This window comes from Pistacia vera, unplaced genomic scaffold, assembly GCF_008641045.1.
Source record: "Pistacia vera cultivar Batoury unplaced genomic scaffold, PisVer_v2 Contig567, whole genome shotgun sequence".
Lineage (NCBI taxonomy): Eukaryota > Viridiplantae > Streptophyta > Magnoliopsida > Sapindales > Anacardiaceae > Pistacia > Pistacia vera.
The window spans coordinates 971877-1116055 of NW_022196409.1; the positions used below are offsets into that span (position 1 = coordinate 971877).

Here is a 144179-nt window from a genome sequence, read left to right on the forward strand (position 1 = left end):
GTGTTATATTTAAAATACATTTTTGACAAAAATTAGGTGGCTAAATTTACTCTCTTACTGTGACTTCACAATTAGAGCCACGTTAAGTTTTCTCCATGCACCATTAGTCTCTATAAATTTTAAAGTATTAAAGATGTCTAATTTATTTCAATTTTTGTATTTCTAGATTGTTTTATTTATTTATGGTACTCATTTTGTCATCCTAAACAATCACAAGCTATTTTTGCCCTCAATAATCATTGCAGATTTTTTTTATTATTTAGCTATTTTTTGTGGAGGATATGAAAAGAATCCAAATTAAATAAAAGCTGTGGTCCAAATCCCCCCTGTACGTTCCAGCTGCGACGAATCAAACTAATGAACACACAAGCACCAAACCAAGGTGTTTTTTTTTTTTTTTTTTTTAGATTAGGTTATGTTATTAGTTTTTAAATATAATTTTTTTTTTTTTTAATAATGATAGTGTTTGATCCAATTTATACATATTTTAATTAATTTTTAGAGTTTATTAAACATCTTATAAACCAAATATTACAAAGTAAACAACAAAAAGTAATTGGAATCCAAGAAGAAGTTAAATGTTCTAAAATAAATCACAAATATAATAACTGACCCCAATGTGGTTTGAACCTTAAAAGTTAATAAAGAAAATAAACATTTTTTATCATCATATCACTTCTTGCTGTTAATCCAAGTCTTTTAATTCTCACATTTTTCCATCAAATAACAAAATAATTAATATATCAATATAATTAACTAGTTCCATATAGAGAGATTTTATGTAACAAGTACTAATAACCAAAGCTTTGGTTAGAAAACTCTAATACCCCACAATTAATGATCGACGAAAATCATGGCAACAACAAATGTAGCTCCTGGACAGCCCCTCCTGTCAAAACCGAATGGAATTTAACTAAAAATCCTATATCAGTACCAGCAGCAAGCATGTCCCAGAAAATTACATATCCAATATTATTACTTTTGGAAATACTCCATCTAGGAAAAAATAATTAATTTACTTTTTGTTATAAATTATGTGGCTTTCCAGCCAATTTTCGCTCTGCTTGTCAAATGGACGCATGGCCCATTCATTTTCACTTGAAGAAACATGGCTCATAATTTTTTATTGGATTATAGGTTTTTTTGGAAGGTCGGTCGGTAGGAAAGGCTATAAATTGAGTTTATTTCCTTCATTCTAGACACAACACAATTGAGTGAAAGAGTTAATAAAAGATTTTTTTCAGTCCTCTATATTCTGTGCTTTTAACTTTCAGTCACTCTTAGTTTATCTTATTGTAATTACACTACTAAAACTATAACACGTTATCAATAAGAGAATCTCAGTAAGTGTAACAGTTTTATTCATTCAATTTATTATACATTATATGATAAAAACAACTGTTATCAGCATGCTTGTGGTTACCATAAAATGGATATTTCATATCAGGAAATACGGTTAATTCCTAACAATAATATATTTGTTGTAATTGTCTCCTAAACTAAGCAATATTGTCTCCTAAAGTAACCAATTGACTTTATTTCTTTATACGTATTGCTAATGCTGTTACATTTTGCTATTAATGACTTAATTGCATTACGTATTTATTTCTTTGACTTGTATTATATTACTAGAGACATAAAAAATCATGGCAACATAAAGTTTGCAAATAGAAATGATAAATGAACCCTGAAATCTAAGAATCATCTCCAATTATGAACTTGAAGTTTTGAATTTAAAATTTTTATTTTTATTTTTATTTTGGAGTATGAAGTTTCAAAAGTCAAAACCTGAAGTCATGGGCTGTGATTTTGATATATGGATTAAAACCTGAAGTTCTAAGTTTCAAGATTCTGATATCGGAACTTGAAGTTTTAACTCTATCATTGCTTTCCTTTTATTACACGTGATTTATTGTTATTATTGTCATTTTATTATTCTTTTTTTTTATGCAATTTATTGTTCCTTTATAATTATCACATTTTATATTTATATTTTCATTATTGTTTTTAGATGCTTGAATATATCCTATGACATGCATCCAAAAAAATGCGGATTCAGGAAAGAAAATTACTTATCCTTGTGGGATAAAGTAAAATTCTAAGTTATACAATATTCTAAGGAACCTAAAGTCCTAATATGATTCTTTTACCTTAATACCTAAAATTTTAAAGCTTTTTCTGTGATTAATATATGATCTTTTTATTTGTTAATATGACATGTACACTAATTATGTTACTCTTATTAGCGAATAGTTTTTGGAAATGTTGAACCTTGTGAAGATTCAGTATGATGCTTTGAGACCAGATGGAAAGAACTATGTTGTACTACAACAAAAATGATCTACGGTAACATGTAAAAAGTGTTACCAAAGGTAAAGGGTAGCATTAATGAGTATGCTATTAGAGCTCATGTTACCAAAAAATGAGGCTTTGGTAGCACTTAAAACTTGTTATTACTAATTATTTTGTTGCAACTTTCAATAAGTGTAATAAAATGCTATTCTTGAGTATATTATAGCACTTATTCATAACTACAAATGATTTTAGCTTACACTCTATAAATGCTATAAAATTTGTTTTTCGTAACATTCTTGTATTGTTATAGGTTAGTTTTTTGTAACATCCTTAAAATGTTATAGATAACAAATTTATAACATTTTTTTAATGTTATAGATAGATTTTTCGTAACATTGTTAAAATGCTATAGAAAAGTTTTTAATAACAATTTAAAAGTGCTACCAAAGTTTTTAAAAATGTTGTAGATATGTATCCATTGCATTTTCTAAATGTTATAAAATTATTATCCATAACATTTTAAAAGTGTTATCAATGTATCTTATATAGCATATATAGGCCATGTTTGGTTCATTTTTTTTATCGATATTCCCAATCATATTCCCCAAATATTGTTTGGCACATTATTCCAAAAATATTACTATATTTTTTTAATTACTTTAGACCCCTTAAGCTTATTAATTTCATTAAATACCCCTAGAAAAAAGTTTAAAAATTAACAAAAACACCCCCATCAACCCATACTTGCTAGATTTCGACAACCACCGTCGGTGGTAGCCAAAATCTATACAACGGCCTACCTGTCGACCAGAAATGGCCGAAAGTTCACCAATCTAGCCTTTTCCGACCAGATACACCACGGATCTGACCGGAAAAGGTCAGATCTGACCGTTAGCGACGGCCAAAGAAATGACTGTCATTGACCGAAAATGACGGCCATATCTTTTGACGTTTTTTGGCAGTCGACAGCAACATTTGGTTGTAGATGGTTGGAAAAGGCCATAGCGACGCGTTACGACACAGATCCGATCGGTCTATGTCGTAACGAAATTTTCTGGCCAGATTTCGGCGATGGTGGCTGGAATCTGGCACTGCAGGTGGTGGGGGTGTTTTTGTCATTTTATAAATTAGGGTCTTTAATTAAATTAGCAAACCAAATGGCTTTTTCATAAATTTTTAAAGTTTACCTCGTAATACTCTCCTATCCAACTACCCAATGTTATTCCCAAAATCCTATCCAAAATAATGAACCAAACGCACCCATAAATATTATTATAGTTGTTACTTTCATAATACAAATTATAGATAATGGTACACTAATTTTGGATGAAACAATTTTGTAACTCTAATGATAAAGTTTTAAAAGCACATTTCATTGATAAACCTCCATATACAAAAAGCTTCATTTATGTCTAACAAATAGGCACCCATCATTCTTTACCTCATATATAATACCTAGATGATTAAAAAATTAATCATGAACAATAGTTAATACTTTCCAATCATTCAAAAAATCTATCAACAAAAACCACCATATATATCATTTCAATTCTCATGTGCTGCCATTTTACCAAAAAAGTCTTTGATATTCACAAACTACAAAACCATTGAAACAAAAATCATCTTAAATTCTCATGTGTATTCTCAAAAATGACATTCTATATATTGCAAACTCAAGAAAAGATGAAAACAAAAGCACCCCAAATATTTAATGCAAAACAAGGAGGAAAAGAGCATATTTAAATCTCCAACTTCACAATGACTAATACTAAAAATTTCCACCAGGCAAGTTTAAATGATCTATCGATATTACATATTTCTTCAAAATGAAGTGTTATTCATGTTTTCCCTCCCATTTTTCATAATCATGTTATAGAAAGCATGAAATTCTCAATAAGAATGCAGAATCAACAAAAATTATCTTCAAATCATATCATTATCAATAACTCCTAAAAGTGACGAGATAATAGAAAAGAAGTTACCTAAAATTAGTTTGGAAAAGTCATGACAACTTTGTCAACAGGCCAAGCAATTGTACTACCCACAACATCTTCAACATAAACCATTTCTGATGCGAGCCTCCACAAAAACGTAGTAGATACCTTAGCTATATCAATCCAAACTCTCATAACATTAGGTCTAATGGGAACATTGTGAACAAGTGCTTTTAGATAATTTGAAGAAAAACGTCCTTCATACTACTTCATTAGACCCTCTCCAATCAAGCAACTTGCATTTAGTTTTGTGGGGAGATTGTTTTCACAATCCACAACACTAAATGGATACAATGAAACAATTTCCATCTTCAAAAGTAAGGACTAAGGAAAAACGTGTACATATATAGCCAAGTATACATCTTCATATAAAAATAAACTTATCGATACATCTTTAGATTCTTCAGGCTCCGTTTGATACGCCCTTCCAAATATTATTCTGCGTTTTCCCAATAAAGTTCAACAGTAAAATTGGCTTATTCTCAAAATATTATTCTATATTATTCAATTTATTTTAAACCCCCTAAATTTGTTAATTTAACTAAACACCTCCACATTTTTTTTTAGAAATTGCAAAAACACCCCAGCAACCCACATTTACCAAATTCCGGCTACCACTATCGGAAGCTGGCCGGAATATGGTATAATGGCGCACTACAGGCTGAATCTGGCGAGTAGTGCGCCGATCTAGCCTTTTCCGGCCAGATGTATGGCTAGATCTTTGGCCGTAGCTAGTCGTCAACGACGGCCAAGATATGGTCGTCGTTGACCATCAACGATGGCCATATCTTTGACCATAATTGATGACCAAATGCAGCCAGATCTGGCCGTCAATGGCCATATCTAGCAGTGGATTTGGCTAGAAAAGGCCATATCGGAGCACGACCGACAAGATACAACCGGTCATGCGCCGATATGGTGACTCTGGCCACCCTCGGGCAGTGGTGGCCAACTGTCCGTATTTAATGGGTGGGTTTAGGGTGCTTTTGTTAACTTTTAATATTTTATTATAGGGGTGTTTAGTAAATAAACAAACATAGAGGGTATTTTTGTTTATTTCCAAATCTTACATTGTAATACCCATCCAATTTAACTTTTTTCAAAATATTATTCTAAAAAGTATCAGAATAATGAACCAAACAGACCCTCAGTTGTTTGCCTTTGACCCTGTCAACTTCATATGAAAATATTACAAAATATACAAAGTATAATTATGAAATTAAACAATTAGTAATATTTATAGTAGCCTAATTTTGTTTCAAAGCTAGGTTGAGCAAGTCCTTGATATGGTCCATTTCCATTTTCATCTCCACTTGCTTTTGTTTTATTTGAGCTATATTGTTGTCCCTTTGAGCTATTATGGACAATTGTGTAAGAGTTATGTGTCTACCTTTGTCAAGACTCAATACCTTTGTTATAACATCTTCTCTCAAATTATTGGGAGTAGGCAAATATGAATCATTTTCAATTTCTTGTAACTTATTTTATAAATGCAAATAAAACAACATCGGGATGTTCTGATTTTATATATATGTATATGTATAGAGAGAGAGAGAGAGGGAGAGAGACTCGTTTTTCAAAGCAGAAGAAAATTCTTACAATTGTTTCTATAGCCTTTGTGTTGACTGTCTCACCATTCTTTTACTTATGAGCTTTAATCCGATGCGTTTGCTAGTTTTGTTTTTCTAACAAAAAATAAAAATGATTATAAATGTTTAAACTCTTGTTCATTTTAATCTTGAAATCATATAAAAAAAAAATGAGACATTACAATATCCTCAGTCATGCAAGCATAACCCCTTCAACCACCTATGTATGGAGTTTGTTTTTCCTCCTTTTTTTCATTTCATCACTTTTATCTTGAAATAATTCAGTGATTTCACATTAAAATAAAGTAAACATTACTCATATGCATATATAATATAATGACCAAATGTGTACAATGATATAATTACCTTAAACTTTGAACCTGTTTTTTCTTCCACAAACTTTTTCGATGCACCAATATTGTTGATGTTATCAGGTTTGAGTGTCACATAATGTTTCTACTATTCTTCTTCCAACTTATATCTTGCCTAAGGGATATAATTAAATCGTTAGAACAAGCATTACTCTCTCTCTCTCTCTCTCTCTCTCTCTCTCTCTCTCTCCCCTATATATATATATTTGGGTTTAATGATCATGTCTTTGTATTTTTTATTTTTTTTAACTTATGTATTAGGGATTTGAGATGGCTCATCTACCAAATAATAGGAGAAGAATTAGCATTGCAATGGCTGCCATCTATATTGAAATGCTTTTGAACCTTTGTGCTTTTATGACCATTATGATTAAAAGATTTACATTGCTTGGTATGAGATTACCTAGAACTATTAACTACTTGAATAATGAATCAGTTGAAGAGAGGGTTGGTGTTAGGTTGAGCAATATTAAATATGCCATAAGAGAAAGTGATGTTCAAACAATAAACTTACTAAGAATATTTGGCAATTTCTCCAATCAGAAATTGCCAAATTTATATCCCTAAACCTTTCTCCAAACAGAAATTGTGTAAGGTACAATTTCTCTCCCAAGAATGAAGCCAATTTAACATATTCTTCCACAATAGGCTAACCTTTGTTATTGAATTTGACTGCAATCCGATTATCACCATTCAAATTAATGTTCTTCATTTCAGTTGGGCCTCTTTTTTTCTTAGGCACGCTTGTGAAATTCATAAGTACTTAACTTTTTCACAGAACCTGCTAAACAAACAAAAGAAAGCTAATATGATATTTTGCATTTATTATTAATTCTTAAGAAATTAATAAATGCAAAACACCCCATTACCTATAAACAAGGCATAACTACAATTAAAAATAGTAATTCTCTTTACTTAACATTCCAAAAGTACATTAATCACACCAATAGACCTTCACAATCCTCTCTCACGTAACTATCTTCCTCACTATCATCATAAATGTTCATATCTCATGCAGTATCCACTTTTGGCCTACAAGTCAAATTCTCATCCTCATTATACATTTCCAACTCATAGTAACCCCTTGGAGGTGCCTTTAACACAACATACCAACTAGGTGAATCGATTTCTCTGGAGTAAAACACTTGTTTCACTTGGGATGCCACGATAAATGACTTTCTTACATACTAATTATGACTTTGGTGCAAAATGACAAGTGTAAAACCTTCTTTAAATTTAACTCCTTGTCCAACATTTGCCCAATCACTTAAGGTGTGTCTTTTTATCTTTTCCTTACTTATTAAGATGCAGCCAATCCTTATTCATCATCATTATAGCACTAGGGAAATGTTTTTTCCTAATATCACCAATGCATCAAATTCAAAGATAAAATCACTTACTTTTGCACAAATTATGGAAGTTGCTCATAATGTTTAAGAAGGAATGTGTTGAATTCTAAAACAAAACAAAAAACTACTAGTTAACCAAATTCTACAAGAATATCCTTTAGTTCTAACATTAATTAATCTAGACAATTAACAAAAGTCAAATAAAATATGAATAATTATAGGTAATAATGGCAAGAGCATTATCAATGACAACGAAACATGATTTGAGATAAAAAGAGTCATGGCAGCGGAAATAGCGATTTCGGTGAGATCTGGCATCAACGGAGCTTGGGGAAGGTAAATCTGAGCTAAGGGAGCATGGATCGGCCACTAGAGTGTCCAGATGTCACTAAAAAACGATGAAATCTCACCGGGAAGTCAAATGGTCAGGTCTGAGGGGAGATGAACAATCGCCAGCAACAAGGGTGATGATGGCCGACATGGGAGAAGCTGAAGGGATACCGAAATTAGAAGATGAAGGGTCGTTGGAAAATGGATGGACTTAGGTTGAACAAGTTTTGCTTTTGCGCAAACCTTTCATCTTCCTTTTATACTAGTTGCAAAAAATTACTTTAGGTCCCTACATGAATGAAAAGTGACAAAATCAATCCCAAATAATATGACAATTTGACCCCTAAACAATTTAAACGAGAAAATCAACCTCATATTGGGTTGGCAAGAATTATGTGTTTTTTCTTGGTAAATAATTGGGTATATGGTAACACTTTTAAGATGTTATTATATCTTGATTATAAGGTAACATTAAAAAAAGCTACTGTATTATTGGATCTAGTATAACACTTAAAAAATGCTATTGTAGATATATATTAATAACATTTTAGAAAAAATAGTTAGCTTTGATAGATAACAAATTATAAAAGATAAAGTGTTACTTATCAAAATTGATATCATAACATTTTAACAACAAATGTTACCATGGATATGTATTGGGTAACATATTAAGGAAAAGCATTATTGTCCAATCTTACGATATGTCTTTTTTTTTCTTTTTTCTTTTTTAGTGTTGAATGGGCTCTCAACACTATTCTCCACTTGGAATCTATGAACCTAGGTGAGGTGATTGAGGAAGGAAATACAGCATCCCTGTAGGACAAATCGAAGGCTACTATTTTCCTCCAACATGATATTTGCATGGGCCAAAATTTGTATTGGGCCTGACAAGGCCCAATAACAAAATAACCATATTACGACCTAGTGTCTTAGCCCAACTCTGGTTGGACCCACGCTTAAATCCACCTCGTGAACTGCCCACTCTATGATTTGGGCTATCCTACAAGTTAAGCTAAATTAGACTCCAGCCCATTAGCCCACAATAGTCCATAAATAGGAACAATAATCCTATCACCTTCCTAATTCATTCAAGGTCCAGTATCTACATGAATTAATATCCTTGAACTGATAAAGGCAAGAAGTGAGAGTTCTTTCTTAATTGGAACTCATCTACCAAGTAGGACTCAGAGTCTTACTAGGATTCCAACCTCTTGGGTTCACTATATAAACATGGGCAGACTTTCTCAATACTCATTAAAAAATAACCCATAACACCTAGCTCATCTAGATCTCCAAATTCTAGCTCTCAAGAACCACTGCATTATTCAGGTAACCTTTCCCATCCTTAGTCATCACTAAATACCCTTAGCCTCGTTAACTTGAGCGATGGAGTGTCTATGGCAAACACCACACCAGTGTTTATCTAGCCTTCATATTCTTTTTTCTTCTCTATGTAGGTCCATTAGGTTGTCAATGACTCTATTCTCACAGAATCCATCCCTTCCAAATTGATAGTAGATTTTACTGTCTACAATATCCAAGAAGGATTACGAGCTAAGTACATGGATATAAAAGATCCATTTCAATTATGGATTAATTTGAAGGAGAGATTTGAACATAACAAATCAATAATACTCCAAATGGCTCAATACGACTGGATTCTACAAGATTATAAGTATGTCAATGAGTATAATTTTGCTTTGTTCATAATTGTTTCTAATTGAGATTATATGGAGAGAAAATACCTGAAGAAAATATGTTAGAAGAAGCATTCTTCATTTTCCACCCTTCTAATATGCTCTTGCAATAGCAATATCGGGAACACAACTTTAAAAGTATTCCAAATTCTTCTCATGTTTGCTTGTTGCCGAACAAAATAATGAATAGTTACTGAGAAACCATCAAACTCGTCTCACTGGTGCTCAATCGTTCCCTGAAGTGAACGTAACTACCAATAGTAATAATCGTAGGTGTGGTCGAGGTCATAGGCGAAACAATGTTCAACCCAGAGATGGTCATTCTAAGAAGTTTCAGTCAAACCACCAGAAGTGGAAGAAAGTTGAACCAAAGCATAAGAAAGAAAACAACTCACAGAATAAGATCCTGAAAGATAATGAAACAAGTGTTATAGATGCGAAAGAAATGGTCATTGGTCGAGTACATGTCATACACCCAAACACTTAGTAGAACTATATCAAACATCAAAAAAGAACAAGAAGATAGAGACAAACCATACTGATAATCTTGAGAAAACCATATTGATTATCTTGATCCAACTGGTTTTGCAAATCTTAATGTCTCATACTTTTTTGGAGATGCTAGTATGGGCCATTCAACTGGTGACAAGAATGTCTACGATTTCCAAGATTTATGTTTATCATCTTGCAACATTTTGTTATGTTCTAAAATCATGTATAGTTTTAAGAGCCATGAATATTTTTTGTTTTGTTTGTTATCATGTACTCTTTCATATTTTGTAGACATCGTAACTAATGTAAAACTTTTGTATATGAAAGGATGGACTTCAAAACTGAAACATCGATGTCCAAAATGGTGGAGACATTTGTCTAGTAGATAGTATAATGACTCACAATATCCTTCAAGATAAAAAAAAAAAAAAAAAAAAAAAAAAAAAAAAAAAAAAAAAAACTCAAATTTGGCAGTAATTGAAGCTAAAGTAAATACCATATCAAGGTTTGTAAACATAATTGAGGGCTCTAGAAGAGCAACACTAAGTTGGGTATCCATGATGCTTTATATTCTAGCAAATCCAAAAGAAATTTGCTTACTTCCAAAGATATACAAATCAACCGATACCGCATTGAAACTTTAAGTGAGAATGATACAAAATTTCTTTGCATCATTTCCAATGTTTCATGCCAGAAGCAAATACTAGAGAAGCTTTCTGCTTTCTCAAATAGGTTATAATACACATTTATAAAGAATATTGAAACTTATGTAGTTATGAACCAAAAGTTCACTGATCCTAAACTTTTAAACTTTGGCACAACCGTCTTGGTCCCCCAGGATCTACTATGATGCATGAGATCATAAAAACTCACATGGGCACCCATCAAAAAACTAGAAGATTATGTTGCCTAATGAAAGTACTTGTATTGCTTGCCTATAAGATAAATTGGTAATTAAAGTATTGTCGAGCTAGTCGTCATGGCAATAAAATTAATCCTAATTACCGTAGTAGCGATAAGTAAGATCGAATCCACAGGAAGCAATTACTAACAACCTATTGTATGAATGAGTCACTAAAATAAGATTTGCAAGTTTTAATCAACTAGTACCCTAAGAAATTAATTGTAGCAAATCTGATTACTAACTAAAACACAATATTAAAGGCATTGTCCTACGACTTTGACTCAACTTAGGATTGGTACACAATTCTTCTTTTCACTCCTAGATTTCCTAAACCTATAAGGTTGGGCAAATCACATAAAAAGTCTTTTAACAACCTAGGTATAATCTATCTTGTCTCCCTGTAGTCTTAGTTACAGATTAATTGGTTAAAGACTATCTTCAATTAACAAAGAGACCCAAATAGTTAAAACCAGTAATTGGTACAGAGAGAATAAATACAATCTATAATCCCCGTAGCACAATTACAAATTTATCACACGAATGAAATCATAGCAGAAACATTACTGAATGACAATATATAACAAGATTGTAATCAATATCAAACAACCGGAAACCATAATCCATCATTCAGAACTTTCAAACCCAACATTCAACATGCAATCAATTTGATTTCACAACGAACACAAATCCAACAAAGCATTTCATAATTCAAATCATGCATTATTATTGTAATCATATCGAAACAAAGCAATCCTCAAATCAAAATATATAGCAATCAAATCATGTGCTTACTGTGTAAATAATAACCCAATTAGTCAAGAGTTTTAGTGAAGAGGAATATAACCTAAATCCTGGTCTTGCCTCTGCCTAACGGGGAATCGGGAGCTCAGCCACTCATGGTGGTGCTGACGGTGGCTGGAAAGTCTGTAAGGGTGCTTGTCATGGTGGAAATCATGTATGCAGTGGTTGGAAGGAGTGGATTGTGACTGAGGAACACCAACAGGTTTTGGGAAGTCGAATAGTCACGGCGACTGCTCACGGTTATGATGAGTGTGATAGCTACAGGAAGCTCTGGAAATGATGAATCTGAGTTGGGGAAGATAAATTGGAATTTAGGAAGATGGTTTGGCACCGAATAAGCTCAAACGTCGCTGGAGGAGACAAAACGTTGTCAGGATGTGGAACGGTTGCTGCTTGTCAGAAAAAGGTGGATCGACACTGAAATGAGCTAAGGAAGATGGATCAGCACTCAGGGAGGGTGAATCAGTGTTGGGGAAGACGAACCATCATCAGAAAACAGTGGAAGATGGCTTGGAAGCTCAAACGTCATCGATGGAGGGGAGACGAAGCACCGTCGGCAGTGAGAAGAGAGAAATGAGGGTGATCAATGGTGGAAGAAGCTGAAACAATGCCGAAAAGGGGAGGTGGAGGGTAGCCTGCGGTAAGGCTAGGGTTGGGGGGTGAGTAGCCCAATTTTTGCGCAATCTTCCACTTTCCTTATATAGCCAATCTGGAAATTATTATTTGGTCCCTACACGAATAAAAAGTGATAAAATCAACCCCTACTATTTATAACAATTAGACTTCTGAATAACATAAATGAGACAAAATCAACCCAGGATAATAAATCACACCCTAATATCAACTTACTCAATCTCAAATTTTAATCCAAGGATGCCAAAATAGTAAGAAAAACTCATAATATGATTTTCATACATAAATTCATAATTTCTCTTAATTATCTCAATATAAATTGATCTTTAAGCACAAAAGGATATTTTAATCACCTTAATAGTCATTTTCATGACTCTAACAGCTATCCTTCTCTAAAGTTAGTCTAGAATCCCCATCATTTTTACAAAGAATTCATTGAGACATATGTGGACCTATTCATCCACCAAGTAGACTATTTCGCAACTTTTGAAGTGTTTGGATCATATAATGTTTTATTATAGGGAGATATTATATTAAGGGAAAAATAGATCACCTTGAAGATTACTGGGAATATTTAAAAAATTTGTTTAATTGGTTCGAATAAATTGGTGAATAATATGTTTGGTTGGGAGGACAAATTGGTGGGTATGTTATATAGATTACTAAATTATCCTCTTTTTTAAATATTAATATAATAGTATTTTTTATTATTATTTTTTGAATAATTTCTTTTAACCCCCTACATTTGAAATTTTGCTAAAACACTCCAGTCATATGAAACTTTAATTTGTAGCAAAATGACCCCCATTCCAACCCCAAGCCACTAGTGGCAGCCAGCCACCACCTTCGGTCGTTGCCAGCAGTTGACAAAATGGTGCACGACTGGTCGTATATGGTCGACCGTGCATCGGAAAAGCCATTTCCGGCCATGGATCTCAAATCCATGGCCGTTTCACGACCAAATCTATGGTCATTTCACAGCCACAGAAACTTCAGATCTTGCCATTTTCGGCCTTGGACAGAACAAGCCTTACCGGTTCATGACTAGCCAGATCCTGCCGGTCATGCACCATTACGGTGACTGATGCTGGTGGCCAACGGTGGTGAGTAACGGCCAACGGTGGTCTTGGGTGGCTGAGGGTATTTTGTTAACTTTAAACTTTTTTGTGGCTGAGGTGTTTTAGCTAATTTCTCAGAGGTAGGGGGCTGAGTAATTGTTATTTGGTAGATGACATTTTATTAAGGGCAAAATAAGTAAAAAATAAGATTACCTGGTAATGTTTAATCCCAAAGGTGGGGTGGTGGGGAGTGGTGGGGGGGGGGGGGGGGGGGGGGGGGGGGGGGGGATGGATCGGATTACCCCCAAAATTATCAATAGTAAACATTATGGGGGCGTTTGGATCATATAATGTTTTATTATAGGGGAATATTATACTAGCGGAAAGAAAGACTACCTTGAAGATTACTGAGAATGTTTAAAAAATGTATTTGGTTGATTCGAATAGATTGGTGAATAATATGTTTTGTTGGGAGGATAAATTTGTGGGTATGTTATACATATTACTAAATTGCCCTCCATTTTAAATATTAATATAATAGTATTTTTTATTATTATTTTTTGAATAATTTCTTTTAACCCCCTATATTTGATTTTGCTAAAACACCCCAGCTATATAAAACTTTAATTTGTGGCAAAACCATTCCCACCCACCCCAAGCCACTGCAGGCAGCCAGCCACCACCGCTGGTAGTTGATGGAATGGCGCACAACTAGCCGTATATGGTCGGTTGTGCACCCGCAAAGCCAAAAATGGCCATGCATCACAAATCCATGGTCGGAAAACAGCCAAATCTATGTCCATTTCATGGCCAAAGATGTGGTTGTGAAACAGCCACAAATCTGGCCACGAAAAGGCCAGATCTTTGGTCGTGTCATTTCACAGCCACATCTTTGGCTGTGAAACAACCATAGAAACGCCAGATCTGACCGTTTCTGATCCATGGCCGAAAAAGGTCTTATCAATGCCCGACCGACCAAATCCTGCTGGTCGTGCACCATTACGGCAACTGAAGCCAACGACTGGCAGTGGTCTTGGGTGGTTGGGGGTATTTTGTTAACTTTTAAACTTTTTTGTGGCTGGAGTGTTTTAGTAACAATCCCTAGCAAGGTAATAAGATTACCCCCCACATTACCAACAATAAACACTATTTGCAATGAAAGATTACTGTAATACTTTTTTACTTGCAAACCAACACTAGAATCTTGTAAAATAAACGAAGATTACCCCTATTATCTTATATACACCCAGTCCAAATTACCCTTATTTGCAATAAAAGATTCTCGTAATATTTTATTACTTACAAACCAAACACCGGAATCTTGCAAAATAAACAAAGAGTACCCTCATTATCTTATATTCCCCTGATCCAAACGCAGCCTTTATGGTATTGATTAACATATCGTCATGATGATCACATGTTTGTTTATTGTGAATTCGTAATGTTGCCTTTGCTTGATTGCTGGCATAAATCATGAGATTACGAGCACACTTTCTAGATTATTTGATTAAAACAATCTGTTTAGACAATGATGGTGAGTTTTCCTCAAAAACATTAGATGACTATTGCATATCAATGGGAATTGATGTTGAGCACCCAGTACCACATGTACATACCTAGAATGGTTTGGCAAGCGTATCCATTAATTGCAAGAACTTTGCCATTATGTAAGTAATTACTGACTTTTGCTTGGACTCATGTTGTTTTACATGTTATGGCATTAATTTGCCTAAGATTCGTTGCATATCATCGTTACTCACCAATACAACTTGTATTTTGACATCAACCTAATATATCTCATTTAAAAACTTTTGGTTGTGTTGTGCAAGTTCCAATTGCACCCCCTCAACGCACAAAAATGGGACCCATTGTGATTTGGGAATATATGTCGACTATAACTTAATGTCTATCATCAGGTATCTTGAGTCCTTGATGAGGTGATCTGTTTACTCCACGTTTTGCAGATTTCCATTTTAATGAGACAATATTTCCGTCTTTAGGGAAAAAGGTAAAGCCTCTTGAAGCAAAGCCTGAACTTCCTTGGAAAGTAAATTCTATGTCCCATTTATGGATGCAACGAAAGTAACAAGATCATGCATTCCTTCTATCAATACACCAACAAGGATATTGATGTTACCAATGAACAATCCATTCCGGCAGCAATCGATTCATCTGTTACATGGTAGAAGCGTGGTAGACCTGTTGGAGCTAAGGATATTGTTCTTAGGAAACGAAAGGCAAAGAGTCAAATAGATATCAATATTAACAATATTAGGATAATAGACAATTCCACATCTTCTAAACTAACTCTAGAAGAGTTAATACTCCTTGAAAAGACACAAGCCCCTAAAAAGGAACAAATTCCTGAAGAAATACAAGAACATAGAAATTAATAAATCTCTATAAACTATGCTCATACAAAAAGAAATGTGGAGACAATTATCGTTGATGACATATTTTTCTTTGCAATCGCTATTGAATTTATTAATGATGATTTTGACCCACATTTTGTCAATAAGTGTTGGAAAAAACATGATTGGCCAAAATCGGAAAAAGCAATTCGAGCAAAATTAACTTCTCTAGTATAACGTAATGTATTTGGACTTGTAGTCCAAACGCTTGAAAATGTTAAACTAGTAGAATACAAATGTGTATACATAAGAAAATGAAATGAGAAAAATGAGATTACTAAGTATAAGGCTAGATTCATGGCTCAAGGTTTCTTACAGAGACTCGGAATTTACTTTAATGAGACATATTCACTAGTGATGGATGGATCATGTTTAGATAATTAGTTTATTAGTCTAAGAGGAACTTGATATGCATCTCATGGATGTTATTATTGCATATTTGTATGGTATACTAGGTATTGATATCTATATGAAAATCCCTAAAGGATTCAAAATGCCAAAAGCATATAAAGCAAGTTAAAGGAATATATATTCAATAAAATTGCATAGATCGTTATATGGGTTAAAACACTCAGGGCGATTGTGGTATAATCATCTTAGTTAATATTTGATGAAGGAATGATACATTAATAACCCTATATGCCCATGTGTTTTTATAAAAAAAAATGTCAAAATCATGATATGCCATCGTGGCAGTATATGTCGATGACATGAACTTAAAAAAAGTTGTTGAGTATTTAAAAAGAGAATTTGAAATGAATGATCTAGGGAAAACAAAATATTGTCTCGACTTGCAGATTTGGCGTTGTTCAAATGGAATACTGCTCCATTAGTCAAATTATACTAAAACGATCCTAAAGCGCTTTAATATGGATAATGCTCATTCCTTGAGTACCCCAATGGTAGTTCGGTCTCTTGATCCTAAGAATGATCCATTTCATCATAAGGAAGATGATGAAAAGATACTTGGTCGAGAAATACCATATCTGAATACAATAGGTGCATTATTATATTTGACACAATGTACGAGACCAAAAATAGCATTTACAATAAATTTGTCGACAAGATTTAGCCTTGATCAACTCACCGACATTGGAATTGGATCAAACATATCTTTCGTTACATTAATGGAACAAAAGACCTAAGATTATTTTATCCAAAGAAACATGTTAATGATCATAAATTAATTGGATATGCAGATGATCGGTATCTTCTTTATCCCCACAAAGCCCACTCGTAGACGAGATATGTTTTTTTCTTAGAATGGCACTGAAATATCATGGCACTTTACAAAACAAATAATGGTTGCCACTTCTTCTAATTAGTCTGAGATTCTTGCGCTTTATGAAGCCCACCAAGAATGCATATGGTTAAGATCTAACATCCATCATATCGAGAATATATGCAAGTTACCATATACCTTAGATACTCCTACAATTATAAATGAAGACAATGCAACATGTATTGCTCAAGTCAAATGAGGATATATCAAAGACAAAACTAAGCATATTTCACCGAAGTTTTTTTGCACTCATAAACTCTAGCAAAATCGATAGATTGATGTTAACAATACACTCTAGTGATAATCTTGTACATTTATTCACTAAGACCTTACCGACATTAACATTTGAAAACTTAGTATATGACATTAGTATACGATGACTTAAACAAGTAATTAGGTTAAATTTTGTCATTATGAGGGGGGCATTGATCATTAAGGAGAACATCAATTAGGTGGAGTTTTAGAAAGAACTATTATATTGGACATATGTGTACTATACTCTTTTTTCCTTCACCATCTTTTGTCCCACTGGTTTTCTAACAAGCTTTTTAGTGAGCCAATACAAAGCATGATGAGCACCACTTTGCAGTTTCACTATAAGGTTGTATTTCTTTACTTGCAACTTTTTGCCAACCAAATCACTGATTACATCACATCTAACCAAAAGCAAATTTTGGTCAAGCGCACGGCTACGAACATTACACGTGTACGGATAGAGCTAATCTCAACCGCTAAAATTAGGGTTAGCTTTGCCTCTTTCCTCACAAAACAAAGAACATGCTTATTTTCTCCTGATTTTTCCTTGTCAAAATCTAATTTTCTCTCGATTTTTCTTAGTTACCCTTTCTCTCGTCAAAACACTAAAAAGAAAATCTAAAAGCCATACGATGAGCATCTACTTGAGTCGATTATTTCCAAGATCTAATTCAAGTTTTCTCTTATGTAGTGGAAACGCCTTACAATCTGAAGTTTTTCGCTTAAGGGACAAAATGTTCTTGGTGGATGCAGGGATTGGGACCCCCAAAATTTGTATGCAAGATGAGCTTACAGGCGTGCCAATCAACCGAGCCACCAGGTTTGAGAATATGGTGGGATTTAAGGATCTAGTGGCCCGTGAATCACTGATCAGAGAGAAGATGTTGGAGAGATTCTTCATCGATCTAGTGGCCGGTGAATCACTGATCAAAGAGCAAGCAGCCGCCAGGTTTACTGATTTGGTGGGATCCACAGATGTAGTGGCTGGTGAGCCGCTTCTTCTTCTTCCACGAAAATTCAGACAAGAGCGAGCTTGGATGGAACTGAACAAGATTTGGCGAACGAATACAAAGGTCAAAGGCTTTATTATTGAGAAAGTCAGAGGAGGTTATTCGGTAGCCATCGCAGGTTTCATTGCTTTTCTTCCATTCCGTCCTCTTCATTTTAAAAATCAAAGGATGTTGAATGATCGATTCGCCATTGAGAGCCTTAACCCCAAAAGGACGCAATTGGTGGTGTTCTAACAAAAAATAAAAATTGTAATTTTTTTTTTTTTTTTTTTTTTTTTTCTTGTTGAGTTGAAGCTGTTTCTTGGTTGTTTATTTGTTTGTAGGATTGTTGATTTAATATTTGTGATGAAGGAGTAGGTAGAAATGATTTTGATTAATTGGAATGTGTTGATTTTCATTCAGTGTTGGTTTGAGTTTGATTTGGATTATAGTTATTATTTTTGGGTTAAAATTATTTTGTCCAATTCGTGATGTGGAGATTGAACATACACTCACTGGTTTGCGTTTACTGAGATCATGTTTCAATGAGGAACGGCTTGAAAACCCCCGTGATTCAATTTTTCAAAGAAAAACTTGCAGACCTTTCAATTGTAAGAAACGAAGAAAATGGGCATTTTGAAGTGCAATGGAATGATAAAGATGGTAATTCATGTATTTACAATGCTGATGGAAGAGATCTGCATACTGCTCTGCTGCATAGGATGTCCATTGCTTATCCTTTTTGCTCTGCTGTTCCATCTTTTGGTGGCTAGTTCTCAATCAAATCTGGTAATGGTGAATTAACTGTCCTAATTGATATTTAGAACTATCGCTTTTGCTTTGTTTGTGTTTCACCTGGATATATGTTATTGGTGGCAGTTAAAACAAGGGTTCTAGGTGCTGATAACCTGCAGATCACAGGCTTTGTATGTTCTTTCTGTATTCTTCTTGCCACTAGGTAGGATTTTCATTTTTTTAACCTCTTCCATTTCCTCAAATTTTAATCTCAACAAAAATGGTTTCCTTGATTTCTTACTGATTTTTCTGTTTTTATGATTATTCTATATAGACATGCAATCTAAATCACTTTTTTTTCCAGATGCCCCTTCACACTCAAGAATAAAGATTTAACTAATACTTTTTTCGTTGTAATATTCTATATTTGACATTTCTGTATTTCAGTTTCTGGAGGAGCCTTGTGATTCTCAGATGCTTGGAATGCATGATGCCTTTCGAACTCCTGGGGTTTGTTTCTTCTTGATGCTATCTTTATTTTGTTTTTGTCGTCCAACTTATTCCGTTCATGATCATGATCACTTATTTCTTTGCTCGCACAGTTAACTTGGGAGATTAGTTCATTTTGTAATTTTCTAAACAATTGAAGGGCCAAACAACCTAAGAAACATGACAAGCTTATTGCAAAATTTCAAATTAGAAATTGTTATTCTAGGCCTTGCAAAATTATTTGAGCTGCATATAATAATTCCCAACCATCTGCACACTCCAGAAGATTTGTGATGATTAGCTAGTTACTTGTACTCTTACTTGGTGGAGAAACAAAATCCATAAGTATAAGCTTGTTTGTTTCAGACAATTTATGAGTTGTTGCAACAGTGTGGCTTGATATCATTAACTTTGTTATGGAAGATCCTGAAAACTGTTGGGACAATCAAATCATTTATCCAGACAGTTGATTCGTCAAGTGACTATTTATGGTTGTTATGGTTGCAGGCTACCAGCCAAAGGCTATCTATGGGAATGACTCGAAAACGTTGAGGCTGCCTAAGCCTGGTGAGATGCTTCTTTCTGTTCATAGCTCACCTCTCGGTGTTTACAAGGAGGAGAACATGGAAGCAATACAGTGTATGCATTTACATATGAGAATCTCTTATTCTTGTCATTGAGGTGCACATGATTTACATTGTGTTCTGGAAATGGAACTACTTTATCATTTTGGATTACATTAACTACCCTTACTAAACAAAATTACATATGCTTTTATGTTTCATATACGATTTATGCAATACAAATCTGAAATGGATGGTTTAATGTATCCTTGGAACTTGTACTGTATCTTAGTTTTGTTCTAATGTTGTGAATTCTTGATTGCAGTTAGATGAGGATTGACATTGAGAAAATTCTGTCTAATACAAAGTTTTGATCTTAGGTTTTTACTCGATTATACTAAGAGACTTTACAAATATTTTGTGAGATCTTATGGTCGTAGATATAGAATTAGTAAATCAATATTTGATTAAACTTTAAGAATGCATAGGTGAAAAGCCATAGGAGACACGACAAATTGCCCATTTGTTGCATTATTAGGAGGCTGGATTAATCATGTGTATCGTAATTAGGATTAGTTAAAATCTTAATTGAGATTATGTGACGTAAGTTATGTAGGAACCAAAGGTCACCATTGTTTAGTAGCTAACTTCCTGGAAGATGAAGGAAGATTTTGCCAATTTATCTGTTTTTTGGGGAAATTTTTCTCTCCTTAAAAGACTTAGAAAACTTTTAAGTCAACAAGAGTGCACCTTCCGAGAATGGGATTTCCCAATCTTATTAACAGGCATAGTTGTAGGCTCTGTTTTAAAACCTGGACTAGACCGGCCAGTTCAACCGAGAGTTGGCCTGCACTTTGGTCCGGGTTAACATAAAACTGAGAATGTTATTAAACCCGTTTTGGACTGGTAATGGACCGACGGAGCAGTACAAAATCGTCAGTCCAATCGGCATGGGGCTTGAAACAGTTCGCTAATTTTTGGTATCTAATCTAAAAAAATTCGTATTCCTAATTCCTAAAACAGCACCGTTTCATTCTCCATTTCATTTGAATAAAAAAATTAAATTGTATCTTCCATTTTCATCTTCTATTCTTTTTCACTTACTTTAAAATCTACTGGTAAAGAAGAAGAAGAAGTAAGGATAGGGGAAGGAAGAAGAAAGAGAAGAGGAGACAAGAGAGAGTAAGGAAGAAGATTAGAAGAAAGAAAAGAGGAGATGAAGAAGAGAGAAAAATTATAGTAAAGGAAGAAGAAAGAGAAGAAAGTGGCGGGGAGTGATGGGGAGAGAGAGAAAAAAAACTGAGAAAGAAGAAAGTGATGGGAAGTGATGGCCTGATGGGGAGAGAGAAAAAAATAATTAATAATAAAATTGGTAGGGTGTATTTCTTTATTTTAAACTTATAAGGCTTATAGGTAAATTTTAGGGATATAGTAGCTGGTTTCTAAACTTATAATAATTAATGGAATTGTTTAAAGATGTGATTGCTATATACCGGTTAGATTGATTGGTCCAATCGGTTAGACAGGTCAACTCGTGAACCAGTCTCTTGATCGGGTTAACAAACAGTTTAGTTTTTAAAATAATTCAGTCAAAAAGAGGAAAAATTATATCAGAAATAGGTGTAATTGTTTTTATTTATTTACAGACATTATTTAAACTCGTTACCATATTTAATTCTAAGGGTCCATTTGGTATCACCTAATCGGGCAGGGTAGAGTTTATAGAAGAGTTTGTTTGGAATATCCCTTGTGAAAAATATAGCTTTAATATTGTTTGGATAAAAAAATATAAAAAGAGTTTTTTAGAATTAATTTACTAAAAAAGGCGTTAAGGTATAAGAATAAATAACAAGCTATTTTCGCACTCAATATTATCACTTGCATAATTTTTTTTTTTATTTAGCTATTTTTGTGGAGGATATGAAAAAAATCCAAATCAAATAAAAGCTGTGGTCCAAATCTTCTGTACATTCCAGCTGCCAGGAATGAAACTTATGATCACACCAGGCCCAATCCAAGTCTTTTAATTGTCACATATTTCCATCAAATAACAAAATAAGTAAAATATCAATATAATTAAATAGTTCCATATATAGAGATTTTATGTAACAAGTATTAATAACCAAAGCTTGGGTTAGAAAAATCTAATACCCAGTTACCCACAATTAATGATCGACGAAAATCATGGCAACAACAAATGTAGCTCTTGGATAGGCCCTACCTCAGAATTTGAAGGGAATTTAACTAAAAGAATAATGTTATGTTTACAACTAAGTCATACAAACAGACAAAATAAAAGATACAGTAGTCATTTTACGTAAATTTTGTGTAATTTTTGTCTGTTTGTACCATGATTATTAGTATCCTACGATATGATTCGATACGGCTCGTCAACGATACTTATCAAAGATTATATTTTAAACTTTTTGATACGTTGATATGTATCTTATAATATGTATTGGTTCGTATCTTTAAAAATATCGATACAAATCCATACGATTTTATTAATTTCAGCCTAAAAAATTTTTTGAGTCGGATTCGGGTCACCCAACCCGGTTCACTAAAACCCACCCAAATTTACCAATTTTGCATGAAGAAAATGAAGAGGAATATGTGTTGCACATTTTGCATAATAATAATAACACAAGTGGAGATATAGATTTTGACATTGATCATGGAAATGATATGAATGGTTGAGGGGAAATGATATAAATTCTTAATTTTGTGATTAATTTTGATTATGTAATACCATAATTTAAAGCCAATAATATCCACTGTTTTAAAACTCGGACCGGAGGGCAACCCGTTCTGCTGCCCGAGTCACGAGCCGGTTGGACTGTCGATTGGATCAATGATGTCATCACACAGCATGATGATGTCAACACATTTAAAAAACCTGTTTAAATCGATAATTTGTGTAAATAATAACCAGTTATTAGAGAGTAGACATCTTCTAATTTGTGCAAATAATAACCAGTTATTAGAGAAATTAAAATATGGCAAAATACCTAAAAAGAAAAATTTTATTCCATAGATTGTCTCAACAATACATCGTAAACATTTGATGTACAACTTAACAAAACTAAAAATGACTTGAAACTCATAATACCAATAACAGGAACAAGTTCAAAACACCTTTGTAAAGCAGAAAGACTATATTTACAAAGGAGTTCATTAAATCAAAATCTCTAATTCCCTTTCAAATAACAAACCATAACCACCACCACTGTCTATCCTCTTCCACCGCCACTCACAACCCCATTACCAATCCCAACCATCGTTTATCCTCTTCCTCTTCCACCACCACTCTCAGTCGAAATCCCCATTTCCCTCACAGCGAAATGTGAAGAAGAGGATAAAACCACTCTCAACCGCCGTCGTCCCTTCCCTTCCCAATCAGTCGCACCACCATCCTCTTCCTTCACAGCAAATGATGCCACTGTCCACTCCCTTTCACTGTGAGTGACGCTATCATTCTCTTCCCTCGCTGTGAGCAATGTCGTTGTCCTCTCCCCTTGCAGTGAACGACATCATCGTGCTCTACCTTCACTATGAGGGACGCCACAACACTGTCGCCCTCTACCCCTCCTCAGCTTGATTTTCGGCGAGGAAGGAAGACGTCGTTGATTTCTGGCTAGGGAGTTCTGTTGCGATTTGGTGAATGCCGAATGGTTGCGATTTCAGACTTAGGGAGTGGAATTGATTGCGATTTGAGCGGGATTTTTTAGAGAAATTTTCGAAGAGAAGCTGAGAAATCTGAGAAATTTTAGTAGAGAAACTGAGAAAGAGAAGAAGCTGAGAAACAGAGAAAGGAAATAAATGGAATCGGCTGCGCCATAGTGCGTTTGCATAGGGTTAGGGGTTTTTGAAATCAGGCCGGTTTATCTGTCGGTCTGGTTGGACCGGAGATTCATTGACTTTATCTGGGTTTTGGCCAGGTTAAAGCGGTTTAATGCATAATAACGGGTTTGATGTTGACTCGAACCAAACAGGTGATCGGTTCCCGGTCCGGTCCGGTCCGGTTTTTAAAACAGTGATAATACCACAAAATTCGGTAATTAATTTTGGAGATGATATTAATTTTTAGAAAAAAATTATTTTTTTATTTGTTTTAAAAGGTGTATCCTATGATACGATACGATACGTGATACATAATTCAAAAAATTAGGTTTTTTGATTTACGATACGATACGCGATTTGACAATTATGGTTTGTATGACTTAGTTGTAAGCAAAACATTATTGTAACTAAAAATCCTGTATCAGTACCAGCAACAAGCATGTCCCAAAAAATTAAAGGTTGGACGGTACATTATTTGAAATACGATATTTTGACTATTTTGAATAGGATAGGATCATCAAATATGATTAAATCAAATAAGATAGGATTCTGATAATATGTTTTGTACATTTTTTAGAGTATTTTCTAAAAATATTTAGATTATTTTTAACCCTCTATATTTGTTAATCCCAAACAAAAAAAGTTTATGAATTAACAAAAACACCCCCACCCACCCACCGAATCGACTGTTGGCAATTGGCCATCACCACCAGATGGTGGTCGACAATTGCTGGAATGGCCCACGATCGGCTGGATTGACATTTTTTGACCAATTCCATCGCGTATCTAGCCAGAAACGGCCAGATCTATGGTCAGAATCTGGTCATTGTCAATGGCCAAATTGGCGCACAATAGGCTAGATCTAGCTAATTGTGCGTTGTTTCGACAGCTTGCAACGGTGGCGGTTGGCAGCTAATAATGGCTTGGGTGGGTGATTATGTTTTTGTTAATTTATAAACTTTTATTGTGAAAGGTAATTGTTATGTTTTGGGTTGAATATAAAATGATTGGATTTTGAATTGAATTCCACCAATATTAAAACAAACACATTTTGTACTATTTACTTTAAATAGGATAATATAATAGAGTTTTAAAAAGTTAAACAAACAGGGGTATCCAATTTTATTACTTTTGGAAATATTCCATCAAGGAAAAATTAAGGGCTTGTTTATTACACTTTTTAGGAGCACTTTTCTACTATCCTATTTAGATTAAACAATAAAATAAGTGTTTGGTTGCTTATTCACAAATCCTATCTAAAAAAACAATCTTACTCGAATCCAACTCAAATAGATAGGATTTATTTTCTATTATCCTATTCTATTCAACTCAAAATATTTAATAATTACCTTTCACAATAAAAGTTTATGAATTAACAAAACACTCTCACCCACTTAAACCACTGTCGTTGCCAGCAATCACCGTTGGTCGACAATCGCTGTCACTACCATTGCCGGCCGTCAGCATTGGAATGACATATGACCTGTCGGATCTGACCGATCGTATGTCGATATGCCTTCTAACTGTAGATCTAGCTGTTTCTGACCAGATCGGTGTACGATCGACCAGATTCAACTAGTCATGCGCCATTCCAACCATTGTCAGTTGTCGTCCAACGGTGATGGCCGGTTGCTGACAGTGGCTTGGGTGGGTGGAGATGGTGTTTTTATTAATTTATAAACTTTTATTAAGGGGGTGTTGAGCTAAATTAACTAATGTAGAGAGTTAAAAAATAATCTAAATATTTTTAGAAAATTCTTTCAAAAATGTACAATAACTATTCTGTATTTTTATCTAACTCTGAAATAATTTTTAGATATTATACATTGTTTTGAAATCTCGATCAGACTGTATCGGCCGGTTGGACAGGGTTTTGGTTAAATAACCGGTTCAAAAGGTCATAAAAATTGTTTATATTAATTAACTCGTGTCAGACCGTTCTTGGACCGGAGGTACTGTACCAGACCGTCGGTCCAGTCAGACTAGACTTAAATCCAGTCCAATTAATTTAACCCTAATTAAACCCATTTGACCATTTCTCAGTTTCTCCTTCATTTCATCTCCTCTTTCTATTTGCTTTGTTGTCGTCTCTACTTTATTCTTCATCAGCCGTGATTCTTCTTCTTCGTTAACATTCGATCTTCTTCTAATTTTTTTGTTCGGTTCTTTAGTTCATCTTCGGTTGTTCTTCTTTCATCCTTCTAACTCAAGCTTCATCCTAAATCGACAGTCTTCTCCGCCTCCCGCAGTTGGCTGGTGACCTTTGATTTACCGCCACCGTGCCAGAAAACCTTCGATAGCACGCACTGCTAATGGTTGGGCGGAGGATTTTGCGGGTTTGTCTTGGCATTTTGGTCCCCATGTCGTTGAGGTGTGGGATTTTGTGTATTGCCACATTGCTGATGGATTTTTGGTTGGCAGCTTGTTGGTCTTTTGTTGGGCGGTGATTTTGGGCTTGGGGCAAATGGCAGATGGGAATTTGTTGGTTTTTTTTTTTTATAAGCTGGGATGGTTGATTTGTGTCTCGGCTGGCTGGCTGTAAGAGGTTGGCAGGTGGGGTGGGTTTGTCTCTCACATGCCATTGGTCTATTGTTGGCTGAGGTGTTGAGTTGTGCTGACTTGGAGTTGAAGATCAGTTTCTTTGGTCTTCTGCTTTGTCTTTTCTTTCTTGCTGTTTGTTGGCTGCAGATTTGTTTCTGCTAGGTGGTGTTTATGGGCTAGTCACTAGTGTATAGGCACCCAAGGTCTTCTTTTCGTGTGTTCCGCGTGCGAGCTGATTTGTGAAGGATTGTACATTCTTGCCTCTTTTGTTTTTTTGCGATGTCTCGTCTCTTTGTTCTTATCCTAGGGTCGAGGTGCTGGGTGTAATTCTTTATTCTTTATATAATTACCATTTACCTAAAACTCTCTTCTCTTGAAAGCATCATCCTTTCCTATTCACAGAAGAGTTTCAGAGGTGGGAATCTTGTGAATACAATATCAGGTTGTTCAATTTGTGTATTGTTTGATTTCTAAATCCTGTGAAAATTCTCAGCTAATCTTTGTTTGTGTATTGTTTGATTCAAGGTGGTTCAGTTTTGAGTCGTTTAGTGAAAGGATTATAACGTTTCAGTTCATATGTATTGATCTGTGTTCGTGTATTGGTCGTTGAATTCTTTAAGAATTCTCCTAATCGCCATTCAAATGAAGCAAGTTTGACCAATTAAAAGCTTGAGAAATTTTATGCAGTGAAAGGCATATGGTGAATTGATGTTGTGCCCTGCGTTTGAGTTCAGTATATTGGTCAGTTTGTTTTTTTGTTTTTTTGTTTTTTTTTGGGTTGACGTCATCCGATTTGATTCGTCGGTCTGACCGGCGGTTGCCTAGTCGGGCTATCCTGGGTTCAAGTTTCAGAACATTAAATATTACAATAACACTACGGACACCGAAATATTAGCACCAAATTTCTGTACCGGCTTATATGTAATGCGTCTCTCTTTTTTTTATAATTTTTTTCTAGTGAACGGCCGTCTATCAAATTTGGACGGCCGTTCACTCACATGGACGTCCGTCCAGATTATATGGACGAGCGTCCATATGCGAGGGACGATCGTCCAGATAATATGCACGCCCGTCCCTATTAAAATAAAATTAAAAAATTTATAAAAGCTTAGGGACGGTCGTCCATCCATTATGGACGGTTGTCCATTAATTTTGGACGGGCATCCATAAATAATGGACGTCTGTCTTTCACCCAAATATGAAAAAAAAAAATCTTTGGGGACGCCAGTCCACCAATTGTAGACGGTCGTCCCTTACTTTTTCACGGGCGTCCGTAAGAAATAGACACCCGTCCATTATTTTGCTTTTACAAATAAAAAAATAAACTCTTTGGACGCGTCCAAAAATTATTGGCGGTCGTCCTTTCACTGTGGACGGGTGTCCGTAAGTAATGGACGCCCGTCCATTATTTTGCTTTTGATAATTTAAACTCCTTCTGCAGCAAGATTGTTGGACGACTCTCTACTTCAACTTCTTCCCATGCTCTGTTTACAGCTGCTTATCCTCTTCTATAGTAACTACAAAAGGACCTAAGAAAGACTAAGACAGGGAACTAGTAAAGAGAAGGAAATCTTGATATTAAATTAACGTACATGATATTGTTAGCCGTCCAAAGAATGTTATATCGATGATACTCTTTACTGGGATCAAACCAGAGCCGGTATCTTTCTTCTCTATCACGATGAGTGCTACCGTTACCATAAAAATTAGTCTGAAATCTCCATGGCTGAAATAGCAAGGATTCTTCAGCGCCATGATCAAGTTGCACAAAAAATAACAAAACCAGTAATGTCTTATTTATGTGTGTCTCTGTGAACGTTTGGAAGAAAGAGAGAGAGAGAGACCTCCTTGACTAAATCCACATACAAACACATTTTTTGGATCTGTTCCAGCAGCTACTTCCTTGTTTATCATTGCATGCACATTCTGAACCGCTTTGAGCACACCAGGTTCATCTTTTGGTGAATTCTTGGGGTCATAAGCAAAAAAGTCAAATGAATATCTGAACAAATTATCAATATCCAATAGAGGATCAGACACTAGTCACGTTAAAGCTCTCTCCTCTAAGAAATTTCTAAGCATTTGCATGGGATAATGTTATATATAAATTAAATCCAAAATAAAAAATGAAAAAAGTGGATTGATCATCCCAAAGTGGTCTCTCCTTCTGGTATATTTGTGTTACTTCTTCAGTTTTATCTTTACAACTTCATCGGCTTTCAACGTCTCCACCACCTCTTTCAATGAAGGTTACTCTCGTCTCTTTGGCGAAGGCAATCTCGTTCGCTCTCCTGATGGCCAAAACGCTCGTCTCATCCTCAATCGTGCCTCTGGTAAAAAAACAAACTATAAGTTTTAAATATAATTAATACTATCATATATTTATATATAAAATATAAATTTCAGGGGCCAGTTTCATATCATCAAGACTGTATAATCACGGATTCTTCAGCGCCATGATCAAGTTGCCCTCATACTATACGGCCAGTATATGTGTGGCCTTCTATGCAAGTAGAAGGGTTTCGTTTATTGATTTCTTTTCTTTCTTTCTTTCAATATTATTTTTGTTTTCCTTTTTCATGGTTCGTTGTTCTTTATAATAAAAAAAAAAAAAATATTGCAGACATCAAATGCTGATGTGTTCGAGAAGACGCACGATGAATTAGACTTTGAGTTCCTGGGTAAGTTGCCAGGAAGCCATGGAGATTTCAGACTAATTTTTACGGTACTCATCGAAAGATACCGGCTCTGGTTTGATCCCAGTAAAGGGTATCATCAATATGGCATTCTTTGGACGGCTAACAATATCATGTACGTTAATTTAATATCAAGATTTCCTTCTCTTTACCAGTTCCCTGTCTTGGTCTTTCTTAGGTCCTTTTGTAGTTACTACAGAAGAGGATAAGCAGCTGTAAACAGAGCATGGGAAGAAGTTGAAGTAGAGAGTCGTCCAACAATCTTGCTGCAGAAGGAGTTTAAATTATCAAAAGCAAAATAATGGACGGGCCCGTCCACAGTGAAAGGACGGCGGTCCATAATTTTTGGACGGCGGTCCAAAGAGTTTATTTTTTTATTTGTAAAAGCAAAATAATGGACGGGCGTCCATTTCTTATGGATGCCCGTGAAAAAGTAAGGGACGGCCATCCACAATTGGTGGACGGGCGTTCCCAAAGAATTTTTTTTCATATTTGGGTGAAGGATGGGCGTCCATTATTTGTGGACACCCGTCCAAAATTAATGGACGGCCGTCCATAATGGATGGACGGCCGTCCCTAAGCTTTTACAAATTTTTTAATTTTATTTTAATAGGGACGGGTGTCCATATTATTTGGACGGCCATCCCTCGCATATGGACGCCCGTCCATATAATCTGAATAGGCGTCCATATAAGTGAACGGCCATCCAAATTTGATGGACGGCCGTTCACTAGAAAAAAATTATAAAAAAAGAAGAGACGCATTACATGTAAGCCGGTACAGAAATTCGGTGCTAATATTTCGGTGTCCATAATGTTATTGTAAATATTATACCAAACACATTTTAATATTATTTTTTAAATAAAGTACCAAACAAACCTAATTAATTTACTTTTTGTTATAAAATACGTGACTTTCCGACCGTTTGTGACCTTGCTTGTCAAATAAACACATCCCCATACATTTTCACCTGAAGAAACATGGTTCGTAATTCGTTATTGGATAATATATTAACATAATCTATTACTTCTAGCACTATGTATTAGTAATATAATATTTATTGTTTTATTAGGGGTATAATTAGGATCTTATTAGGTTTTCTGATTGGATTTATGATTTAAATAAAATCTGCAAATTTTAAAAAATTATAATTATTGAGTTGACTATATACATATATCTACGGGTGAGCATGGGTAGTGGGTAGAACCGGAACCTACCCAGAACCTGCACTATGCGGGTAGGTTCCGGTTCCAATTTTTTGGAACCGCTACTGTGCGGTTCCGGTTCTTGCATGTGGAGGAACCGAAATCGGAACCTATAAAAAGGGTACCCTATTTGGAACCTGTAGGGGGTACCCGGTTTGGAACCTGTTTTGAANAACAAAATATCTTTCTTTGGCTTGAAAGGAATTGTTATAATTGACAATAATTAAGTGTGTTTTGTCTTTTTAGTATATTTTCAACCTTAAAGTCTTATTTTTGTGAGTTTCTAGAAATAGATTAGTTTATTTGGAAACAAATATGTCTAGTTATAACTAATTATTTCAATAATCTTGAAAATACTTAATTATAGTTATTATATATATTTTTAGTATAAATAGATAGTTTAAATTTATCAAAAGTAAATAATTGGTTATTTATTTATTTTTAAAAGATTAAATAGAGATTTCATTGTATAATAATTTAGGGTTTTATATTAAAGGTTAAACCGTCATTTATTTTAATTTAATTTTACACGTATTAACTTTTCCTGACTAAACAAATTAGAAAAATCCATATTTTTCAAATATTTTAAATAGTAGTTGACTAGGTCATCGTTAACTACCTGGTGTTTTGTTTCTCCCTTTATTTAAATGTATTAACTTATAACTAATTAAATTTTTCATTCTAATATTTTATTAAACAGTATATTATCATTGACAAAATCCATTTGCAACAAACAACGGTAACTATTAATTATAAAGTATAGTTTCACATGATTGATTATGACTGATTAACCCTCTACAACCAATTAATTAATGATGTCACATCAATTAATTTGATTAAACTTGAAAACTATACCATTAAAATGATGAGATTGTAGGTAATATAGAAACAAGAGAAGTTGTAATTGGGTGTTACAAAATTTTGAAGTGGACCAGAAGAAAGACCTTTTTATTGTGTTTAATTAGCATTTAATATAAACACCAATTATGAGTGTTGTGCTCATCTTAAGTCGAATTAATATTGTGACCATGACTCGATTTGATATTTAATCTAACTCTTTAATTTGTATGTTCAAGAAAAAAAATTATTCCGCATTATGAAATAAATTCATGTCTTATTTTTGTTACTAATCAATATTTTAATATCAATTATCAAATAACAAAATTAAATTCTAAGAAAAATAAAATAACATTAAAATAAAATTAAAAAGGTCCTACCGGGAGTCGAACCCAGGTCGCTGGATTCAAAGTCCAGAGTGCTAACCACTACACCATAGAACCAATTTGTTTTCTTGTTCTCAGGTAAAATATATATACTTTCCTGTGGAATTGATCTGTTTTTTACCCAAAAACAATCTAGAAAAGTTATAAAGAATTCTCTGAGGGAGATTGATATAATCAGTGGAATTAATTTGTCTTTTACAAAGAGAATGATTTATATTTCTATTCAATTCATTACACTAAATGAATATACATAGTTTTTCTTGTCAAAACACTTAAAACGAAATGTATATATCAAGGTTTCTAACAAGATACTCTCCTGCCACAAAGCCTCATTGTCAATGTAAAGAACCAACAAAAGGGTAGAATAAATCTGTTATTATTCAATTTCTAAGGCCAAATGTGTTTAAAAAAAGAATGGATGTAACAATGTACATAATCTCTCCCTATAATAAACAATGGCGAAGCCCAAATGTCGAAACAATATACCTATTCTACACTTGGAACTCAAGGGAACTGGAATGATCCTCCTATGTCTGTATTCGCTGCTGGGGGTTTAATGGCCACCCAAAGTAGAGATATAGAGATTGCAATAAGTCCTGACCAGACATATACAACAGTCGGTGTTCTTCCCCGTCTTCCCATTAGTCCCTTTGCAAAGGGATAGAGATGAGCTAGAACCCAGAAGCTAAAGAACACACCTCCTAGCAAGTTGCTCCACTGGGGACTGGTACTGTATATTGTGCGCACAGATGCAACTGCTATTGCAATCAAGTTAACCATTATGATTGTGAGTGGCGGTATCATCAGGGATGTCCACTTGAAGATGTAGAGATCAAGAAAATCATCGTCTGCATCATCCCCAGCAGATTTTGATGTTAGAGTGAATGATATCTCAATCCCTGCAAGCACCTTCAGTAGTCCCTGGAGTACTGCAGCAAGATGGGCACTTGTGCCTCCAATTAACCAGAACTGCTCATTCCTCCACCATTCTTCTAGTTCAATGCCAGACCACTTGATCTCAAGCACAGCAAGGGCACAAAGGGTCAAGGTGATGATCAATAGGTACACGAGGAAGGTTACATTGAGAGACTGGACTATGAACTGACCGGAAAATAAGGAAAGTGCAGGAAGGAAGCAATAAACAATGAGGAAAATGGAGGTGAAAGGATAGATTCCAACATTGAGGTAGGCAATCCTTTGCAGAAGCTTTAACTTGGGGCCAGCCAAAATGGCATTGTTGCGGGAGAAGAATATCTCAACAGAGCCAGTGGCCCACCTCAGAACCTGATGAAGTCGATCAGTTAGATTTATAGGAGCAGTCCCTCTGAAAGCATCCCTCTTGGTCACGCAATAGACAGATTTCCATCCCCGTTCATGCATCCTATACCCTGTGACAACATCCTCCGTCACAGATCCATAAATCCACCCAACTTCATGTCCCCATTCAGTCTTATCTTCATACCAGCAAGAAATGACACTGATTGCCTCTCCAACGGTTGCTGGAACTAGAGGCTCCCGAGGCATGGTAAGGGCACCAGGTGGACGTCCATTCTTAATAGATGGATGATCAGCAAGGGGCTGGCCTTGAAATGCTGCCACTCGGATAGAATCAACAAGCATACTAGAGTTTCCAAATCTCTTTGGAATAAGAGCAATATTCATTTCTTCATCATCATATGTCCCCATTCCAAGTGACCGGCTGTCTTCTGAAGAAACTTCACTGGCAGGAGTAGTTGCAACCTTCCTGCGACGGGGAAAGCAGCAACCACAGCAATCACTCTTTTCTACCGACAGAGGGGGGTCAAAGCCATAGATGGCAGTCCTTCGAAAGAGGCATCCTGTTCCAACATATACAGGACCCTGAATTCCATCAAGAGCTCGCATGTTGATATCGAAGAAAACAGTGTTATGATTGGCATAGCGATCAGATGGATCTATTCCTTCAAATCTTTGAGGAAACTGGACATAACAAAGGCGTTCACCACCACTGTCCATCATGTAGCACATTCCTTCTCTTAAAGCTCGGGAATTGAAAACATAGTGGTCACAGTCAAGATTAAGAATGAAGGGGCCATTGGACATTATGGCTGAGGATCGAACCAGGGCATTCATAGCCCCAGCCTTTTTGTTGTGATCATAACCAGGTCGTTTTTCACGAGAAACATAAACCAACATGGGAAGGCGAACGTCTACTTCACTTAGATCCATGGAATTTCCATCACCAGCAGAACCTGCTAATGGTTCATCATTGGGAGGATCCAACATCACCTGCAGTACGATAAAGATCAGCTTTAATCAATACATTATCAGTTATCAATCCAGTTATCATATCTAAGGAGTTCACATAGTCCTTTAATAAAAAAAATTGTTAAATATTTTAGAAAAATATAGTTTCCCCTATAACAACACTCGACCTAAGTGATAAAGGGGAAAAAAGAGATTGAATTGAGATCCTAATTTTATCCATTTACAAGTTAACAGCTTAGACATTGTAGAAAAAATAATCACCTGTATAATACTGGCATGATCACCCCTGGAGTGCTCTGGAGCAGGAATTGTCCATGTGCCAGGCCAATGGGTTTCATCAGTCATCCAAGTAGCTTTTGGAATCTTCAAACTTTCAATGGTTTCATCGCTATCGTTCTCCCTCCACTTCTTCAAAGCCTTAAGCTCATTCCTAGTATTGAAGGCATCCGAACGTCGCCGGATTGAATCAGAAAGGCCATTAATCCGAACCTTGAATTCATCGTACTCGCGTTTCACACGCCTGCGATCTCTAACAAAATCATGGCGTACTTTATTCTTATAAGGATCTCTCTTCATATTAAAATAGGATTCAGGGTTTCTTGGCTCAATATCATGTTTCCGACAAAAAGGAACCCAAAGGTTGGCAAAACTAGCAGCCTCTGCCATAGCCTCAAAGGTAAGAAGGGCACCTCCATCATCAGAGACATAACACGCGAGCTTCTCAACAGGATAATCAGAAGCCAAAATTGACAGAATGGTGTTTGCAGTGACAAGAGGTGGTTCTTTTTCTGGATCAGCAGTAGAAACAAAGACATCTACACCAGGAAGATCAGATTTTCCCGCTGGGTTACTAGGACTGGCTGTTTCAAACTTGTCTTTCAAAACAGCGAGGTCAGCCGTCCGATTAATGGGACAGAGCTTAGGAAGCTGGTCAAGTAGCCAAGAGAAGGCAAACCAGATTTCACAAACCACAGACATGCCCCATAGCCAGATTGCATCTTCATTGGGATTGGTGATTCTCCATTCCATAAAGAATCCAAGAGCCACCATCCGAACAAGGATTAAGATCCTGAAAGAACATGTTCAATATAATTAACATGAGTACTTCAAACATACATCTTATTTAACTTAGATAAACATAGATACAAAAAGAGGAGGGAAACTAGCTCGCTTAAGTGGTTCAATTAAATGCTATGGCAGAAAACGAAGGAAAAAATATAAAGTAACGCAAAAGAAGCAAATTTGCATATATTTATATTTGAGGTAATCATCGAATCACATTAAAATGCAAGTAGAACAGAACTTACACTTAAAGAATTCTCACGCTGTAAACCTAAGTTCTATCCGTAACTTATAAAATGAAGTAATTAACATAGTTGAATGACACAAATCAGTATCAAGAGACAAAAATATATTTATATCAGAAAAAAAAAATTACCAACTTGAAAATATAATATATGATCAAAACAATCTAGAAATTTTAAATAAAGCATCAAGATCTCTCCATCAATAAAACATCATCCAAAGGATATATATAGAAGATGAAAGGAAAAGATTAGCATAGCCGAACAGAAGGGAGAAAGCACAAACTATTATCATACCGATATGGACTTAGAACTGCAGCTGATACATTCCATTTGCGCGAAAGTGGCTTCCATTGCTTATCATTGAAAACTTTTGTATTGTCACCAACTCCATCACCATCTCCATTTACATCACCCTTGGGCCACACAGCGTTTCCATACCCATAACTCCTCTTAGTTTCATACAAAAAATCACTATAATCAAACTCATTTGTACTCTGGCTCCTCACCAACCGAGACTCGGTGGATTTCACCACCGGTAAACTCCTTTCCAAATTGAAAGCCTCCGTCTTATGGTCATCAACTGCCATCCCAGACAAATCCGGCTCAACATAAGCCTCTTTACATCCAGGACAAATCCCATCACCATTACTCAAAGCATCCCTATAACAATCCTTACAAATCTTGAAATCACATTCACACGGGACTATTTCTATACCCTGTGAATCAATCATGGTCCTTGCATTGCATCCAGGTAGAGCACAAAAGGATCCTTTAAAGCTGGTTTCACTTTCAATTACTTTTTCCTTCGAAAGGGCGCGTGTAGCACGATTGTGACCACCAGTAAACAAAGAACTAGACATATATTGGTCTTCTCTTCTTTCTGAATCATTATTGAATTTTTGTGGCGATAACTCCAAGGATAACGGCTGGTTATCTGGCGTTGGCGGTATGTGAACTTGGTAAGTAGCATATTCCGAGTTGCTGATTTCAGTTTCAGAGTCGAGATCGTCTATGGAGGCACTGAGGTGGTGAATTGTGGGCGTTCTTCTCGCCATTGCTTGTCTTCGTCTCTCTTCAGCCATCAAAAATATAGAAACTTGAGAAAGTTTAAGTAAACTGAAAAGACAAAGACTTTATCTTTCAGAAAAAAACAGAGATAAAAAAGAAACAACTCTGACTGTCTCAAACTGAGAAGACTGTTTCTTGGAAGCTAAAACGATAAACCCATCAATTAAAAGATGAAGAAAAATACAAAAACGTACCAATTAGAACAAATCAACTAACCCCAAAACGACCAAGTCCAGACTCTCAATTAATCTCAAGTCTCAACCCTTAACCACTACAATTTTTTACCCTTAAAAGAATAATATTATTTTAACAATGGAAGAACCAATAAGAAAGCGAAAGGGCTCTCAAAAAAGGCCAAAAAATTGTTGCTCTATACGAGCTTCAATGGTTGTTTTGGCAACTTCTTTGTAAAAGTAAAGAAGATAAATGAATGCATTTACAGCTAAGTTGGATTGAATTTGTTTTGGCAAGTGCAGAGAGAGACGGAAAGTGAATGCCAAAAGATGGAAAGTTTGATTTGTCCTCTGCTGTGAAGGAAATTTGAAATGAGAGAACTCTGAAGAGAGGCCGGCCTAGTAATAGCATATCAAAGTATGAACTAGGAAGAAGCGAAAATTTTGGGTATTTATAGGGTCTTTTTAGGAATTTGAAGAGTCCAGTACTCCAGTTCAAGCCGTAGTTTACGCGGTTTTTGGGTTTTGATCTGCTGTAGTAAGTCGCTGATGTTTTTCTACAACTGGATAATGGTCATAAGAGACATATATTTTTTTTTTTTTTTTTCAAAGTGGAAAAATTAGATTTAAACCCTTTAATTAAAATATTAATTTCAGTATTGAGATTAATTTTAAAAAAAAAAAAATTATGAAACTTAACACTTGATATCTTGTCCAGTAAGAAAGGAATGTTTAAATGTTTATTTAAGTAATTAAATTATTATAAATAATTCATATATTATATATACAAATATTGAATTTGGATTTCGTTTTCATTATAAGGCATGTGTTACATAACCTAATTTTCAGGTTAAAAATATATTTTAAAATGGATCATATGATTTGCTTTTATATTTTTATTATATGAGAATTAAAATATATTATTGACATATAAAAATGATTTTAGTTTGTAACCTATAGATGAAGCAAATAATCAAAGTTTATCATACTTATGTTATGATGATGATCTGGTCAACGGTTATGATGAAGGGTGAAGAGGGTAATTGTTTTGTTGGAATGTAGATTCGGGTGCAGAGTAGAGTGGCTCATAAAGAATAGCCGTATTGGGAATTTCTGACTTCACGCGGCACCAATAATAAGGAGCTGTAAATGGCCGTTCCCACTACAGAACAACAAATTATTTTTGAATTAAATTTTAATTAATTAATTACTGATTAGGAACTATTAATAGATAATACCTAGGATCTCTTCTAGGATTCCTTCTCTTTACTAAAGGAATTATTATATAACCATATCTCATTAAAATGCTTTCATTATTTATTAAAAATTCTCCTTTTTAAATTTTAAATTTATCCATTTAAGACTTTGAATGTGAATATTTCTTCATTCAGATTAATGTCAAGATTATGGCATTAAATAAGGGATAGTCTTGAAATTACATATTTTGATGAGGGACATTATTAGGACAATAAAAGTTGGTGATGATAATATTATAAGAATGACCATCCACCTAATAGAGCGAAAAATGGTAAATGTAAAATAAAGTAATTAAAACGGTTAGTTACAATATGAAACCATACCAATACTTTCTAAATGCACACGGTCTTTAATTAAAAATAATAACCATAACATTTGGCACACCCAAACTGACTGCCTAACCGGCTTCAAGATTTATTAAATTCAGGTTTTGTTAAATGGTTTTGGAAGATTGTTCATGAACTTGGAAGGTGGCCTAGGCAGGCTTTACACCATCTCAGATTGACTTTCAACATGGCTGTCACCTGGTGGCTAAATTCAAAACTTTAGTTGGTAATTAATTAAAAAAAATAGTAATATTAAAGAAAAAAAGAACGTGACCATGTTATTTGATTGAAATAAAATAAAAAAATAGAGAGTACCTTAAACTGAAGATAAGCCCAAAACGGCCGGAGAATTAGGAATGTTATTGTTAGTGCGATGGGATGGATGGAAAAGGTTTGACAAAATGTAAAAAGTTTGGTGTGGGGGAAGAAGTGAACACCTGGAACCCATCATGTCAAACATGCATGATGGTGTTCACATGCTATGTGCACTTACAAATTATATTCAAATCAAACAAAATAGCTTTTGTTTGTTGGCGTGATTGCAGGATTTACTTTCATCAAACCCACGCCCGTTATGGAATTTCTTTTTATTTATTTATGAAAAAATTTAATTTTTTTGTTTTTTTTGTTGGGTAACTGATAATCATATAAAAAATAAAGAATTATAACTTAAACGGGATGAACCTGAAAAAAGCACGATTCTAAACAATCAAGGGAGCGAGAATGTACACTCTTTACACACGCATCAACACCCTTTAAACAGCCAAAACAAGGGCCAAGATGGCTAAGCAAGCAGCAGCAGGCACAACACAAGACACCAAAAAAATTAGGCATGACAATGTTCCCCTGGATTTCGGGGATCCATCCCGCCCTGCCCCATATGGGGCGGGGAAGCCCCGGTTTTTTCCGGGATAGGGGCGGGGGTGGGGGGTGTTTTAATCCCCGTCCTCGGGGGTGGGTGATGCCTTTCCCTTGGGCCGCCCCGTATATAATATATAAAATTAAAAAAATGTATATATATATTTACTTTTCACTAATATCCCTATATTTCACCTAATTATACAATTATCCTACCTATATAAACCCATATTTTCCTAATTTCCCTCACCCTAAACAATTGAACAAGAACAAACCCCGACCCATATTTATGTATAATTAATTATGTTTACACGATTAATTTAAGTGTTTGTCATGTGAACGAGAATTAACTATTGTGTTTGGTAATGCTTAAATTAATTTATGTTTATATAAACTTAACGGGGCGGGGATGGGCCTCCAACATTCCCCTTTGAGGCGGGGAAGGGAAATTCCTGAAATTCCCGTAACGGGGATGGGGCGGGGGTGGGGAATGATTTTGAGGGTGGGGATGGGTATGGTGAATGAGATCCTCGCCTAGCCCCGCCCCATTGCCATGCCTAAAAAAAAAACACCACCAGCCTGGAAACAGCGGCAAAAACCAGTTTGAGAAAGACCAACCACAGCCACAAAATTGAAAAAAACAAAATTAAATATTTAGGAAGGATTTAACAAACATAATGAATATATTAAACAAAATTATAAATTAATCCATGAATGGAATGGGTTCCATTTCTTGTTATATTTATTTATTTCATAAATAAGAATGTTTAATGAATATAATAAAAATGAAGAAATATTCAATAAATTACTATAATACTATTTATAAAAAATTAGCAAGAATGAAATTCAAACAAAATGAAGTCGGTAAGGGATGGCTTATTAGGGTAGAATAGTAAATTAAACATTTAATACATGAATGGAACGGGTTTTATTTATTTTTAAAGGTAGATTCCAATCAACCAAACAAGAAGCTTCTAATTTCACATCACATTTCTTCTCTTCACCCCAATTAATCTGAACTAATAGTCTCCATTAAATTATATATTTTGACTGGAAGGATTTCGTGCTTTTTATTTTCTCAATAATAATAAGCTTAATCAAATAATATACAACAACTATTTAAGACCTGGACCAGGTCTTTGTGACAACATTATATATATATAAGATCTTTATTTTTAATTGAATAAAAAATATGGGTTATTTTTATAATCATAACTCAAGGGAAAGCACATTATCAGACTAATAAAAATTTAATTTCACCTACAATTGGTCTGAGAATGGATCAAAATTGGGTTGAACTTGTGGATATCCCCTTAACTTAAAGAAANACATAATGAATATATTAAACAAAAATTATAAATTAATCCATGAATGGAATGGGTTCCATTTCTTGTTATATTTATTTATTTCATAAATAAGAATGTTTAATGAATATAATAAAAATGAAGAAATATTCAATAAATTACTATAATACTATTTATAAAAAATTAGCAAGAATGAAATTCAAACAAAATGAAGTCGGTAAGGGATGGCTTATTAGGGTAGAATAGTAAATTAAACATTTAATACATGAATGGAACGGGTTTTATTTATTTTTAAAGGTAGATTCCAATCAACCAAACAAGAAGCTTCTAATTTCACATCACATTTCTTCTCTTCACCCCAATTAATCTGAACTAATAGTCTCCATTAAATTATATATTTTGACTGGAAGGATTTCGTGCTTTTTATTTTCTCAATAATAATAAGCTTAATCAAATAATATACAACAACTATTTAAGACCTGGACCAGGTCTTTGTGACAACATTATATATATATAAGATCTTTATTTTTAATTGAATAAAAAATATCGGTGATTTTTATAATCATAACTCAAGGGAAAGCACATTATCAGACTAATAAAAATTTAATTTCACCTACAATTGGTCTGAGAATGGATCAAAATTGGGTTGAACTTGTGGATATCCCCTTAACTTAAAGAAAGTAGTGATTGTTATATAGAATTTAAATTTATGAAAATTCTATTACAATTTCATAAATGGGTATGGAATGTGACATATCAATAATGTTTTAATAAAACGTCAGCCTGCTTTTAACTTTTATAATGATGGTTTTGGAGATTACTCACTTGTAGATAAATTGCCTTGATCTTAGCTAATAATCATGTCATTCACCAATCATTCTATGTTTGGATTTTTTTGTTGTTATTTATTATTATTATTATTATTATTATTATTATTAGGGATATTTGAACAAGTTTACACGTATCCAACTAATCATTCAGGACTATCATAAATATTATAGTTAGACGAATAAACCTTCCTATCATATTAGGTCTGAATGTATGTATTTACTCAATTACGATGTGTATGCAATCACGAGTGCTATATGTTGGTTAATTGTAATAGAATGCAGCCTTTCAAACATGGTATATGTGCATGTTATGAGTATTAATATCAGGGAGAACGACATGTTTCCACCCAAGGTTTGGCAAAACGACACTTTCCCACCCTTCAAGTTTCAAAATGATACTTTCTCACATTTTGTTAGGTTCTGTTATATTTTTCGTTAATATTTTATTGAAAAGACAAGAATACTCTTAAATATTTAACTTTATAATTTTTTAATTAGCCAAAAAGTCAAATATTAAAAAGTCAAAAAAGAAAAAATAGTTAACCTCACCTAAAAAATTGAGAGTAATGCTATGAAATTGTTTAAAATTAAATGACCTAAATATTTATTTATAATGTCATCAATATCTCATTACTATTATTCAATAATCCACTAAATTTATAATATTTTTCATTTTTACTAATTAACATAGAAAATCAATATTTCTAATTAATTAAATAAATAAATACATCTTTACACTTGAACTAATAAATAATCGAGTAAAGATTTTAACTTAACTAAAGTTTAATTTATAATAAACTATTTAAAGGTATTTTCATCTTTTCTATCAAATATTAAGAGAAAATACTAATAGAACCTGGCAAAAGGTGGAAAAGTGTCATTTTGAAACTTAATGGGTGGGAAAGTGTTGTTTTGTCAAACCTTGGGTGGAAAATTCGCTCTCCCTTAATATAATGTGCAAATTGTTACCGCATTAGGCGGGTGTACCCTGTACATACACTCATCACCTCTTTTATTTTATTTTATTTTTATAATTTGAAAAATTATAATTAAATTATGTTTCATAATAAAGTTTTTATTGATTACAAACACATACACGATTTGTCCAGTCACAAATATATATATATATATTTCAACATAAGTGTGTGTATCCATTCAATTACGACATGGGTATGCCACGGATATTGTAGTTAAACGGATAAACACATACACTCATCACCTTTTTTTTTTTTTTTTTTAATTTGAAAAATTATAATTGAATTATGTTTCATAATAAAGTTTTTACTGATTATGAACACATGTGTATCCATTCAATTATGACCTGGGTATGCCACGAATATTGTAGTTAAACGGATAAACCTTCCTAATATATTATGTTTGAATATATGTATTTACTCAATTACGGTGTATACTATCACAATCTATATATATATATCATAATTAATAAATGGTGTGTCGTAATTAGACAAATACATCCCTTCAATAATATAATATATACGTTTATTTGTTGTATGTATTAATATAATGTGTTGAAATTAAACGAATGGACGTAAGCCTCACTTTGACTATGTATATATATACGTAAAATAAGTCATAACAATGATGCCACTAAATTACATGTTTGTCAACACATATCAGCTGGATGTAAAAAGGATAATTTTGGTTCTCATTTACTTGTTTCTTAAATTTCTTCTCCTTGGAGGTCAAATGAAAGATACATTAATGGTGGCCTGAGCAGAGAATTAGTAACAAGATTTTATAAAATAATAAAATGCTACACGCAATTGAGAATTGATCCCTTCAAACCTTCATGATCATCAATAGCTAGCAACACATTGAATCAATTTTTGTCATATGCCAAGAATTTGATGACCCCTTCCCTTCCCCTAACCCAACGCCATTGTTAATTCTTTGAAAACTTGACAGAAACAAACACGTGAATTTGAATCTATTAATTTAACAAAGCGGAGATACAATTTCACCGGCACGTTTTTATATTAAAAGATTTAAAAAAACAAATGTAAAATATATAATATTGATAGGCATTGTTATAAAGCAGTGAATTGGATATAGGAAACCTAATCCTTGTTAACGTCATAAATTAATGTGAAGAACTAGGTTTCGGTATTGACTTTCATTTGAGCTTGGTTCTATATGAGGTCCCGTAAAACTATTCTTATCAACAGTGGCGGATCCATAAAATTTTTTTAGGATAGGCCAAAATAAAAACTAATTATATATTAATATTTTTATTAGGGTGGGTCAAAATCCAAAAATTATATATATTAATATTTAAAAAAAAAATTGAGAGTGGGTGGATCCGCCCCTGCTTATCAATGAGATTGATACCAATAAACTACCTCTGGGTAGTTTGGCAGTTTGCTTGAGACTCTTGGATGTATTATTCAAGTGGTTTTGAGTTCAAATTCCCATGATTACTAATAAAGAGTAGTCATTAGCTTGATTAGTAAATACGGGTACGGCAAAAAAATAGTACGAGAATTTTACAGGTATGATATGATAAATGATGAAAAATATGTTTGTAAAAATTCGGATATGGAAAAAATACGGTATGGGTATATACGGGTTTAATACAGCACATTGTCAATAATACATTTTGAAAAATATGGCAATATCAATCATAGTTTTAGCACTTTTCATGGGCCATTTGGTTAAAATCGATATAGCATTTCAAATATACGAGTACGGCAAAATAATGGTACGGAAATTTTACGGGTATGATACAAGAAACGATGAAAAATACATTTGTAAAAATTCGGATATGGGAATAATTCGCGAATAATAAGGCTGAGGCATATAATTCACGAATAATACGATTAGGCTGATAAAATACGACAATTCGCAAATAATACGTGAATTATATAGTTCGGTGTATAATACGCGAATTTACTAATTAGGGCCATTAGAGGTTTACGTGGCTATTAACTTCAGGATCCAAGGAGAATAGTTGAGATATATGCAAGCTAGTCTAAATACGAACAAAAATAAAAAAAGATTGATACCAGTATTTTATTGCGAGGCAATAATATTAACAAACTATAATTTTCATCTGAAAATTTAGGATCCTTTGGTTTGAGATCTAATGATAATTTTCAAAATTAAGATATAACCCAAAATTAGACTTGTATCTTAAAATATATATTAACATAATACCCAAACACTTTTTTCTAATTAAAAGATTATGGAAATATAGAAAATGAGTTTTGTTTATCTATCTTATATTGATATTTTAAATTATATCCCAAAATTTAATCCCAAGAACATACGTTTTCCTTATGTTTGGGCCTTACTTGAGCAAACCTTCATTTTATTAAGTTTACCCAATTCGGTCCAAATTCACTTATTTAAGTCCATTAAAATACTCGACAATAATGGAGCAAATTAGCAATATATTGCTTTCTCGTTATGGTTTCCTCCAAACGATTTAGAGTGAAGATTTACAAGACTACCAATTTCTTTACAAGAAGTATCTCATAAAAGATATTTTAGATTACATAAGTGGAGACTTCGGTCTCCACAGTCCACACCCACTTCCTCCATTTTCGCTCTCCCACTGGTAGAAGCCATCAACGGTCTTGCAAGGCCACAACGTTGCCCAAGCAAGGTTGTGATTGTGACCTTGTAAGGTCACTGTTGTAGCCACAATGGTGACCTTTACAAGGCCAATGCTGTTGAATAACTATTAGCCACATTTGTTAGCATATGTCACTGATTAAACGTATAAAGTAGTAATATCTTTGTTGCAAAATTAAATGATGCTTTGGTTGGATAGTTTTAACTTTTTTTTTTCACTTTTATATGACTTCACATCTTGATTATATAACAATAGTTGAAGACGGAGTAGACATTAAACGTGTTATTTGAAATAAGATTAGAGATATTAATGTAGATTTTTCCTAGTTAATTACTTCAAAAGGTAACAAATTTGGTATAATAAATTAATGCTATAGATTTTTCATGAGATGTTCTCAAACAAGGAGTATAATCATCATGAAGACATTATCTGGATTCCAACATCAAGAAGGCAAACCTCGATGCAATACTGGAATGGTTTACAATATCATTGATTGAGAGCCATAATCAGGTGCTTAACATGGCCTGAGAAATACTTCCGAGAATGTTCTAGGTTATACCATCAACAAAATGCGGCTCATTGATTAAGGGCATAATTCTCAAACTACTAAGAGCCACAATCGGGTGCTTGACATGGCTTGAGAAAACTTTGAGAATGTTTTACATTACAGTTCCAACTTGGGTACCCAAATCTCGGTTCTAGTTCCTTGAACTGGTGCAATCGGTATCGGAATCGCAAAGTATCGGTTCCATACGTTTGTGAACCAAAACTAACTCGTACAGTGTCAGTTTCAGATAAGAATTGGAACCAAAACACCGAGTACCTGTCGGTTCCTTTGCACACCCCTACTTGAAATGACTTTGTTGACCATTAGTTGACCATGTGTTGGGTTTATGGTAGTATGATTATCGTAATACCCTTTCAAATTTTAAAATATTATTGACATATACATATTTTATACCCGTAACTGAATAATGAAATGACATTTTATAATAGGGTTTTTAAAATTTTATTAGCCAATTATAATATTTTCCTCTAGGAAATGACGATACTACCCAAAACTGTTAACAAAAAAAAAAAAAATAAAAAAAANATTACATAACAATAGTTGAAGACGGAGTAGACATTAAACGTGTTATTTGCAATAAGATTAGAGATATTAATGTAGATTTTTCCTAGTTAATTACTTCAAAAGGTAACAAATTTGGTATAATAAATTAATGCTATAGATTTTTCATGAGATGTTCTCAAACAAGGAGTATCATCATCATGAAGACATTATCTGGATTCCAACATCAAGAAGGCAAGCCTCGATACAATACTGGAATGGTTTACAATATCATTGATTGAGAGCCATAATCAAGTGCTTAACATGGCCTGAGAAATACTTCCGAGAATGTTCTAGGTTATACCATCAACAAAATGCGGCTCATTGATTAAGGGCATAATTCTCAAACTACTGAGGTCTGAGAGCCACGATCAATTGCTTGACCTGGCTTGAGAAAACTTTGAGAATGTTCTACGTTACAATTTCAACCCGGGTACCGGTGTCGGAATCGCACAGTATCAGTTCTATACATTTGTGAACTAGAATCGACGTAATTCTCAAACTACTGAGAGCCATGATCAAGTGCTTGACCTGGCTTGAGAAAACTTCGAGAATGTTCGACATTACAGTTTCAACTCGGGTACTTAAATCTCAGTTACAGTTCCTTGAACTGGTGGAACCAGTATCGGAATCATACAATATCGATTCTATACATTTGTGAACTAGAATCGACACGTATGTAGGAACTAGAATCGGAACACCGGGTACCTGTCGGTTCCGAGTCCACTAGGAAATTTTGCACACCCCTACTTGAAATGACTTTGTTAACCATTATTTGACCATGTGTTGGGTTTATGGTAGTATGATTACCTTAGTACCTTTTCAAATTTTAAAATATTATTGACATATACATATTTTATACCCGTAACTGAATAATGAAATGACATTTTATAATAGGGTTTTTAAAATTTTATTAGCCAATTATAATATTTTCCTCTAGGAAATGACGATACTACCCAAAACTGTTAACAAAAAAAAAAAAAATAAAAAAAAAAATTGAGGAGTCGTTAGAACCAAGAGGTGTATTTGAACAATTATTGAAAAGGCAGGGTAGTTTTGGTATGATATACACATACTTAGCGTAAGGGTGTACTATATGAAAACTCGAGGGTGGTTTTTGAAATTATATTGTAAAGCACGATATGAATATGAACCCAAATCGGGCCGAGCTAGGTTGAGCTTTAGATTTCAACCCATTGGACCTTGCCGAAGCACACCCCAAGCTGGCTTGTTCTTGGCACTGTCCATTCATGTTTTTTATTTTTTTAAATTTAATTTTATATTAAATTACGTTATATTTATATTCTATTTTAATATTAAAATTATATTTATTTATAATTTTCTTTTATATATATATACTAATTTGAGTATTATCTCACATTTTTAAATCACTTAATTACGCATGAGCTTTTATGATTTATGAGAAAATTATTTAAATTAACCCTTTCTTAATTTGAATTAAGTTTGAATTTTTTTATAAATATAACAAAAAAAACACATTTGAAATAATAAAATAAAAATATTATAAAATGTCAAGAATTGGGAATCAAGAAATAAATTATAATCGTATTTTTAATAAATTGAGCAATAAAAAAGTTTTATAATTTAAATACCATTAACCTACTCCACCTCACAAATTCAACTTTACTTGATATATAAACATATAGTTGAATTCAATATACAGCTTATACTACTAAACAAGTCTAAGCATATATTGATGCTCATTAAGATAGCAAAACACAAATGCAGAATAATTAATTTCCAAAGGAGATCATATAAAATTACAGTTATAATAATAACCCACCAATATCCTTTTTTTTTTTTTTTTTTTTTTCCAGATAATCAGATAACTACTTCAATTCCTCTTGTTTTGTACTGTATTGCACAAGATTAGAGGGCTGTTAGAAAAAAGTTTGAGCAAATCTATACAGGCACGGGCATTGTTATCACCTTAAATTAACCACCCTGTTTTCCGTTTGTCTGACTCTTTGTTTCGACACAACATCGCCAGTTAAAACACTTTAAGCAGGAGCAGGAGGGTCTCAAACATGAAGGGCATTTTGGAATCTGGCAACATTTTACACAGCTTGGTATCCAACATGAAGGGCACTTTGGTTTCCAGGAGCATTTTATGCTGCTGCAGACGGGTTTCGGGCATTCTGGGCATTTGGGTCTCCAGCATTTTATCCAACAGCACCTGTTTGTTGACACTGATTTGGTATTATTGGACCTTGATGGTAATCGGATAGTTTGCCGAATCTTATTCAGGCGGATTTTGGTGTTCATGTTCTCCATTTCTTGAATAAACCTGAAAAGATGGCGGATGTAATCAGGGTATAGCTCCAAGTTGCAATGCCCACCTCCTTTAATCCACAAGGGCTCGAATGGCTCTCGAGCCATTTTCCACAGTTTATTTCCATGTAACCAGTTCACTACATCGTCTTCTGTTCCCTGTAAAATTTTGAAGTAGCTCTATTAAAATATTTGACAACAACAAAAATTCTGATATACATAAATCAAATAGATAGAAGAGAGGATTTATTAGCTAAAATGTGAGCAACATATCCATGAAAAACAAGCACAGAAAAGAGAATGCTCTGTAACAAGATACAATGATGAAACCCCAAGGATTTCTCTGGCGCGAAGATGATTTTTTTTTTTCTGCATCATGTACATTTTCAGTCTGTACAATAGTAATATTGTATTGGTTGAGGTTAACCACCATTATCGGAGCACGTTATGTATGATTGATTGATGTAATCAAGACGATGCATGATAACAATATAGGAAATTAAAAGATGTCAAACCTGCACGCATGCAGATTGATTTATGTGATAAAGGTGCAAGATAAGAAAAAAAAAAAAAAAAAAATTAAAAGATGTCAAACCTGCACGCATGCAGATTGATTTATGTGATAAAGGTGCAAGATAAGAAAAAAAAAAACAAAAGATCATGTTACATGTGTGGTTCAGAAAAAGTGAATAAGAACTCTAAAGTCTGATAAAATTATAAAAAAAAATAATGTGGAAAGCAAGTAGTGGCTGTCCTTGAATTTAATTTGGGCTGGCTTGAAATTTTTTCAAAATAATATTTAATTATAAACAATTCTTTTTTGGATGAATCTAACATAAACCTAAGGAGAATGGTTTCAATAGCTACATTTAAAGTTACAAATTTGGTCAACTGAACAACACTGCAATAGCAACCTTAACTTTCTTGTCTGACTCGAACACGATGTAACAACAAGACTAAATGTACCAAATGTAGTTCAGAAAAAAGAATGAATCGTTTATATATGCAGCGTAAATTAGTATTCTCTTAAGTAACTGAAAACTTGATCCCAATGATCTTACTCCAACAAAGTGAATGAAAATACAGATAAAAATATATGCTCCAGAGTGGAAAAAGTTTTGAGTATCTTTGAACATGCATTGTGTTCGGATTCAGGCTTTATTGAGTTCATCAGTAATAATTTAACTATAATTATAATGACGGATCACAAATAATGATTTATTTAGTCTAAAAATGAACCACGGAAGAATTAATGTTTTTGGACACCATAAGAAAAGCGCTACTACGTTAAGTGTAAATGGCACCAAGTGTAAATGGCACCGACTCAATAAAGCTTTGGAAGCTGAATCTACTAGAGGAAGTTTAGCATTACATAAAAAGGCCGAATAAGTGTTCTGATCAGATCATAGCAAAATACATACAAATGGAAAATGGAAAAATTCGAGATCTACAACATTCAAACAATTCAGAAGGTACTTACATGTATTACGAGTACTGGGCACTTCACCTTCTGAATTTTGTTGATATTCTGCATTTATGAGAACAATGAACGGCTCAGACATTGCAGCTCAATTAGCATAAACACCAAAGTCCAAACATAATTCAGATCAACGAACCATGAAATAGAGCAAATTAAGTACATGATACATGCCGATTGGTGGACATCTATATTATAAATAATAACGACCATGATAGATCCTTACCGCATATATGTCAAAGCAAAATGTGAATTTCACATGGCAGAGTACACGAAGGCCAGAAAGGATGCCACTATGCAGAACTACACCCCTTAGCCTGGGCAATTTAGATGCCAAGTGCAGTGTTGGTCCACTGCCAACTGACTGCCCATATAAAATTAAGTCTTCCTGGCTTACTCCATACTCAGTCTGAAGACACTGATAAACAGCCTCTATATCAGCGTATGTATTCGATTCACTGGGCTGTACATCACAAATGGCAGAAAATAAATCCATTAAAGTAACCAAACGCGATAAGACTACGAATGTAACACGATCTAACATATATATCAAGTTATCAAATAAACCAAAACTTGGATCTGACCATAAAAATTAAAAATTAAGCAAGATTTTGAAATTGCTATCACAATCAAAAACACATGATGCAAAGCATAATCCAATCTGGGGAATGAGAATGAGAACCTACCTTGCCAGTGGAGGCTCCATAGCCAGAATAATCGTATCTGTATCATAAAATTCAGTAGATGTAAAGAGAGGAGAAAAATAAGATGAAGAAGAAAGAAGGATGAAGTATCAGCAAGATCTAAATTATAAGAAATACTATGCCTGAAATGACAAACAAAAGCATTTCTCCAGGATAAAGTGAAAGATATATTATATTACAGCGTTTAACAGGCACAAAATTCAAAGAAACTAAAGCATGTATAGCTTCTAATCTCAACCAAATAAAACAGTAAAAATCAAGGTCATTTACTTTAAGCAGGAAAAAAAATGAAAAGTTAAAATGAAGAACAAGAAAAAGTGGAAAAAGACTGGTTAGAAACAACAAAACTATACCACCCTTTTTTTCTACCACTTTTTCAGTTTGTAAAAAATAGGACAACCCTGAATGAAATGGCCATTAATTAGGAGAATAAACTTAACATTTAACTAACATAATTACAGATCTAAGACCAAACTATAAAAATCAGACCTAATAGAAAATGCTAGAAAAAGTTTCTCCGTCTCATTAAGCCTAAGATCACACAAAAGATAAAAAAAAAAAAAAGAAAAGAAACCTATGAAACAAGCCTAACACAAAACAAACAGGATTAGCCTTTACACAAACAGGTTTTTGAGAGAGAAAGACATCAACAGAAAATCACTAATCCTTTTCAAAAACAAAGCTAAAAGATGGGATGTTTTAAGAAACCATTAACTTCAAACAAAATAATACTAACCCCATGAGATTGACTCTGAGATTAACTTTGAGCTGGACAAAGAGATCATAAAGCTGGCCAAGGTCAGCTGCATTGCCATGAGAGTAGAGAAGAGTGAGTCTCGCATAAGGGTTTTTCAAGTAGAAAGCCACAATCTTGTTGCCACGCTTAGTATCAATCAACAAGATATCCAAAGAAGTGTCATCAGCAACAGGGATAGGCATTGAAGAAGAAGAAGCAACCACCGCCAGCTTCCCATTCTCACGCTTCTCGATCTGGTATGTAGGCGGAGTCGGTGGAAAAAATGCAAACTTTGAAGCTAATTGAGAGAACATACACCCCATTCAACCCCCCCACCAAGATTCAACACAACCCCAACTCATCGAACAAACAACAAGCAGCTTGAATACATGAGGATATGGGGTTGTTCCTTTAATGGCTCATGCCTTCCTTAATATTCAGATAGAGAAAAAGAAAGGCTCAAGCAAATGATAAAGGTGACGGTGGGTTTCCTAGGGCAATGGGTTATAGTTTTTGTCTAGTTAGATTTATGAAACATCATTTAAGTTCCAAGTGGGGTAATATATTACAACAACAGATGCAGAGTTCATGAAAGGAGAGAGATGGTGAAGGTTTTGCAGAGTGCTACAGTGCAGTAGTGACAGTAACAGTAACAAAAGAGTGCGTGGTGTGGAGTACTATTAGCAAAAGAAATAGAGAAAAAGAAAAAGAGAGTCTCTGCAGGCAGAATATGATTTGTGAGGTGAGTAGTGACAAGTGAAGGCAGGTGGCAGAGAGCCAGAGATTCAAGAGAGTGAGTGTACAGAAGAGGAGAGAGAGAGAGAGTCTCTAGACGGTGCTTTCACTTCAAAATAGAGTTCATAAAACAAGATTATGTGTGCATGACTTCAATTGTGTGTCAGAAACTCAGTTGTATTTTGTACACAGAGAGAGAGAGAGAGAGAGAAGGGTCAAAATATTTACCTCTCTTTCTTCCTGTTCCTGCAAACGTGGTTTACAGAACATTATTTATTTTGGCTTGTTTTATCAGATTCATGCATACTCTCTTGCGGGTATCTAACTGAGTCAAACTCGCTGGGTGCTGAAGACTGAAGACTGAAGAGAGAGATGGGGTTCTGTGTTTTCTTTCAAAAATCAAATCAAAAGGCTTTTTTTTTTTTTTGATATTCCCATTAACATCACTCACTGCAACTGCCTTGGTTTCTAAGATGTCATCAATTATTTTGTTGAGAAAAACTCCTTCATATTTATTAATTATACTTTAGACATAATAATAGTAAAGTGGATTTGTTGTGATTTTATTATTTATATAACTTCTTAATTGACGGAATTGATAATCATTTCTTAGATAAATATATTTAAATTTTATAATTATCATAATTAAAGATTTTGAATTTCTTTTTGCAATGTTTTGTTTACAGATTTTGCCCTAGCAAGTCAAACATTTGGAAAAAGATAGTGAATTTAATTAGTAATTGACCGTGTTTTTATTATCTATCATTGACAAAATTCTTATATCTTTATAGGTCAATCGATCGTTAACTTTATATTATATCGGTAAACGTTAATGATTTCTTCAAATTGATATAAAATCTCTTAAGTTTCACGTAAAGATTAATGAAATTTGAAACTTTATAACATTCTGTCTATTCGATAAATATATAAATTATAAAACAGTATTGCATGTAAATAAGGCCAAAACCAAGGTAAACAGTTGAAGGTTGAGGGATTAATTGTTAGTATAATACTAGGTCTACAACTCAATCTTCTCTCATAACTTTTGACATAACAGCTCGCGATAGATATCGTCTGTTTGTATGAGTCTTGTCTGTTCATTTACAAACTAACTAATAATGAATTATTACGTCTGAAGTTTTAGAAGAAAGTTTGTAAGTGAAGATCTAGTCCTAATATTATTATAATTGTTATATACAAAAAAATCTTAAACATGAATTCGTCGTGTAAAATGTGAAACTGATAAGACATGTTTTGGATCTGAGATTGATGATGGTAATAAAACAAAAAAACAATTAGGGCAAAGGTTGGCCAAGAAGAAGCCAGCGTTGGGAGCAGTGAGGAAATTGGATAATTATGTGAGCATTTTTGGCACCTCATAAATGCAACCAAAATACACAACTTGCCTTTTGCATTTCCATTCCCATCACAAATTATTAGGTAAATACAGTATCATAGTACCAGCAACCATGCCCAACTTTACTGTATCCATTTACCAACCAACATTACTTACTGTTTTCTTGGTACTTGCCTTCCCAAAGGAGGAAAGTCTTTATCTTCTACAAGCTGTAAAATTCAACTCAACATGGGTTGTCTTCAGAATTTAATTTTTTTTTTTTTTGTTTAAAACCCTAATTGAAAAATATTTATAGGGATAATTTTGGCAGCCACATGAAAATAAAAAGGTGATAAGCATGATTAAGCATATTTTTGCAATCATCTAATGAGTGAATTAGTACTATAACTTTCAAAATTTTCAGCTGCCCACCTTTTACTTTTCACATTTAGATTATCAATAAAAAAAAGGCACAGGCGGCCAATGCTTTAATTTCTTCCTAAATCTTAATTTGTCTTCTTTCGATTTCTCTTAGATTCTTTACTTCTAACAATGAAATTGCTACAATTACTAAAAGGGGAAAGAAAAAGAAAAGCTACTATAAATGCATATAAATTTATGCCTACTTTTAACATCTTGAATAATTTTTAAAGAAAATGCATGTAATGTCATTCAATATCTATAACTTTCGAATATAAGGGGTTGGCGTGACAGTAAAAAAGATTTGCTCTCTTCTAGGGGTGGATCTAGTTAATTTTTTTTTTTTTTAAATACTAATATATGGGTGCGTTTGGTTCAGTATTTATATCCCTATTCTCTAAATATTGTTTAGCACATTATTCCAGAAATATTACTATATTTTTTTAATTACTTTTAGATCCCTTAAGCTTATTAATTTCATTAAATACCCCCAGAAAAAAAAAGTTTAAAAATTAACAAAAACACCCCCATCAACCAATGCTTGCCAGATTCCGACAACCACCGTCGGTGGTAACCGGAATCTGTACAATGGCCTACCTGCCGATCAGAAATGGCCGATAGTTCACCGATCTGGCCGGAAAAAGCCAGATCTAGTCGTTAGCGACGGCCAAATCTTGGTCATCGTTGATCGAAAACGACGGCCAAAGATGGACTTCTTTGGCCTTTTTCAGCCAGATCCATGGTGGATTTGGCCGGAAAAGGCCATAGCGACGTGTTACGACACAGATCCGACCGTTCTGTGTCATAACAAAAATTTTCGGGGCCGGACTCTGGCACTGCGGGTGGTGGGGGTGTTTTTGTCATTTTATATATTAGAGTCTTTAATTAAATTAGCAAACCTAAGGGCTTTTTTCATAAATTTTTTAAGTTTACCTCGTAATACTCCCCTATTCAGCTACCCAATATTATTCCTAAAATCCTATCCAAAATAATAAACCAAACGCACTCATAATTTTTGGATTTTAGTCCACCCTAACAAAAATATTAATATGTAATTAGTTTTTATTTTGGCTCACCCTAAAAAAAATTTATGGATCTGCTAATGCTCTCTTCTTTGAGTTCTTAGGTTTAAATCTTGAGATCATCTACCACAATAATATTGTAGTTTATATGGTCATCTGGGTTTGTAAGATATTCAATGGACGTTGGAAATTAGTTGATGTAAGCCCAAACTGGGTTGGACACCCTTTTTACCAAAAAAAAAAAAAAATACTTGCCAAAAATATATATATTTTGTTATTCAATAAAAACTTGGAGATTAGTTATTTGATAAATTTTGTGTTTGCATTTGATATTTTTAATCTATAATATTGTACTATCTCCTTTTGTAATATATTTTACAAATTTTATATTATGAATTTAAATGGATGAAAATAATTTGATTATATTTTATTAAAAGCGAAAAAAAACAAAAATCATGTCTATGTCTACCTTATCTTAGAAAAGCTAAGAAGGGCCCAGTCGCAGTGGTGAGGGTGCATCCAAAACGCTGAGATCAAAGCCACGTGGCACAAGTTGGTGTTACTGATGACTTGTTTGTTTCACAGCACTCCAACAAAAAGCTGCACCTGTTTCCCAATGAAGGGGCAGAGGCGGGTGGCGCGTGGGCCTTACATTCCACTTGTCATCTGAAATCAAGTTCAATCTCACTTTCGATTTGTTATTTGACTTATGCACAATCTAAATTACAGGACCCATCAGTTTGATGATTCCTCACCCCCACTTTTTGTCCTCTGTTTGGCTGCCACGTGTTACCTTAGGGTTATCCATGCAATTCTAAATGAAATATGTTAAATAAATTACTGATTTTATAAATTTTATTCAATAATTCATCATATAAAATGTTTGAAATTAAATCTAAATTATATTTGTATTGTTTAATTAATAATTGTTATGAACTTCGAGAAAGTCAATGGCTTAAATATATGATTGAGTCAACATGAAGTAATTAAATAAAAAAGAGGTGAAGGTGGAGGACACAATTAATTGTTTGTCGTTCTCTTCAAAGAAAATAATTAGTTCAAAGAGTGAATAATAATTAATATAATAATTCTTAGAATTGACAATTTTAAAAGCAAATATTATTTCGTAGCTACCAATTATCTTTCATAATATCACCATACAAAACAAACCAACTTTCATCATTTTTTTTTTTTTTTAGTAATTAATTTTATTTTTTATTATAAGAAATATAAAGAAAATGTTGAAGGGTGAAAGTAGGTATAAATTATAATAAAACAGTAGTAGAGTGCTTACGGCACAATCTTCAGTTAAAATTTGTATCGTTAAATGAAATATTAAAAATAAAATATTAAGTAAAAGGGTAGTTGAGGATGTGAGATGATTCGGAAACCTCGTGCATGCAAACAGAAACTAGTAATATCAATAAATTAATTAACCTTGATGTAATTAAAATACAAACATACAAGAACATAAAAGTGATTCTGGGGGTTTTAAAAAAATCGAAAGGTGCAGTGGGAAAAGTGCTTTTTTAGGTTCCCCTTGCATATGAAACAAACATCTAAAAGAAGAGACACAGCCAATTAAAGTTGCAGAAATTTGTTTGAGTGTCACAGTTCGTTGTCGTTTTGCTTACCACGTGAGGGCCACCCATTTTTCTTACTTGTTAAATGTTCCTTCACCCAACTTTATCATGTCGACGTCTATATATTTCATTGAATCAAATAATTAAGTACAAAAATTATGAAAATAAGCTAATGAACCAACAAGTTAGTGAATAAATAAGTTAAATGAGTGAATAAATAAATCAGTATAAATAGTAAGTTAATGAATAAATTAGTACAAATAAACAAGTGAATAAATACATTATTATAAATACACAAGTTAGTTATGAATAAACTAATGAACAAATATAAGTTGCAAATAAATAAGTTAACTTACATAAATTATTTAACTTATTTATTTATATATAGATTAATAAATATATAAATATATGAAACCCGTGTGTGTATGTTTGTGCTTTATGAACAATTTTACCCTTGTCCATGATTCCTTTCATTAGAGGAAGGAAAAGCAAAAAATGCCCGTATCTATAAATGATTTTAAGATAATACTATGTTTCTTACAAACGCAACGTAATAACTTACAATTGAACTATCATTTTGCATTTGTGAAAAAAAGTTAATGCAAAGAGTTTATCAACTTATCTTTATTAATGGTTTTAAACACACAAATGAAAACGAGTCAAGAACTCTCTTGGAAGAACAAGATTACAAGCAATGTTTTAAAACCCAACCCGGGGTGAAACCCGGCAAAGTTTTCGAGTCTCGAGTTGACCGGTTTGACCGTACAAAAACTTTTAAAATTCAGCAAATACACCCCTAAAAATTACAGTTAAGTCCTTATAGATTTGAAATTTGGCAAACACACCCTAAATACAAATCGGTCGATGCTGGTTGGCGGCGGCGACACCCCAGATGCAACCCCAATCATCCCTTGAGCCCATTCCCTTTAAAATATACCCAAGATCTGGCCAAAATAAGTTCGATTTTAGCCAAATCTCACTGACGCCGACGTCGGCATTCCAAGCCAAATCTCATCAACACTGACATTGACAACCCTCCCTATCACTCATAAATTACTCCCCTCTTCCTCCCGAACAAAACCCACCTTACCTCACCCCCATTAGCCTCACCAATTGCCAGCAAAAGCCAATTGTTGCCGCTACTAGTTTTGTTCGATTTCTGGTCGATTTACTCACCGAAAATCAACTCCATCACCACCATTGCATTCACCAGCACTTTCTCTTCAAAAGCCCCAACATCCCAACCGTCAATTGTTCGCCGATCATCCTCCCAAATCCTAGGGTTTTAGGTGAATAGGAAAAATATAAACCCGGCCCGTTGAAGCTTTCGAGTCCCTGTTGAACCGATTAAACCTGTCAGGCCGAGCCGGGTTGGGTTTTAAAACATTGATTACAAGTATAAACTCTCTTACAAAGAAAGTTCGTACGTGGTATGCCATGTGACATGTAGGCTCACATAACACATAATATTAAGTCAGGGTGTCTGAAACCGGAACTGGCGGGTACCCAGAGTTTGATTCCGATTCATACCCAGAACCGATTGTCAACGGGTAGATTTCGATTCCAAATTTTTGGAACCGTTATTGTGCGGTTCCAGTTCCGGTTCCGATTCCTATGGTTAGGAACCGAAACTAATATAAAATAAAATTAAAGAGTAAAGAGGTTAATAAAAATTTTTGTATAAAAAGTAATGTAAATATATTTATATTTATATTTCATAACATTTAAAGAAAGTTAGTTTGACTTTTGAGAATCACCTTTACAAAGTAATGAAATTTGTAATTTTGAATTTATAATTTATAATTTTATTTTTGTTAACAAGTGCCAAATGTGGGATATTTGTAAGTTTTTTAGGTTTTTTTGCCATTTTAAAATCTTTTGTGGGGTAACATAATTTTATAGGATACCCAAAATTGGAACCGATGGTTCCGATTCTGATTCCAAATTTCAAGAAACCATAAATTCCAGTTCTGATTCCTTAAAAAAAAAATATAGAGTACTTGAAACTGAACACCTTTAATATTAAGTAATGTGCATCTCATGCCACATGACATTGACGTGCGTGTCACATCAGTTTGCACATAGTTTTTACAAACTCTCTTTCTAAGTGAGTTACAAAAGACCGCTTGGACAAGTAGCTGTTTCCATAAAGAAAACAAAAGATATAAGGAAAAACAAAGGTCTAAATTTCAACGAGTTTTCTGAATCCATCTAAACAATTGGCATTTGCCATAAGCAACTTATTGATTTATACTAAAACTAGGTAAATAAATTTATTTGTTCAACAGCGTGTTTCAAATACATCAGAGTACATGGAATTGTTGCCGAAGTCAAAAGATATATATGTATATCGATCAAAGAAGAAAGAATAAGGATTGAGCTAATAAGCTGAAGAATATTATCGAATACATCAAATTCAAATATACATGTAAATTGCCTACCAAATAATTAAGACCTGTACAATGCACACCTGAAATTGAATTTCTGGGGCAGCAGCATCAATTCTGATGGACTCAGGTTATTTGAGATGCACTCGGTGAGCACACCAGACTACGGTAATCTGCAGTCAAAATCATCGGTGGCTATTGAGGACTTCCTCTTACAGTGCGCGTGTATTAACTTATACGCAGCCTTGTTGAAAATTTTCAAAATTATGTAAGAAAAAATTCGGCCTGCAGTAAACCAAGCAAGGTTCACTAAGACACGATAGAAATTGAGTATTGTCCAACACCTAAAAAGCATTAATTATTTATCTTAACCAAAGCCATAAACTGTTACAGTCAGGGATTACCTAATCATTAAAGAAGGCAGGACTAAAAGGTACAAAAGTTTGACTAATTCCCTGGCTGTGACAAAGACACACTTGGAATTGATGCCTGTAGTCCTTGTTTTCCATGTATGGCAGATTTGAGTACATTGTATTGTTCATTCACAGAATCATACAGTGCCTGTGTATAAGCTTCTCTAGCCTGCCACAGCAACAGTACAAATGATCAAAATGGATGGTGATCTGTGACAAATATATAACAACATGTGTGATGCAGATATGTCTAAACTTACAGTGATTTGATAATTAATATTATGTTCATGTTTATACATGTGTGTGTGAGCATCGTTTGTAAATATGTATCCTTGTTTTTCAAAAGAAGGGAAAAATTAGATTTGTAACTTCACAAAACAACAAAAATTTAAATCAAAATGTATATTTATCAGGTCCTGTTTAAACCACAGAGGTGCAAGGTCAATGCGCTTAAGTAACCAACCTCTTCAGGATTTTCAAAAGCAGAAGCAATATCTGAGAAGCTGATTTCTGGTGCCACTGATAATCCAACCCCAGAGAAGGATACCACCCTTCTCTCTCCAATTTCTTTTTCTACCTAGAAAAATGCAATCGAGTTACAAGAGCAGAAACAGTATTGAAAAAAAAGGATAACATGTAAAAGAGCAAGGGCATACCTGGCGTGGAGGGGGCATAACATCATAACACAATAGGGCTAAGGGATATATATGTCCTGGAGCACCAGAATGTTCTGCAAGCCTTCTCATATTGTCCACTGCAGAAGCATCAAAGGGTGCCTGACCCCCTTATCTCAGTAGGAACGAAAATAATGGCATAAAGAAAGATAAAGACGACATTCAATAAAATGTTAATGATTTAGATTACTCTGTCACTAATGAGCACATATTGTAGGTAACAACTCATTTGATGCTATAAACAGCAAGAGTATTGGTGCCCAACATAAACAAACAGCCAAAAGCAACAGAAATCACTATGGTTATCCATTGAATAAACAAAAAATTGCACTGCATAAGCTTTCACCTTTTTATAAAACCCACAAAGATGTTATCAAACAGACTCTTTAGCAACTTGAACTTGTAGGATAAAAGGGTACAGAAGCTTACTGGATGCCATTCTTCAGTAACAGGATCTGGACGATCTCTACCACCACTTGGAGCTATCCATACTATTTGTGACCCACCCCTGGAGTCAAACATATTCAATCACTCTGTAGCAACTACCAAGTATGGATAATCTTTATGTAAATATAGACAGATAGACATGATAAGAAACAAGTAAATAAATCAGTGAAGGATATTACAAGCAAGTGAACCAGCAATCCACGAATAGAAATAAGAAAAAAAGAAATCACCACAAGATCACTGAAATATTTTACAATACTAATGATAGAAGAATTCCATGACAAACTGTATAATCTACAAACTGATGCAACAAATAACAATTATGGAAACCAAACAAAAAACTTAGAGAAAAGGGAGAGTGATTTGCAAAGAAATTATAATTGAAATTCTTGATATTCATTAACAATCAAGTATCATAAAGTACTGATTAGAAACAAATACATCTCAATTAGAAAATAGAAATCCACCAAAATACAAAAACTTACTCCAACTTAAATCAAGGAATTAGATTAGGTATTAGATCCTATAAATAGGAAATAAATCCTAAGTCCTATGACTACACCTAAAATAAGTGAATATATCTCTATGATGGCCTAATTCACACTAATTACATGTTTGATAATTTACTCAACTTCAAAGAGTCAAAGAAAAAAGAATGCTACAAAGGCTACTGCACATCACAGAAAAAGGAACAGAGGAAAAAACAATGTGAGAAATGACAAAATGCTTAAGAACTAACATTTCACTATTCAAAAACTCTGGGATAGAAATGAGGAATACAGGTACAAGTAACCGGATAAGCCACACTAAAAACCACCGGACAGGTCCCAAGTTTTGGTCAGAGAAACATAAAAGACAGATAAAGGTACCTTAAAAGCAAAGCCATCTCTTTCAAACTTCGTGTATTAGCTTTCCTTTTCATCTCAATAAGCTCAGGGGCATCCAACATGTGTTTCTTTGAGTATACACATATTAAATTCCTAGATCATACAAAATAGAAATTCATATGACTATTGTTAGTCAGTAATTAGGCATACTACAGTGCAAACACTGTCAAAAAAATGTTATAATACAAGTACCTTCCCATGCTGAAGGGCTTGCAAAGAGGATCAGTTAAAACTCTGTCCCCTGCTACATAGATCTGCGGTAACATAGGTAAAATTTGGTTACCAGCATTTTAAAGATAAATAAAAACTATTTACAGTAGGCTGGGACTAAAAAATGTTTGGTTCACCAGGTTCTCTGCAATACGGGTGTTTGCTGATTCGAGCAACAAAGCAATGACAGCTGGGTCTGCTTCACTTTGGTGGTTAGAGATCAATACAATATTGTGGCCCTGAAATCAATTGTACATAAGTATTAAATACATCTAAGTTACTGGGAGATCTCTAGTTGAAAGGACAAACAATGAGTACAACAGGACTAATAACTACTAAATTCAAGGACAAACAATTTATATTATTTCTGCAACAAACAGGAGGAGGTTTCATTCAACAATTAGGAAGAATGAATCATCAAACCAAATTCAATGGTGTTTAAAAGTCAGTGCCAAAAACCCAATAACAGAAAATAGAAATAGGCACTAATTATGGGTACCTGCTGAAGCTTCTGTTCCATTTCATAGAAAAGGGAGATGTTGCCAACATATGAATTGCTGCAAAAAGATTATAACATTTATTCGACAGCAACAGAAAAAAGAAAAGGGAGTAAGATATAAACTGTAGATTATAATATTGCTGTTGCTAGCCACTCTAGGAACTAAATTGCATTCACAGTACCATAGGAAATTAACCCAGCAGGAAGTAGGTTTGGAATGAATTTAGGAAAGAACACTTTAATTAAAGCAGTCACTTACAAAAAGAACAAACATGCTATTTCACTTGTTATTGAAAAATAATTTCATAATTTCAGATCATACAAAGTTTTTCCATACAAATTTATACCAAAGTACATAACGTGTAAGGATAAAATAGAAGACTCTTAGACTCACCTGAAATCAATCAAAGGGCGTATATAATTTTGACCAAATATGTAATAGTCAAATGGCTCTCTCAATGCTTTGTGATATGGTGGGAACTCAAACGGCTCCTGAAATATTATCGTTATACAGATAGAATGTTCATAGACGAGGTTTAAATAAAACAAATAGCAGCTATCCAGATATTAGAAGAAAGAAAGTGCCTATACATGACATAGTAATGGACATCTTGATGTAGCAATCTCAATTACCTCCATATCTAAAAGTACACGATCAAATAACACAGCCATGTTTGACAATACAAGCTCATCAGCCCCAGGCTTTCCACTGCTGAAAACCTGAAAAGTATTGTATGCAACATTAACTTGATAGCAAATCATAATAAGCCAGAAAAGTTTAAGCAATATCAGAAGATAAGATAATACCCTAGATGAGTAAAATCTTCTTTGTCCACATAAAAGTTATCTACAATGAATCCTACAGTCAATTGCAAGTGTTCTTCAACATTTCAGAAGTTTCAGGTAATGGGTAAAGAACAAACCCAGAATATAAGTATCCAAAAAGATTGAAATCTTTAAGCGACACAACATATCAGGAACATGTAGTCTCATCAAACTTTTGCAGGGTAATATGTTTCTTTTACTTACAACTCAAATTTGCCCCAAGATAACTTTCTAAGCATATATTTAGTATTTACCCTTCTTGTCTTCTAGGTCAATTTTTATATTCATATCCAAACTGAGTTCTAATTGGACTAAAAAAATAATGAAGAATCATTAAGAGCTTACAGCATGTTAACATGTATATCATATAAAAGAAGGTGAGCTTCCAATCACTTATTCCATTATTTAAGGCATAAAATGCGGGTCACAATTTTGTTACAGCAAAGCAAACAATAAGCATCAAATTTCCAGTAAGGCCAACTAACAAACAAAATTTTTTCACATCAGTTGTATGTTATAAAACAATTTTAAAGGAGGGTAACCAAAAAACAGAGAGATACTGAAATCATAGAATGAGCATAAACATCAAGTAAATCTAGAACATCAAAATCCAGCGATGAGACATTAATGGAAGAAGTTTCATGCAAACAGCATCTCAAATTTGAAGGTTTTACATATGTTAAACCAGTAAACCGCTTAATTGCTCATTTAACTTTTTACATAATAGATCTAAATTTTTTAATCAATCGACAGATGATACTTTGTAATAACAGGGAGCAATATTTGATTGATTTGCAGTATTGTACATATAGTATCATGTAAAGTTACTTTAATGGTATTTTAGAAGCTCATTACGTGTCAAGAGCAACCAATGAACTTTACAGATTGTCACATTTCTGAAAAAAGGCACTATAATATTATTTTTGAAGTTTCTAGTGACTACTTTGGCAGAGTTAAATACTAAATGTTATTATCTTTATTTTAGCCATTTTTTATTTCGTGGTTCCAACTTGCATATCATAAGTAATTTGGACACATAAACTGAACAAAGAAAATTATACTCTATCAGGGGAATGGGAAAAAGGCACATTAACTATTCATTCCAAAAACAATGAATACATTTAGAATATACATGAATATGTACATTAAAGCAAAGGTTCAAGTATATTTATTTACTGCATTTTTATAATTGTGATACAACTCTTCCATCAATGCTGCAAGATTTGAAGACAACCTTCCTGCTTCAGCTTCCTTGCTAATTCCAGATAAGAGCTCTGCAGAGAAAAGATTAATATAGACTACTGCAATAAAAATTAAATAAAAATATTTCTCACAGCAACATAGCATGTTGTTCCATTTATCTTATGGAGTTCTTAAGTCTCTCTTCCATTGTCTAGCTATTGTGTTTCTTAAATCAATTATATGTTCAACATTAACTCTTAAAATGACTGAAAATCATACTTCCAAAGAAGATGGCCCTGAATCCTTATCTACCAAATTCTTTTTGGGAAAAAGGCTAATCAGCTTATATGATCATAACATTTATGATATTACTGCTCTTAGGTTACTAATGATTATATGAACCAGCAAGGTAGCAACTTAGCACAATAGATTACAAGCACACTGTTCTATGTTTCACTAAAACAAAATTGAAAAGAGATGCACATATAGTAGTACTGAACAGATATTCCAGAAAGCTTTGAGATAGAATTCATCTTAAAAAGCAGGCAAAAAATTGAAACTAACAAACAGCAGAACCCAATGGGTAAACAACCTTCTAATGCATCCAAATTTACTTTGACTAACCCAATTTCTGAATTTGGTGAGTCCATAATTATTGTTGATCTGGTAAGTTATTTATCACAACAGGTCATAAACGAGGGCCAGGCTAAAACTAAAACATACATCAAATCTACAATTCCACACATGACAACTAGTCAAAAGTTCCAAGTTCTATACCCGAATAATGGATGCTGGGCATTTAAGATGCAGTTCCTGACTCACTAAACGTGTCCTGCACTCTTTTTTTCTCATAAATAGAAATTCTAGATCATAACCGAATTCAGATTCCAAAAAAAAAAAAAAAGCCTTGGTCAATTAACTATTGAGCAAAAACCTGATTATAGTGTTAATAAAACGGTCATACACCCAGAAGTCAATTTACATTATAGATACATCTTCCATACATCATGCCTAGTAAAAAACTTTAATGTGTAATATTTGAGAAAAATTGCATTTTCAGCAACAAAAGAACAAAAAGTTACATATTCTTGAAGCTCGATAAGATCTAAATCCCTCATTTGGACTAAACCAGGAAAATTCTAGCCTTGTGGATTTATCGTTTCATTACATTTACTCAACACCGTGTAACTTATAAAGAAACATATACCACGTTAGTCTTCGCTCACAATTCTTTCTTATTCACCAATCATGTAAATGAAACATCACGAAAAGCAAAAAGAAACATATACCGCATTAGACTTCTTTCTTATTCAGCAATCAAGTAATCATGCAGATAAAACATCAAGAGAAGCAAGAAGAAGCATATGTTGCATTAGAAACATCAAGAGAAGCAAGAAGAAAAATATATTGCTTTAGTCTTCGACCGGACTCTTTCCTATTCAGCAAATCATGCATGTAAAACATCAAGACAAGCAAGAAGAAACGTATATTGTGCTACTCTTTATTCAAAATTCTTTCCTATTCAACAATCACGTACATGAAACAACCAAAAGAAGCAAGAACAACAGAAACGAACCTTGTTCAGTACGAACATCAAGAAAAGTACGCGAGTGGTTGACCTCGCTGATAGAGGAAGACTTCTTGTCCTCGTCTTGAGCGGAACTGGTGGCGACAATAGTCTTCTGAGCGGACTCCACATCCTGAAGCATCTTAGACATTGCTTGGACCTTGAAAGAAGCGAACCTGCGCGCGCCGGATCGAAACGACAGCGAAGAAGGAGGCGAGAGGTTGAGGTTGAGAGAAGAAGAGAAAGAAGACGATAACGGAACGGAGGAAACCCTAGGCGAAGCGATTAAGAATGTGAGAGACAAAGAAGACATAGTCCGTCCTCAAGGGAGAAAGAGGATTGAGAAACTGAGGGAGAGAGCCACTGACTTCACTCTTTCTATTTATCCAAAACAGGGAACAAACAAAATGGGATTTCTTCCAGTGGAGGCAAGGCAAATTGATAAAATACTTTAGCTACAATTGCCCTGCTCTATTTATAGATCACCCACCGTTAAAGATTTCAAAAAGATTTGTGATCAAATCTGAACCGTTGATTATTATTTTTATAAAGATTCTAAAATAACTAGGGTCTGTGTTTATTTCTAGAAAGGAAGATAAGGAATTTATCTTCATATTGAAAATTATAAAACTGAGACGTGGCAAGATTTTATTGGGAGGAGCATGAATAGAAAAATATGCTTATCACAGTGGATACTTTCTCCTTTGGGATTTACGTCGACGAATAAGCATATGCCGAGTGTTGAGGGAGAATATGGGAACACGTGTCAAGATGGAATATGTACTTACATAGTGGTGAAAGTTTCTGCGGATTGGCTATGGTCCGATGGATGATACTTTTGGGAAACTGAGGACCACGCATTGTTTTTATAATTTTTTTTTTTGAGTTTTTGTTGTAATTAAAGTTTAATTTATGGAGGAGTCAATGTCATGTAAAATTCTTCTACTTAAATTGAAATCAACATTCGGCTAAGAATAAAAGTGCCGTAACTTTTTCCTGATTATTTTTTTTTATCATCAGAATGTCAGTATCATCTCTATTATCGGTTATATAAGAGTTTCGATAACCAACCTTATTAAGAATCGAGTTTCTGCTAATAATAAAAATGTCATCACTTTTTTGTTTTAGTTTTCTCATCACTTTAGTCTTCTTGTCACTTGTTTAATGTCTACATTAATTGAAATCTTATTCAAAGTCCATAAAAATTGATTGACTCGTGGTAGTCTTCTACATAATTAATTGTAATACTTAAGTATGCAAGGTTAATCATAGATTTTATTGAAATAAAGGGCCATGGTTAGCAAAGATAACGTAGGAAGACTGAAAGTGATGTCAAATCAAATGTTTTTAAAGGGCGTTTGGTTTGAGGTTATATGAGATTACTGGGATTAAGTCTTCTTGTATTACTTGATTACCATGTTTGGTTATCAAGTAATATAAGATACCGGTAATCTTCAAATACTAATAATGATTACTATTTGTAATATTTGAGATAATCTAATTACCTCCAATTTCTTAGATATTCTAAGATTACCAGAGTTATATTTTTTTGTTACAATTATATCCCTTATTAATAAAATTTTAGGACAATAATACCTTTATTTTTTAATTTATTTACATGAATATAACTTTTACTATTTCACCCAAATTAATTAACTTTTTGGACAAAATTACCCTCGAATTCAAAACAAATTGCAGCCCACCCAAGCCGTCGCCAACCCCACCCACCTGCTGCCGACAACTACCGTCGCGGCCACCAGAACAGCGCACGAAAGATCGAAAAGTGTCGTCGTGCGCCGATATGGCCATTTTCGACCAGATCTTTAGTCAGAAATAGTCATACGGCGCACAGAGGCCATTTCCTGCCTTCCGTGCGTCGTTAGGTTACCAGCTGCCAGCGGCCGACAGTGATTGGGTTGGTGGGAGTGTTTTGTTGATTTTTCAAACTTTTATTATAGGGTTGTTTTTGCTAAGTTTTTAAATACAAAGGGTTTATATAATAGTATTAAAAAATAATATAATAATAATATTTAATTAATATACAATTCAGTAATTTAAATAACATACCTACCAATTTATTCCTCCCAACCAAACATATTAATATAACATACCCACTAATTAACTAAACACATTTTCCTAAAGATTCTCAGTAATCTTCAAGCTAATCTAACTTTTTAATAATTCAACATTCCCTAAACCAAACACTCTTTTAGGGTGATGTTACCATCTCAGCTATTAGTGTTAATATCAATTAATTAAAAAATTTAATATCAGATTATTAAATTACTTAATTATATTATAGTACGGAGGCAACATCATTCCAATGTACTGATCTTTAGATCAAAGAATCATTATGGGATAATGTTCATCAATACTAAAAATCTTAGTAACTAATTAAGCAATTTACTACCAAATTTTGCACACTGGTTTGGTCAAGACTCAAGAATACCAAACTGAAATAATTCAATTATGGGGGGTTTTGTTTGATTATTCATTCGACCCCTAGAATGAAATGATCACCAAACCAGCCCTTCTGATTTTAGAAGGCCAAATCAAAAACCATTTGATCCCGTCCAGGGGAGTCTGTGTTGGTTTATATGTTCAAAAGGAACATAAATTATTCTCAAGAAAGAAAAAAAATAAGCCCTTTATATATTCCTTTGACATTTGAAGCTTGCAAAACTTGTTTAGGTAATTGTTAAATTTAACATATGCAGCAGGGCAAAGTTACCGCAACAGTAGAAAATAAACCACCAATCCAAACTATTGTTTCCATAATTCATTGATAGAAGTTGTGTCCTAAGAAAATTTCTTCTCAGCAATGTCATTAATTACTTTTACCAGTAATACTCGCAGTCATAAACTAAGTAAATAACATTCTATAAGTCCATAGTGCTAGGAGACTTATCCAAGGAAATTCATGATCACCAAATGCAGCACCAAATTGCAGAGAACAAAGTCTGCGAATGCTCGCTCTGGTGCTAAATCCTGCAATTCCAATCAGAGAGTATCAACCAATGTGAAATGAATATTATCAAATTAAGATACCAATATATGGAAGCATGTTCAAATCTATATATTAAGCCCCCAAAAGAGATTTGGAGAAAAAATGCTTTTGTCAGATGTCCAATATAGTGAATTCTTCCAATCATTTGGACTTTCTAGTTTAATTAAGATGTTCACTCTCCATTATTTTGGCAGCCACTTTATCATAAGACGTAATGTGAAGAATAAGGTTTACCTTGAATTCCTTGTTTTCTTTGTTCACTTGGATACGGAGACAGACTGCAGCCAAAAACATCAATCAGTCTTAGACAATCTCTTGCTATTATAACAGGGATTTTAGCTGCACTAAATGTCATAAGTTTACTTACCAGCTAGGACTGCTGTCCCAACACAAGAAAGTATTCCTGAAAGAAAAGAGTTAAACGGGAAGGATCCAACGACAGCCATGTACACCACCTGTCATCCGAGAAAATTTGAAAAATGTCAGAGCTGGACATAACAACTAGGCCGAATTTGCATAAAATGAAATAAACAAACAAAATAGTAAATAAAGTCATACCACCAAGCAGACACAGTTGACACATAGAGAGTAAAACAGAGCGGGTATTAGGCTAACTAAACAGAGAATTGAATAACTTAAAACTGATAACATCATCCAAGCCTCTTTATAATAATAGAAAATGTTTTATGTGAGAATCAACAAACTCCACAAAATGTTAAGAACAAGACTGAACATGAAAACAGAACACCAATGTAACAAACAGAATAAAAATACCCTGGGAAGGAAAATACAGAAGTTCTGTACTGGAAAAACTAATTTCCTAGCCAGCACACGTTAAATAAATACGAGTCTTGCCGACACTCTCACAGCTATTATTGAGCAATGTAGCAGAGTAATTGTGGTACAACCATTTCTAAAATGAAATTCTGCTATTTCTAGGTAACCACAGTTATTTCTTCCTTCAGAAAGAGAGATCAGTGAACATTGAGCTATTGGGCGTGAAATAAAAATTTACTTGGAATACACAAATCTAAGACATAAGACATGGAATATGTGTACACCTGTCAACAGAATTTGCTGATTTCTACTTATTTAAATTGATATCATTTAAGCAATCAGTCTTCTTACAATTCAGGTGGAGTTGTGGTCAACCAAGGCCATTCAATACTGCAGACCCCACCAAATGGGAGCTTTCTAAGTTAACACCCAATAAGTTCCACTTTGCACTACAGGGGTGGTTACACTAATTTATCCTTCAGAAAACAGTCATGTGGAGTAGTGGTCAACCTAGATTCCTTGTTAGGCTTGTAAGTCGAAGGCCTTTCATAATCCATGTCAGATAAAGAGGGGAAGGCAAGCAGCTTCTTTCAGGCATCCAACGGCTGCTCTAGTTGAAGCAACTGTATAGTATAACATAAATTTTCTAGTTTGGAGCTCAAGACCGGAAATATAGATAAATAAATAACAAATAGATCAGTTGTTAAAGAAACTCATGTGCAAGCACACTAGCACTTGTGACAGAAAAGTAAAAGTTTAATAAATCAGAATGTTATACTGATAAACTAACTAAAAGGACTTCTGACAGCATTTTATCACATCTATAGCAGTTCCAGGCCAGTCATTCGCAAGGATTCAAGGGAAACAGCATGACTTGAAGGGGGTAAGAGTTCAAGAACCCTTCATGCACAACCAATATTTGAATTATTGCTGAATACATGAACTAAAAACTTCCAGCATTATGTTGAAATAAGGTCTCAGTCATAGAAAAAAAAAACACACACACACACACACTCAGACACTTTGAAACTTCATAATCAAATTATATAATGAATGAAATACCATAATATATGCATCAAAATTATGCCACCCTTAATTAGACCACAACTGCATAATATCATTACTTTGAAAACATACAACCACAGAAAAAATGGGATTAAAATAAGGTTAATGTCAAATATAATAGAGCAGTTTGTGAAAGCCCATTCGCTTAGTGATCACTAGTGTCAATGGACTATTTGGTGTGTCAAAATCTAATAGCATGATTACGGCTAATGTATCCCAATATGCTTCATTTGTATAGGCCTATAATGGTATAAAACAAATTCTTTTATCACATTGGGAAGTCCCAACTCGCACCCATATAAATGATTAAGGCACTGCCATTGAGTGGATCGACTTCAGTCTCATGGAGAGAGGGTGGTAGCGCTCCCACTAGAAAACTCGTGTTGCTACTGACTTTTCCATTTTTTTCTCAGCAGAAAACAAACCATGTTGGTCATCACGGAGTCTCTAAATTTTGGCACGAGTTTATATGATTTTAATACACAGTTTTTTATATATTTTAAATACTTGTCAGAAAAATTTAAGACACCAAAATAGGATCTAGCATTTCATGTATATAAAAAATGTGCGTCATGTAAACTCACATCAGTATGTAGAGTGCGGTTCAGAGCTTGCTGTTGAGATCAAAAGAGAGAAACCGAAACCAAAATCAGTAAGCTTAATGGACCAACCCTCACTGATATATGGTTGAGGGTAGGGACCTCCTCATGTGGTAAAAAAACCATAAAACTCGTCCCACTATAGATTCATAACATAATTAACAAAAATGTTAGATTTGTCAAAATCACATTATTGGATATGGGCACACTAAACGGCCCATTAACATTATTGTGATCATTTACATAATGAATCTACATAAATAATCCAACATATTTTGACATCCCCAATATGTAATTAAATTTTGTCACATAAATAATAGAATGATTATGCTAATCCACCAAAATCAGTCCCTTCAGTTATAAAATTATCTCTTAACACCTCTGTCATTAAAGAACCTCCTTATTGTAACAAAATAGAACATCAAGCAACAGCCTTACTTTCCAATAACAATCCTTAATGTTTCTTGAAAGTATAAATTACACCCATTGGTCAATGAACTATAAGGAGACTTGCCCTCAGCGCTTATGCATCTGGAATATACAGAGCATGACCTTTCTAAATGTTCCAACTAAGACTATTACAGTTTCCACTTCTGGAGCAAGGTAATTGAGGAAAAAGGAGTACTCTTTAAAAATGGCTGTTCTAAGCCTTTCATTCTTTCCAGAAATGAACTTAAAATTTTAATTCCAAAGGCCTAAAAGTTTTTAGGATTACTTTTAGCATATTCATAGACTGATACTTAGATGTCATAGTAATTGTTTTCGTTTGTGTTTGTAAGCTCAGAAAGTTTATTCAGTCTTGCGATTTTGCTCCTTCCTTGACTTATGAATGAGCTAACCTTATTGTATAGGATCCACAATCCTATCTTCTGTTAACTCAAACATGGATTCATTTCTTACTATAACCCAACAAAAGCCACAAAAATTGCACACCATAGTGAGGTGGCTTCTGTCTTATGAACAGAATATTGGTCGCTAAAACAAAAGCCATGCTCACCACAACAAAGTTCTTTTCAAGACCTACCATGTGCTGCCAAAAATCATCTCCTATGTCAGTCATACCTGCCAATTTTCTTATAGCCTCAAAATTTGAAGCTAATGCTTCCATCTTTCAGCTTGTTAAAGTGGTTTATCAGCTAGTGCTATTTCATAGTTTCTTAACCTATAAATGGCTGGTTTCTCTTCCTAATCTCCTTAACAAATGGGCTAGGAATCTGATTTCATCTAGTAATCCTGAAGAAAGAAACACTATTGAGACCATAAACGTATATTACTTCAGACATATTACTAAATTAAACAGATAGGAAAATATGTAGCAGCCCTGTGAGATCCGTTTCGTTATTTACCCGATACAACGAACCATAGACAATTTTCGTTTCTCACAAAACCAAAAAAAAAAAAAAAAAAATCAAACAATACAATCCATATCAGGCGAATGTATCACAATTACAATCCATATCATACGAATGTATCACAATTACATAATACAATTACCGTCCAAACATTACATGGAAAGTTAGGAAACCAACAAATGTCAATCAGGGTACCTGAATCAGCGCGGTACATATGGCGAAACCCACATAGAGATCGATGATCTGCATCCAAATTGAACCAGAAAAGGGGTTAAAAAGGTGAAATTATAAAGAGAGAAAAGACGGTCAAGTGATTAGAAAGATGAAGAGACCTTCAGAGTGGTGGGAGTGGCTGCGTAAGCAGAGCGAAGGGAGTGGAAAAGCGCTTGTGCATCCTTGCTGGTGGATCTCGCCATTTGTAATCCCTTCTTCTTCTTCCGATTCGACTACGCAGATCAAGCACCAATATCACACTCTTAACACCAAATGAGGTCTCGTCACTCGTTTACTTCTATTCTTTGGGAGACTTTCAAAACCTACCCCTAACCTTTTGTTAATATCCGACTCGTGGCATTTATGCAGGAAACTATCAAAATATACCCCCGAAGGCCTGAACCCTAACACCCTCAAATTAAGTTTAACAGCTTCAGGGGTATTTTGGGCAATTAATTGAAAACACTATACTCTATTTCTATTTCACTATTTCTAAGAATTATTTTTAAAAAATTAAATTAGAGTGAGGCCAAGATGAACAAAGTTCGAGTTGTCAACCATCACAAAAAATTTCAAATTCAATGAGAGTAAGGGCAAAGTGGTGTTTTCATATTATTTTCCATTTTAAAGTAACAAAACTTAACAAGTGTTAGGGTTTAGGGGTACAATGGATGATTTATGGTATAATAAACGTACAGATATTAGCTAAAGGTGAGGGGTAGGTCAAAACTTTCTTTTATTCAATCGCTAATTTGCCATCGCGACTCGCTCTAGTTATAGGGGCAGTATCGTCATTTAGTTTAGGTTATTATTGCGGTGTTTTATCAATACATTTTTGAAAAAAATAAAATAAAAAAATAAGTCAAGAGGGTAAAGGGGGAGGACGTGTTTAAATTACAATCTGGGAATTACAATGGCTCTCTGGTGATATATGATCTCCCTCTCAATGATGACTAAGCAAAATCTAAAGAAAATTTTGCCAGGATAAGTAAATGCTCAGTTTTTTTTTTTTTTTTTTTTAGAAATCTTCGTGAGATTAGGGAACATTCGTTAGTTTTGGAAATGCAATTTAACTTTTTTTTTTTTTTTTATAGTGAGCACTTGTTAGTTTAAAAAATAAGAGCCTAAATCCTATGTGTTGGCCTTTTTTGTAATTAGGTTTATAGTAGAGTTAACAACAACTTTTTCACCCAAGGTTTGGCTCAAAGACAGTTTCTCACCAAAAAGTTTCAAAAAGACACTCTCTCCCACTGTTAAGATCCGTTAATAAAATTTGTTAACTGACATGGTATAATCAGTGTAAAGACTGGCTCAAAGACATTTTCACCCAAAAAGTTTCAAAAAGACACTCTCTCTCCCACTGTTAAGATCCGTTATAAAAATTTGTTAACTAACATGGTATAATCAGTGTAAAGACGATAATACATTTATTATTTGAATCCAAATCCAAATCCATACCTAAATTGTAAAAGTAATAAAATTTTAAAAAAAATATAAAGAAAAACTTTTGGAGAGAATTTTTCTCCAACTTCTTGGCTGCAGTGGGTGCCGTCACCAAAGGTTTTGCCACTTTTTCGGCACCAACTACAACCCTTAGAGCATCTCCAACCCACACCAAACACTGCGCCATTTTGGCGCAGTGCTACAATGCCACGCCAATTTGGCGCGGCACTGTAGCACTGCGCCAAAATGGCGCAGCACTGTAGCACAATAAAAATATGTATTTTTTTTAATTTGATTTTTTTGTTTTTTTTTATTTTGTTAAGTTAATTTTAGTATTAAATTTTATACAAAAAATCATACCAAATTTGAGAATTTGTATTTAATTTAATTTGATTATATTTATAATAATGATATAATTTAAAAAATGATAACAAATTAAATAGAACTTTATTCAATGCAAATATTAAACTACAATAACTAAAAATAAAAAAACACTAATTTAAAAACACTAAAATTAAAAGAAAATACAACATAAACTAAATAACAATTTAGTATTCCGGTAGATTAGTTTCGGATCCAGTAAGATCATCAAAATATTGAAAACAACTTGATTATTTGAGATCCTTGACCTGTTGTTGAGCTCTTTTTTGCATAATTCTTAATTGCTCATTTTGAAAAAAACAGTAGGCTGAATGGACAACACATCTTTTTGAATAAGCCACAAATCCAAAAGCTTGAATGGACAATACATCTTTTGAATAAGTCACAAAGCAAAAGCTTGAATGGACAACACATATTTTGAATAAGCCATAAATCTCAAAGCTTGAATGGACAACACTCTTTTTGAATAAGCCACAAATCTCTTTGAAATGCATTAATTGATCATTTGTGGGAAGAACATACTAATTGGAAATTAAATTACTACAATATGGAATTTTACCTTTGTGTTGTTGTTTTTTTTTTTTTTTGTATCATTTTATATGATGTAATGTTTTTCTATATTAAATGTAATGTTTATTTGATTAAATAAATGCTTAATTCTATTAAATTAGTATAATTTTCAAAATATTATTATTAATAAAAATATCATTCCCAATATTTAATTAATATATACAAAATAATGGTGAAATAGATTAATTGTTGATTATTCAATAAAAGAAAAAAAGAAATATTCTAAAGAATATTCTTTTTGGTGCAATATTTGGTTGGTTGGGTGTGGAGATGGAATAGTGTTTTGTACCAAATTTTGCACCAATTTGGTGCAATTTTGCACCAAATGGTGCAATGGGTTGGAGATGGTCTTACTCTCCTGCCCCTCCCCGTTGCGTCAGACAGTTTCACAGCCCTACACACAAATAGTTGTCGCTCGCGTCTTCTTTTGCATCGCGCGATTATTGCACCACTTGGCCATCGCCACGACTTGTGAAGAATGGATCGTGTTGCTTCATTCGTGTCACATTGTTTGCCATCGTAGTGCCTACTTCTATCGGTTTTGCTTGTGTTGCGCGACATCGAGTGCATTGCAGATTGATCGATTACACAACTATTGCCCTCAATCTTCGCAATAGTCGCGTAATTTGTGACGCACAAGTGCATCCCAATTAGTTACACATCAAAGATTTAGTCGCTGCACTTGTCTTCGACTATCGCCGCTTCATTGCGTGATTAGGTTAGGAGCAGTTCTTGTGCTTCTGGCGAGTAGCAAACACTCCCCTCTCTTTTGACCGATTGAGGAGAGGGCTATGGATGGAGAAGCTGACTGGCAGGAATAATTTTGAAGGTGGAGGATTTGGGTGCAAATTGTGTCCGGCCTATGTGATACACGCCTTGGTTTTTAACAATTTTTTTCTAGTGAACGGCCATCCATCAAATTTGGACGGCCGTTCACTAAATGGACACCGTTATAATCTATATTATATGGACGAGGGTCCATATACCAGGGAGGGGTGTCCCCATTTAATTGACGTCTGTCCTAAGTAAAATGAAATAATTTTTTTTTATAAAAATTAGGGACAGCCGTTCATCCGTTATGGTGCGTCCCTATTTTTTTTTTTTAAAAAAAAGAATGTTTCGTCCATACTTTAAAAAAAAAAAAAAACAAGAAGAAGAAGATTAATGGATCAAAGAAGAAGAGCTTACTTTGTCAGCTTCTCAAAAGAATCTGCACGTCGTGGAACCCATCCCCTGATGCCTCTCCAGTATACTATAATTACTTTTCCAGATAACCATGATCCCTCTTTACACGCTACAAACTAAACCATAAAACCAATGCCAATAACTCAACTAAAGCAAACATCAAAACTAGACAGTCTACAAATTCACACAAAAAACAATTAAAAAGAACATTCAGATAAACAATGGATTTCAAAACAAAAACTAACTATCAAAACACAATTCTAAACAGAACCCACAAAAAGTAAAGCCATAAATAAGAGATTAAGAAGTGAAACTGACTCCATGGAAGAGGAGATCGAGAACGGGAGAGTCGTAAATGGACTTGATCTCATCTTTTGACCAGTCGTGTTTGGGGCCTTCTCTAATGGTTCTCTCAGCTTCAACTGCGACAGCTGAATAACACGAACAAGAGGAATGAAATGGGGAGAGCTTGGAGGGTCTTAAGCTTCGCTGTGAAGTTAAAATGGAGCGAATCGACTGCATTTTTATCAGTTTAGTTCGAGATTTTGGGAGGATTTTTGTCGATGAAAACTACGAACATGTGAAAAGAGTTGAAGAGTAAATATGTTGCCACCTAATATTAACTATTTTTATTAATATGCTCTTTCACTCTTCAGGTTTTATGTGGCGGAAGTTCTTCTTGCTTTGGAGTATTTGCACATGCTTGGGATTATTTACAGAGACCTTAAGCCATAGAATGTCTTGGTAAGGGAAGATGGGCATATAATGCTTTATGATTTTGACTCTTTAAGATGTGCAGTCTCCCCAACTCTGGTGAAGTCCTCAAACTCCACCTTGGAGTCAAAGAATTCAGCATACTGTGTTCAATGCAAGCACGTTGGGTTCAGAAATGATTTTAAGGGAGGAGAAAATCAATGGAGTTAGAGAAGAAGAAGATGGTGGTGAGTTTGACCCTATTGCGCCTCCTCCTTTTAAATTATTTGATAGCGGCTATTCCTAAGCATTGTTGGGTTAAGAATCCATGGAGATCAATGAGCTATGTTGTGAGAGATGTTGTTGTGGTTTTTGGCTTGGCGAAGAAGAAGAAGAAGAGCGAAGAAGGTGTTTTTTTTTTTTTAAGTTTGGACGGGCTCCGTCCAAACGTAAGGGACGACCGTCCCCAATTTTTTTATTTTTTTTTTTATTTTTATATTTTGTTTAAGGACGGACGTCCCTTATTTGCAGATACCCGTCCAAAATGAAGGGACGGCCGTCCATAACGGATGAACGGCCGTCCCTAATTTTTATAAAAAAAAATTATTCCATTTTACTTATGGACGGGTGTCCATTAAATGGGGACGACCGTCCCTGGTATATGGACTCCCGTCCATATAATATGGACGGGCGTCCATGTGAGTGAACGGCCGTCCAAATTTGATGGACGACCGTTCACTAGAAAAAAATTGTTAAAAAAATCAGAGGCGTGTTACACGTAAGCCAATACACAATTTTGGTACAAGTTTTTCAGTGTCTGTGGCTTTATTCTTTTTTTTTTTAGTTTACATATAGAGGGTAAAATAACATAATTATCCTTTGACTGCTTTTTAAATTTACTATTTTATCATTCTTCGGTTAAAATCAATCATAGGTGGGTGGGAAAGTGTCTTTAGGCCAAACCTCGGGTGAGAAAATGTCGTTAACTCTTTATAAATATCATTAATTCAACCTTCATACTTATCGGCAATTTTATCAATTTAACCTCAAAAAGTATATTAAACTCTCAGCATTGTTGACATATTTTGGATATTAGATTGATTAAATAGGTGTTAGGGTTTATTTCTAAAACTAAAAGGTGTTCACCCTAAATAGATTAAGGGTAATACTGCACTTACAATTCAATCTCACAACATTGATGTAATAGTTTGTAATTGATCAACTCGCAAATGGGCAGACATGACCCTTAGCAAGCAAACGAAACCCATTTTCGAATTGACTAATTATGAGACATCACGTCGAGATTATGATATAAAGTTTGTAATAGTTGGTTGTAACGTATAAGAGTATATTTTTAAAACAAACAAATGCTCACTAAAAAAAAAAATTAAACTCACATGTGTTCTTATTAAAAAAAAAAATATATATATAATATATAATAATTAATTATTTATAAATGGGAGCCAGTATAATTCTCAAGACACAAAATTAATAGAGGAGAAAAAAAAGGTAGCTGGACTAGACGGAAATCTATTATCTCAAATTTTCCTGATAATCACTATGCGAAACGAACTATCTAAAACTTACGAGTGGCAGAAGTTGGCGGAGATATTCCTTCTAGTGATGCAAAAACAAAAAACCTTTCTTCAGATTTGTTTTTGTAAAATCGAGCTTAGAAGTTTCTGGAATTAATTAGATGTCAAGAGGCCACAAGTTTGGCGCCTTGTACGAGTGTGAAATGCGTGTTCACCTTCACTCTCTACCACATTTATAAATTTCTTTTACTCCCTCTACCTCTGCCCTTCGCTTCCAATTCCTAAAATGACGTCGTTTGGGTGCTTCCCCGCCATTTCACCGCCTCCCTCTCTGCTCACCAGACCTTCCTTTCGTACTCGCTCCGTCTTGCCTTTCCAGAACCGGTTGGTTTCCTTTTGTTAATCAAATAATTGATTATGTTTTTAAAGGTGTTAATTTGATTAATTTTGTTTATTCGGCAATTAGGTTTTGCAGGCTTGGTGTAAAATGCAGCTCTGCTGAAGCTGGTGTAGTGGACGAGTCTAACTCTGCTGCGATAGATGTAGTTGCTGATATTAAGTCTGAACGAGTAAGATACTGGTTTAACTTATCTCAGTCTTTTTCTAATATGAGATCATAAATTAGGTTAAATTTACTTAGAAATTTGAAATTTCTCACGAACAACTTTTTCTTAGTAGGTTGTGGTGTTAGGAGGCAATGGTTTTGTTGGTTCTGCGATTTGTAAGGCTGCAGTTTCCAAGGGCATTGAAGTTACAAGCCTTAGCAGGTCCCAGAAAAATTTCAACCTAATTGGCATGCATTTTATTTTATTTACTTTTATTGGAAATCATTGTTGACTGGAAAACTAATGTTTGTTTTATTTTTCACCTTATATTTTCGGGTGTAATGTTTAGTGTAAAATCTGAAGCTTGGGTCCTATCTCAGGTCAGGGCGTCCTAGTTATACGGGTTCATGGGTAGATCAAGTGAATTGGATATCAGGTATGTTTTGTTAATTACCTCCCTGATTAGTGAATCTGTTTGTGAGGCAACTTAACAAGTTTTATAGTTTCCGAATTCATAGTGCAAGATGTAGTTCGGAAGTTCATCTGTGTTTTTGTATGATGAGTAATCTAATTCCAAAAAGGAATGGTACTGAGGTTAACATGATCCATATTATGTAGGAGATGTTTTCTATGCAAATTGGGATGAAGTACTTGTTGGGGCTACTGCCATGGTTTCAACCCTTGGAGGTTTTGGGACTGAGGAACAGATGCTAAGGATTAACGGCGAGGCTAATGTTGTAGCTGTTGGTGCTGCGCAGAAGTATGGTATGTTAATGTCTTTGATTATGTTACAACAATTGAATATTGATGCTCAATCTTATTCCTTCTTCTTCTTAGATACTTTTGTTTCTTTTCGTTGCTTATTACAAACCTGATCACACTTCTTCCCATACACAAATGCAAATTAAATTGATCCCTTGAAGGTTGATGTGAGGGGGATTGATTCCGAGACGAGACCTAACCAACTTTCTCTATCATAGTCAGAAGTATCATTTATGCCTCGAAGCTATTCTCCCCATAAGCTTGATTTTCAAGTTTCATTCATTGGTTTTCTGGCCAGTAAACATAGGTTCATTGGTTCTGAGATGTGACATAAAGTAATATATTTCAACCACTAGAAGAAGACTGGCTTTGTAACGAGATTGCTGCACGTTGACTGAAACGGATGTTTAGGTAGTTTATTTAGGATAGGAGCTTGAAAACAACCAAGAATGGTCCTTAGTTTTGTATGTTAACAATGGATGGGAAAGAAAAAAAATGGCCCTATTGCAGGTGTTAAGTTTTGTGAATACGATTTCCTTAAACTCCTCAGTGAATAAGAGTAATCTGCAAAAAGAACAGAAATTCTTGGAAATTCTACTTCCTAATTAGTAAAACCAACCAATGCCACGAATGAATCATGCTAATATTTTATCAAATATATTGTGTATTAGCTTACTTTTCTTTCTCTTGCACACAATGTATCTTTATATTGAGAATGTGGTTCCAGAAATATATGTACTCATATGTTCTCTTTTTCTTTGCAGGAATTCCCAAATTTATCTTGATCTCTGTACATGATTACAATTTCCCACCATTTTTACTTTCTTCAGGATATTTCACTGGAAAGAGGAAAGCAGAGTCAGAGGTTCTTTCCAAATATCCGTACTCTGGTAACTTGGAATACCCCTTTCCTCAGTTTCTGGTTTATTTTTCAGAAGCTTTAAGATTTTCATGTATAGATGGGCAATATTTTTTTTTTTTTTTTTTGGGGGGGGGGGTGTTGTTGTTGGCATCAAATTTCATTTCTGGTCTCTATCTAAAATCAAGACTAAGCAAAATTAATGTCACATTAGAACCTTGTGTTCTTGCCTCTTGGTTTGCTTATTGACACCCTTAAAGCAACTACACAATTCGGAAGTATCCACATAATGGTAAAAACAATTCTAGGAGCCTGGCTGAAATCAAAATTGGCTTAATATATAACCTGGAAGACTGTGTATTTGAAGAACCCCCTTGTTACTTCATGGCCTATGCGCATCTTGTCTTAAGCATCTTATAGTTGTATAGCTATCTTCTATGTACCCTGTCATTATTCTTTTCCATTTCTGTTTATTTTCTTAACTCATCAACTTTGCTATGCTAATTAACTTCTTCAGGTGTTGTCTTAAGACCTGCTTTCATATACGGGAAAAGGAAGGTAGATGGTTTTGAGATCCCTCTGGATTTGATTGGGGAACCATGGGAGAGAATTCTGGGTGCAGTAGAAAATTTTACAAAGCCCTTGAGTTCACTTCCTGCATCTGATGTGTTCTTGGCGCCACCAGTTAGTGTTGATGATGTTGCACTTGCAGTAATAAATGCAGTAACAGACGATGATGTCTTTGGCATTTTCACAATTGAACAGATTAAGGAAGCTGCATCAAAAGTGAAAGTATGAATGTATTTAGGATTCACCCTTCTATACTGAAGTAGTAGCGATACATTACAGGCAGGCTGAGGAACAATTGATACGTGGTCAGAAATCCGGCGTTTAGACAGTTTCACGCTGAGTCTACTGAGATATAGTAAAGTTGTTTGTAAAAACTGTTTTGTGAGAATTCTTTAGCAACATGTTCTGTTTGGATCCTCAAATCTAAATTTCAGTTATCTATATAATGGCAAAGGTCATTCCACATCCTAATGGGAGCCTATTCAAAACAAACAAACAAACAAACAACCATTAAAAGAGACATGTAGCAACAGCTTTGTGAAGCAACGGACTATCCTTGTGGCATTGTCTGGATTACCTGTTGTAATTGCATAAATCTATAAAGACCTTTATAATGTTGATAGCATGATATCACAAAGCACAGTTACTGTCTTGTTGCCTATGGCTTTCAAAAGAGAACAATGTACATACAATCACTCAAAACTCAAGTTTCCAAGACAGATGTTGTATGGTCGACAGAATTTCTGATGAACCCATTTTGCCTGTGAATGCATCAATGAACAATGTTTACTTGTGCTGATTCTTTGCAAAAGACTGCTCAGTGAGATACCTGTCACAATTTTAGCAAGTTCCATATCATATGATGAATTGATATTCACATTTTTGAGTATTTTAGTAACAATTGTAGACATAAAGATTATATTATACTACTTATGGGAGGCACATAGTGATGATCTTAAGGAGAAAAGAGATGCTATATACTATTTAGACAATTAAAATGAAAGAAGCAATTCGAAGACTAGATTTTGAAGGAGTGGCAATGTCACATCTAAAAGTAAATTAAAATTCATTTTTTGACAAACAAAATAAATAAATCTTCCAAAATCATGATCACTTTTTGTTTACTTTTAAGCATCAATTATTATTTGTATCTACAACCGAGACAGAAAAGTTTGGGGGAATGCAGACACTAACATGAACAAATTTGTATTGGATATGATGGCATGGGCATGTATTAAAACCTATTCACTAAATCCAACAAATATCAGATCATGTTTATCAGGTCAAATTCATGGACATTACAACTTTACAAGCCCTCCAGTCAGGACTAGAGCTTGTATGCCAGACTTGGATATTAGCATAGATTTAAGCGTCCACACAATTCTCTTGATGTGTGATAAGAGGTGAAACAACAAGTAGATTGCATCATAAATAAGCATTAGCAAAAAGCAGTTACATATATTGATATAAGTGGCACAAGATAATTACTTACTTGCCAGTGTAGAAACCTGCAGAATACCAAGCATTTAAAACAACAGTAAGATCTGTTTCAGAATCATTAGTTTGAGCTATATCCCCTTCATTTCCTTTCTTTTTCTCTATCTCTGCAATCCATGAGAACGTAACAAACAATGCAATAAGAGACAATTGGCACTAGAGATTATACTGAAATATTAAACCAGAACAACAATTTTTTTTGCCCAAATCATAGTAAGAAAATGGCACAGAGATGTCGAGTGGAAAGGAGTGATCATGTCTCACATATTCACAACTTACCACAGAGAGAGAGTAAGCTTACCTTCATTTGTCTTCATGGAAGATATTGCTCTTTCTACAGCTCCCATTGCTGTATTGACAATGTCACTGTCAACCACAGAGGGCAACTTTCCAGATCCTGTTACTGCATTAGTATCAGTACAAGTTTTACCATTGCAAGCACCACCCAAAGAACAAGCAGAACATGTTGTGCAAGGGGCCAGACAACATTGAGAAACATACGGGCAACATGAACAGGCAACAGCCGGATGAGATGTTTGGCTCGGAGGGAGTTGATATTCTTGAGAAGTAGAAGTACCCCACTGTGCCCCAGTACTGAAATTTTCACCAGAACATTGGTAATTCCAATTACCAAATTGATTCAGCCGCTGTAAAATCTGTTGCCTCTTCTCCTCGAGCTCATAATACTGACCAAGTAACTGATTGTAATCTTCTGTGCCTTGCGAATATGTATAGCCATTAATTGCTTCTTGCATGACCACACCCTTTGACAAATCTACGTAAGGTTCAGGTGTCGAACCTATACACGGGTTTTCTTCAACTGGAGCAAGATTTTTACCCTCTATCATACCTGTTTCGGTCTTTGACACAAAGTAGTCATCTCCTCCATCCCTAAGTATTCATGAACTACAAAAAAATTAGAATAAAAATAGAAAGACTTCTGCAACGGAGTGGAAAGACACAAACTTTTATCTCATACTGAAAAGAGAAATCAATCACAACTTCAAAATTAGATTTTTAATGATTCATGCTGCTAGTTTGATCTATTTCTTATAATAAATTCATCTCCTACTTAATTAAACAACCAAATGATAAAAGGCAAGTAAGTTGAAATAAAAAAACAAATAATAGGGTTTCAATAACAATGCAATAGACGGACCTTATAGCCGCATGATCTTCAAGATGAAGAGCAGCTGTTTGTTCCTGGACTGAAGCGACGTCGTTTCTGTTCTTGCTGTGCATTTTCTGAACAAGATAGAAGACAAGTTTAGCATCTAAACTAAAATTTAGTTCATAAAATGGAGAGAAGCCCAGTAGAAAGAGAGATAGAAGGGACCTTGTATTTGGACATGGCATCGTCGAAGGCTTGGACGAGAGCAGAGTCATCCCACAACTCACCTTCCTTCCCCATCTTCTTCAAACACTATATCCAAAACCCTGTCATAAAACCCTTCACTTCTCTTTAAAGTAGGCTGGGGGGCTCTTTGCAAAAACAAAAAGTTAGAAAACCTCTCCCCTCGGCCCTCGCTACACCAAAAAGGGTGTAGGGTTCCGGGAAAATAGGGCATACTTGATTTATCAATACTAATACAATTTTTGTGGGTTTTTTTTTTTTTAGTTTTTAAAAAACATTTAATCATTGATTTTATTATGTGATTACTAATATGAGGTTTTTTTTTTTTAATTGTTTTATCCAGAATTTGTGTAATTGTTAAACTAAATGTAGGGGTGTTAAAAAAAAAGACAAAAAATCGAACTAAATCGAATTTTCAGTTATCTGAAAAACTAGTTCGATTTTGATTCAAAGAAAATAAAAAATCAAATTTTTGATTTGGGAGAATATCAAAACCAGTTTATTATAAAAATATTAAATTAAAATATAAAATTCTGGTTTATTATAAAAATTTTAAATTAAAACCAGTTAACCGAAAAACCAATTTTTCTCTTAATTTGTTCAATTTCGATTCAAGAAAATTTTTTAATCGAAAAACTGATTCGATCACAAAATCGGTTAACTAGTTTTAAACACTGTTAACTGAATCCACTCTTAAATTGTATTTAACTAGTTATAATTTTACTTTAATTTTTTTTATAAATACATTAAATTACTTAATTTTACCCCCTAGCATTAGTTCCTGGCAGGTATAGAGTTGTGTGATCCCAAATCCCAATTATTGGTACCACATTGTGAGTCTCAATTGATAGTGGGCCTGGCCCAAATGATGGATTTCCCACTCGAGATGTCAAATCTGACTTTCACATTTTCCAATTCTATGTTTACCTTTACGGTAAGGAACTAAAACGTTTTGCTATAATATCAAACTTGTATTTTCTTATGTAATTAAATAATTAATTAGTATCTTAAATATAATTCTACTTTTGCAGTCAAATTTTAATTTGAAATTGGATTTATTTGGCTTTAGTCACACCCTTTCTCCCCAAACAAATTAATATTATGTTTACAAACCTTTCGTATAAATTTTTTCATATAGATTAACGTAATAGATAATGAATTAATGTGACAGTTTCTACCTTCTACATCTCTCTCCAAGAGATAAACTCAATATTTGAATAGACTAAAGGGAAGTATATATAGAAAGCAATGGGGTCATTATAAAAAGAAGGGTAATAAATAAAATGTTAGAATAATATCGTTTAAATTTTTATATTCTATGTGAATCATTCATTCGTTTATCTTTATTGGTCAAATTGTGATAAGAAATCATTCATTCGTTCATCTTTATTGGTCAAATTGTGATAAAAGAAATATTCACGATAGTTATATTTAATCTCAACTCAACGTTATTCTTCACCCATCAATCAACAAAAATAAATGGTTAGTAAGAAATGTTCAAAAATTTAAAGTAAAAAACTTACTTTATAATATCGTGGTCCATAAATAGAAGAATATAGACAAACTTTTTGACTTTCAAATAACATTTTCCCATGTGTAAATTACAAAAAACAGAGGGTTTAAAATTACTAAAAAAGCCCTCATATGACCAATCAATTACATCTTATGTCAAAACACTTGAAGAAAAAAGTATTCCAAAATTTGTAGCAACCCCCCATGATAATTTTAAGTGGTACTGATATTTAAGGCAATATCTATTGGACCCCTCACCTTCTTAAAAGGTGTTTAAACTTTAAACACATCACCCCTTCATGTCTATAATGCTTTCGTGTGTTTTAGATTTGACATGTGAACTTTCGCACTTATCTTCTTCTTTTTCATTTTCAATCGGGCCCCCACCTCTTTTATTTTATTCAATTATTCCAAAAAACTAATCATAATTCCCAAAATACCCAACTCAAAATTACCCTCATAGACTTTTTATATGCATTCATTATTTGTTTATTGAAATGATTGATTTTTTTTGAAAATATGAAAAATGAAAACAAATTCATTATAAAAATTACAAAATATAATTTAAATTAATGTTTGACAAAAAAATATAATTAAAATAAATCTTAATTTAATTTACTTAAATAGATGGAATAAAATATAGCATAAATTAAACAAAAAATTATAGGTGAGAATTAATTGATTGAGGTAGTTTTCATTTGATTAAAAAGCAAAAAGACCTAATCGGAAGAATTTCCCATTTTCCAAGGACCGAGAAATAATGCAAAAAGGGAATTGGAGTATAAAACTATTACGGATACGGGTATAAATGTAATTTTATTCTGAATTTCATTATAGAAACACAAATTGCACATATCCTCGCCCCGATACACCAAACCTTACAGGTCAAGGGCCAATCAAATCTCTCATCATTGCAGTAGTCCAAAAGTCAACCCAATCAAAACGAAGCGTGACGAACAAAATAACACAGACGGAGTAACATTATCAAAGCCCAATTGAAACGTTGGCCGATTCTTTATTGTGAGCGAGTATTACTTTTCGCGCAAGCAAAAACGACATGCGAACAAGAGAGAGAGAGAGAGAGAGAAAAGACCGCCGACTTAGTAGATAGAATTGATGCTTATTATACACACACCATTCTCATTCTTTTTAGTCAAGGGGCGCGTGTTTCACTTTCGCTTTGTTATCATTTCTAACGTCGTCGTATTCACACCCATCCTCCCCTTCTTTGTTCCGCTCTTGTTTCTCCAGTAGTTAGGGTTTGCTATCTCCCTCTCTCTTCTTTCTTTTTGTTTCTCTCTCTCTCTCTCTTAATCTAGCATAAAGAAAAAATAAAAAATAAAAATAAAAATTGAATTAGACATAGGAAATCTTCTCTCATGAAAATAATCCTGCACCAAATCGAAACCCTAACCGATACTAGTTTTATGTTTTCACAGGTAATTTTATTCTTGTTTCGTTTTTGTATTTATTCTTGAAATATTTGATGTTTTTACCATTTTGGAGTCGAGGAATTTAGGCTTTTAACGATTTTTTTGTTTTTTATTTATTTTTTTAAATTTATTTAAGGATTTGTATGTTATGTAATTTTTCAAATTCTGTTTTTGAGCGGTTAATCTGTTAGATCGGAGTCGATTTGTACTGATATGAATTCTAGGGTTTGAATTTGTGACGATCTTTCGTGTTTTGGTGAAAAAGTAGCGATATAAATGTAGTTATGGATTTAATTAATTTGTTTTTTTTTTTTTTATACTGTTTGTTTGACCGAGATTATCTAGGATTTTGGCCCAGAGATTTTTAGAATTTATGTTTGTAATTCGTTGATCTTTATGTGGTTGACCTAGATTAGGGTTATACTTACAAGATTTGTATAATTTTTTCTGATTAAATTTTGTTTGATTGATGTTAAGCTGTGAAGGATTGATTACATTAATTTATGAGGAAAGTTTGTTGCTTTACTGAAAAATTATTCGATTAATTGATTTAATTTTGCAATTTTTGTTATGATCTGTTTTGTGTGAGGAAAAGGAAGGAAATAATTTAAATATATGGTTTGAAATCTGCTTTAGTTAGTGATTTAAACATGAGTTGACTTTGTTATTACTTACTGTTGCAAGCTATTTTGAATATGTTTAATTAATTCTAATTTTAATTTAGTCACGGCATATGAATTAGGCTAAGACGAGTGGCTGATTAAGTCTTTGATGACTGAGAATTTAGTATTAATGGTAATTTATAAACTTATATCTTTAATCTTTTTGTTTTGATTTCTGAACAATGAAATTGTATTTCTCAATGAGTTCCAGTCTGGGAAATATAATAGAATTCGGGTCTTTGAACATGAGTTTGTATATTGTTATTTGGATGCTTTAGGAGCAGAGCTATTCAGGACTGTATATGAATAACGGACTGGCTTATCTTTTGTGAACTCAATATCCATCATAAAGAAAGAAGAGGAACTTGTACAGGATGAACACTAACTGTGGTTGCTAGGTATGTGATATTCTTTCTAAATATTCTTTCAATTGCTTGCATAATTAGTTAAGGTTGATGTTTCATGCTATCCTGAGTCTCTTGAATGCTTATTTATATTAATTTGTGTTTATAATGGTCTTTCATGATGTATGGGTTTATCTATTCAATCTAAAGTATCCTGACTAGTTTTTATTGTGCAGGATTTGCTAGTTTACTCCAATGGCACTGTTTCTCTGAAACGGGTGGCAGGTTAGAGTAGGGTTGTTGTATAGCCTTATTTTTAAACCTTTGGATTTAACCTTTTTGATAGGGATTGATCTAGTAGGTAGAAATAGAAATGGATCCAAAGATCGCAAAGGTATTGGATAGTAGTCGTAGAGTTGTGCTCGGTTTGAAGAGAAAGAGAGCCTCTCCATATGCTACATATTTTGCTGGAGCTCCCCGAGCAGTTTTACAGCATTTGCCCCTCTACAAATCGTCAACCCAAAAGCTTGGAAAGCGAAGGAAATTGGATGGATGCAAAAGCAAAGTTGTGAGTGGGTGTCATTTTAGAAAATCCTTACTCCTTTGTTACTCAAATTACAAGAAAAGTGGTATTCCACAACGCCTTATGTACTATGAGAATGGTGATTGGACTGATTTTCCTGAGGATCTTATTGCTTTTGTGAAGAAAGATCTTCAAGTAAAGAAGGCAGCTGTTGAGGTTGAGCTAGATGGTCATCGTTTTCTGTTTGATTTCCTGCATATGTTGCGACTGGACTTGAAAACAGGTACACAACAACCGATTGCTTGGATTGATGAAACAGGCGCTTGCTTCTTTCCAGAAATTTACACCGATGGTGATGAATTGTATGACTGCTGCCAAAATGAATGTGGCCAAGATCATGAATTAATGTGTAGGGATTCTTATGGGCCCCATGAAATAAAGCTGCAGCTTGAAATTGACATAGCTGGAGTGGAGCAGTCTAAGTTGAAGGAATGTAGTGGGGAGTCAAATGCCGTTATTAAGCAGGTTCAAATTGCACAAAAATCTGCTGGTAACCAATATGTTGTGGAAGTTGAGGATAGTTGCAACCGGAAAACTGATGCAAAACTAGATGAAGCTATTGAGGACAATCAGCATATGAAGACCAACATAGTGAACAGGACTGAATTGGTTGATGAAAAGTTGGATTCCGATGCTGTACGGAAGTTTTTTTTAATGGGTATGAGACATTTTGGTGGTGTAGAGATACTTGATATACAGTGTTGTGCTAGTCCTACAATGTCAGCTCGTTTTGAGCTTTTCCAGAAACAGCTTGAAATTACAAAGAAGTATCGTGGGGATGCAAATGTTCGATATGCATGGCTTGCTTCATCTAAAGGAGCACTACCTATGATTGTGACATATGGGCTTGGGCTTTGTGGAGCATCCACAACTCAGTCTACATATGGCATTGGTGTCCATCTTGCTGCTGCAAGCTTTCCTGATGCCAGGTTCGACGGTTATTTTCCAATTTCTCATGGCATGTATTCATGAACCTTGTATATTTCACACATCATTACGAGAATGATGAAATGTTGTGCTAAGCAAGAAGCTTTTTTGATAGAAACTACGGGAAAAATTGGCTCACAACCCAATCTTACAAACTTTTTCTCACAATCCTGACGTGGTAGCTCGCAATTGGTCAACTCAGAATTGTGCAGGCGGTACCTGTAATTAGGCATGCGAGACTCATTGTGAGCTGACCAATTGCGAGCTGTCACGTCGGGATTGTAAGAGAAAGTTTGTGAGATTGGGTGGTAATTGTAATATTGTCCTAGAAACTAAAGGAAAATGACTTTTCATCGATAATAGTGCAAAATAATCATCATTTTCTTATCATTGACATGTACTTTCTTTTTTCTCTTTGTACCGGCCTATTCATTTGACTTTTAATTGATAACAGTGCAAATTATTGTGATGTTGACGAAAATGGGGTACGACACATGGTATTTTGTCGTGTGATTATGGGAAACATGGAGCATTTATGCCCTGGAACTAAACAGTTCCATCCCAGTACAGAGGATTTTGATAGTGGAGTAGATGATCTTCAGAACCCAAGAAATTTCATAGTCTGGAATATGAATGTGAATACCCATGTTTATCCAGAATTTGTTGTTAGTTTCAAGGTTGCCTCCAATGATGAAGGTATATATTTCTCCGTTACATTTCTCTGTTCCTTTTAATAAGTTCTATCTATTTTTGTCCCTGACTTAGAATTTCATACTTCTACATTATACGATGCTACCAATCAACATTGGTCATGTCTGGATGGTACACGGCAAATAAGTTTTGCTGGTTGGAAACCAACAAAGCGACCTCAACTGTCCAATCTGTGTCAATCTTGGATGTCAAAGATTAAAAAAAGTTGTTTTTAAGAATCGTGCCGATTCATGATTTGTAGAGATATCTCCTCTTGGTTGGCCTTGTCTTCTGCGGATGCTGTATGAATATAATAAATTTATTTTTTGAAATTTTTTTAATACTTGAGCATTAGTACTTTATGTTGTCTTTACAGGGAATATGGTCGGAAGTGAGAATCAGCATACGATTTCTGCAGTCACTACATCTTCACAAGGGCTTAAAAACCATTTGCGATTGGAATCCTCTGCAGTTGATTTTGTGAGTGTCTGGAATATGTTAGCTGTTTTCTTTAATTTTACGATGGGAAAGTGAATAAGCAAAATTGTTGAACCTGTAGTCTTATATCCGAACATTTATCATATTCCAATCTAATGATAAAATGCCAGAGCTATAACATTTAAACTAACATCCTTAGGTTACTGCTACATAAATAAATTTTATATTTTGAGAGAAAATGCTTTATCTGCTAAATAATTATAAAGTGACTGAAAAATTACTTGAACAAATAAATTTTTAAGGGCCCGACTATTTATTAGCCTCTTAGCATTATAAAACTTGATGGCTGGGTTTTTTGAGCTATTTTAATAAGAAGTTGTATTACTGGCGTTTCTAAAGCCTGTAACCTTGATTTTGAATGATTACTTTGTTGGCTTTTTAACTGCTATATCAGGATTACTTAATCCACGTGTAGTGATTGGCTGATTTTATCATTAGCATTTGATGATATTGATATATGTTAGTTTGCATTAACTGTTGACCTTTGTTATCTTCTAGGGAACTGCTAGTCCTCTGGTTTCAGAATCTGGGGGATCTCAGGGAAAAGCTCCTAGTACTAATTCAAGCAGTCCAAGGGCTCCCAAATCCCCTTGGATGCCTTTTCCTATGTTATTTGCTGCCATATCGAATAAAGTTTCTCCTAATGACATGGAACTAATTACCAATCATTATGAACTATTCAGGGTATGTTAAATAATGTCTTGTTATTACACTTGATACTTCTATCTTCATTGAAATTTTCTTCTGCTTCTATTATTCCTCCTCCCACCTTTTTCTCTCTGTTTGGACGTTTTATTAGGCGAAGAAGATAAGTCGTGATGATTTTGTCAAAAAGTTGCGAGTGATAGTTGGAGATGTTTTGTTGAGGTCTACAATAACTGCTCTTCAATGCAAGGTAATGTTTTGGACTGCTACTATTTAATTGGCATGCAATACTGATTCTGGCTTACCAGGATTTTTAGTTTAATTATTTGACAGCATTCCGAAGGACTCTTCTGAATTCAAAAACTTAATAACTTTCCTGGACAAATCACAAAAATTTCTAGTAAGGAAACCCCTGCAGTTGCATGGACTGTGCTGGAAGCCATAATGATACATAATTGCATAGATGATGCAGTGTCTGGGTCTTTATCCATTAGCTTTAAGTATGAAGAAGTTGAACTAAAGAGTGGAACTAGCTTAAGGCTTAAATGAAGGCAACCACCAGGGTATTGAAGACACAATATTCAATCAGCAATTCCTTAAGTCAACTCATGCCAAGGGTGGTCTTGATTCTTGTTGTGAACTTAATAAATTGGCTTCAGTATCTTTGATTTTTCCCTTTAACGTAGATTGTGATGATGTGCATTACGTGGTTATGCAATAGGGTGTTTTCTTTGATGGTATTCTGTTGGATGTGGTTCAAACTTCTACCCTTGTACTAAAACAACATTCCACGGATTATGAGAACATATCTCTTGAACCAAAAAACCTATTAAAAAAGTTGGGACCATGTATGCCTAAGTCCTTTGAACTCTTGTCTATAATGAAACTAAGAACCAAATACTATTCCTCAATACTTAAGCCTCCTGTCCCCCTCCAAATGCAGCAAAGTCCATCAAACAGTAGCTTTACAAAAATATGGAAGCACCCCATCTTATTTAAATCAGATTTTTTTTAACAGCGAGAATAAGGTGGTCTGAAGGTCTTTTCTTGTGCCAAATGTCACAAGTATTAGTTGATCGAGCAAAAGCACCACTTGTAGGGACACAGGAAGTTGCTTATCACCCAGTAGCAGAGAGAGCCCTAGTACCAGTGACTGTTTTGGCACCAGAGGCAAAGGTAGCAAAGCCTATTCAAGACTAAAAACACTGACTTAGATCCCGCTGCCATCTACATCTACTAAGACTACCACACTGACACAACTCTGCCTGGTGCAGCAGGTGAGCTTTCTATGTGATCTTATTTGAGAGGCCAAGGACTACCTTTAGGTTTTTACTCGAAAATCTAAAGCCGTAGGATTCCCTTCCATGGTTTTGTATTGTCAAGAGAGGGAAGAGACCACCTCCTTTCCAGTTATGTAGGTAGGGGTGGAAAAAACTGGTTTAAACTGAACTGGATTCCGGTTTAAATAAAAAACCAAACCGAAACCAAACCGGTTTTTTACTTAAACCGGTTTGTAACCGAACCGAAAATTCGGTTCGGTTAACCGGTTTTTTAAAATGGTTTGGACCAGTTGGCCCAATTCAATAAAACCTTCCAATTTGGCCAAATTTACTATAGCTTGCCACTCACCCACCCCAAATGGTCTTTGATCGGACCAATAAAAGGGAGACCATATTTTTCCTAGAATTTTTCGGATTGGAGGTTGAGTGGCAGGTTGAGATGGTGAAATCAAAGACCAATAAAAGGGAGACCATAGTTTCCTAGGATTTTTTTGGATTGGAGGTTGAGTGGTAGGTTGAGATGGTGAAACCATGGTTGATGGTGAAGTTTTATTTGGAGAATAGAACATTGGAACCGAAGTTGCAGAGAAGAAAAAGATAGAAATGGTGGATGCGTATTTGCAGAGAGAGTGAGAGAGAGGGAGAGGGAGAGTGAGAGGAAGTTAATAAAAGAGAGAGTTTGAAAATGAGAAGGAGAGAGACGTATTTAATAGAAGTGAAAGATGAAGATTGAGGAGATCGAGGGAGAGAGAGAGAGGCATTTAATAAAAGAGTAAATGAAGAAATCGAGAAAGAGAGGCATTTAATAAGAGAAAAAAAGTGGAGAAATCGAGAAAGAGAGTGGTATAATACCGAGAAGAGAGAAGGATTTAATAAAAGAAAAAAATTATTATTTTTTTATAATTGGTTTAACAATCCGGTTTCGGTTAACCGGTTTATGTTTTAAAAAAAACCGAAACCGAACCGAATATTCGATTTACCTATTATTGTAAACTGAAACCGAACCGAATCCCTAAAAAAACTTAATTTTCGGTCCGGTTTTTTGGTTCGGTTCGGTTTTCGGTTTTTTTTTCCCACCTCTATATGTAGGACTTCTTTTTGCCCATCAGAAATTATTGTCCGAGGAAAACAGTAGAAGAATAGATTCGGATNCCCTTGTACATTCCACGGATTATGAGAATATATCTCTTGAACCAAAAAACCTATTAAAAAAGTTGGACCATGTATGCCTAAGTCCTTTGAACTCGTCTCTAATGAAACTAAGAACCAAATACTATTCCTCAATACTTAAGCCTCCTGTCCCCCTCCAAATGTGGCAAAGTCCTACCACACTGACACAACTCTGCCTGGTGCAGCAGGTGAGCTTTCTATGCGATCTTATTTGACAGGCCAAGGACTACCTTTAGGTTTTTACTCGAAAATCTAAAGCCGTAGTATTCCCTTCCATGGTTTTGTATTGTCAAGAGAGGGAAGAGACCACCTCCTTTCCAGTTATGTAGGACTTTTTTTTGCCCATCAGAAATTATTGTCCGAGGAAAACAGTAGAAGAATAGATTCGGATATTTGGTAATGTTTAACTTGGTCTTTTCATTTCATTTACTGTCCTTAACATGAAAAGGTGTTTCATTAAGAAGACATTTCATTAAGAAGAAAAAGGTTTTTGAATGTTTTAGTTTTCTTTTTGAACCTACTCTGACTAACTTTAGCTTGCAGAGCCTTACAGAAATATCAGTTTACTTCTTGCTTCTATGGTGGGGCTACAGTGCAGGAGGAAGAATGATCAACTTTATTTTGCCTGCTTCTCTCCCTCTGTTAATTGGATTCTTTAGTTGAACAGAAACTGCTGGATAATTTTTTATATTAATATACATATATTTTAAGGTTTAGGAATGTCTTGAGTGATTATCCTTGACTGAATTTGGTTTACTTTGGTTGCGACGGGCTGTTAATATTGATTTGTATAATTTATCTTTTTATTTCGTTTCTGAGTGGCTGAGCTCCCTCTGAATACTGTTTTATGTAGCCTTTTTTCCTTTGTTAAATATTGGATTGAAGCTCAAGTGTCTTTGACAAAAGTTTTAGAACTTTTATCAATTGAACTATGGCATCTTTGCTAATGCATAAGGAAAAGAAGCATAGTGGTCATTGTGCCTGGTCCACCTTTCTTATGGGTCTACCTTGTATGGTGGATGACTTTTGCTAGTGATAAAATATGGATGGGGTCTTATACACATCCACGTAGAATGAACTTATTTGCCACTTCTAGCGAGTATAATGTAGCATCTAAAAATTGTTGTAGTGTTGAATGCGCTTTGGATTCCATTGTGCACAATTTTTGATTTGTTAATTGAAATTTGATGATTGTTTGCAGATACCTTCCAAACGTGAAGTTGAAGTGGTGAAGCAAAATGTTGAAGGATCACCTGAGCTTCAGCTAACGTTAGGACCGTCTGCTGGAGTCTGAGCAGCTGTTCAAGGTCTCTCTGAATTCTCTTAATGGATATGCGGGAGAGGAGAGGAGAGGAGGCAAGGCTTGGTACATGTTCGTTAGAAATGTGTCGACATGAATTTGTGAATATAGTAATGCGTCTGTTGAAGGATGTTAGCTCTTTAGTTATTTGAAATTCTAGTTGTTTTACTTTGTTTTTATTTTTGTTTTTGTTTTTGTTTTTGTTTTTGTTTTGTTTTGTTTTTTTAGTCTAGATTAGTTCGACTTGAATTGCCTTTGAGGTTGTGTTCGAATTTAAGACTTTTCCCTTTATTTTGCTTTTGGAAATGCTACTCATTTTTCTTCTATGCTCTTGATTTATTTCCGTATTCGATTCAGAAATGGCTGATCAATCTTAAGAGCTGTAATCATATATTGAGGCCCCCCCCCCCAAAAAAAAAAAAAAGAAAGGCTGTAAAATTTGGGTTACATTTAATTCTTGCTCTGGTAAAACCTTGAGTGGCACTAGTGCTTGGTGTGCGGTGCCTCGATGATTTGCGGTAGAGTTTGGAAATCTGTTTACTTGATTTAATGAAACGCTTGTTTTTAAAATTGGCTGGAATTGATCTCCATGGACGGCTAGGAATAAGAAGAATTTGCGTGAACTTTCTGGTGTGCGAAGACTGGTTGGTTAGTACTACAATTACCTAAATTACCGTTTGTATAATTGTATGCTGGAAGAGTTTCTAGAAGGGGAATTTCGAATGCTGGAATTTAATTAGGGGGCGTTTGGTTCAGGAATGTTAGATTACTGGGAATGTTGGATTATTGAAAAGATAGATTACCTTGAAAGATTACTAGAAAATGTGTTTGGTTAGTTGGTGGGTATGTTATATTAATATGGTTGGTTATGGGGAATAAATTGGTGGATATGTTATTTAAATTACTAAATTGTCTCCTTTACAAATATTAATATAATATTATTTTTATTATTAATTTTTGAATAATTTTTTTTTAACCTCTAATATTTCAGATTTAGTTAAAATACACCTACTTATATAAAACTTTAAATCTGGCCTGAAATGGCTAGAATAGTTCTGGCTATTTTTGGCCAGATCTGGCCTGATATGGCCGTTTTCGGCCATCAATATGATCGAAAGCGGCCATAGCGATGACTCCCGGAGCCTTCCATCGAAACTTGTTCTTTTTTAGGGACTCCGACGAGTTTTTCGAGGCAATCCATGGTGGTTGGCCGTTGTAGGCGGTGGTGGCTGGGTGGCAATGGTGGTGGTGGCTGAGTGGCCGTGGTTTGTAAATTGTTTTAAATTCAAGGATATTATTGTCCAAAATTTTAGTTAAATAAGGATAAAATTGAAATAGGATATTAATGTAAATTTATTTAAAAATGAGGGCATTATTGTCCAAAAATTTTATTAATAAGGGATAAAATTGTAACAAAAAAGAATAACCCTGTTAATCTCAGAATACCTAAGAAAATGGAGGTAATCAGATTATCTCTAATATTACCAATAGTAATTATTAGTATTTGAAGATTACCAAAATCTTATATTACTTGACAATCAAACGTGGTAATCGAGTAATTTCAGAATAATCTGACATTATCGTCAACCATGCTCCCTTAGGGTTTTGATTTGAAAATTAGAAAAAAGAGTTGGCAATGACAGACGTCGGTTTTACGTAGTTGAAAAGTCAATAATGAAAGATTGACATTGACTGATATAATTGGTGTCTTTTTATATTTTTTTCCAGAAAGAAGTTAGGTCGGAAAGACATTAAATAAATTATCCCCACCCTGCCCTTATATTAATCTTTACCTTATTGTCAATCATACATAATATTGAAATTGATATTTTACATTGAAATTATGGATTTCGATTAATTTTTTTTGCAAAAAGTCAAAACTGTCCTTGTCTGTTGTCCGCTATCAAAAATGTTAGGTGGTGGTTGGGAAAAGATTGCTGATGGGTATTGTCTTTTCCATCGGAAGATAATATTTAATTACTGAAATACCCCTCATTTGTTAAATGAATATAGATTTTATTAGAATAATGCCATGAATTTAAAGTTACATTTGAAATATGCTTATAATATCTTTTATATTAAAAATTTCTGTCGAATAATACACATTGGAAATTGTGGAAATTGATGAGTAGATGACAACTCCGGCACCTTCAAACCCACAATTTCACCTATCTACGAGTGTGGTTTGTTTACTTTCTTTTATTTAAATTCGGTTTTTAGTTTTATTATTTGACTTTAAATGAAACTGGTATATATCAATAAAGACTCAGAGAAATAAATACAATTCTCTCTGTAGTTGAAGTAAAGTATGATAAACTTACAAAATGATATGATCTGAGGGCAAATTCCTCAAATAATCTATTGCTTTGATGTACATTGTTTAATTTCTACACTCTTGCAGGAGATGCATCAGTTCCAGATGACGGATCCCACCCTGGAGGCTTAATGTTTGGCCAATCGCCGCGACATCCTAACCTTATATAGAGGCTTTTCTTACCTTCATAACACAACACAAATGAGTGTCAATATCAATTACAAGAGCTGCACCACAATCTGACATTAACATTCTCAAGCATAAAACGTGGAAATGAACTAGAAACAGCATCAGTTATGATGCCTCACTTTACAAGTCTATCAAGAGTAGGTAGCCGTATGAAATGAGGTATGGAGCTCTGCAACATAATCTATGAGTACCTGGGAGTTTCCTGTCAGACAAGATTAACTGTTTGAGGGCACTCAAGGATGCCTGAGCCACACTCTTGGCATGATCAGCATCCCAACCCTGCAGCTTGACAACTACGTCTGCATTTGAATAACCTGAATTACCATCTTGAACATGCCTTCTGGCCTCCTCCTTGGCTGAATTCTCATCTGCATGAATAGGTTTAAATCAACTGTAGCTCATAATGTATAAAGCACCAAAATAGGAACTCCAAAACACGCCTTCTTGCATGAATGTTGAGTTTGAGTATAAAAACTATAACTTTAAGGGTGAAATTTCAAATTTAGAGTGGTATTCATAATATTTGCAAGAATTTTTTTCATAAAGAGGAGGATTTTTGCATAACTTATCGACATGCAAGTTCCTCACATGGAAAAAAGTTGAAAACAACTTTTACATGGGGAAAATACTAGGAGTTACTAATCTAAAGTGAAGCAATGAAAAAAAATTCAAAGTTAAGGTACCCGGTGCTTCAGTCTGTGATAGCCACACAGTGAATCCTGCATAGAGATGCCGCCATTTATCTGCTCTTGCAGCAGCACCCTGCTGCCCTCCTAAAGTTGAAACAACCGCACGGACATGACTACAATACAAACCAAATTCCAACCCAGTAAACAATACTCTCTCAATTTTCTAACAACAACGATCTGAAGAATGATTTAAGCCATACAGCATACCTACTTAGACTTTCCAATACAGCACATTCTGCTTCAGCTACAGAGTCTGAGCCTTCAGCAAGCATCCCTAAAATTGACTAACTTGTTAATGCACTGCAAGATGTATTTAAACTTTTATTCTTTATTAAAGTTAAAGTAGAATGTTGAGCAAAGAAAACATTGCAAAATTAAAATTGTAACAATGGAGCTGATAATTGAAATACATAAAGTAGAAAGTTCTTTTATTAAACAAGTTACTAAGAAGGTGTTAAGGAGGAGATGACAAGTTTGTAACAAGATTATTCACGGGAACATAAATGATGCTTCAATTGTTTAACAGGCTTCACTAGAACAGCACAAATTCGCAGTTTAATTTGGAAAAGAGTTTATGAATGAGAGAAACAACTGTAACAAGAAGATAACTGCAATGACTATGTCTCTTATATTTTGCCCAAAAGAAGTCAACCATATACTATAAAAGTGCTATAGACTTTGTAGCATAGCATTTTTGCATCTTATATTCTTATTGTTGTTATTATTGTTACGAACACATATGCTTGCATTTTCTTTACTATTGGATATTGATGAATACCTTCAGAACATTTTTATATGCATACACATGCAGGCTAGAAACCAAATGAGAATTGAGATTTTGATTGTATTCAAAAGTTAACCCCTACACTAAGGGACGTGAAGAGCTAGCTTTGACATCATTGTAATCAGTGTTAATTGGGTAGCAGTAATCTTACATGAATCAATTGTTTGCTTGGCAAATGTTTCTAGCAACTCTTTTGTACTAAGACGCGTGTACCTGAATAACCATGAGAATCAAATACAACAAGGTAAATGGATGTTCCTTTAAGAAAGCAAAGACAAATGCAAGATTTATAGATATAGGCAGAGCCTGTTATTAGCATAACGCCAGAACATCAGTCCGGCAAATAAATTACTTATCCAATCTTATAACTGTGACACTTATAGTATCAAATTCTCTTTGACTGACTACTAGAGTGGTTTCTTTATTTGCTAATGAAAACAAAATGATACTAAAACTCTATTGAACCTAAAGGAAAATAGATTAATACCCAAGACCTACGGCGAGTTCACGAGCCACTTTCTCATTAATTTCAGTTGAATCCCCAACAAGATAAATGGATGTTCCTTTAAGAAGCTGCATAGCCCCTGCTGTCAGAGATTCCCATGACTCCACAATGTCTGGCCATTTTAATTCCGGGTCTTGCTTCTTCAAATTAATTACCAGCTCATCATCATCTATATACCTGTTCAAAGCAAGAACCTTTACGTTTATATCAAACCCCTAAAGTCCTCCATTTTCAAACAAAATGTACTTAATTTCCGAGTTTACAATTACAAACCATATTGTTTCAGCAGGCTTAATTTTATCAAACAGTTGATTAGTTTCTATAAGCGTAAGAAGAGAACCAGAGCGCTTTACTCTAACAGTCAAAGAAGAGCCATCCGCATCAACAAACACATCTTTGGAGCTTAGATTATCTTGGCCACCCATTTGTAATCTTAACTCAACCTCGGAGGACCCATCTGCAAACTGCATTATTTTTCACAAAACAAGAAGTGGGTTTTAACGAACTCCATAACAAAGAGCGTTGATTTTGAAATTGAATGGAGAGATTACCTCGTACTGGCTAGTGTTGGGAGAGATTGAGGAGAGACTATTGGTGCAAGAGAGACGAGGGGTGAATGGTTTCTTCAGCCACAAGTGAGTAGGTTTAGAGCGAGCAGTGAGACGAGAAGAATGTGAAACGGGATTAAGAATAGAGATGGAGTTGTTTGAAAGAGAGCAATTGTGGGTTTTAGTAGTGGGGTTTAGGGAAATAAAGCTCTGGTAAGAAGCAGAAGCAGTAGCCATTCTTGAAGATAGGATAAACAGGCCACCCTTTCATTTAGTTCTATAAATAAACAAAAAAATCAAAAAAATAATTTTATAACAATTATATACATTAATTATTGGCTGAATTTGAAACTACCCTAACTTTTGATTATTACTTAAAAGCTTCTATAAATAAAGTGTATTTTAAAAGTAAAGAATAAAATTTATATTTAATTCAAATGAATTTTTTAAATTAAATTTAATAAATAAGAGAGATATTTAATATGTGAAAAAATTAATAATAAAATATATAAAAATATATAATTTATTAAATAAAATTAGGATAGGGTATGAAATTTAATTATATCAATACAGAGACTAAACTCTTTAATTAATTTATATTTAAAGAATAAAATTTATGGTGCTTTAAAGTTTTGAGAATATTCTTTGAAGATGCTCTTAGGTCACCTTTATGGAATAGTCAAAAACCACCCTCAAGCCCTATCTTCATCTTGTTATATATCTACAAAGACTAGGGCTTGCGCCGGATTCGTCTTCCGTCTTTAACTTCTTCTCGTCACAAACCCCACTGAGATTCAGTCGACGATGTTTCCGAAAACTTCACCTGATTCTTTGAAAACAGCTTTAAAACTTGGATTCTCATCTTCATTCCCCCGTTTACAAGACCCAAGTATTTCAGTTTCAAAAGACGAACTCACAAAATCAACCAAACACATTGCCACTGTTAAACGCAAAGCTCAACTTGATATATTCCTCCATGTAAACTGCAGATCAGGTAACTTCTCTCTCAATGAAACTCTCGACTTCATTGATTACAAGATTCATATGCAACCCAACCACATATGAATCCTTCAGTATTTTGTTCTCCGCACTGCTCAGAAGAAATATGTTTGTCAACTTCGCGTAGTTTTGGGGAGGATTTTGAGGAGGGGTTTTTGCCCACATGCAATTACTTTTAATGGTCTGATTCAGGGTGTTTGAATGGGTGTTTGTATGGAGGGTAAGATTAAGGAGGCGGCTGAATTGTTTAGCAAAATGGTTGTTTTTGGTTTTCGGCTTAATGTGATTACATTTGGGATATTTGATTACTAATTGTATTGAATAGGCAATATAGGTACTGCCCTTCAGTTATTTGAAGAAATGGTTGATGGGAATGCTGAATTTGGTGTCATTTATAAGCTTAATATTGTTGTTTACGGTAATAGTATTGCAGGTCGCACCAAATTCACTATTCTCATTTGCAAATGATTCATAGAGGTGTTGATCCGGACACAATTACTTATAATACAATTTTGAATGGTTATCTCTTGGAAGGTGGAACTGAAGTTGTGAGAAAGCTATTTTTTTCCATGGCATGTAACGGATATTTTGATATATGGTTTTTGCTTGGCAAATAAATTTAGTGATCCTAAGGAGTTGTTTGTTTTGATGATGAGTAAGGGATATATGCCTATCTTTGATCAGTTGGTATTACAAGAAGGATTTTTTGAAAGTAATTCTTGCTTCTAATATGAAACAGGATAGAGCTAAAACTCTCTCTCTTGTATAAGGGAAACCAACAAAAAAAAAAAAAAAAAGGATTTCAATCTTTAAGGGGTCGATCCTTGGGCTAGCAAGGGACAAGGGGGCAATCGGTTCCCCTTGATCTTCAGAATAAATTTGTGCCAAATGGTTATTCTCTCTTTGCATTTATATTTTTTCATACTCAAAATATAACGTGTTACATTCTTCGACCGTAAATCTAGTTGAAAAAGACTAGATCGATACATTACCGGTTAGATTCAGTCAGTAGTGTGTCATTATATTAGATTCTGATTACCTTTCAGTGATGGTTGTCAAAATTTGACAAATGTGGGCGAGTGAGGGTATTTTTGTCAATTTATAAAAAAAATTTGTTAAGGATGTTTAATTAAATTAACAAATTTATGGGGATTTAAAATAGTTGAATATTATAAGATATGATTTTGAGAATACTGAAACAAATGTGTATTTTTTTCAGAATAGGAATATAATATTTTTAAAATAGAAAACAAACATAGCCAAAGGCGTATTTTTGAATGTCTATATTTATGTCAAATTTTTATTCTCTTTTTGCATTTACATTTTTTCATACTCAAAATACAACGAGTTAAAACTTCTTTTTCCTTTGACAAGATGAAGACGTATTTTTAAGTTCTCATTAAATATAATATCTCTAAAGTAGATTATGCCCCCGTTTGTTTAATTTTTTCAATTCTATTCTATTCTATTCTACTACTTTATCATAAAAAATGAAAAATATATTTGTTTTAATATTATTCAAAATTCAATTCTATATAAAGAACAAAATTTATATTTAAAATTAATGAACTCTTTAAATTAAATTTAATAAATAAAAAAGATACCTAATAAAAGAGATAATTAATAATAAAATACATAAAAATTTATAATTTATTAGATAAAATTAAGATAGATAATAAAATTTGACTCTCTAAATATAAAATGTTAAATTCACTTATTAATCTGTATGAATAAATTCTTTATAATAAATGTCGTATAAACAGTCTTTAGAAATATTCTTGCGAAGAGTTGAAGTCATATTCAAAGTTTTGGAGATAATCTTAGCAGATGCTCGTAACTCGTAAGGCAGGTTTTTGAAATAGTCAAAAACCACCCCCAAGCCTTATCTTTATCTTGTTATATATCTACCAAGAGTGTGACTTGCGCCGTTTCGTCTTCCTTCTTTAACTTCTTCTCGTCACAGAGCCCACTGAAATTCAGTCGACGATGTTTCTGAAAACTTCACCTGGTTCTTCGAAAACAGCTTTAAAACTTGGATTCTCATCTTCATTCCCCCGTTTACAAGACCCAAGTATTTCAGTTTCAAAAGATGAACTCACAAAACCAACCAAACACATCCCCACTGTTAAACGCAAAGCTCAACTTGATATATCCCTCCATGTAAACTGCAGATCAGGTAACTTCTCTCTCAATGAAACTCTCGACTTCATCGATTACAAGATTCATATGCAACCCAACCACATATGAATCGTTCAGTATTTTGTTCTCCGCACTTGCTCAGAAGAAATACTTTTAACAACTTCACATAGTTTTCGGGAGGATTTTGAGGGATTTTTGCCCACATGCGATTACTTTTAATGGTCTGATTCGTGTTTGTATGGAGGGTAAGATTAAGGAGGCGACTGAGTTGTTTAGAAAAATGGTTGTTTTTAGTTTTCGGCTTAATGTGATTACATTTGGGATATTTGATTACTAGATTGTATTGAATAGGCAATATAGGTGCTGCCCTTCAGTTATTTGAAGAAATGTAATATTGTTGTTTACGGTAATAGTATTGCAGGTCACACCAAATTCACTATTCTCATTTGCAAATGATTGATAGAGGTGTTGATCCGGACACAATTACTTATAACACAATTTTGAATGGTTATCTCTTGGAAGGTGGAACTGAAGTTGTGAGAAAGCTATTTGTTTCCATGGCATGTAACGGATATTTTGATGGATGGTTTTTGCTTGGCAAATAAATTTAGTGATCCTAAGGAGCTGTTTGTTTTGATGATGAGTAAGGGATATATGCCTATCTTTGATCAATTGGTATTGCAAGAATCGAAAAAAGTTTAAATAGCTACGAGTCTTTATAAGGAAATGACTTTAAATGGAGTTAGGCCCGAAGTTGTTCCACCGGGTTTAGTAACATATAATATTGTGGACTCTGCAAAAATGGTTGTCTTTTGGAGGCTCTTGAACTGTTTCATTGAAAAATGAAAACTTTCGACCTGAAATCAAAATCTTTAGTTTTCTCATTGATGGATTCTACAAAACGTGGAGGCTTGAAATTGTCTAGGAATTATTTCACAAACTGAAAAATGAGGTTTTGTTCCGGATGTTGTGACATATAGCATTATGATGGATGGGCTTTGTAAAGGAGGGCACTTAGAAAAGGCAAGTAATCTGTTATCATATATGGAACAAAAGGGTTGTGTTCCAGAGGTTATATTTAATACGCCTGTGCATGCTTTCCTAAAGCATGATGGGACTTCAAAAGTGGTTGAACTTCTTCGCAAAGTGGCATAAAGAAATATGACTATGTATTCCAAAGTTTTGGAATTCAAGAGTGGGATATTGGTTTTGATATTCAAGCTTTGCTTGCTAGTGCTCTCGCTGATGAAATAGGAACTGTACTTAAAAGAGGACATGAATTTATGAGGCATCTCAGGTAATTTACCATTTATTAAACCTGACATTAGTTCCATTGAATTTTCCTTAGAGCTGATAATTTTATTTTATTTAATTTTTTTTTTTTTGGGTAAATTAAGGTGAAGGACAATTGTTCTGGGGACTTCAGGGGAATGCATCGACATATCACTAAGGGAGCCTGGATTTTCTGTGATCAAGATCATGGATGACAAGTTTCTGCTTGTACTGCTGAAGGTTTAAGTTTAACGGTAAACTAATTCAAAAATTTCTTGATAAAAAAAAAATTAAAGTTAATTCTTTAGTTACCTGTATCTCACCATATATATTGTCCTTTATTTTTATCTTTAGGTGTTCCCTGCTTTTCTCAATGATGCCACAAGAAATTGTTCTCGACAAAATGGAACCTGAGAGGTTATCTGATTATGTCAATCTCTTGCTATCATTACAGGTATACAGATATCATTAATTTTGTGAAAAAATCCTCCTATTTTTTTCTAAACTAATTACTTTCTTGTATATAAAATATCATTAAAAGCTCAAATTTTTGACTCACTACAGAGCAAAAATGGAGGAGTATCAGCCTGGGAGCCAGCCGGAGCCCAACAATTGTTTAAGTAAGTTGTTGACTTGACAATTTTGTATATATACATAGTCATCTGTTTAGAACCTGGAATTTTTCCTATATATATTTATAGTTGTTTTTATTAAAGTATTCAATTTGAATATTTGAATTCTAATGAGTGGCAGTGGCGTTTTGTGATGTATTTTGTTTCAGCTGCTGAATCCCTGAGAGTTTTTCAAGGACATATTGATTGAGCATGAGTATGTAGAGTGCATGTCATCCGCTATCAAGCGCAGTTCCAATGCAGTAAGGCTTATGATCAGGAGAAACTTCCTAATGGCTATGGGCAGAACATGATGGAAGGAAGTTTTGGCATTTGTGATATTTTTCATCCTTCACTATTGAAGTTGTGCTTGCATCTGCCACAATATTTCTTATGCTGTAGCAAACCATGCATAAGTGTATTAAATATGATTGCATCTGGAGCATAACCTTTTTGCTCAATAAATTGATTTTGAAGTGATATTCAGTAACTTCAGTCGAAAACAGAAATGATATTATAACTATGAAATGATATAATGCTTTGACAAACAAGGTATTACAGATGCAACTTCAACTGTTACTATGATTAAGTTAATTGTGAGGGATAGAGCTATGGATCTTAGGAAGATGAAGAGAACTATTAGTAAGAGGAGTCTTGCTCAGGATTGGGGGTTACCAATGTGCATTTTTGTTGGTTGGCTTTGTTTTGGTGATGGTTGTCTTGTGTATGTTTTGGAGAGGGGTCTTGTATAGGTTTTTGTTTTCATCCTAACCCAGTGTCTCTCCTGTGGTAGGATGTGCATTGGAAGATAGTGTTTTGTATAGTTCTTTTGCTTTGGTTAAACTTTTGTTTTTGATCTTATGGGAGAGGTTTGTCTATTGGTAGGCTGGCTGCCTTTGTAGGTCTCTTTGTACATTCTTTTTCTTTTTCTATTTAAAGCTTAGTTACTAAATAAACAAGATATTACTGATTTTTAAATCTTGTTTTATTTTTTCAGTTTTTTCTCTGAATCACATCACGAATTTACTTTTAAATGTGGTTTGATTCACAAGAATGAGAATGGGAATGGAAATATGAATGTCTAGTCCTATTTTCAGTTAAAAATTGACATGAGATAAAGGTATTCTTTAGATTGTACTTTCATTATGTTAGATTTAAAAAACATATTATAGATATAAACAATTAATTATATATTTTTAAAATTTATTGCTAATTTAATAAACTTGATTATTACTATTGTCGATGGTTGAGGATATTTATTTTTTATTTCTATTAGTCTCTTAATAACTTTCTCTCTCAATTCACAAAAAGCAATATTACAGTTACCGAAAAAATATATCAAATTTATGCACCGAACAGATGTGTCACCATTTTTTTTTTTTTAAAAACAAAATTCATAATTAATCAACGGTCATAATTGTGTCATGTTTATCAGTGCATGAATTCGGTATCCCTTTTTCAGTGTCTGTATCATTTTTCATTCACAAATTGCCCATCTCTTTGTAATTCGGAATATATTATGGTGTAAATAAAAGTAAATATTATTTAATGAATTTTATTATAAAGAGGCTTTGAATGAGTTTTAGGGTGTACCTAAATGAGCCCACATCGAAGAGATAACATTGAAGCCCGTTTGGTAATGCTGATGGGCTCACTTACGATGGCCCGGCTTTTATCTTACTAGACCCCATCTTTGAATTTACCTTATCAAAAATCTGAATTCTGAAGGACATATAAATATTCAAATGAACCCAACTTATAATTTTTATTTTCATCCACATCTTATTAACATTTCACTTGAGTATAAATTTTATGTTATTGTAAGTTGCAATTAGTATCTCTAAAGTAGATTATGCCCTGGTTTGTTTAATTTTCCAATTATATCTATTCTACTATCTTATCATAGAAAATGAAAAACGTATTTGTTTTAATATTGTTTAAAATTTATTCTATTATATTCAACTCAAAACATTTAATAATTACATTTCTCAAAAATTTATAATTAATAGAAACCCCCACCCACCCAAGCAACAGTCGCCCGACAACAAACACTGTTGGCCGCTAATCCAGAATGACGCACAACCGTTGGATTTGTCAGTTTTCAGCCAGATCCATGACAAAAACTGTCCATTAACGGCTAGATCTAGCCGTTATGATGCCATACAATGGCCAGATTTCTGGCTGATGTTTGACCGTTCGATGACCAAGTATGGTGTCGTCAACATTGACGGTTATATCTTTGTCCATATCGGTCGTTTCTGGCCAAATCGACACACGATCAGCCAAATCCAACCGATCGTGAGCCATTCGGATACTTTCGACCATCGTTCGTCCATAGTGGCCGGTTGTTGGCATCCATTTGGATGGTGGGCGTATTTTTTTAATTTATGAAATTTTTATTATGGGGGGTGTTTAGCTAAATTAACAAATATAGGGGATTAAAAATCTAAACATTTTTATAAAATGTTTTCAAAAAATGTGCACATTCTAGAATCATATCCTATTTGATTAAATCTTATCTTATCTTATTCAAAATATATTTTAAAAAAAGTGTACAAAAGGAGCCTATTTTTGCTGCTTTTCTCAAAATTTTAAAATTCTATAAATTTAGAATTCAATAATTATAACTGAAATTATTTGACAAACAAAGAAAGTATAAGAATTAAGAAAGGAAAATGGAAAGAAGTGGGTTTTGACGAACTCCATAACAAAGAGCGTTGATTTTGAAATTGAATGGAGAATTACTCGTACTGGCGGGTGTTGGAGAGTGAGGAGAGACTTTGGTGCAAGAGAGACGAGGGTGAATGGTTTCTTCGGCCACAAGTGAGTAGTTTAGAGCGAGCAGTGAGACGAAAGAATGTGAAACGGGATTGATAGAGATGGAGTTGTTTGAAAGAGAGCAATTGTGGGTTTTAGTAGGGGTTTAGGAAATTAAGCTCTGGTAAGAACAGAAGCAGTAGCCATTCTTGAAGATAGGATAAAACGGCCACCTTCATTTAGCAATAATGCAACGGACACCGGGACTCTACACTGAATTACGTGTCCCGTGACACACACCAACCACATTTCATGTTCATAAATATTTTGCTAGTGACAGTGCGTTCATCAACTATGGATGACCGTTCACTTATGATGGACTCCCGTCCATATTATATGGACGGATTCCACATTTAAAGGACGTTCGTTCATCAATAAATGGAAAAAAATAATATAACAAAAATATAGACGACCGTTCATAGGTTATGGACGGCCATTCCTAAATAAAGGACAGGCATTCACATATAATGGACGCTCGTCCAATCTTTAAATAATAATTTTTTTATAAACAAAATTAATGTTGGGCGTTCATATGTTAATGGATGCCGGTCCATTATTTGGTTTTAAAATTTAAAAAAAAATAGGGACACCCTTTATCATTTGTGGACGGGCGTCCGCAAATAAGGGACGCCCGTCATAATGTAAATTAAAAAAAAAATTAACAAAATTTGGACGGGCGTCCAATATATTCACTTCTCTTTCTCAACTTGAATTGCTTTATACTAAACTCTTCTCTTTTATAGTAACGCTCCTATGACCAGAATAAAGTAGAGGTAACCAAGATGGTGCAGATAGGTTGCAGGAAACAATTACTAAAGAGAATGCAAATGTGCTTCAGGGAATCAAACCTGAAGTGAATGCATATCGGTTGCTGGGAATAAGAGCTGAAGTGAATGCAAATGGATTGCAGGATGTAAAATCTGTAGTAGCATCTGGGAAAAGGAAACGGAAATCTAAGAAAATGAAACTAGGTGAGGGTGGTGATGCCCAACATAAAGGTGTTCGCAATTTGAGAGTAGTGCTTCTAGTGAACAAACAAAGGGGTGGTAACCAATGAGGAGGTAAATGGGTCACAAGGAACAAAACTGAAGGGAATGCAAATGGTTTTCTGGGAACTAAACCTAAAGTGAATGCAAATGGTTTGCAAGGAGTACAGATTGAAGTCAAAAGGTTGTAGGGAACAGAAGCTGAAGTGAATGCAATGGGTTACAGGGTGTAATACTAAGTGAAATCTGGAAAAGTACATGAAGACATAAGAAAAAGAAACAAGTGAAGGTGGTGATTTCCTCACAAGTGTGTTGATAAATTGGAGAGTAGTTTGTCTGGGAAACCAATGAGAAGCTAGTAGACAGCAAGTGCAGACGTGTTGCCGGGAAACAAAACTGAAGTGAATGCAATGGGTTACAGGGATCAATAACGAGGTGAATGCAAACCGTTGCCAGAATACAAACTGAAGTAAAATCTAGGAAAAGGAGATCTAAGAATTGAACTGAGTGAAGGTAGTGATGTGTCGCTCAAGAGTGCTGAGAAATCATAGAGCATCTTTTCTAGTGACAGAATCAAGGGTATGATAACTAGGAAACTATAGTGGATTATAATTTTTTTTTTCAATTTAGCGTCTGGACGGGCGTCCATTATTTGTGGTTGCCTGTCCATTATTCAGGACGACTGTCCATATATATGAACGGGCGTCCTTGATTTTGTTTATAATTTTTTAAAACCATATAATGGACTGGCGTCCATTAACATATAGACACTCGTCCATTAATTTTGTTTATATAAATTTTATTATTTAAGATTGGACGGACATCCATTATATGTGGACGACCATCTTTTATTTAGGGACAGCCGTCTATAACCTATGAATGGTCTTCTATTATTTTTGTTTACATTTTTTTTTCTATTTACTGATAACGTGCGCCCTTTAAATATGGACTCTCGTCTATAGTAAATAGACTCTCATCCATATAATATGGACAGAATCCATCGTAAGTGAACGATCGTCCATAGTTGATGAACCGTTCACTAGCAAATATTGTGAAGTCAAACGTGGCTGGTGTGAGTCACATGACACTAATTCAGTATAGAGTCATGACGTCCATAACATTATTGTTTCATTTAGTTCTACAATAAACAGAAAAATCTAAAAAATAATTTTATAACAATTATATCATTAATTATTGGCTGATTTAAAACTACCGTTAACTTTTTGATTATTACAAACTTAGCTTTTATCTTAGGAATATACACATAAATAAGAGTTATCTTAAATATAAAAACAAAATTTGTGTTTAGATTTAATGAACTCTTTAAATTAGACTTAATAAATAAGAGAGATCTTAATAGGGGATAATTAATAATAAAATACATAAAAATTTATAATTTATTAAATAAATTGAGATTAATAATGAAATTTAACTTTTTAAATACAGAAAATTAAACTTACTTATTAATTTATATTTAAAGAATAAAATATTTATTGTTTTTTGTTTATTGACGCAATTGGTTATAAAGAGTTTTGGAGATATATTTGGAGATGCTCTTAGGGCACTTTTATGGAATAGTCAAAAACCACCCTTAAGCCTATTTTCATCCTGTTATATATCACAAAGTATGACTTGCCGTATTCGTCTTCCTTTCTTACTTCTTCTCGTCACAAACCCGCTGAAATTCAGTCGACGATGTTTCTGAAAACTTCACCTGGTTCTTCGAAATTAGCTTTAAAACTTGGATTCTCATTTTCGTTCGCTCGTTACAAGACCCAAGTATTTCAGTTTCAAAAATAAACTCACAAAACCAACCAAACACATTCCCACTGTTAAACGCAAAGCTCAACTTGATATATTCCTCCATGTAAACTGCAGATCAGTAACTTCCTCTCAATGAAACTCTCGACTTCTCAATTACAAGATTCATATGCAACCCAACCACATATGAATCGTTTATTTTTGTTCTCCGCATTTGCTTAGAGAAATTTTTTAATCAAATTCTTGTAGTTTTCGGGAGGATTTTGAGGGGGGGTTTTGCCCACATGCGATTACTTTTAATGGTCGGATTCAGGGTTAAGGAGCGACTGAGTTGTTTAGCAATGGTTGCTTTTGGTTTTCGGCTTAATGTGATTACATTTGAGATATTTGATTACTAGATTGTATTGAATAGGCAATATAGGTGCTGCCCTTCAGTTATTTGAAGAAATGGTGATGGGAATGCTGAATTTGTTGTCTTTACAAGCTTAATTTGTTGTTTATGGTATAGTATTACAGGTCACAACAAATTCACTATTCTCATTTGCAAATGATTCATAAGGTGTTCATCCGGACACAATTACTTATAACACAATTTTGAATGGTTATCTCTTGGAAGGTGGAACTGAATTGTGAGAAAGCTATTTGTTCCATGGCATGTAACGGATATTTTGATGTGGTTTTTGCTTGGCAAATAAATTTAGAATCCTAAGGAGTTGTTTGTTTTGATGATGAGTAAGATATATTCCTATCTTTGATCAATTGGTATTGCAAGAATCGAAAAAAGTTTAAATAGCTACGATTCTTTATAAGAAATGACTTAAATGGAGTTAGGCCCTAAGTTGTTCCACCGGTTTAGTTACATATAATATTGTGGACTCTGCAAAAATGGTTGTCTTTTGGAGCTCTTGAACTGTTTCATTGAAAAATGAAAACTTTCAACCTGAAATCAAAATCTTTGTTGTCTCATTGATGATTCAACAAAACTGAGACTTGAAATTGTCTAGGAATTATTTCACAAACTGCAAAATAAGGTTTTGTTCGGATGTTGTGACATATAGCATTATGATGGATGGGCTTTGTAAAGGAGGGCACTTAGAAAAGGCAAGTAATCGTTATCATATATGAACAAAAGGGTTGTGTTCCAGAGGTTATATTTAATACGCCTGTGCATGCTTTCCTAAAGCATGATGGGACTTCAAAAGTGGTTGAACTTCTTCGCAAAGTGGCATAAAGAAATGACTATGTATCCAAGTTTTGGATTCAAGAGTGGGATATTGGTTTTGATATTCAAGCTTTGCTTGCTAGTGCTCTCGCTGATGAAATAGGAACTGTACTTAAAAGAGGACATGATTTCTATTGAAGTTGTGCTTGCATCTGCCACAATATTTCTTATGCTGTAGCAAACCATGCATAAGTGTATTAAATATGATTGCATCTGGAGCACAATCCTTTTGCTCCATAAATCGATTTTGAAGTGATATTCAGTAACTGCAGTCGAAAACAGAAATGATATTATTACTATGAAATGATATAATGCTTTGACAAACAAGGTATTACGGATGCAACTTCAAGTGTTACTATGATTAAGTTAACTGTGAGGGATAGAGCTATGGATCTTAGGAAGATGAAGAGAACTATTAGTAAGAGGAGTCTTGCTCAGGATTGGGGGTTACCGATGTGTATTTTTAAAGGGTGAATTTTTGTTGGTTGGCTTTGTTATGGTGATGGTTGTCTTGTGTATGTTTTGGAGATGGTCTTGTATAGGCTTTTGTTTTCGTCTTAGCCCAGAGTTTCTCCTGTGGTAGGATATGCATTGGAAGATAGTGTTTTAAATAGCTCTTTTGTCTTGGTTAGACTTTTGTTTTTGATCTTATCCGAACGTTTTGTCTATTGGTAGGCTGGTTGCCTTTATAGGCCTCTTTGTACATCCTTTTTCCTTTTTTATTTAAAGCTTAGTTACTAAAAAAACAAGATATTACTGATTTTTAAATCTTGTTTTATTTTTTCAGTTTTTTCTCTGAATCTCATCACGAATTTACTTTTAGATGTGGTTTGATTCACAGCAATGAGAATGGGAATGGAAATATGAATGTCTAGTCCTATTTTCAGTTAAAAACTGACAGGAGATAAAAGTATTTTTTAGATCGTACTTTCATTATGTTAGATTTAAAAAACATATTATAGATATAAACAATTAATTATATATTTTTAAAATTTATTGCTAATTTAAAAAACTTGATTATTACTATTGTCGATGGTTGAGGATATTTATTTTTTATTTCTATTAGTCCCTTAATAATTTTCTCTCTCCCAATTTACAAATTGCCAATCCCTTTGTAATTTGGAATATCCTACCAGCATTTCACTTGTGTATAAATTTTATGTTATGCAGAGAATTTTTCAAACTGCAAGTCTCTCTTTAATAATTTCCTCATTTTTCGAAAGTAATTCTTGCTTCTAATCTGAAACATGATAGAACTAAAACTCTTTCTCTTGTATAAGGGAAACCAAAAAATGGATTTCAATCTTGAAGGGGTCGATCCTTGGGCTAGCAAGGGACAAGGGGGGCAATCGGGTCCCCTTGATCTTCAGAATAAATTTATGCCAAATTTTTATTCTCCTTTTGCGTTTACATTTTTTCATACTCAAAAAGTCAAAATACATCTTTTCATACTCAAAATACATCGTGTTACATTCGTTGGCTGTAGATTTGGCTAGAAAAGACTAGATCGGCGCACTATTGGCTAGATCTAGCCGGTAGTAAGCCATTACGCCAGATTCCGACCACCTTTTGACCTTGATTGCAGGAATCTGACAAATGTGGGTGAGTGTGGTTGTTTTTGTCAATTTATAAAAAAAATTTGTTAGGGGTGTTTAGTTAAATTAACAAACTTATAGGGATTGAAAATAGTTGAATATTATAGGATGTGATTTTGAGAATACTGAAACAAACAGACATTTTTTTTCAGAATAGGAATAGAATATTTTTGAAATAGGGAAATAAACGCAGCCAAAGACATATTTTTGAATATTTATATTTATGCCAAATTTTTATTCTCTTTTTACATTTACGTTTTTTCATACTCAAAATACGTGTTAAAACTTCTTTTTCCTTTGACAAGACATATTCTAAATTCTCATTAAATATAATATCTGTAAAGTAGATTATGCCCCCGGTTTGTTTAATTTTTCCAATTATATTCTATTCTACTATCCTATCATAAAAAATGAAAACGTATTTGTTTAATTTTTCTAATTATATTCTATTATACTATCCTATCATAAAAAATGAAAACGTATTTGTTTTAATATTGTTCAAATTTTAATTATATTATATTCATCTCAAAATATTTAATAATTGTCTTTCTCAATAACAGTTTATAAATTAACAAAAATACCCACACCCACCCAAGCAATAGTCGCCCGACAACAACCATTGTCGGCCGTTGATGCCGGAACGACTCATGATCGACCGGATTTGTCAGTTTCCGGCTAGATCCATGGCAAAAAATCTGTCCATTAACGGTTAGATCTGGCTGTTGACAATGGCCAAACGATGGCCAGATTTCTGGCTGACATTTCGCTGTCAACGATGGCCAAGATATCGTTGTCGTCAACGTTGATGGTTATATCTTTAGCCGTAGATCTGGCTCTGGCCAAATTAACACACAATCAGCCAAATCTAATTGATCGTACGCCATTTCGACGACTTTCGACCACCGTCCGACGTGTGTCAAATTTATGCCAAATTTTTATTCTTTTTTTGCATTTACATTTTTTCATACTCAAAATACATGTTAAAACTTCTTTTTCCTTTGACAAGACATATTTCTAAATTCTCATTAAATTAGTATCTCTAAAGTAGATTATGCCCTGGTTTGTTTAATTTTTCCAATTATATTCTATTCTACTATCTTATCATAGAAAATGAAAAACGTATTTGTTTTAATATTGTTTAAAATTTAATTCTATTATATTCAACTCAAAACATTTAATAATTACATTTCTCAATAAAAATTTATAAATTAATAGAAACACCCCCACCCACCCAAGCAACAGTCGCCCGACAACAACAACTGTTGGCCGCTAATGCCAGAATGACGCACAACCGGTTGGATTTGTCAGTTTTCAGCCAGATCCATGACAAAAAATCTGTCCATTAACGGCTAGATCTAGCCGTTGATGATGGCCATACAATGGCCAGATTTCTGGCTGATGTTTGACCGTTAACGATGACCAAGATATGGTTGTCGTCAACATTGACGGTTATATCTTTGTCCATAAATCTGGTCGTTTCTGGCCAAATCGACACACGATCAGCCAAATCCAACCGATCGTGAGCCATTCGGATGACTTTCGACCATCGTTCGTCCATAGTGGCCGGTTGTTGGCATCCATTTGGATGGGTGGGCGTATTTTTTTAATTTATGAAATTTTTATTATGGGGGGTGTTTAGCTAAATTAACAAATATAGGGGATTAAAAAATCTAAACATTTTTATAAAATGTTTTCAAAAAATGTGCACATTCTAGAATCATATCCTATTTGATTAAATCTTATCTTATCTTATTCAAAATATAATATTATTAAAAAAAGTGTACAAAAGGAGCCTATTTTTGCTGCTTTTCTCAAAATTTTAAAATTCTATAAATTTAGAATTCAATAATTATAACTGAAATTATTTGACAAACAAAGAAAGTATAAGAATTAAGAAAGGAAAATGGAAAGAAGTGGGTTTTGACGAACTCCATAACAAAGAGCGTTGATTTTGAAATTGAATGGAGAGATTACCTCGTACTGGCTGGTGTTGGGAGAGATTGNCTACCAATTAGTTGGCGGTAAGGGGTGGGATCAGACAAGGGGGTGCCAGATGCTTTAGATAATTTGTGGTTCTGATCCATGGTTATTTTGAGTGGTTTGGAAGAAAGATTACCAGTATCAGCCAAGATATCTAGTGTGTATTTTCGCTGGCAGAGATGAATTTCTATTGGAGAACAAGCCATTTCAATGCCTAAGAAATACCTCAGGGAACCAAGATCTTTAATGCGAAAATGGGTGTTCAAAAAATTTCAGAGAACAGAGATGGAGGTAAGAGAGCTGCTAGCGATTACTATGTCATCGACATAGACAAGTAGTGCTGTAAAATCAGTGGCAGTGATATATGTAAAATGGCTGTAATCAGCCTTGGATTGTTTGAAACCAAAACTGATCAAAGATTGAGAAAACTTATCATACCACTGCCGTGAGGCCTACTTGAGGCCATAGAGACTTTTGAGCAATTTACAGACTTATCCAGGTTGACCTTTAGTATATCCAGGGGGCTTCTTCATATAGATATCTTCATGTAAATCTCCATGAAGAAATGCATTATTACCGTCAAACTGTTGTAAATGCCATCCTTTAATGACAGCTAAGGCAAGCAGTGTTCGGATTATAACAATCTTGGCAACGGGGGAGAATGTTTCATGATAATCGACTCCCTCTTGCTGAGTAAAACCATGAGCAACTAAACGTGCTTTCTTCCATTCAATTGTACCATTAAAATGGTATTTGGTTTTATACACAAATTTGCAATCAATTGGAGATTTTCCAGGAGGTAAATCTATAAGGATCCAGGTCTTGTTTAGTTCTAGAGCAGCAAGTTCGGCTTCCATTGCTTTGCACCAATCAAGGTCCTTGGCAGCTTGTTTAAAAGTTTGTGGGTCTTGTTGTGAAGAAATGGTAGAAGAAAATAAAGCAAATGAAGGTGATAAATGTGTATAGGAAATTTAAGAGGACAGAGGAAAATGAATACCTTAAGGAGCTGATGTCGTGTCCACTGATTGTTTGCATGAGAGTGAGCTGACTTGTTGACAATGAAAATCCTACAAGTAGTGAGGAGCTGTTCGTGCACGGGTTGATATGTGAAGGGAAGGTTAAATTGGTATGGCAGAAGAAGATAAGGAAAAGGAATCTGGTGGAGATGTATGTGCAGGAAATGGTGTTGTAGCAGTAAGGTTGGGATGGGGAGAAGAGAGAGGAGAGGATATGGGTGAAGGGGATGGGGAAAAGGAGAGGACGAAGTTCGTGAAGGGACAGATTGCATGGGATAAGGAGACGGTAAAGGTAGGGGAAGGGAAGGAGACATAGTGGTGGTTTGTTGATGAAATGGAAAAATGTGTTCATGGAATGTTACATCCCGAGAGAGGAAAACAGTCTTGGTATTGAGATCAAGCAGTTTGTAACCTTTTATACCAAAAGGATAGCCAAGAAAAACACAATGACGACCTCTTGGATCAAATTTTTGGCGATTGTGGGAGAGGGTGGAAGCAAAGCAAAGACACCCCAATATTCTCATGTGTGAGTATGTGGGAGGCTTTTTAAATAAGAGCTCAAAGGGTGTTTTATTTGAAAGTAATGGACTAGGAATGCGATTAATAATGTAAGCAGCTGTAAGTATGCAATCTGTCCAATACAGTAGAGGAATGTTGGACTGAATTTGTAAGGCTCGGGCAATATTTAATAAATGTTGGTGTTTATGCTTAACTTTTCCATTTTGCGGTAGAGTTTCCACACACGTTCGTTGATGAATAATGCCTCGGTTGTTGAAGAATTCAGTCATTTGAAATTCAAGACTATTTTCACTACGTAGGATTTGAGCGTTGGTATGAAATTGAGTGTGGACTAGATTACAAAAAGCCTCGATACATTTTCTGGTATCTGATTTAGCTTTAAGCAAATATATCCAAGTACTTTGAGAATAGTCATCAATGATTGTTAAAAAATATTTTGTGCCATCATATGCTGTGAGGGAATGGGGTCCCTATATATCACAGTGTATGAGTTCAAAAATGGCTTTACTTTGATGAGTACTATCAGGAAAAGGTAGACAATGATGCTTTGCAAGAGGACAAACAAGACAGGGATTTTTATCAGAAACAGTAGAAACATGATTTTGAATACAAGGATCTTTGATTACATGAATTTTGGAAGTGGGAGTGTGACCCAACCTACAATGCCAGAGATCGGAAATCAGATTCACATCCTTGAAAATGGCTGAAACAGAAATATTTTTGTGTAATGAAATGGAAAAGTGGTCAAAAAGTGCTGTATGAGGAACTTGAGCAGGAATCAGATTGTAAAGTCCAGCTTTCATCTCACCTATGCCAATCGTGGTCCACGTCAAAAGGTCCTAAATAAAACAAAATTGTGAAAGAAAAATAACACAACAAGAGAAAGAGTTGATTAGTTGTTTGACAGAAATCAAATTAAAGTGAAAAGAAGGCACACATAAAACATTGTGCAAAGTTAATTTTGGGTTGCTATGGACTGTGCCGATATGGGAAACAGGTGCTGTTTGGCCATTGGGTAGCTTAACAACAAAGGAAACAGAAGAGGTTATTGAAGAAAAGAATGAGGTACTATAGATCATATGATCTGAAGCGCCTGTGTCAATTAACCAAAGAGTATGTGTGTGTGAGGAGGAGGAAATACCATTCATGGTGGGTGAGAAGGAACAATTTGCTTGGACATTATTGACTGCATGCGTAGCAGTGGAGGCCTCCGTTGGTTGCACTAGAGCCAACAATTTCTGGTATTGATCCTGAGTAAAGGTCATCTTGATATCAGAAATTTCTGCTCCAAGGTCGAGAGAGGACATGTTAGCATATGGGTTGTACTGCTTGGTTTTGCCATGCAGCTTGTGGCCTGGTGGATACCCATGTAGTTTATAGCACTTTGCAGCTCTATGTCCTGTCATATGACAGTGGGTGTAGGTTGGTGGTTGAGTATTGCCAGCTTTGAAACAAGCATCAAGAGTGTCGCCTTGAATCTTGCAATGGGTGCAAAATGGTCTGTCTCATTTAGATGATTGGGAAGATTGAGGTGAGGATCTATATGGTAAGTAAGGTCGGTTAGCAGTGAGCGCCATAGACTCAGTAGAAGGGAGATTAGGAACCATGAGATGTTACAGTTCTTGCTGTTGAACCATGGAAAAATTTTGTTTATGGGTGGTAAGGGGTCCAAGATCATAATCTGATCACGAGTGGCATTGAATGAATCATTAAGGCCCATAAGAAATTGGATTACACAATCCCTTTGATATCGGCCAAGAAGAACAGCCAGTTTGCCATAAGAGCAGTCAAGTAACGGATCATACATAAGGAGATCATCCCATAAAGTCTTAGTTTACCAAAATAAACAGAAACAAAATCATTGTCTTGAGTCAAACCTGTTAATGCCTTTTTAAGTTGAAAAATCTGGTGACCATTTGATTGAGTGAATCGTTCTTTAAGTTCCTTCCAGACTTGAGCAGCATCATCAACCAAAACAATGCTGAATTTGAGAGACGGATTAATGGAGTTATGTAACCAGGAAAATACCAGATTGTTACAGAGCTCCCAGGCATCAAAAAGAGGATCAGAGGTTGATTTCGGTTTAGACAAGTTGTCATTAATAAAACCGAGTTTGTTTTTGGCACGAAGGGCCCTGCACATGGCTCTTGACCAAGGGAAGCGAGTAGGTCATGGACTAAGGGAAGCGATGGATTATCTCCATGATCGAGTCTGTAAGGATTGATAGGATTGGAAAAGTCCAGGAAAAGGTTTGTGGAAGCAGCATCGTTTTTGGAAGCAGCATCAGCCATTGAAAAAGAAGGTTTTACTCTGAACCTTGCTCTGATACCATGTCAGAGTAACAAGAAAAATAACAAAAGGACAAAGCAGTGTTGTTGAAAATGCTATTGCATTGATTGTATTGAATTGAATTAAACTGTACATGATGCCACTGCTTTATACACGATACAAAATGAAACAAACTAGGAGATTCCTGTACAGCTAGCATAACAACTTCTGTACAACTAGCATAACAAACTGTAAATTTACATAATGGTACAAGGACACCTTAGCTATGAATAAGACCAGTTGGTAATTTTCCTCAACAATAATCATGTGAGGTGTGTCCATTTGATATAGAATGTGGCTGCATATCAATGTCTTTGAGGATGCCACGAGCTGCTACATTTGCATGAGACGAGCTGCTCGTGGCAACTAGTTCGCCACGAGTTGCTGCATTTGCATGAGACGAGCTGCTCGTGGCAACCAGTTCGCACGAGCTGCTGCGTTTGCATGAGACGAGCTGATGTTGGACTGCTCTAATAAATACATGACATCTTCATCCCACATACATAATTAAAATTTAATCAAGATATGTCATCTTGAGCAGTAATCAAGAAAGGATCATTCTCAATCAGAAAAGGATAATTTCAACTTTGGTGGGAGATATCATGTCATACGAACTTAAGAGTTAAAGCCAAAGATCAAGTGTAATGGGTGCTATATAACCCAACCCTAATACATTTTGAGGGACAGCAAGACATGCACATAGAAAAATTGCTAGACTGAGAAAAAGAGAACTCGAGAGAAAACTTGATATAACTCTTTGTAACTCACTTTGCGGATACACACAATATATAATAGTGAATGTAGGTTTGCATTATAAGCAGCCGAATTACGTTAAAAATCTTCTTTTATTCTCTATGTTTTGTGTTTAATTGTTGTTCATATATAATTGTTTTATCCCATCGCTGATCCATCAAGATTATGCAAGCATCCGATATGATTCTACTGTTATGAATCACGTAACTTTTGTTGTTGCAATTTTTTGTATCAAACATGTCATATATTTATTTGTAATAATATCATAATATATCTTCTATGATATTGTTATTAGAAAAATTAGGAGGTGCATATGTTTTTAATAGGTAATTTTTACAAAATTAATGAAAAATTATTGTAAGTTAATGAGGTCCATAAGAGAGGTCAGAGACGGATTAGAGCGTAATATATCTTTCAGTAATGCTAGACTTACCGTTCCAACTACCGACTTTGACATACCGACCCAATTATCCAACTACCCAAATCTCAAAATTCGACTCAATTCACATGAGTCGATATGTCAAAGTCAGTAATTGGGTCGGTAAGTCTAGCATTACTATATATCTTTATCATTAATATTTTAAAACAAGGATAATAATTTTAGACAAAACTTCATTAGTCTTCTCAAGAGAGAATTTCAAATATTCATTAGTTAATACACATGTATTATCAAAAATTCAAACAAAAAAACCAAGGAATGAAATTACAAAGAAAACCAACAAAGATAAACCCGAGCACCGTAGTTTAAATCCATGCGATGAGCCGGTACCGTCCATCTTCGTCGCTGTGTAAACTTCCATGCCATTCAGAATCGGAGGAAACTTAGAGCCACTGACCGGAGATATAGTAACATTCGCAGTACCTGAAACTTGAACAGGAAACAACGACACAACTTGACCAAACGGAGAAATATTCAGCTCTACAACGTTCCTCAATGCACCATCAATGTGAAACTCAAATTTTCTCATATAATATCGATTCGTTAACAAGTTATAATCCAGGAAGTAGAACACAAAGTAAGCAGATCGTTGAGTGCTGTTTTTGAAATCAACGTTCAGATAAATAAAATCCGTGGCGTTTTCCGGTGAAATTGCATTCTTCAATAGATCATCTGGAGGTCGATTTTCTAAAGGCCGATTCAAGCACGATTGAGTTTCATCGCCACCAGAATAGGAAACGTTGAGAGAACCCGAAACTGACTTTGGTTGCCAAACTCGAAATGTAATATCATAGCAAACGCTGAGGGATGAATTATAATTACTCTCACCACTGCAAATTGTAATCACATATATTAGTCACACGTTTTCATAGCAACGTAAAATTTTTGTTTTGATAATATTAACTTACTTGTCTAAAACTTTGTTGAGGCCACCAAAGGCGTTTCTTCTGACAAGATTCAAGGCGGTATCATTGCCCATCAAGGAGTACATGATTGGGGTATTTAATTCATATTCGATGAACAAATAAGCCACCTCTAGAGAGGAAATAAACGGGACTTCACCTTGACGAGTTTGAACCAAACACACATTTGTATTGTCACGATCAGCCTTAGGTTTATAAAAAATTTCATGATAAATTGGCTGATCGTCACTTGAAGAAGTGTTCACAGTTGCCCAGAAATGGTCATCCAGAAGGATATCAAATGTTGGGGGCTTGGAAAGACCATCATAGTTGCCATAGTAGAAACCAGCTCGAAAAATGAATTTATATTGTGGATCCGGATACAAAGTGTAACAGTTCTTCACACCATCGGGAAAATATCGAAGAGTATTTATGTAACCTGGAAGGTTATTATTGTTTACTTGGAGAGTTTTTTTTTGGCCTGTATATATAAAGACTTCATCAGTTAACCATAACCAACCGTCATAGTTGACGTCTATCGAATCTAATCCACAGTCTAAAAGCTCCCAACGATCGTACTCTGCAAAATTTCAATGTAAACTTGATAAAAAAGAAAAAAAAATTAGAACATTAGATAATAATAATGACTTAAATAATCTAGACACTTACGGGGATATGCTGTTTGGGCCAAAATGGCAGTAAAGAGTAGCAGAAAAATCAGCCATTTATCCATTAGTTTAGAGTTGGAGATATTGTGTGGAAGGAGACAGAAAGCTAGCTCTTATAAAGTTTTCATGGGTGAGGTAGAGGACAACGTTGACATATGCATGGATGAACCCAATGGAATTGAATGTATCGACTAGAAAGCAATTTAGCAGCTTAGCGTTTGGTAATTAGAATCAAAAGCCGGCTTGGCTCTTTTTAAATAATATTAATAAATACTAGTTACAGATTAATCTTATTTCAATCAACTTCAGGTAGGTATATATTAATTGTTGACACAGAAATCTGCACCAACCAGCAAGATCTGATCGACCTTGTTGGAATCGGAACTGATGTGGACGTGATTACGGGTAATCAATGATGATTGAATGATAATGTCATAAAGTAAATGACAAAGAGAACTTTTAAAGTGGTTCGGCAAAGTTAAACTGCCTACGTCCACTGTGTTTTTTGTATATGCTATGAGAGCTTACAATGTCGTTGCAATATAGAATTTGTATCCTCCTCCTCATTGTTTTACGGGGTATATATACAAGATTTACATAAAAGAAAGAGTGAAATTAAGGGGATTACAAATGACTTCAATCACAATTCTGATATCCTTGCGATTGAGCGCTATGATTGCGCAACAATAGCTGTTGATCCAATCATTCCTATGATATCTGGGATCTGAAGTTACTTGAAGATTGATTGATTAATTCCTGAGATTGTCTGCGACTAGCTTGTGCTGGGTCGAGCTATGGCTCGACAAGCTTATGTTGGGTCGATCAATCATAGTCGTCGAGGTCATTCTAGGTCGAGCTATATCCTCGCGTTGGCCCGAGCTTGGCGGAGAAACCACACATAACCTCTGCCCCCTAGTATTCGATGCTCGTTTCGGGCTTTGAAAACTATCGCTCGATCTGACGCCAAGCTCGACTTCAATAGTAAGTCTCTAAGAGCATGCTCGATCGAGCTTCCACAACCAACCTTATGTCTGGTCAACGTTCTTCACACTTGGACATTATTACTTGTGCCACTTGTAAAAAATCAGAATACAAAAAGTTAGGGTATAAATGTAATTTTTGCATGGTTGTGTGCATTAAATGTGGCAGCCTTTGTCAGTTACGTTTCGTCACACGTGGTCGATGATAGCTATTCACGCACGAAGTTGAAACATCATGTGGCGACGGTTATCATTTTTGACGGTTTGTCACACCTCGTGGATGGTTGACATGTGGCCACATCCAAGGGTTGAGATCACTCAACGAATGAAAGGCTAGGATCAGTTGTGAGTCGATGGTCGAGATTGAACTTCACCATTTCGTCTTCCATGCAAAAAACACTATAAAAGGTGGCAAATATTCAAAATAATCATTCTGAAAGTTCTTCCACCCTCCTGCTTTTCTCTGTCATTGCTCTTACGTCATCGCAGTGGTCTTTCTTACGAGTTCTTAGTGCGCTTCTTTATTCCAATAAGACGTTTTTCTCTTCCTTGCTCATTTTTCTGATTTTTGTGCTAAAGGATGGCTGCTGTAGTGGCCACATTGGATGTTTTATGATTTTAGTAGGGTTTTTGGGGTGTGTTTTGAGTGGTCTCAGGTTTTAAAAAGGTTTAATCGCGGTAGCCGCTGGTGTCTTGGGTAGGTCGCGTGACTTCGTTATGTTGTGTGAGCTATTTTGGGTGCCTTAGATGGAAGCGAATGTGGAATGGTCGTCGAGTTATTCGAGCTCTAACACATGTTCGCTTCTTTTTGTAGGTACCTAGAGTCGAGCTATAACCATGTCCTCATCTAGTAGTCGCACAATAGATTAATGTTCAATTCACTGGTTGGCTCAGTAGTACTAGAGGACGTGTCCCTCGAGATATTCGAAAAGTTTGTTGCCAGAAGCTCGGACTCCGACACTATAGACTTGTTCGACTGTGCTTCGATCTAACTGGCCCAATCTTTGCCATCTCCAGTACGCAAGCTAGGGAATAGCCACAATCCTCAATCACCCTCGGGGATCTTGAATTCATCAGGGTGGCCTATGTGTCGCAGCTTAACTTGATGGCCTCGGGAGAACACTCTCCCAAGAACCCTCCAGCAGGATGGGTGGCAACTTCTGAAACTCTCCTCAGGTTCAGGGTATCCATTCCTCTGCACCCTTTCATTGATAAAGTGTTGAGGAGATTCAACATCGCTCATCTCCAACTGACGACCAATTCCTACTTGATCATTATCAGGGTATACATGGCGTACATGATCACTGAGCTAGGCGAGTCGTCCGTCGAAAAGCTTGTACACTTGTATAGGCTCAAAAAATGGCAAGGCAAACTACGTTTCAACGGGCCGATCGATGTCTCAAAGAAGGTCCTGCACTGGGATTCCCAATTCTTCTTTTGCGAAGCCGGGAAGAGCGGTGTCTTTGCTTTGAAAGGAGTAAGGTTTTGGTCGCTTGTGTACGCGAGGAAAAATTTCGAGCTTTGCTTCATTATCTAACCGAATTGCTTTCTATTGCAGTTAACATCGAGCAAAACTACCTCATTGCGGCGAGCTTGCAAAGGCTGCAGCGTTTCAGCGATCTTCCTAACCATTCGCGCAATGTCCATGAGCTTCTTACGCTTTCTCATCTAAAGGCGTACAACTTTTGCAGGGACGAGGCTAGATTTTTAGTGCTCTTGGAAAAAAGGCAAGTTGTTGCTTGCTCACGTTTGATTTCTGATGCAAATTGATTGCTAACTCGTTTCCTTTTTTCCTTGTAGAAATGTGGGCTGAAAAACCCAAGAGCCTTAAGAAGAAAACAGCAACGTCGGTGGCTGCCCAGAAGGCATCTGTTGCTTCAATGACAAAATAGCCTGCGGATGCTACCGACATGAAACGCGTTGAAGGCGAGCTTGCAAAGGGCCCAAGTGCGAAGAAATTTGTGACTGCCTCTAAGGCGGTTGGTGAGAAGAGTGCCACCGAGCCTCCTAAGGGGCCAACGAAGAAGACGTCCGAGCCAACTTTAGGCTTCAGAAAACGTAAAGCACCCGAGCAGCACGATGGCTCGGGGAACAAGAAGGTGATTGAGCCTCATGGGGGCTCGGGCAAAGAGGTTGCCATGCATGTTGGCGGCCTTCAAAAAAGCACGGCCAAAAAGAAGCCCGCCCCTACGGGTGTGGTAGCTGCTTCAGGGGGAGTAGACCTGGCCTATCCAAGCCAAAGGATGGGGGGACGGGCGAAGCAATTAAGGTTGAAGTTGACACTGTGATTGACCAACTCCTCGGTCATATCGATGTTGGGGCTACGGTGGCCAGGGATTGCATCACCTCGCAAACATTCGCGGCTGTCAGGGACTCAACTCCCTCCCAGATATTGGCCTTAACCTGCAGTTATACAACTAAGGTACTGATAGCTCACTTCCCTTTTTTCTAAATGCTATTCTTGTTTCTCGCTCGCTTCTCACCTTTTCATTTTTAGGTTGCCATGGCGAGCTGACTCTTATATAAAGAATGCAGCCAGACCTTGGAAGGAACTCACAAGGGATGGTTGCTAGCGGAGATGGTAAAGGAGGAGGCTTTGGCCAGGGCCGATGTTACGGAGAAAGAGAAAAAGGCTAGGCAATCTGAGCTTGAGCGCCTTAAGGAGGAAGTTGTGGCCTTCGAGGTCAAGGAAAGGGAGTTCCTTGACAAACTTAAGGCAAGCAAGGCTGCTCGGAGTAAGGCTGAAGCTAAGGTAGTGAGGCCAACCAAAGTTTGGCTCAACAATGATGAGCCAGCAACAAGCTAAATTCTAAGCTTTCCTCAGCCTAGAAGGCAGCAGAGAGCTGGGAGGCCAAATTCAAGTAAGCTTCGCTAGACCTTACCTAGGAAATGGTAGGTCGGTAAAATGCCGAAGCTGAGGCCCAGCAACCCAGGCTTAGGATTGAGGAGCTGATTGAAGCCGTCACTACCTAATCTTGGGAGACGTCGTCTTCCTCATGCAGAAACTATGGGAGGCTCATCCGTAAATCGACTTTTCTTTCCTTTTGCGAGCTGAGCTTATCAGAAGGAGCTTAAAAGGATGAAGGTTGAGGCCTAGAGGATGACCTACGTGTACTCAGATGACTTTGGGAATGTCAACGAGGGCCAAGAAGAGGTCGAAAAAGGTGGCGAGGAGGTTAGGCCCAAGCTAGAGGTCGAAGACCTGGATCATCTGACCACAATCCTTCCCAGCGAGGTTCTGGGACACGAGGTTGAAGATGAAAGCCCTGCTCCCCCATTAGCCTGGAGCTTTTTTTTTTTTTTTTTTTTTTTTTTTTTTATACTGCCTGAATGTAACTAAACTTCTAGTTAATGAAAGAACATTTTTTAACGTTCCTTGTTCGAGCATTGATTGTTTCATTTCTATAGAGTCATTTAATTCGTCCTAATCAGACTTTGGGATCTGAATTTTGCTCCAAGCCATGCGTAGTTCTCTTCTTTAGGAAATTTTCGGATTTTTTGCTAAAAAATCTTTATGCGAAGTTTGACATCAATTTTGGACTCCTTATCCTTTTTAGGCTTTCGTCGCCAACTTAAGACCAATTTTTTCCGACATGCTTTTTCTTGGATTTTTCAAGTTCAACTTCAACTTCGTCAACTGGAGATTTTCAATCCCAATTTATGTGAGGAAATCTGATGCAATGATAAACTTCGATTTAAAACTTTACTCAATGTCCGCCACGACTTGGCCTTTGATCGATGTCCTCGAGATATACTTAATGTCATACTGACTCATCTCCATTATCCATTGGATCAGTCTACTTGATGCCTCAGGCTTCTACATTATTTTCTTCAGAGGGAAGTTCATCAGCACATGGATGGAGTGTGCTTGGAAATAGGGTCTCAGCTTCTTGGTGGCAATAACAAAGGCGTAGGCGAGCTTTTCCATCTCTGGGTATCTTGTCTCTGCGTCGAGTAGTCTCTTGCTCACATAGTACACAGGCCATTGTATTCCTCCCTCTTTATGTACCAACGTCGAGCTGATAGCGGATTTGGATACCAATAGATACAGTAGTAATGGCTCGCCCTAGATGGGCTTTGACAATATGAGGGGCTGCCCAAGGTGTTCTTTCAGCTCCTGGAAAGCTCTCTTACACTCATTTGTCCATTTGAAACCTTTCTTCGCTTTCAAGGTCTCAAAAAATGGTAAACACCTGTCCGTGGATTGGAAACAAACCTGCTGAACGCGGCCACACATCCAGTCAGACTTTTTACCTATTTAATGCCATTTGGGCTTTTCATGTTGAGCAAAGTCTGAATCTTCTCCGGGTTAGCTTCTATACCCCGTTGGTTTACGAGGAAGCCTAGGAATTTTTCGGAGCTCACTTCAAAAGCACATTTCAATGGATTGAACTTCATTTTATACTTTTTGAGAATGTCAAACATTTTCCCCAGGTACTTAATGTGACTTTCGACGACCTTTGATTTGACGAGTATATCGTCAATGTATACTTTCATGGAGTGGCCGATTTGATTGGCGAACATCTTGTTCACCAAGCGCTGGTAGGTCGTGCAGTGTTCTTGAGGTCACATGGCATAACTCTGTAACGATAAATTCCACGGTCAGTAATAAAAGAAGTATGCTCTTCATCAAACTAGTACATCGGGATCCGGTTATATCTCGAGTATACGTCTATAAAGCTAAGTAGTGCATTTCCCGCTGTCACATCTACAAGTTGGTCAATTCATGGTAGCGAAAAGCTATCTTTCAGACAAGCTTTGTTTAGATCCGTGAAGTCGACGCAAATCTGCCACTTGCCATTTGGCTTCTTGACTAAGACAAGGTTAGCAAGCCAGTTCGAGTACCTGACTTCCCTGATGATGTTAATTTCTAGGAGCTTATCGACTTCATCTTTGAGTGTTTGAGAGCGCTCTACATCCATGACCCTTCTTTTTTGTCTTATGGATCGAGCCTCTGAGTCGAGGTTTAACCTATGGCATATGACTTCAGGGTTGATTTCGACTATATCAGCGTGCACCCACGCGAATACGTGGAGGTTCTTCTTCAGGAACTCGACCAAATTATCGGCCATCTCTCTGCTCAAGCTATTATCAATCTTTAGTACATGAGTTGGGTCCTCCTTGCTAACACTTACTCCCATCAACTTCTCAGTTGGTCCCACAGCAGACTTCTCTTTATGGCTGTAAGGATCTATGAAGTCTTTTAGCGGTCTAGGGTTTGGCTTGGATTCTGCGATGATCATAGTCTTTGAGTCTGGCCATCTCTGTGCGGCGTTTATGACCCGATTATAACATTCTCGTGATTCTTTAGTACAGCTCCTGTTGTCGCGACTCCCCCGAGAGTCAGAAATCTCATTGCTTGGCAGCGCACTAACGTGACAGCGCTTAATCATCCAGGATTGGCCCTTCAAGGATGACGTTATATGTGGTTGGGCAATCCACCATTAGGAATTCGGCCATCACAGTTCTGACCTTTGGTTTTGCCCCTAAAGTTATGGAAAGGTCAATAGTGCCTTTGGGAACCAGGTTGTCCCTAGTGAACCCATTGAGCAGCAAAGGGCATACTCGTAGATTCATTTCTGTGAATCCCATTCCTCGGAAGGCTCCCAAGAAAATAATAATTGTCGCACTCTCGTTGTCAACCATAACCCTTAATACTCTTGCGCTGCCAATCCTAGCTGCGATTACAATGGCGTCATGATTGTGACGAGGGGATGTTCCGTACTCGTCAATTGTAAACCCCACTACCTTACTTTCCTGTTTGGGCCGCTTAGGCGACTTCTATTCACAACTCATTATTCGGAGGACCGAGTTCGTTCTGGCCTCCCGAGCGTATTGCTCGCGCACTCACCTCGAGCTTCCCTCTATATCCGGTCCTCCATAGATTATATTCACAAAGATCTCGTTGGGGCTTGGTGGAACCTGTTGACCTAGGGTCTATGTCTAGCCTAGGACCTGCTTACTTTGCTCGCCAGGAATCTCTCGAGCTGGTTCTGCCTTAACAAACTCTTTCAAATGACCTCTTCTTATCAGGTCCTCAATGGCATCCTTCAAAGCCTCGCAGTCATTCGTATTGTGTCCAACATCCCTGTGATACCGACAATATTTTTGTCGATCTCTTCTTCGTGGAGCCCCCCACATTTTTTCCGAAGCGAACATCCTCTTCGCCTCTTGGGATACCTCAAAGATGTGGATGATGTCTTAAGTAAGGGGGGTGTACTCTGCATATCACGGGAAAGGCTGCTTGCCCCTACAATTTTCCACTCTCTGTTTCTTTGGGAATCTATTGTGGTCCCTATCGTTGCGGTCTTGGCCCCTTATGCTTATTCGAGGGGCAATCTTGTCTCTTGTCCGAGGCCTCTCGTGTCGAGCTTCTGGCTAGTGTCGCTAACAAGCTTTCTACTTATTAGTATTTTGCGGCCATCTGGTAGAATTTGGCCAGCTTACATTGTTTTCGCTCCACAGCTCCGTGTTAGGTCTGATCCCTATGATCAGGAGAGTCTGAATAGATTCTTCGGGGGCATCAGCGACATTTGCCTGCTCGTTCTGGAACCTCGTCAAATACAAGGTTAGCGATTCATCTTGCTTTTGGCAAATGTTGCTCAAGTAGCTGAACGACATTGCAAACTGCCTTCTCGCCTGAAACTACTGCAAATATAGCATAGAGAATTATCGCCAAGAGTTGATGGAGTTTGCCTTGAGCCGTTTGTACCACCTTTTGGCATCTCCGACTAATGTGATTGTGAAGCACTGACATTTTGCTAAGTCACTAACATAGTGCAGCTCCATCAAGTCATTAAAGTTGTTGAGGTGATCTTTGGGGTCCCCTCTCCTGTCGAACTTGCTTTTTGGTGCCCTCAACCCTTATGGGAGTGGGGCCTGGCGAAAACCATTTTGGTCCTGGGACAGGTAAATCATAGTGAACGTTTTTTGGGATCTTTGAAATAGTGGTGCAACCCTCCTCCTAGTGCTAAAATGTTGATACAGAAATCTGCACCAACTAGCAAGATCCGATCAACCTTGTCGGGATCAAAACTGATATGGGCGTGACTATGGGTAATCAGCGATGAGTGAATGATAATGTCAGAATGTAAATGACAAAGAGAACTTTTAAAGTGGTTCAGTGAAGTTAAACTGCCTACATCCACTGTGTTTTTTGTATATGTTATGAGAGCTTAAAATGTAGTTGCAATCTAGAATTCGTATCCTCCTCCTCATCATTTTAGGGGGTATATATACAAGATTTACATAAAGGAAAGAGCGAAATTAAAGGGATTACAAATGACTTGAATCACAATTCTAATATCCTTGCGATTGAGTGTTATGATCGCGCAACAATAACTGTTGATCCAGTCATTCCCACGATATCTGAAATCTGAAATAATCTGGAGATTGATTGATTAATTCCTGAGATTGTCCATGACTAGCTTGTGCTAGGTCGAGCTATGGCTCGACGAGCTTATGCTGGGTCGATCAATCATATTCGTCAAGGTCATTCTGGGCCGAGCTATATCCTCGCGTTGGCCCGAGCTTGGCTGAAAAACCACACACAACATTAATGTTTAGAAAACTAAGATCTTAAACTATATGTAGAAATTCTCTTATAAAAGTAATTCTAGCCAAAGTTCTTTTAAAAAAGAGCTATGAAAGAAGCACACTTGACTCTTTGTAGCAACATCTCTGTATCTATAATGCAAAATACAACTTATATTATTAAATAATTAAGCAATTAAATATTTATATAGTGACTAAGCATCGATAAATGCTATGTATCAGAATCGATCCCCATATTTTTTACTTATATATAAACGTTTATCTTATTGTAGTTGTTAGTTAATTATATGAGTATACGACATGTTCCCACCCAAGGTTTGGCGAAATGGCAAATTTCCACCCCTGGTTTCATAAATTCCAAATTTTCAACATTAAATTAACAAAAAATCGTTTAACATAACGGTCAAAGGGTAAAATTTTCATTTAAACTATATTAAATCTGAAATGAAAATGAAGATTTCAAAATGACCCTTGACATCTCAAATTTATCTCACAAGCACCTCAAATTCACAAAAACCCGCAAGAAACCCTCGGAGAGGTTGTCTGTGATAGGAGCTAACTTGGTAAGGAATGTTACATCTTTTGAAGAGAAGAAGCCGGTGAGTGTATGAGTAGTGAGAGATTGGATTTTGGTGATTGGGTTTGGTCGGAAATGGAGGGATGGTTTTGTGAGACACAAATTAGTTAAAATCTGGCGATTGGCATGGTCGGCGAGGGTGGGGTAAGAGGGGTTTTTGTGTGTTAGGCACAAGGAAGAGAATGGTGGTAGTGGGGAAAGCTATTGTCATAAAAAAAGTGCAAAAAAAATAGGTGGCCGTGATCTCCTTGACCACCCTCAGATTGGCTAGAATCTGTCGTCGATGACCCTCCCTATCACCACCCTTTTTCTCCCCACTATCCCTCCACAAATCCCTCTCATTCCATGCCCGTTTATCTTGCCATTCACTGTTCGTCGTCTGCCGTTTTCCTTCTCAAAATAAGCTCCGAGGTGAGTGCAGCTTGTTTAAGAAGGGCTGTGTAGTTGGGAAATTGGTTGGGGAGTTTTGTTGAACAAGTGGTGGGCAGGTTGGTTGTGGAAAGGTTGGAGATGATGGGGAGTCACCGGCAATCAGGAAATTACACACAACAACAATAAAAAAGATCACAACAATCAGTAGGAAGTTGCAATCAGTGGAAAAGGCCACGAGTTGCACCAAATCGGCACAAAAACGTGAATGTGGCACCAAAAAAAAAGGGCGGCGAGCAACAATCGGCAAGCAACCACAATCTAGGGAAGTATTGGTTTTGAAGAGGAGAGGTCGGTGATGTTGATGGTGGTGACAAGGGGAATTTTTTACGTCGAGAATGACTAGAATTCGGTCTTAAAAACAAGGAAATCGTGCAAAGTTGCAACAGGTGGCCGACCACGATCGGCAAGCAACGGTGGGCAGTGATGATATGGGTTTTGTTTAGGGGGAAGTGGTGAGTCAGATGGTGATGTGAGGTGGGATTTCAACGTGGGAAATCGGCCTGAATCAACCCCAAAAGATTGTAAATCATGGTGGAGGTGGAGGTGGAGGCGAAGAGGCGGAGAGGTGGAGAGATTTGAGATGTGGGGGTTAAAAAAGTAATTTACTAATATGGGGCTAAAAATTGCTAATAGTGTTGGTTTAAGGGTTGGAATCTAGAATTTATGAAACCAGGGGTGGGAACTTGCCATTTCGCCAAACCTTGGGTGGGAACATGTCTTTTACTCTAATTATATAAGCAAGAATGTGTCAAGAAGTCTTCTCGTAAGACAACTCCGTGCCATATATCGTGTGAATTATCAATTGTATACAATGATAATAACAGGCTTCTTTTGACTTATATAAGTTTATAATCTAATAAAAATTTGTCATTAAATTGAAACAATATATTTTTTTTTTTTTTTTGGTAAAAGCAAGAAAAGTAATATTATATACACAAATCAATTACATTCCGCACAATCTTACTATTAACGTGATGGTAACATATAGACAACTACAGTAGTTGAGATCTCAACTTTATATACATAGTATTACTTTTAAAAATTATAAAAAGGAAAAAATCCTTCATATTATTACAATAATGATTCTTTTTTATAAAATTTAGTGTCATGCTTAGTAATAGAAAACATCAAACACATACATATTACTTGGGAGTTGGGATATAAGTTAAAATTTTTAACAAGCTCGTATGTAATATATTGAGATAACATCATACGCAATCGGCATTATTTCCACAATTGAATTATATATCACTAATATAAATTAGATGTTACAAACATATATACAATAAATAATTAATTTTGAATTATAAACAATAATAATAACTCAAATAATTACAATAAATATCATCTATCAAATGTTTATTAGGGTACGGACCAAAAGAAAAACCTTGAATCAAGATTCGATGTCCATATATTTTACTTATACGTAAACTTTTATTTTATAATATACTATATATTATTACTATTTACTAAGCAAGATTGTTTCAATAATTCTTCTCATAAGACAACTCCAGTTTATTTATCTCATATATCATATCTGTTGATGCGTGATTTTGACACCAACCAAACGCACGTGTAAAATGTTGAGCTGGTTCAGAAGACACACATGGATGAATGAATGAGAGAAAAAACAATGGAGAGCAGCGTTTAAAGTGGTTCAGATGCTAAGGAAGCAAATCCTACGTCCATTGATTTTGCATTAATAATAGTGGTCAGGTCGCATTCAGCGGATTGACTTCAAATGATTACACGAGAGAGAAAATGTTATTTTCTTTAGAGAGATTAGCTAATCCCCCAAATGAGAGAGGAGCTCTCAATTTATAGTGGGATGGATTAAGGTTATGATTATTAAATCTGTGAGTTGGTGGGATTATCCGGGTAAATCCTTCTTTATGTCTCATTGCCCACCTTCTAGAGTGATTTACGTGATTTGGTGCAGGGATTAGACACGTGGAATCGTTATAGCCCTTGGCTAGTCTGACGCGCATCGACTGCCCTGACAGGAGCGTGCCGTCTCTGTCATTGCATGATGTGGCTACCTCTGACTGGCTACGGGCCTACCTAAGCTCTAACTTTTCATACTGACTAGGTCTTGCGTCAGCCCTACTTTTTCAGACATAACAATATCAACTATCAATAGTATAAGGTGTTTTGACTTCTAATCTAATAAAAATTTGTCATCAAATTGAAACCATTAATAATTCTTTTAGAAACAAGAAGAACAACATAGTATGGTATAATAGTCCTCTAGTTATATCAAATATTCAGTAATATTATATATACAAATTTTGAATCTCAATTAATATCCTATAATTAATTTGTGGTTATGATATATCAACAATCACATTAGTTGAGATCCCAACTTTATATAAATAATTTTATTCTTAAAAATTAATAGTATGTTACAAGTTTATATTAACATTTACTATCATAATATTTCAAATTGTAAATATCATCATCATAACTTATAATATTAATCTCTTTAACTAAAATATGAGTAAGTGACTTTTTCCCACCCAAGGTTTGCCTTAATGACACTTTCCTACGCAAAAGTTTCAAAATACCATTTTTCCACCCAAAGTTAATATTCCATTACTACCCAAAGCCAATTCTAGCAACGAAAATTTTCTCCGTTACCACAATTTGAACCTCCAGTCTCCTCTCTATAAAACCTCTCTCACTTCGGCACTTCATTTCTCACCGATTGCCAGCCACTATAAAGCTAGGATTTCTTGTTCTTATTTGATTTTCGACTGATTCTAACAGTGAATATTCAATCGATTATCACCATTCGATCCATTGACCTCCACTCTACAAAACCCCTCTCACCCTGACTTCTAGTAACTCGCCGAACATCGGCTAAGAAAGTGAAGTATGTTTTGGGTATTAACGGAATATAAACTTTCATTGGGAAATGGGTATTTTGAAATGTTTTCGGTGGAAACGTGTCATTAAGGCAAACCTTGGGTAGGAAAAAGTCGTTTACTCACTAAAATATTCAAGATTGAGGGTTCTTACATATTACAATTGAGCAATGTATTTGAATTGTAAGAAATATATATAAGAAATAATTAACTTTGAATTATAAACAAAAAAAAAATGTGTTTGGTTGGTTTGAATAAATTGGTGAATAATATGTTTAGTTGGGAGAATAAATAGGTGGGTATATTATATAGATTACTAAATTGCTCTCTTTTTTAAATATTAATATAATAGTAGTTTTTATTATATATATTTTTTTTGAATCATTTCTTTTAATCCCCTACATTTTAAATTTTGTTAAAACACCCCAACCATATAAAACTTTAATTTATTGCAAAATCACCCCCACCCACCCCAAGCCACTGTCGACAGCCAGCCACCACTGCCGGAAGTCGACGGAATGGCACATGACTGGCCGTATATGGTCAACCGTGTGCCAGCAAAGCCAAAAATAATCTATGGTCGAAAAATTACTGGATCTATGGCCATTTCATGGCCAAAGATATGGCCCTGAAACAACCATAGAAATGCCAGATTTTACTATTTTTGGCCATGGATCATGGCCAGAAAAGACCTTACCATGATTGACGTAGGCCGCTGGTAGTAGTGAGTCAAGGCCGGCGGTGGTCTTGGGTGGCTGGGGGTATTTTGTTAACTTTTAAACTTTTTTTTGTGGCTGGGGTGTTTTAGCTAATTTCTCAAATGTAGGAGGGTTGGGTAATTGTTATTTGGTAAACATTTGAGGACAATTGTGTCCGAAATAGTTTTTAATAAAAGGCAAAATGGGTAGAAAAACTAGATTACCTCGATAATGTTTTAATCCCAGGGGTGGAGGAGGGTATCGGATTACCCCCCACATTACCAATAGTAAACACTATTTCTAGTAAAAGATTCTCATAATATTTTATTACTTGCAAACCAAACACCAAAATCTTGGAAGGTGAATGAAGATTACCCCCGTTATCTTATATATCCCCAATCCAAACGCCCCCTATGTTATAAGTTCGTATTAAAATTTATTGTGATAATATTTCAAATTATAAATATCATCATCATAACTTATAATATTAATCTCTTTAACTAAAATATGAGGAGACGACCTTTTCTCACCCAAGGTTTGCCTTAATGACACTTTCCTACCCAAAAGTTTCAAAATATGATTTTTCCACTCAAAGTTAATATTCTATTACTACCCAAAACTGATTCTCGCGGCAAAAATTCTCTCACTACAACATTATACACATATAGCTACGAAAATTTGCTACAGAAAGGAAAATTGTAACAAATACATATTTACAGGTACAAAAGTCAATATTTATAATTAATTGAAATAATTTTAGTGATAAAATTTCCTCCCTCGAAGCTAATATTTATCTCTTGCTTTAACTTATTAAAATCGTGGCAATAACTAATCATTTAGCTACAATGTATTAGCTATGGTAAAACATTATAGCTAATTAATGTATTTAGCTAAAAACATTTTGTTTACGTGGCATAGAGTATCATTATTAGTTACGAGTTTAACTATATAATATTATTTGTGCATTAGTTATAAAATATTGAAATTTTAGCTAGTTAATGTATCTAGCTATACAAATTTTATTTTCATAGTAGTAACAATATTATAGTATCATTATTAGCTATTAGTTTAAATATATAGCTAGTATGTATGTATTAGCTATAAATTATTTGAATTTGTAGCAAAATAAAGAACGTGAAAATTAATTTGCTACAATCCTTATAGTATGCAGCTATAGATATTCTAATTTATCCCGTGAGTAATCATATTTTTATTACTTATGAATTAAATAGTTTATAGTCAAACATAGTGTTAATCACTCCGCTAAGGTCCATAGTAAATTTGAACCTTCAACCAATAGCTAATTTAAAAGAATTTTTCAGTGAGCTTTTGTAAAATAAAATTTTATTTTAAAGTATCTTTGAGGATTTTTTATTTTCTATGATGATTTAAAACTAACACTTTATGAAATATAGATGATTTTAGGTATGAGATATGAGATATTATAAAAATTGTTAATGTTATATATTTTTATATATGGACTTGTATGTATGTTTTAGATAATGATGATAATAGCGTTAATAATACTATTAATATTTGAGAATGACAAACATTTGTTTATCGTTAATTATCTATAGAAAATGCAAGAAAATAGAAAAAACAAATTTAAATCATGTAAAATACGGTTAAAATTATAGGAGATATGATACAAATTAAATCATATAAAATATTGCAAAATTACCTTTTTAAAAACTTTTTTCATTGTTTATGTGTTTCCTTTAATACTTTCATAAAAAATTTCATTCAATGATACAAGACTACTGTAAAAAAATAAAGTAAGAAGAAGATATTAAGAATGCTAGAGTCACAAATGCCAGCAATCAAAGATAACAATAGCAATAACTGGAAAATCGACAGCTTATTTAATACCTATTTAAATTGAGGCTAGTAGTAATGACATTGAAGGATTTTATGAGTAGACAATTATTTGGTTGAAAATGACTTTATTAATGTTTTATTTTTTATATTAGAATTTTTCTTATGATATCATATTATCTATTTAGTATAAAAATATTGCTATAAATTTGTAATTATTATTAAATTTGTTAATTATAGCAATATTTGTTACAATTAATTTTATCGAAGCAATAAATTATAAATTCTTGATATAAATTATTTGTTTCATTGCAAATAATAATAATATTTAGCTACAAATTATATATATCAAAAAATTATATCCTATTTAGTAATTTTAAAAAATGATAAAATTGTAATTAAGTTGAAAAAGAGTAAGAGTGTGTTTGAGATTGTTGTAGCTTAAAAATAATCAATTAAGTTTTAAGCTACGACAATAAAAGTATTTGATACACAACTTTTAAAATTGATCAAGTTTGAAGATGATTATGAAATAATCTAATTTATAAAAGGATTACAACAAGTTATCTGGCCACAAAAGGTAGCAAAACATTCAGTCGTCTTTTATGGCTAAATGGCTTGTCAAAATTCGGTGAAACCACCAGATTCCAATAGATTAGCTCATGCCAATCCTTAGAGGACTAATTGTGATGCCGACATGTCTTGTAAACGATTGCATGATTTCAACAATTTATTGTCGAATTCTGATAGTTGGTTGTTGGGCAGCCCTATTTTCTTAACTTATAATATTTCAAATTATAAATATCATCATCATAACTTATAATATTAATCTCTTTAACTAAAATATGAGTAAACGACTTTTTCCCACCCAAGGTTTGCCTCAATGACACTTTTCTACCCAAAAGTTTCAAAATACCACTTTTCAACTCAAAGTTAATATTCCATTACTACCTAAAGCCAATTCTAGCAGCAAAAATTCTCTCTGTCACCACCATTTGAACCTTCAATCTTCTCTCTATGAAACCCCTCCCACTCCAGTGCCTGATTTCTCGTCGATTGTCGGTCACAATAAAGCTAGAGTTTCTTGTTCTTAGTTGATTTTCGACTAATTTCGACGGTGAATATTTAATCGGTTACCACCATTCGATCCACTAGCCTCCACTTTACAAAAACCTCTCTCACCCTGACTTCTGGTAACTCGCCGAACACCGACTAGCTAAGAAAGTGAAGTATATTTTGGGTATTAACGGAATATAAACTTTCAGTGCAAAATGGGTATTTTGAAACGTTTTAGGTGGAAATGTGTCATTAAGGCAAATCTTGGGTGGGAAAAAGTCGTTTACTCACTAAAATATTCACGATTGAGGATTATTACATATTACAATTGAACAATGTGTTTGAATTGTAAGAAATATATATAAGAAATAATTAACTTTGAATTATAAACCAAAAAAAAAAATCATTCAAATCAACTTTAAATTGTAAACAAAAAAATCATGTTCTATCAAATGTTTATTAGGGCATTGACCAAAAGAAAAACTTGAATCAAAGTTAAGTATACTGAAATGAAATGATCTAGTGTGCCGCCGGTCAATATGTTTCCATGAGCCGGACCATAAACTATCCTTGTAAACACTTCCTTTGCGCTAATCATAGGTGGCAATGTCGAAAAACTCGCGGGCCGCAACGTAATATTAATTCTAGGACCCACAACGGTCACTAGATATCAAGTCACCACTTTGCATTTGTTGACTTCAGCTTCCACCGTGTCCATCTTCATACCGTTGATGTATATATCAACGATCCTCCTATCGTTTGATGCGGTTCGCTTCACCACTTCCGTAAAATAGAATACAAAATAGGCTGTTTGTGGAGTCACTTGATTAGGCGGAAGATCAACGGACAATGTTATTGGAGTGAAGAGATTGGGAGATACAATGGAGCTTCGCAACACCGAATCAGGAGCATCGTTGTCTGGCAAGGCGGTAGAATCAGGTCAGGTACGGGCTTCAATACAGTCCCGTGGAGTTGCAGCTTGTATCCATATTCTGTTATATTTTTCTTCTGAAAAAGAACCAGAAAACCTGCCATTGTTTTTTCATTAAGTTAATTATTAATTAATTATAGATTTAAATATAAATAAATAAATAAATAATATTTACCTTACTTCATTACGACCAAAATTGACCCTGTTGACCAGAGCAAACGTGGCATTGCTCTCCATTTTCTTATACAAATAAACTCACAATGGCACAGCCTCTAATGAAGAAATAAATGGAATTTCTGCCTCGCTTGTTTGCCTCAGGCACACTCTAATAGATCCTGATCCACGTGTCATGTGTAGGGCCTCCACATATATGGGCCCTCAGATTGTGGATGTGTTGACTGTTGACCATTTTATGTTATCAATGTAAAGATCAAACGTTGGAGGACTTGAGTTACCATCATAGTTACCGTAGAAGAATCCTGCTCGGATTAGATATCGTAAGGTTTGTGCATACGTGGGTAAGATGTAACAATTTTCGGCCGTTCGATTTGGGAAGATTCTCAGCGTGTTCATCTCCTCGAGAGGTTGACTTCTTGCCACCAATTTGTTGAAGCCGAATTTTGTGAAGTCTTTATCTGTGGTCCACATGAGAGAGTTGGGTCCTAGACGTTGCACAGTACTGCCACAGTCCACGTTCCACCATCCGATCATGACTACAAACGATCAAAGATGATCATCAATTTACAAACTAAATCCCAAAGTTACAACAATTTAATCATACAGCAAATGGGAATCGAAGAAATAAAAGAAACTTACACTGAGAAGTGGAATAGAATTGAAGGGCAAGGAGAAGTATTCGTATTACTTTGCTCATCCGTAGAAAGAGATTAAGAGAAGAGGTGTAAGCTGCAGATTCCATGAGAACTCCCTTTTCACGTCCAAAACTATTGTTTGATTAAGAATGATCGAAGTCAAATCATTGTAAGCTTCACCATTTTACAACTTGTAGTGTATTTGAAATGTATGTATATATAGTTTTGTCTTTTACAATAATATGGCTTTTGCCATTGACATTCTTTATAATGAAAGATTCTGATGCATCTTCATATTTTGAATCGAAAATGCATGATTTTATTATCTTAGTCATAAAAATACATCGTATATGTGATACAATAAGTTCCAAGATGTTAAATTAAACCGATCCACAAATCACTCTAGCTTTTTGTAGTGATTTTTTTTTTTTTTTTGGGGACATATTTTTGGTTTTGATGGAGGAGATAAGGCTAAAGCCTTGTAAATTTGTGCCAATTTTAGTAACTTATGAAGTAATTTAGTAAGAAAAGATTGTTCGAGATACTGCTATTTTATTGGTTCAACTAGATTGTGAAGGAGTTACATGGGTTAAATATAATAGCACCCGTTGTTGTTATGTCATCTCCAGTCACATGGTAGGTAGGTTCTCAAAGGTATTGTCTGCTTTGGGCCAGAAGTTGGACTGCTGGTAGACCCACAAAGTTTTGTCTTGAAAAGGTGCCTCTAAGTGGTGAGGGTGTCCTTGTGCTATATAAGCGACTACGACCCTTGTCTCCTAGCCGATGTGAGAGTTTGACATCAATACAACCCCCCAGACGAGGGGTTTGGGAGGTTTGGCGTGGGTACAAACTGGCACGCTTAGCCCAGGTAAACCTGAGCCCTCAGTCACATGGTAGGTGGGTTCTCAAATATATTGTCTGCTTTGGACCAGAGGTTGGATTGCTGGTAGGTCCGTACAGTTTTGTCCTGAAAAGACATCTCTGGGTGATGAGGGTATTCTTATGCTATATAAGCGACTAAATCCTTTGTCTCCTAGCCGATGTTAGAGTTTGACATAACACATGACAATATGTTTCGAGGAATTGAGTTGTCCATAATTTTTCAGCTTCTACTTGTATCATATAACTTTTTTATAATCTTTTAGATGGATAATAACCGATCTCTTCACATTCTTTTAATCAGTTCAATTGATGGCATTGACGTTTATTTTTTTGCTGCCGGAGAAACACCATTCTTGCCGATCATCGACTCCAATACCGCCTCAGAAAGCGGTTTATTATCTATGACTACCTTCCCACCTTCCAGTACAGAAATATCTTTCCAAAAGCTAATCTGTTACCAGAACGACAAACAAAGACAGAAAAATATTTTATAATTCTACTTAGTTCAGGATTATTGTAGGTTCTTTTTCATTACTTTTTACTTAATAATTTAATTAAGTGTTTGATTATTTGTATTTATATTTACGATCTTTTGAGGTCTTACAGTTAATGTTCCATGGGGGGACTGTGTGAATCAAATGGAGGAGGCTGGTGGGCAATTTTCATCCTTGAAGGCTTTAAGGAGCTTCTCAACGGCTCCGGTTTGAGCATGATCAACAGGAATTCCAAATGATTACCAGATTTTAATGCAATTCTCCATGACCTTTTTTCAGAACTCTGGGCCCGTTAATGTTGCGATTAACCTCACGTGCATGAACTTTGGCCTGCTGGAAAAATCATAGCTGGCAGTGATATTGTAATTAAAAGATCAAATTTCCACCACATATTTTATAACATCTATAAAAAGTTCAAAAGATTTCTGTCGGATAGGTTCGGAAAAATAAGGGATCAAATGAAATCACACATTCACTCAATAGATAAAATTACAAACTTGAAAGGCTGTTTTAAATGTGTGTTGCTTGTTGGAGTTATTATTTGCTGTTTGGTAGTTATTTGCACATTGGGAGTATTTGTGTTTATTATATGTTATTTGGTGGTGGTGTTGGTTTGATTCATCTGAGTTAAAGGGTTCTAATGTGTCTCCTTCTGAGGTTGTCAAACCTATTGATGATGTTTTTTGTGGAACCAATAACGTCGAATGACATTAGGTCATAAGGAGTTTTGAAAGACCACAAATTGTAGGGTTATATTATTGGTGATATCAAAAAATCCGAACAAAGAGAACATAAAACTAACGAAAATTTTCATGATCACCTTAAAGATTGAAACAACAAAAACCGTCAAATGATTACCTGGTTCTATAATATCTCTGTACCTGATAACTATGACGTAACTAAAGATGTTTGGGACTTGTTAGCAGTAATTATGTTACTAGTCCACTTGTTCACTAGCATCAGGTTTGGAGTGCGCTTTTTAGCTTGAAGGAAGAATCTAGACAGCTGGTTCATAAACATTATGCTAAAATGTCTGCTTATTAGCAACGGCGGATCCAACCCACTTTTGGTCTACCCTCAAATTTTTTTTTTTTAATATTAATATATATAATTTTTAGATTTTAATTCACTCTAACAAAAATATTAATATGTAATTAATTTTTATTTTGATCTACCCTAAAAAAAAAAATTCTAGTCTGTCACTGCTTATTAGGATCGGTTAGCTCTGTCTAAACCTATACTTCAGAACAAGGACAATGCTCAGCTTGTAGGTTTTGGGCAGCGTAGACTTACAAGTGGGAGAATCTATTTAGGTAAGCCCAAAGCAGAGGCCCTAAAAGAAAATAATAAAGTAAAAGTTGATGGTGAAGTGGACCGCCCAAGAAAAAAAAAAAGTTATTGAATTCCCTTAACAAAGTAAAAGTTGATGGCGAAGTGGACCGACCAAGAAAAAAAAAAAGTTATTGGAATTAATTCCCCTAACGTATGATAACATAACAAAATTCTCCCTGATGTTTCGAAAATAATAGAAATCCTCTATTATTAAGTTTTAAATGTTAAAATAAACAATAGAAGACTAATATAATAATATTTATTAGCTCATAACAGCGTAAATTTTAACATTTTACTTATGGTTCATTAACAATAATGAGATTTTTGTTATTCAGAACCCATAAAGGAAACTTTGTTATTATATCATATGTTAGGGAGTTTGTGTCTTTAACCCTGAAAAAAAAACCTAAAAATTTTCATATGACCACATATTAATTTTCAAATAAGTATAAAGTGAATTTACTGTGCTACCATTGAATAGTTAACATTTAGCTTATTGCCTTTAGGGTATGTTTGATTCATGAAATATTGTATTAATGAAAAATTAGATTACCTTAAAGATTATTGAGAATGTTTAAAAAAATGTGTTTAATTGATTGTAATAAATTGATAGGTATGTTATATCTGATCATCTGATTTAGTGGTGTCGAAGATCCAATTGGGTATGCTCCATCAGGTGGTGGACTCGGTTTAGGTGGATGATGAGGAGGCAATGGAGGGCGTTGATGCGGCAATTGAACTGGCGTTCCGGTGTGTGGCGACTGACAAAGATGACCGTCCGAATGCAAGGGAAATAGTGGAGGAGCTGAAAAGAATTAGAAACAGCCGTACACGTGGGTTTCGTGGGTCCAATTCGAATGCAAGTGACGTGTCAACACTTAACGGAATTGATGGTCCATAGGAACCAATACTTGCAAGTCTGATAGGGCCTTTTTAATACATACCCTTGTTGGGAAGGTTGTCTACTTTTCTTTTGTATAGTGAAAGAGTCTTCACAATAAACTATTAGTTGATACTATTCTCTATCAATCATCATCACCACTTGGTAAATAATTAATACTAATCTTTTGTAAGTGATTTTAGCTGCAATCGCTGAGTCTAAATCATTAATGGTCTTAAAAAAGTAGATAAGAAAAGTAGACAACCTTCCCAACACGGGTATGTATTAAAAAGGCCATATCAGACTTGCAAGTATTGGTTCCCATGGACCATCAATTCCGTTCAGTGTTGACACGTCACTTGCATTCGAATTGGAACCACGAAGCCCACGTGTACGGCTGTTTCTGATTCTTTTCAGCTCCTCCACTATTTCCCTTGCATCCGGACGGTCATCTTTGTCAGCCGCCACGCACCGGAATGCTAGTTAATTAGAATGCAGGTAACTCATTTTTCTCGATATCTAATTTTCTTCTTTTGCAAATATCATAAATTCTCTTTCTTTTTTTCTCTATTTTCCTTCCATCCAAAGAAGTTTCCATGAATATCAAACTCTAAAAACTAATCAATTAATAGCACGTAGATGAAAACGATATTTTATGATATATGCAAAGATTTTAATAAATGAATCAATAGCATACGGGCAATGATATGATTTGTGATAAAATTTATTTAAAGAAATATTATTTAATATTCGGCGAATAAGTATTTATTTGGGTGGAGGTGGGTGACTTGCCTTCAGGTTTTTGGTTTAGGTGGCAGATTACTTACTTTAAAAAAACGACTATAATTCTTTATTTTATAATAAATCGTATGTATATAAGTCAAAAGAAGAAGAAATTTTCAATTTTAGGTCGTTCATCCACTGGTTGTATTAATTTTTTATTATTATTTGTTTTCGTTTTTAAATCATCCAATGCATTACTATACCTTCTAGAATTATTAGTTGGACACATGTTATATTGTTTCTTTATGATTTATTAATAAACATTTTTTATCATTCAAATTATCAATCACTACCATCACGATAGATTGTTTTAAAATTACTTTATACAAATAATTCATACAAATTATGATGTCATTAATTATACATTTAGATAATTTAAAACTTAAAAGAT

General features: G+C 34.8%; 9 protein-coding genes, 2 long non-coding RNA genes and 1 other non-coding gene across 13 annotated transcripts; 4 read left to right on the forward strand and 8 right to left on the reverse strand.

Moving 5' to 3' along the window:
- The first annotated feature begins 17822 nt into the window (after window positions 1–17822).
- LOC116108688 lies at window positions 17823–20458 on the forward strand. The gene is made up of 4 exons (XR_004124666.1): window positions 17823–19239; window positions 19330–19408; window positions 19633–19695; window positions 20182–20458. It is a non-coding gene; the product is annotated as an uncharacterized LOC116108688 (long non-coding RNA).
- An 11269-nt stretch (window positions 20459–31727) lies between these two features.
- Window positions 31728–31799, reverse strand: TRNAQ-UUG. Its single transcript has one exon. It is a non-coding gene; the product is annotated as a tRNA-Gln (tRNA).
- Window positions 31800–32074: 275 nt separating this feature from the next.
- LOC116108615 (cellulose synthase-like protein D2) lies at window positions 32075–36950 on the reverse strand. 2 transcript variants are annotated; one of them, XM_031394856.1, is made up of 4 exons: window positions 36559–36950; window positions 35591–36368; window positions 34251–35058; window positions 32075–34010 (listed from the first exon to the last, which is right to left on the reverse strand). In XM_031394856.1, exons 2-4 carry the CDS (start codon window positions 36349–36351, stop codon window positions 32247–32249), a joined length of 3333 nt encoding a protein of 1110 aa, XP_031250716.1. In that variant the 5' UTR covers window positions 36352–36368; window positions 36559–36950; the 3' UTR covers window positions 32075–32246. The 2 variants fall into 2 exon arrangements, with proteins under 2 accessions (XP_031250716.1, XP_031250715.1); XM_031394855.1 differs by having other exon boundaries at window positions 35591–36950.
- A 10581-nt stretch (window positions 36951–47531) lies between these two features.
- LOC116108685 (alpha/beta hydrolase domain-containing protein 17B) lies at window positions 47532–52126 on the reverse strand. The gene is made up of 5 exons (XM_031394926.1): window positions 51025–52126; window positions 50271–50307; window positions 49811–50047; window positions 49588–49635; window positions 47532–48266 (listed from the first exon to the last, which is right to left on the reverse strand). Exons 1-5 carry the CDS (start codon window positions 51345–51347, stop codon window positions 47772–47774), a joined length of 1140 nt encoding a protein of 379 aa, XP_031250786.1. The 5' UTR covers window positions 51348–52126; the 3' UTR covers window positions 47532–47771.
- A 6411-nt stretch (window positions 52127–58537) lies between these two features.
- On the reverse strand, window positions 58538–65618 carry LOC116108680 (glycerol-3-phosphate acyltransferase, chloroplastic). Its single transcript, XM_031394922.1, has 13 exons — window positions 65221–65618; window positions 63639–63736; window positions 62271–62357; window positions 62032–62129; window positions 61638–61695; window positions 61276–61377; window positions 61121–61182; window positions 60911–61021; window positions 60024–60102; window positions 59577–59696; window positions 59384–59497; window positions 58912–59089; window positions 58538–58792 (listed from the first exon to the last, which is right to left on the reverse strand). Exons 1-12 carry the CDS (start codon window positions 65522–65524, stop codon window positions 58955–58957), a joined length of 1368 nt encoding a protein of 455 aa, XP_031250782.1. The 5' UTR covers window positions 65525–65618; the 3' UTR covers window positions 58538–58792; window positions 58912–58954.
- Window positions 65619–67842: 2224 nt separating this feature from the next.
- Window positions 67843–72551, reverse strand: LOC116108634 (dolichyl-diphosphooligosaccharide--protein glycosyltransferase subunit DAD1). The gene is made up of 5 exons (XM_031394880.1): window positions 72344–72551; window positions 72207–72254; window positions 68586–68673; window positions 68453–68496; window positions 67843–68199 (listed from the first exon to the last, which is right to left on the reverse strand). Exons 1-5 carry the CDS (start codon window positions 72425–72427, stop codon window positions 68116–68118), a joined length of 348 nt encoding a protein of 115 aa, XP_031250740.1. The 5' UTR covers window positions 72428–72551; the 3' UTR covers window positions 67843–68115.
- A 5502-nt stretch (window positions 72552–78053) lies between these two features.
- Window positions 78054–81232, forward strand: LOC116108637 (uncharacterized protein At1g32220, chloroplastic). Its single transcript, XM_031394883.1, has 7 exons — window positions 78054–78415; window positions 78498–78600; window positions 78710–78798; window positions 78957–79012; window positions 79195–79341; window positions 80103–80228; window positions 80715–81232. Exons 1-7 carry the CDS (start codon window positions 78318–78320, stop codon window positions 80993–80995), a joined length of 900 nt encoding a protein of 299 aa, XP_031250743.1. The 5' UTR covers window positions 78054–78317; the 3' UTR covers window positions 80996–81232.
- An 80-nt stretch (window positions 81233–81312) lies between these two features.
- On the reverse strand, window positions 81313–83803 carry LOC116108636. The gene is made up of 5 exons (XM_031394882.1): window positions 83601–83803; window positions 83424–83509; window positions 82566–83155; window positions 82260–82371; window positions 81313–81596 (listed from the first exon to the last, which is right to left on the reverse strand). The coding sequence occupies exons 1-5, from the start codon at window positions 83673–83675 to the stop codon at window positions 81554–81556; spliced, it is 906 nt and encodes a 301-aa protein (XP_031250742.1). The 5' UTR covers window positions 83676–83803; the 3' UTR covers window positions 81313–81553.
- A 2526-nt stretch (window positions 83804–86329) lies between these two features.
- LOC116108682 (inactive poly [ADP-ribose] polymerase RCD1) lies at window positions 86330–94988 on the forward strand. Its single transcript, XM_031394923.1, has 8 exons — window positions 86330–86569; window positions 87504–87623; window positions 87806–89081; window positions 89534–89775; window positions 90146–90249; window positions 90766–90951; window positions 91067–91162; window positions 94564–94988. Exons 3-8 carry the CDS (start codon window positions 87943–87945, stop codon window positions 94654–94656), a joined length of 1860 nt encoding a protein of 619 aa, XP_031250783.1. The 5' UTR covers window positions 86330–86569; window positions 87504–87623; window positions 87806–87942; the 3' UTR covers window positions 94657–94988.
- Window positions 94989–96873: 1885 nt separating this feature from the next.
- Window positions 96874–99928, reverse strand: LOC116108669 (probable inactive shikimate kinase like 2, chloroplastic). Its single transcript, XM_031394910.1, has 8 exons — window positions 99695–99928; window positions 99417–99607; window positions 99126–99320; window positions 98790–98851; window positions 98062–98128; window positions 97849–97967; window positions 97357–97533; window positions 96874–97159 (listed from the first exon to the last, which is right to left on the reverse strand). Exons 1-8 carry the CDS (start codon window positions 99926–99928, stop codon window positions 97050–97052), a joined length of 1155 nt encoding a protein of 384 aa, XP_031250770.1. The 3' UTR covers window positions 96874–97049.
- Window positions 99929–103788: 3860 nt separating this feature from the next.
- On the forward strand, window positions 103789–104500 carry LOC116108691. Its single transcript, XR_004124667.1, has 3 exons — window positions 103789–104126; window positions 104227–104355; window positions 104456–104500. It is a non-coding gene; the product is annotated as an uncharacterized LOC116108691 (long non-coding RNA).
- An 11064-nt stretch (window positions 104501–115564) lies between these two features.
- On the reverse strand, window positions 115565–115930 carry LOC116108670 (uncharacterized mitochondrial protein AtMg00820-like). The gene has a single exon (XM_031394911.1). The coding sequence runs from the start codon at window positions 115928–115930 to the stop codon at window positions 115565–115567; it is 366 nt and encodes a 121-aa protein (XP_031250771.1).
- Between the last annotated feature and the right edge of the window lie 28249 nt (window positions 115931–144179).

Bases quoted from the DNA above. Each gene is read 5' to 3' on its own strand.
- LOC116108615 (XM_031394855.1), bottom strand. From the start codon at position 36,378: ATGGCTGAAGAGAGACGAAGACAAGCAATGGCGAGAAGAACGCCCACA. The intron at 35,059-35,590 runs GTATGATAATAG...ATGTTCTTTCAG, and splicing joins GCAGTTCTAAGTCCATATCG to GATCTTAATCCTTGTTCGGA. The intron at 34,011-34,250 runs GTGATTATTTTT...ATCGTACTGCAG, and splicing joins ATCATGCCAGTATTATACAG to GTGATGTTGGATCCTCCCAA.
- LOC116108685 (XM_031394926.1), bottom strand. From the start codon at position 51,347: ATGGGGTGTATGTTCTCTCAATTAGCTTCAAAGTTTGCATTTTTTCCA. The intron at 50,048-50,270 runs GTAGGTTCTCAT...TGTGATGTACAG, and splicing joins ATGGAGCCTCCACTGGCAAG to CCCAGTGAATCGAATACATA. The intron at 49,636-49,810 runs GTAAGGATCTAT...TCATAAATGCAG, and splicing joins TTTGCTTTGACATATATGCG to AATATCAACAAAATTCAGAA.
- LOC116108680 (XM_031394922.1), bottom strand. From the start codon at position 65,524: ATGTCTTCTTTGTCTCTCACATTCTTAATCGCTTCGCCTAGGGTTTCC. The intron at 61,183-61,275 runs GTGAACCAAACA...ATGTTACCGCAG, and splicing joins CCCGTATTGCAGAGAACCTG to ATCTATGTAGCAGGGGACAG. The intron at 59,090-59,383 runs GTTGGTTACTTA...TTGCTGTGGCAG, and splicing joins CTTTTGAAAATCCTGAAGAG to GCTAGAGAAGCTTATACACA.
- LOC116108634 (XM_031394880.1), bottom strand. From the start codon at position 72,427: ATGGCGAGATCCACCAGCAAGGATGCACAAGCGCTTTTCCACTCCCTT. The intron at 68,497-68,585 runs GTAAGTAAACTT...TTTTGGCTGCAG, and splicing joins TGGGACAGCAGTCCTAGCTG to TCTGTCTCCGTATCCAAGTG. The intron at 68,200-68,452 runs GTAAACCTTATT...TTGGAATTGCAG, and splicing joins AAGAAAACAAGGAATTCAAG to GATTTAGCACCAGAGCGAGC.
- LOC116108637 (XM_031394883.1), top strand. From the start codon at position 78,318: ATGACGTCGTTTGGGTGCTTCCCCGCCATTTCACCGCCTCCCTCTCTG. The intron at 78,601-78,709 runs GTAAGATACTGG...TTTTCTTAGTAG, and splicing joins CTGATATTAAGTCTGAACGA to GTTGTGGTGTTAGGAGGCAA. The intron at 80,229-80,714 runs GTAACTTGGAAT...TAACTTCTTCAG, and splicing joins TTCCAAATATCCGTACTCTG to GTGTTGTCTTAAGACCTGCT.
- LOC116108636 (XM_031394882.1), bottom strand. From the start codon at position 83,675: ATGGGGAAGGAAGGTGAGTTGTGGGATGACTCTGCTCTCGTCCAAGCC. The intron at 83,510-83,600 runs GTCCCTTCTATC...TATCTTGTTCAG, and splicing joins ATGCCATGTCCAAATACAAG to AAAATGCACAGCAAGAACAG. The intron at 82,372-82,565 runs GTAAGCTTACTC...CATGGATTGCAG, and splicing joins TTCCATGAAGACAAATGAAG to AGATAGAGAAAAAGAAAGGA.
- LOC116108682 (XM_031394923.1), top strand. From the start codon at position 87,943: ATGGATCCAAAGATCGCAAAGGTATTGGATAGTAGTCGTAGAGTTGTG. The intron at 89,776-90,145 runs GTATATATTTCT...TTGTCTTTACAG, and splicing joins GGTTGCCTCCAATGATGAAG to GGAATATGGTCGGAAGTGAG. The intron at 90,952-91,066 runs GTATGTTAAATA...ACGTTTTATTAG, and splicing joins ATCATTATGAACTATTCAGG to GCGAAGAAGATAAGTCGTGA.
- LOC116108669 (XM_031394910.1), bottom strand. From the start codon at position 99,928: ATGGCTACTGCTTCTGCTTCTTACCAGAGCTTTATTTCCCTAAACCCC. The intron at 99,608-99,694 runs GTAATCTCTCCA...AAAATAATGCAG, and splicing joins CCAACACTAGCCAGTACGAG to TTTGCAGATGGGTCCTCCGA. The intron at 97,968-98,061 runs GTATGCTGTATG...TTTGTATTGTAG, and splicing joins GTATTGGAAAGTCTAAGTAG to TCATGTCCGTGCGGTTGTTT.
- LOC116108670 (XM_031394911.1), bottom strand. From the start codon at position 115,930: ATGGAAGCCGAACTTGCTGCTCTAGAACTAAACAAGACCTGGATCCTT.